Raw genomic sequence first — 117,169 nt, 5'->3', positions numbered from 1 at the left:
TTCCTTCTAACCATCACACTGCATTTCATAGCTGGGCTGTGCATAATCTATTTAAGCATTTTTCTCTGGATGGACAGTTACATAGTTTCCATTTTTCCCCTTCCCCAGACAAAGCTGCAGTAAACATCCTTGTACATCCCTGTGGGCTTGTAAGAGTCTCCCTGTGGGTCACAAGCCTACAGGTGCTCTGTTGAAGGAATGTTCCCTTAAAATGTTATGGATATTGCCAAACTGCCTTCCAACACATCTTCATTAAGACCACGCCCTAGTACTGCATGAGGTGGCCTTGTCTTCACACTCTCACTAGATTATCAGTTTAAAAAATATTTCCTGCTGGGCTTTCAGAAGCCCCCAGAACCCCAGCCAAATGGCCCACTTTTTCCACTGACACAGTGGCCACCAGCTAGGTCTTGTTCTTGCTATCTCTCTCTCTAGGAATGTCCTCCCTGACCCCACCACACCCAGTCCCTTTCCAAATCCTTCTAGTGGGCTGCAGCTCCCCCGCCTCAGCAGTTTTCCTGGACGCCTGGGCCTCACCTTCTGCCTGGAGGCCTCCATGGAGTCCAGGCCTATCTAACTGCACCTTCCACTGCTTCTTCAACAGCACCTGTTTCTTAATCTAGAGCTTTTCAGGCTTACCCATCAAAATCTCTCTACCGGCAGGAGAGAGTGAAAGCAGAACCTGGAATGTCTGGGGAGCACAATTTCAAGGTTTCTCGGTGGCTCAGTGGTAAAGAATCTGCCTGCCAATGCAGGAGATGCAAGTGATGTGCGTTCCACCCCTGGGTCAGGAAATCTCCTGGAGGAGGAAATGACAACCCACTCCAATATTCTTGTTTGGAGAATCCCATGAACAGAGGGATCTGGCGGACTGCAGTCCATGGGGTCTCAAAGAGCAGAGCACGACTGAGCATAGCATAGGGAGAGGAAAATTTCTTTCAAATCCCTCAGTTTAAGATTCTAGTTTTATAGTTAAAATGTTTTAATACATGTCTCACCCCATAAAGTTGGTGCTTCAGGAGATGCCCCACATCGATCCCACATTTCTGTGAAGTCCCTGGCACATCTGTATACCCAGGTAGAAAAATGCAATCTTAGTTTGATCTTCCTCACTATTCCCAGAGTTCTCCAAAAGAGACTCAGATGTAGACTTACCTGTCTGGTACAGGGAGGAAGTTCAGTAAAGTCACTCAGTGTTTGGTGCACTTTCCCTCTCTTTGACTTGTCAGTTGGGGAGGTCAGGGAATTGCAAAGCAATTTCATACCTTCACACTCCACTCGCTTAGGCGCGCTGGACGACAGGTGGCGCCCGGGTCCGCCTCACTGCAGAGCTTGTCCCGCTCCCAGCACCTGCTCCGGAGAAGGAGCCCTGGAGCGGTGTCGGTCACTGCAGTGTCTAAAGTACTGTTTCCCAGTCTCTGCACGTACACAGGAAGGAAGCCCGACTCTGGGAGGCTAGGAGTGGTCCCGGGAGGCTTCGTCCCTGCTGTGCGCAGCTGGAGACGCGGCGGCGCCAGCCCCGCAGGAGCCCAGCGCACCTCTGCGCGCACTGAGCCCCCCGCTACTGAACAGCGGTCGCAACTCCTGGCAGCGGCAGAAAACAGAAATCTTACGCCACTTATTTATGAGCCTGCTAGAGAAGGAAATTGAAACCTCTTGGTGTGACTTAAAAGACATGGTAACAACTGCTGTGTGATTTCTGGGAACTGGCTCCCCAAGCTTGTTACAACACCATCCTTTCCCCCGCCCCGCTCCTTTACACGCCGCTGGCTTCTTACTCGCTGGAGGCAGGGGTGGGAGGTCAACAACCTGGGACAGAAGGATCAGAGGAGAAACTTTGTTTCTCTGAAGCCACCTAGGCTTAAGGCAGATGGCCAACTCGGTGTTTCCCCAAGCAGGTCCTGGAAAACAGTAGACTCTGGTGTATGTGGAAGGGGAGTAAAACCTAATCCTTTTCCTGACACGGTACATGTGCTTCTCCAAATGTGGTCTACCCACCAGGGGAATCATTTGCAAAAAATGCAGATTACAGGGCTTTACTTCCATATACTAAATCAGCCGGAAGAGGCCAGAGGTGGTAGCCGTGGGTCTGTGTTACATTTGCGGGAGTAGTTCTCTTAGGAGAAGGCAATGGCACCCCACTCCAGTATTTGCCTGGAAAATCCCATGGACGGAGCCTAGTAGGCTGCAGTCCATGGGGGCGCGAAGAGTCGGACACGACTGAGCGGCTTCACTTTCACTTTTCACTTTCATGCATTGGAGAAGGAAATGGCAACGCACTCCAGTGTTCTTGCCTGGAGAATCCCAGAGACTGGGGAGCCTGGTGGGCTGCCGTCTATGGGGTCACACAGAGTCAGACACGACTGAATCGACTTAGCAGCAGCAGCAGTTCTCTTACTCCCTGAGTCTGACCAGCTAAAAACATTGAGTTTATATAAACAGAGTAGAATGGTAGTTGCCAGGGGCTGAGAGGTATGGGAAATGGGGGGATGTTGGTCAAAGGGTACAAAGTTTCAGTTATGAGGGATGAGTAAGTTCTGAAAATCTAATGTACATGATGGTTAACTCTAGTTAATAATACTGAATTGTATAGATGAAATCTGCTAATAGTAAATATTCTTGCCACACACACACAAAGGTAACGTGAGGTGATAAGATATGTTGATTAACTTGATTGTGGTGATCATGTCACAGTGTATACTTATATCAAACATCATGTATACACCTTATTCAATTTTTACTCTTCAATTACATCTTAGTAAAGCTGGGGGGAAAAAAAATCAAACCACAAAGTACAAACGCTTCCTGCCCAGATTCTTTATTCTTTCTTATCATGCCCTCTGTCTCCTTTGTAAGTTAAATCTTGCCCAGCATTCCCTTAGCTGTGTCAGAATGAACATATCACGGGCATTTGCTGGTGCTAGGGGTAATGGTTATGAGTGTGGGTTCCAGGATCAGACTGTCCATGTAGAAATCTTAGGTCCTCCCTTCCTTACTAGTTATCTGTTCCTATAAAATAAACTTGGTTATACAAGACAGCGAGTCATTAATTGTTATCTATCATGATTCTGGGAGTTGATTGAGCTCAGCTGGGTGATTCTTACTCAAGGGTAACTTAACACGCCTGGTGGTTAAGGCTGGCTGTTGGCTGAGACCTCAGCTGGCAAGAACATCTACTGTGGCCCCTTGAAGTGGCCTAGGGTTCCTCATAAAATGACAGGTGGGTTCCAAGAGCAAGCATCCCAAGAGAGCAAGACATGGGGAAACTGAATTATGTTACAGGACTTCGGAAGTCCTACAGGGTCACTAGGACCCTGCATTCTATTTGCCTCTTAATAAGAGGAAGCTGTAGAAGTTTTTTTTAAAACCACCACATCTTCTAAAATCTGTATCCTTAGGCAAGTTAGCCTCTTCATGCTTCAGTTTCCTTATCTACAAAGTAATGGTAACCTTGTTCATAGAATGTTGAGAACTAAATGAGCATGTGTGTAAACCCCCAACTGTAGTGCCTAGCACGTAGCAATTGCTCAGAGGTACCCACGTCAGTATTCTTGCCTGGAGAATCCCAGGGACAGGGGAGCCTGGTGGGCTGCTGTCTATGGGGTCGCACAGAGTCGGACACGACTGAAGTGACTTAGCAGCAGTAGCAGCAGCAGTAATTATTCTAGGGATTATCTCATTACTATCCACCTAAGCCTTTGAGGTAGGCATTTGACGCCCAATGTACAGAGGGTAGGACAGGGGTCCTAAGATAATATAAAACTTTCCCAACCCAAACATCTTCCCAATTCTTAGCAAAAGTTCTTCTCCAGGAAGGACAGGGGACATTGGAAAACAGTTACAACTGAGTTTCTGGTCTGAGATAAGTAGAAACCCTCCCCTGGGACAGCATTCCTTAAACCACATTTCTTGCACTGTGAAATTGAGTTAGTGGGCCACAGTTAGCATTATTTTAAGTGACCATCTAATTAATAATACAAAATGAGAAATAGAGTACAAAGCAAGTATAAACTTTATGAAACTTATGTTCCTTATATCTGTATGCTTCAGTGGTTTTCAGCTGTGGACAATTTTGTCTCCCAAGGAGACGTCAACTAAAGCGGGATAGGAAATGCTTCCGACATTGAGCAGGTAGAGGCTAGGGATGCTGCTAAGTATCCTACAATTCACAAGAGAGCCCTCTCCCCACTCCCTTAGGAATAAATTATCCAACTCAAACCCTCAAGAAATTCTGGTGCATGTATACCTATATATCGATATCTACGTGTACAGGGTTGCAGTGTGCAATGTTCCGTTCTGTGGGTTGTAGTCAAAAAGCTTGAGATTCCCTAGCCTAGAAGACTGCTTGGAAGTCCAGCTCCTGAACCTAGTTCTGCCACTGAGCTTTGCTCACCAGGCCCTAATGGCATCTGTCCCTGCTCAGAGGATCTTGAATGCACTATTTGTTTTCTCCTGGTTTGCCTTTATTGTCAGATCTCCCCAAATAGGATTTCTCCCAGGAGAGTTGGAGTGTGGACATAAGTAGCTTCAGAAGAGAACCTTCTGGGACTTCCCTGGTGGTTCAGGGGTTAAGACTGTGCACTTCTAATGCAGGGGTCTTGGGTTTGATCCCTGGTCAGGAGACTCTGATTCCACATGCTGGTGTGGAGCAGCAAAAAGAGAACCCTCTAACACCCATTAACCCTGGTTCAGACAGAAGGTTTTCACTTTCCTGTTGGCCAGTTCTGAGACCCTTGGTTTTCCTTGTGTCCCCACACTGAGCTAATCACTAACACTAGTTGAACACTTTCTGTAAGCCCAACACTTCTCAGTTCCATGCATTGGCTCATTTCTTCCTCATAGCAACTGTGTGAAGAAGATTCTATCATGGAGGTTTTACTAGTGTGGGAACTAAAGCTCAGAAAGGTTAAATCACTTCACTGGGACCACACAGCTGGTCAAGTGCACAGCTAGGGTTTGAACTCAGCCTAATGACCAGGCTATACTGCCACTTTCCAAGCTATGCTCTGATTGGAACCTAGGCTTGAAACACGTCTATCACACAGACAGACCTGGTAGGAGAGGACGAATTCTAGGCTGGGGCCAGGCAGTGTTTAGTCTTGTTCTGACTCTCCCCTTTATCAGCCATGTGACCCTGGAAAGGAACTTTTAGAGGTTCAGCTTCCCAGTCTGTCAGGTGGGGATTCCTGTACCTGCTAAGCCTGTCTTAGGAAAACTGCTCTGGGAACACTATGGACATGGAACTGCTTGGGCCAGTCCTTTAAAGACACCCACCCTATCACCTCTCACCTCTTTGACATGCCTCTTCATCCAGGTTCTCATTTGTTGCCTCTTAGAGCCTCCTGTATCCATCAGCTTGGGCTGCCAAACAAACTCTACAGACGGGGTGGCTTAAACAACAGACATTTCTTTCTCACAGTTCTGGAGACTGGAAGTCTGAGATAAGGCACGAGCAGACCTGGTTCTCAGTGAGGACCCTGTTTCTGACTTGCAAGTGACTTCCCTCTCACCGCGTCCTCTCATGACTGAGACAGGATGCTCTGGTGTTGCTTCCTCTTATAAGAGCACCCATCCCATCACGGAGGCCCTACCCTCCTGACCTCATCTAAACCTAATTACCTCCCGAAGGCTCCACCTCCTAACACCAACACATCGAAGGTTAGGGCTTCAACTCGAATCCTTTCTCCCTGGAACTCCCAAACCCCTTTATCTACTGGCCTCCAATGGCAACGACACTGTGTCCTTCCAAAATTCCTGTGTCTTCAGGGAATGTCCAATCTCCTCTTCCAGACTGAAATTTTCACAAGACAAACCCTGTGTTTTATTTGCTTTTGTTTCGTTGGCTCCTGGCTTTGTGTAGGCGCTCAACAATAGCTTGTAGGATAAGTGAAAGAACAGTGGGGGAGTGAAGTACAGGTGTGAGTGGTTGCTGGGTTTCAGGTGGTGTCTGGCAGAGACATGAACGTGCTTCCAGCAGTAGCAGCTGGCACTACATGTGAGAACAGTCACCAGGTTTTTACACTTTCATCTGCTCCTGAGCTGTTCTGGAAGCTTTGTATATAGATGCTGCTTTTCTGAATGAGGCCATCAGCAAGGGCCAATGCTCTTTATCTTACTAATCCCAATGAAGTTGTCTCCACAAATAGCTTGTCTCGGAGGATTGTGCATTGAGGAGAGAACAAAAGGGGAATCATAGATTGGCAGAGCTTAGCGGTTGTCTTTGACTCAGTGCTTCTGATTGTCAGACAATAGACAGAAGCCTAGAGAAGGGTGGGGATTTGAGAGCTGGGCTATGACCAGATGCCTGGCCTTCAGACTCCTGCCTCCACTGAGGGGTATATGAAAGCACTAACTACAAAAACACAGGGGTGCTGGGTAGGCAGGACCCAGCTGACATTCTTCAGATGCCACTTCCTACAGGAAGCCTTCCCTGACCAGGACTGCCCCTGGCCCAGCTCCCAGGTTAGAGGTAGGAGCCCCTGCCATGAGGTCCCCTAGCACTCTGTTCTGCTGTGAAAGCATTCTGACACTCATGGGAGGTAACATACACTCATTCATTCAAAAATATTCAAGCACCTACTGTATGAGAAGCACTATTTTAGATGCTGAGGATGTAACAGTGAACAAAACAGACAATAATATCCACCTTCACGAAGCTTGCATTTCTAGTGAGCATAGGAAGACAAAAAACAAAACATAAAAACAGATAAAAATATATAACATGCTCAGTTCAGTCGCTCAGTTGTATCCAACTCTTTGCTACCCCATAGACTGCAGCATGCCAGGCCTCCCTGTCCTTCACCATCTCCCGGAGATTGCTGAAACTCATATTCATTAAATTGGTGACACCATCCAACCGTCTCTTGCTCTGTCATCCCTTTCTCCTCCTGCCTTCAATCTCTCCCAGCATCAGGGTCTTTTCCAGTGGGTCATATAACATGCTAGGCATCAATAAGCGCTGAATGATGTGGGCGGTGAGGAGTTCAGTTTTAAATAGGACAGCCAGAGGAATCAGATGACCCCTGAGAGGTGACATTTGAGGAAAGATGGAAAGGAGTTGAGGGAGGAAGCCACATGGACAGAAGGGGAACTAGGCAGAGGTGTCAGCAAGTGCAAAGGCCCTGAGTAGGGAGCTGCTGCTGATGCTGCTAAGTCGCTTCAGTCGTATCCGATTCTGTGCGACCCCATAGACGGCAGCCGACCAGGCTCCACCGTCCCTGGGATTCTCCAGGCAAGAACACTGGAGTGGGTTGCTATTTCCTTCTCCAAAGCATGAAAGTGAAAAGTGAAAGTGAAGTCGCTCACTCGTGTCCGACTCTTAGCGACCCCGTGGACTGCAGCCCGCCAGGCTCCTCCATCCATGGGATTTTCCAGGCAAGAGTACTGGAGTGTTCCCCAATTTGAGGAACAGCAGAGGCCAGTGTGGCCAAAATGGAGCGAGGGAAGGGGAGGGGCCTGGGAGAGAACGTCAGAGCAGACTGAACATTTGTTCACTCCCCACTTCCCAACGCACACTCTTCAGTGAACTAAATAGGAAGACAAACATGGCCAATTCTTGGCTGCTAAGCTTCAGAAGGCAGGTCCAGGTACAAGGTGGGAGGACTGTGAGAGGATGCACGTTCTTCTGAAGTGACATGACATTTCTTCATAGCTTCACTCTCACCCTCAGCCAGCCTAAATAAAGTTTCTGTGGACTGATAGGGAGGGTGAAGATGGTCCTGAAGGAATCTACTGAGAGCAGGTCAGGTAGCTGGAAGCTACCATGTCTGTTTCCAGGGCCAGGTGGAAGTCCACCCAGAATCTGAGCTGAGGATTGGTTGCTCTTCTCTTTTTTGGCATCTGCTGAGGACGCTTGGGGATAACAGGCAGAGTGAGGCCAACCTTCATCTGGAGAAGTGATGCTCAGTACTTTGCCTAGGTCCCATGCACTACCCTCCCAAGGTCCCAGGGCACTTACCTATCACCTCCATGCCCCAGATGGTAGACGAAGCCTGACACTTGGGGTCTCACCAGGAGACGATGGTGGTAGACACCACCCCACCCCAAATCCTGTCACACACGTAAATGGGATTCCCTGGTGACTCAGCCACCTCTCATCCAGGCTGGGCTCCGTGAGGGCTCCATCTCTCTTGTGTATGTTTCTCTCTGGATTTGGCCACTTCTATATATCAAGAGAGTAAAATCTGTTGAAATCCATGTATCTGTTAGATTTGGGTTGTTATGCTCAGTTTTCTCTGGTTTTTATCAGACTCTTAAAGGAGCTGTTGGTTTAAGAAGGTTCAGTACACATAAGGTGGCCCACAGATATTAAAAATAATGCCCAGTCTGGCCAAGCTCTTCTGTATTTCATCTCATCCCATTGTGAGGTCAGTGCTAATTGTATCCACTATTTTCACGCAGGGCGATCAATCTCAGGCCTGAGTAGCTGGTTCAGACAGTGGAGATGGGCCTTGAACCCAGGTACATGTTCAGAGCAGCCCAGTGTCCCCTTCTCCCACTCCTTTATCACGGGATGCACTATCCCTAAGACACCCAGGCTTCCCTCACACACATATTCTGGCTTTGTCACTCTAGAATGTTCTATAACATTATTTTTTTATTAAATTTCACTTTTCCTTTTAGTTTGGGCTGACTGCTTTGAGTGATACGTTTCTTTGTGCTATAAGACACAAAATTCTTTTACTCTGTCATAAACTTGTGTCTCTTTTCCTCAAGTTGGACCTGAGTCCTAAAACCCTGACATGTGATGAATAGCACTGAATTTTTTTTCTTTGTCCTTTTACTCAGATTTTCTGAACTTCATATATCAAAGTAATGAACTGAATAACTAATACTCTGCGAATAGCTACCCTTTATCTCAGGGTGCCAAGTGACTGGCACGGTGTGGTTTTACCCTCATAATCTCATTTGATCTTTCTAATATCCCTATGAAGTAAGTATTATTATTATTATTACTATTTTATAGTTGAGGAAACTGAGGTTGTGGCAGGAGTGGGATTTGAGCCCAGAACTGCAGGATTAACTACTGCCCTTGCCAAGCCACTGCCCTCTTTACTTTAGTTGCTGTAAAAATGTATCCCTGTGCATGCCTCAGGGGTGACAAATGACCCAGCAGTGGTTGGGTAGCTGGAGATGATAAAGTAGGGCTGCTTTACGGCCAGTTGCGAGGTCAGAGCAGAGAGGACCTGCTCTCCCCAAGGGCTCTTGATGAACTCATGCTTTGGCTGGGGTACACTGCAGTGAGACTTCCTGGAGAGGTCAGTGTAATGCAGGCCCTGGCTGGGGGCAGATCTGGAACCTAGCATTCTCTGGGGATGTGAGTCAGCTTGGTCAACCTTCCTTCTGGAAAGAGGTATGAGGCTGTCACTGCTATTTGTGCTGCCTGGGTGGCCTCCAAACACCAATCATGTCTGAGGTCATTGGAACTGAGCAACTCAAGGAATACCTTTGGTGACTGTGGCTTCAGATACCCGAGGTCCAAATTATAACTTGCGTCTGCCCAGTGATTCACAGTTCAGTGTTTACACCACAGTGAGCTCATTGAATGCTTTGTGCGTCCTGCTGGGCTCTGATGATCGTGTCCATTTGATAGATGCGGAAATAGATGAGAAGAGGCAAGGTCAATTGCCCAAGATCTTGAACCCAGGTCCTGTTGACTCCAACTCCCGTTCACTGGTGATCTTCAGACTTCATGCTGTGGAGCCCTTGAGTATTTGGGGCAGGCCAGGGAAGGGGCTGAGGAGGTGCAGGAGGAGGCCAAGGGGCTGAGGCTCTGTCTTCCTTTTCCTACTTCACTCCAGGCCACACTTGCATCAGGATTCTGTGACAGACTTGTTTGAAATTTTTGTGTTGCTAAGAAAATATTTTCAGAGGACTCTCTCAAATGGTACTTTCTTCTCTGGGAATTGGATGCAGGCTCTTCCTTCCCAAGGACTCCCTTTTTTCTCTAGAGGCAGGGAGATACCTGCTCTTTGTTGGAGAATATACTCAATCCCAAGGTGGCAGCACAAGGGAAGGGAAACATGCTGGACAGGGTTGCAGCAGGTCTTAGTCCTAGGTTAGTGTGACTTGGCAAGTTATTTACCTCACCCTCTGTATCTGTTAAGATGAGGGCATTGGCCAACATAATTCTGAACATCCAGTTTCATTCAAGTCACCAGTGAATCTGGGATATCATGCTTAGTTCATAGGATCTTAAACAGAGCTGAGTCACTTGAAATTTGATGAACATGTAGTAATTTTTTTTGTATGCATTTTTTTTCCCCTGGAAGGTGTGCCTATAGCTTTCATCAGAATCTCAAAGGGGTCTGTGATACAGAACATCTAGCATTTCAGGATTTTTTTTCCCCTCTTTTTGGCAGATATGCTAGGGAATCATATTTCTCCTTAGGGAGGGGGCTAAAGTTATAAGAATGGTGTGAGAAAACTATTTGGAGAAAGGAAACAAGGGAAACTTCTAAAGACAAGCAGAGCTAAAAGATGGAAGCTAGATCAATGAGTAAGAGCCTGTGAGCAAGTGGGCAGTACTATTTAAGCTCCTGGATCCAGCCATGCCTGATACCCTAACATTTTTCAGCTAAATAAATGACTGCTCCTCCCTTCTTAAGGCATTTTCTATTTCAATCATCTATAGGATAAATGACTGATGTGCTAATATTATTGGAAGAAGCTACTGCCATTTAAAAAATTAATGAATCACAACATAGAAAAAGCAAAACAGGAAGAGAAAGGGATTGAGGGGGTTTCCTCTTGGGTTTTTTTTTTTTTTCAATTTCAGGGAAGAAGAATGCTCCTTATTTTGTTCCCCATCCTTTATTCTTTTAGCAAACCAGTGCCTTTTAGAGGCAGAAAAGACCTTAGAATCAATCTTGACATTACACAGATGGGAAACCAAGATCCAGAGGCGATGTGACTTTCTCAAGGTCATATACTAAATTGGAAGCAGCAGTGAGAATAGAACAGAAGTTACCTTCTTCAAGGTATGCTCCTCCTCTCTGCAAATCTTTCCTCAGTGATTCTTTTCCAGGCAGGCTCTTCAGTTAGCAGAGCTTAGGAAAGTTCTTACACCCATATATGTTGTATCCACACATGGATCCTTACCTTGTCCAGAAAATTCTGCAGTCTGGATTTCTTTTTCCAGTTCCATGGGCACAGGCTAACAATGCAGTGTTTTGTCCAAAGATGTTGGAGGAGGTAAGGGACCCAAGCCCTCACAGGTGACAGGCCCACCTAGGTAGCCCCAGCTAGGATTGGGGTCCTGGGGATCTGGACCAGGGCAGGCATTGCCCACGGCAGGAGGATTTACAACTGCTAAGGCTCAAAAGCAGACAAGCAGGATTTATGGGACAAGTCCAGGGGGTCACTTTCAGCCACAGGGTTAGATTAGTGCAGCCCTTAAAGGCAGGAATAGCAAAGGCAGATACCGGGGCCAAGCCGGGGCCAGCACAACCATTACCCACAGGGTCGGCAGGAGAGAGGGGCATACCTGAACGCGAAGGTAAAGGAAAGTCAAGAGCCTACCTGCCACCGCATTCACAAACCACTCAAAGCCGCACAGGAGAAATGACCTTTAATGTCCGACTTTTGTTTCCAACCCCGCCAAAGTGACACCCTTCAGGGAAGTACAGGAGGGGCCTGAGAGGTAAGAAATCAGGAGACACACAGCGCCCCGGCGCCTCCTGGGCGCACGCACACTCGCTCTGCCCCCCTCGCGGGCGGCCCCACACACGCACACACGCAATACACGCACATCGCACAGACACACGCACGTGACCCCACAGTTAAATACATGTACAGAAGGACTCGTTTAGATATATACAGAGAGAGAGAGAGACGGATATCCCGGCCGGCGTCGGGTCCCCCAGGCTCTCAGCATGCTCGGCCCAGCTCTCAGCGCTGTACCTGGCACCCATGCCCCTGCCAGAAAAGCAGCTGCCCCTCTTCCCGCCCCCCTCCCCCCGTTTCCCGGTGGGGCCCGGAATCTACCGGGCGCCGACACTCCCGTCCCCCCTTCGCCCGCCCTCCCCCCACGATGATGGGCTCCCCAGGGAAAGGAAGCGGTGCGCGGGGACCCTAAAACTGCCCGGGCGCCAGGGGCATGTTGCTTTTGAAGCCGGGCTGCCCGTTGGCCACGTCGGCTGCGGCCTCGTGGCCGGCGTCCCCGTCAGTCCCGGGGCTCTCGGGCTCGGCAAGGAGCTTGAAGGTGAAGAGCGGACCCGAGTCGCGGCGGCCGCGGCGGCCCGGGGGCTCGGGCGCGGGCAGGCTCAGGAGGGCGCCGGGCGCCTTCCACTCCGGGAAGGCGCACAGCTCGACGGGCGGCGGCGCGCCGCGGCCCAGATAGCCGGGGCTCGGCGAGGCCGAGGGCAGGGTCCGCTGGCTGCCGCTCAGGCAGCTGCCGCTGTCGTCCAGCGAGTCCTTGCGCGACTGAGAGCGCTCCAGCGAGCCGCCGCGCGTCCACGGCCGGTAGGTGTAGCCGCAGCCGCCCAGGCGCCTCCGACGGCGGCGGCGGCGGCGGCCGCGGCACTGGCACCCGAGGATGCGCACGAAGGCGCGCTTGAACTCCTTGCTGGAGCACGGGTAGATGATGGGGTTGAGGCAGCTGTTGAAGTAGCCCAGCCAGAAGACAACCTTGAACACGGCGTCGGGGGCCTTCAGGGTGGAGAACAGGGAGCCTGCAGGGGGAAGGGGTGGGGTGGGCACGGGCAGAAAGACAAACAATCGGTGAGCAGACAGACCCTCTCTTCCATGTGATTTGCCCACAAACTGTCAACCGGTGGATTCCTGTCTCCTGCATCCTTTGCCCAGGCCAGTTCCTCTGCCTGGAATACTGCCGTTCCATCTCAAAATACATGACTCCTACATGCTTTTTTAAAGTCCAACCTCCATCTCTTCACCTTCGCCCATAAAATCGTTCCTGATTTAGCTAAACAGGATTCAAAGAACTGTATCTATAACGTTCTTAGGATAGCGCTTACCAGTTTCTTCGTGAATGATAATAATAACAATTATACATAGCTCTTGTACAGCTGTTGGAACGGCACTGTGTTGGTTCTTCACCTACTATTTTATCCTTCACAGAATGCTATGAAGTACTTCCATGGGAAATATGAGATGTATTAAAGACCTAAAGGTGAAAGGTAAACCTTTATAAGGTAAAAGAAGACAAGGTAAACGACAGTCTTACCGATGGAGAGGTGAAGAAAAACGACTTAACACTTCAAAAAGATAAACTATGGGGCAAGAGTCAGAGAAGATATTTACAATGTCTTAAGACTGTCAAGGGATTGGTATTTAGAGTACATTAGGACTCCTGCAAGTCAACAAGAAAAAGCATTCATTCCTAGCAGAAACGTGGGCAAAGAAAAGGAACAGGCAATTTCAACAAAATAGAAAACTGGAGGGCTAATGAGCATGTGCCAAGGTGCTCAAAATATTAGGCAGTCAAATTAAGTGAGAGCCACAAAGTGAGAGAACATATCTGTTACACTGGCAAAAATTAGAAAGCTCAATAGTGCCAAGTGCAGGCAGGGGTGTGGAAACATGGGGAGTCTCCTGCTGGTGGCGGACACAGGCTGTGAAGACCTGATCCCATTAAGTATACAGATAGCTCCTGACCCAGCAATTTTCACACAGGTCAGCAGGGGCCATGTGTGACTATGCTCAGGGTGATGGTGTTTATGGTGACAGAGTTGGAAAACACTTGGGTGCCCCTCATTGCGAATTATGGAAAAGTAGAGTTTGGACATGCATAGCAGAGCAATTACGCAGTACCTAAAAGTCCAAATAGCAATATGGAAAGATCTCAAATACCTTGTTCTTTGTAAAAAAAAAAAAAAAAATAGGAAACAGAATGAGCTTTATAACATAACATCTTTTAAGTAACACACCAAACAATCAAACTCATTTGCAAAAACACTTTGAAGTTAAAAAATACATATCAAATGCAAAATGGGTGTCTATGGGTGAGGCAGAGGGAAAGGGGAATAGGAGATAGGAATAAAAGGAAACAAATCAATAAAATAAGAGATGCCAGACTTAGACCTATGATGATGGGATGCCGATAACTGAGAAACATGACTAACTCATGCGTCTGAATCGAGGTCCAAAAGCATGTAATGCAAAATTAATTTCAAAACTATTTCCATTTTAAATACAAGGCAACTGAGACTTGGAGAGGTTAAATGACTTGCCCCAGGCCACATAGCACGTTTGTAATATAGCTGGGATTTAAACTCAATTCTGTTTGAATATGAAACATTTTTGTTTGTTTGTTTTGAATGCTATTAATTTCCCTTTGTGGAAAAATGAGAAGCTATTAAAAAGCAAAAAGAAAAGAAAAAATATTTTAAAAGCACAAATAAACCCTCAATGTAGAGATACCACATTCTGGTACATAAACTTCCAGATTTTTTTCCTGTTGTATATACTACACATGTAAATACATATGTAAATGTTTGCATATATACATGTAAATATTGTGGATACACATACATATGTAAATGAACATATATTTGTTGTATATACATATGTAAATGTTTTAAAAATGCAATTATACTTCACAGAACATTCTGTAACTTCAAACCATGTCCCTAAACCAGCCACTCCACCTGTAGCACAGTGACTTTCGTATTCCTGTCTAACCTCCTCTGTTACACTGTGAGCTTCCTAAGAGCCTGGTCTTTGAGATCACCTTTGAATCCATTTGAAGGAAGAGCGTATGAGTGGGAGAAATCGTAGCAAATCTCGAAATCCAACTTCCTCACTTGATCCATGGAGACACTGAGACCCAGAAAGTAGCTGAAGATCCCATAGTTGTTGCATAGATGCCGTAAGAATCCCTATTTTGGATTGCACTTGAGTTTTCCCCCTGCAGTACTTGACCTTCTTGATTATTGAGCTCTGGCTTGTTGTTACAGGGAGCCTCCTGATTCTCTGCTTGGCGATAGAGGGATGGTGGCTGGCCAGGGTTCCTGCTGCAGGGTTAAGTCAGAGAGGGATTAAACTTGGAAAGAGGGTTATCCATACTTGTTGCATCTACGCCCAGCTGCTTCAGTCGTGACTGACTGTGAGCCTATGGACTGTAGCTCACCAGGCTCCTCTGTCCATACGATTCTCCAGCAAGAACACTAGAGTGGGTTGCCATGCCATCCTCCAGGGGATCTTCCCCGACTCAGGGATCAAACCCGCGTCTGCTACGTCTCCTACATTGGCAGGCGGGTTCTTTGCCACTAGTGCCATCTAGTGTTAACTATAAGTATGTTGACGTCTCAACTCTGGGTTAGGGCTAGGTGAGGCCAATGAGGGCGCCACCTCGTGGTCTGATTCATGAAAAGGTCTGCACCGTTGGGTTTTGGTCCCACTGTTGGCATCACCGACTCGATGGATGTGAGATTGAGCAAGCTCTGAGAGTTGGTGATGGGCAGGGAAGCCTGGCATGGTGCAGTCCATGGGGTCGCAAAGAGTTGAACACGACTGAGTGACTGAACTGACTGTCCAAGATTATCCTTTGGATAGAAGGCTCCAGTGGAAATGCAAATATGACATGTGGACACCCAGTATCCATGATGGGGCGAGTTCTTTCTGCCCATGTGGATGGTCTTGTTTCTGTCACAGAGTCTAAAGGGAATAGTTAAAATGGTCTTGAAAAAAATGGGAACCTGGAGAATAAATCTGGGAAGTGGAGAGAGGGAGCTAACAGTTGGAAACCTTGTGCATTACTCTGGAGGGTAAATGTTGGTGAGCATATGCACAGGTAGGCACACCATCCATGAGGACATGTTAAGGCCTGGGATTGAGCTGGTGGGGAACAAACAATTGTGGCAAAGGTGGGGAGGGTCCAGAGCAGGAGAGCATCCTTGCTGAAGACAGACTTGTAACTCTGCTTGCCAACCCTGTTGAAGATGGTAGTAAAATGGCCTAACGGGGCTGTATCTTGAAGGACCAGCTTTTAAAGGATACACGAATTACAATAATACTAATAGCTAATATTCATCAGAACCATCAGTCACATTGTGTGTGCTTTATGCAGATCCTACACTAAACCCTTTACACCATTCACCAGTTTAATGATCACAATAATCTCTAGATGAAGGGACTATAGTTGGTCCCATATTATGAATCAGGACACCAGCATATGAGTGGTAGCTTTTTACATTTTTATACATTCATTCTTTCATTTGTTCATTCATTAATTCCACAAATATGGAGCTCTGCTAAGTGTCAGGCATGAGGCCAAACTGTGGGGATACATTAGGGGTGTTTCTGTCCTGTGGCAGTCCACAGGCTTGTGAGGGGGCAGTTCACTGCACCGGAACACACATAGCATTATGATAGGGGCATAAATGCCATTCTCTCCTTCTGTGCCATATGGCATTTCTCCCTAGGTTCTTCTTCACCTGCATCACACTGAAAGCACCTTGTTAGGGATAAAGATGGGCTGGAAGTTTGTCTTTATTTTTTTACCAAGCACTCTCCAAGGACCAGTGGGCTGAGATGTGCTCAGCCAAAGGGAAGGGGGATGATGTTGATTTTCTCATGGCATTCATTTACAGCCATAATTTGAGCTTGGGCTCCCTGAGATGCCTGTTCCTCTGAGAAGGTCATGCTTTGCCTTTAGCCAATTTAGGCAATGTGGCCTGGTGACTTGAGCTCAGAGTTTGCAATCACAGAGGCCTGGTTTTGCATCCTTTTTTTGGAGTATTGGCTGTTTGACTTTTGAAAAGTTAACTGGCTCTCTCAGGCTAAATTTTCTTATCCACAAATTGGGGATAACATCTGCTTCATAGGATTATTCTGAATACATGAAAATATCCATGTTAAAACACTTGATATGGGGTCTGGCACCTTGAAAATTGATAAATGGTAGCCATTTTCCAAATATACTTTATATCCTGGCCCATTCATTGCCATCCTCCAGGAACTCTGCTGATTAACCCTACCTGACTCAGAGTGACTCCTTTATTCTGTACTCCTCGGAACATATACAATCAGATCTTATTCTGTTATTTTATTGTTTGTCTGTTAATGTTGCTGAGCCATCCCAGGGCTGGCTAAGTCCTTGTTTACCACTCATACTGTAAACTCCTTCTGGGCAGAAACCATGTCTTTATTTCTTTTCCATTCCAGGGAAAGAATATTTTTATTACATTTTATTAATATTTTATATTTTTATTATAAAAGTGACACAGTGGAGAATGAATAGGGGGAGCACAGAGAATTTTTAGGGCACTGAAATTTTTGGTATGATACTATATTGGTAGATATATGTCGTTATACATTTGTCCAAACCCATAAACTGTACAACACTAAGATTGATCCCTAATGTAAACTGAGGACTTCAGGCGATTATGTGTCAATATAGGTTCACCACAGTACCTTCCTGTCGATTTGGAGGTGAACCTAGAACTGCTCTAAAAAATTAAGACTATTCAAAAAACCTCACATCCTTAAAAAGAGGGTTTCCCTGGTGGCTCAGATGGTAAAGAATCTGCTTGCAATGCAGGAGACTCAGGTTCGATTCCTGGGTCAGGAAGATCCCCTGGAGAAGGGAATGGTAACCCACTCCAGTATTCTTGCCTGGGAAATCCCATGGACAGAGGAGACTGGTGGGCTATAGTCCAGGGGCCACAAAGAGTTGGACACGACTGAGCGACTAACACACAATACACATATTTTCACAAAGCTAAAAATAGAATTTCCATATGATTCAGTAATCCTATTTCTAGGCATATATCTGGAAAAGATGAAAACTCTAATTCAAAAAGATGCCTGCACCCCAATGTTCACAGCAGCACTGTTTACAATAGTCAAGACATGGAAGCAACTCAAGTGTCCATCACCAGATGAATGGATGAGAAAATGTGGTGGGCACGCATGCATGTGCGCACACACACACACACAGGAATATTACTCAGTCATTAAAAAAAAAATGAAATGATGCCATTTGCAGCAACATGGATGGACCTGGAGATGGTCATATTAAGTGAAATAAGTCAAAAAGAGAAAGACAAACACTGTATGGTATCACTTATATGTGGAATCTAAAATATGACGCAAATGGGACTTCATTGGTGATTCAGTGGCTAAGACTGCACTGTCAGTGCAGGGGGCTTGGGTCTGATCCCAGGTCAGGGATCTGGGTCCCACGCGCTGCAACTAAAGCACCTGTGTGCCGCAACTCAGACCCAGAGCAGCCAAGTAAGACAACAACCCAATGAGCTTATTCACAAACCAGAAACAGACTCACAGACACAGAAAACAAACGTGGTTACTAAATGGGAAGCAGGGGAGGGCTACATTGGGAGAAGGGGACTTACAGATCCACACAACCATATATAAAATAAACGAACAACAAGGCTTTACTGTATAGCACAGGGAACTATATTCAATCAGTTCAGTCAGTTCAGTCGCTCAGTCATGTCTGACTCTTAGCGACCCCATGAATCGCAGCACACCAGGCCTCCCTGTCCATCACCAACTCCCGGAGTTCACTCAGACTCACGTCCATCGAGTCAGTGATGCCATCCAGCCATCTCATCCTCTGTCGTCCCCTTCTCCTCCTGCCCCCAATCCCTCCCAGCATCAGAGTCTTTTCCAATGAGTCAACTCTTCGCATGAGGTGGCCAAAGTACTGGAGTTTCAGCTTTAGCATCATTCCTTCCAAAGAAATCCCAGGGCTGATCTCCTGCAGAATGGACTGGTTGGATCTCCTTGCAGTCCAAGGGACTCTTAAGAGTCTTCTCCAACACCACAGTTCAAAATAGATTATAATAAACTATAATGTAACAGAATTGAAAAAGAATATATATATATAAACAAATCACCTTGTTGTATACCTGAAAGTAACAAATATTATAAATTACCTAAACTTCTACTAAAAAAACCTGTCACATTAAAAAAGTGACACCTGCTAAATTACACAGTACAAAAAGAATCTATATAATATAGAGTGAAAATTCTTTCTCAAGTAGATAGGACCAGAGTCAACAGTTCTGTTTTTATCCTTTCAGATGGATTTTTAAAATGGGGTCATACACATACCTTTCCCCAAATTTATTTCTTCACTTAGAATATATAAAAGACATTTCTTCATGTCACAGCATTACATCCTGCTGTCTGGATATATAGTATTTCACTTAACTCTTTCCTGATAGTAGTCAGATAGGTGATTTTCAATTTCGGGCTACTACAAACTGCAGTAATGAAAAGCCTCGTGCATCTTGTGTTTTTGCACACTTGAGTGTTTCTGCAGGGTAACATTCTTCATGAGGAATCACTGGGTAGGTTCCACATTCAAGTCCTGACAGCTAGCCAAACCGCCTTCTGACTGGCTGTATCAATTTACTATCCCAATTGACTGTGTAATGAGTGTGATATTTTCCCCACATCTCCACAACTTTGTGGTGTGGTCAGTTTTGAATCCTCGTGTATCTGGGAGCTGCATAATGACCTTGCCCGCCCTCTTGTTCCATTTGCATTCTCCTTTATTTCGTCCTCCAGCAGACCAGAATGGCTCTCCCACCTTGAGCAAGCCCTCGGTGACTTCTGCTAGGGACTGCCCTTTTCTTATTAGACTCTGACTCTTGGGATGGAATCCTGGCTCTCTCACCAGACCCGTGACCTTGAGCAAGCTTCATACTATCCCTAAGCTTCTTCAGTTTCCTCATCAGTAAAATGGGTCTAATAAGAGTATCACCTTCCCTGGGTTGTTTTGAGGATTAAACAAGATAAAACATGTAAAGCTCTTATTAGCATGCTGGGTACCAGGTTCCTGCCACCTAAATCAACTCTGCATTAATGCTAATTAACCAAATGATACTTATTCCTATAAACCACTCATTAGGCTAGAAATCTAATTACAGGAAATCGATGTTTGTTAACTTGATGTATCATTTTGGGTCAGTTGCTTTCCCTTTCTGGGCCTCAGTTTCCCTCCTTTAAAAATGTATTTATTTATTTTACTGAAATAGAGTTGATGGACAATATTATGTTAGTTTCAGGTTCATTACCTAATAATTTGACATAGTTTCCCTCCTTTAGTTGAGTGGTTTGATCCAAGTCCTGTCCAGCCGTATCATTCACAGTCTTTATAAGCCCAGCGCTAGAAGCCCTGCCCATCCCTGCTTCTCCAGACCCACCACAGAGGGGCAGTGCGGGTCAGGGGCTGGACTGCCACGCGCCTCAGATTCCACACATATTTCGGCCCCTTCCTTCCTCTCTCTCCTGCCAGCAGCACAGTAGCCATCGGGATTAGGGGCTCTGTTTGCAACACCAGCATGCCCTGGTGGGAGCCAAGAGCCCTCATTAATTAGGGAAGGTGCCAAGCCTCCTCGGGCACGAAAGCATGTTGGTGACAGGAATCCTTTTTTCTCTGGGCACAAAAACGGACCTTTGGGTGCCAGTGAAGATGGCAAGGGGCTTCCCTGATGGCTCAGTGGATAAAGAGTCTGCCTGCAATGCAGGAGACACAGGAGATGTAGGTTCCAGCCCTGGGTCATTTGGAAAATCCCCTGGAGAAGCAAAGGGCAACCCACACCAGTATTCTTTTTTGGAAAAGCCCTTGGGCAGAGGAACTGGTAGAGTATAGTCCATGGGGTCGCAAAGAGTCAGCCACAACTGAGCAACGAGCACGAAGATGCTAAAAGAGGGAGCAAATATCAATGGGAAATGTAGGTTTCTGGAAGCCTGCTCTCTCTGCTGGAAGTAAGGCCGGTGTCTGCTCTTTGCCAGGGTTACCAACTCTCAGTGCATGTCCTTGAGCCTGGCTCCACATCTCCTGCCCATGAAATGTTCCCACGCGCCTTAGCCCTGCGTCTTAGCATCATGGCTTGGCAGAACTGGGAAATCTTCTTCCTTAAGGGAAGGTCAGTCAGGGTGAGTGACTTTTACAAGGTCACTTGGCTGGTGAATGGCAGTACGAGAGCCAGAACCTGTTTAAGTGTCCTTCACTTGATCCAAAAAAACATTTATCGAGACAGTGGAGCTCAGTGATTAAGGACCTGTTCAGCAGACACGACTGAGCGATTTCACTTTCACTTTTCACGTTCATGCATTGAAGAAGGCAATGGCAACCCACTCCAGCGTTCTTGCCTGGAGAATCCCAAGGACGGATGAGCCTGGTAGGCTGCTGTCTACGGGGTTGCACAGCATTGGACACGACTGAAGCGACTTAGCAGCAGGAGCAGCGAACACAGGCAGGTACACCTGGGTTCAAGTGCTGACCTTGACTTCTTAGCTGAGTGAACTTGGAGAAGCTGCTTGAGCTCTGTTTCTCGGAAAACAGGAATGGTGATAATTCTTTTCTGAATGGATGAGTTGAGCTTAGGCTTGGTAAGTGCTTGGCATGTTAAAAGTACTCAGTAAGTACAGCTATTCGACTGCTGCAAACACAACTACGTTACTACTGCCAATGCTGCTGTTGCTGCCAGTGCTAGTGCTACCAAGATGAAGGAAATGCAGAAGAAGACGAGCTCTCCTGTGCAGAGCAGGTGTCAGGACTCTCACCCTGCTGCTCTTCCCAGTACAGGCCCAGGGATAGGGCTCCAGCTGGTTCTGGAACTTGATGAAACTGTATGTGATATTCATGCAATTTTCTGGGGGAGAATCCATAGCTATCATGGGCTTGATGGGGTCAGCAACCCTCAAAGGTTTAAGCCTCACCCATCTCAAGTCTAGAGCTTCCTAAGCATCAGTCACTCCACTCCTTGGACCACCCATTACTTAATGCTTTTCTCTAAATAAATTCACTTTTGGTATCTAAATTTTTTTTTAAAGAAAGCTTTTTATTACTGTTTAAAAACCTGCATTATTTGCTATAAACAGAATGCAATGGCAGAGAAAAAGAAGATGAAGACAAAACATTAGTAGCTCTGGATGACTCCATAGTGTAGTGTGTCTGAGCCTCCTCTCTTTTTCAAAGAGGGAGATTAGCTCAGGTTGAGGGGTGTTGAAAACTTGCTGGCTTTAAACTGAGGGGCATTCATTCCTCTTTGAGGACCTGAAGGATTGAAAGAGAAGTGAACAGGGACTATTTCCTCACTAGAGAACCCAGCCCCTGGCACATAATAGTGCTAAATAAATATTTGTTCACTGATTGACTGACTGAATATGTGATTCAGTTGGTGCCATCTCTGGCTGGCGTTTCAAGCCATCTTGCACTGCACTCAGATCCATAGTCATTTTGAGCAGCACTGTGGGCACAGCTCTGGGAAACCACTTGTAGGAGGCCCCATGGCTCCATTAGGATGCCTCTTGTTAGTCTCTTACTGAGGTTTTTTAAACAGATCAAATGAGACAACACCTCTGAAAGGGCTTGGAGGGGTTGAAAGCTTCACATCTGGGTGGGGCAAGTAAGAGGGAGAACTTGAGAGGAAAGGGATAAAGCAGCAAGCAGATGGTGCAGTGAGCCCACTCATATCACATGGGCTTTGCCTGCTGAAGGGTGACTCAGAGGGACCGTGAAGTACAAGGATCCAAAAGCTAAAATGAAGCAGGATCAGCACAAGGAGAAGTACTTCTTGGCTGGACCATGGTCCGGGTGGGTCATCCTTAAGGTGCTATTCAACGAATCTGAACAGTGAATCCCCACTCTTCAAAACCACAAGGTTTGTGGAATAGTAGCTACCATGAAGATCCCCTGGGGAATGAAATGGCAACCCACTCCAGTGTTCTTGCCTGGAGAATCCCAGGGATGGGGGAGCCTGGTGGACTGCAGTCTATGGGGTCGCACAGAGTTGGACACTACTGAAGCGAGTTAGCAGTAGCAGCAGCTACTATGAAGATCCCCTGGGGAAGGAAATGGCAACCCCCTCCAGCATTCTGCCTGGGAAATCCCAGGGACAGAGGAGCCTGATGGGCTACAGTCCATGGGGTCACAAAGGAGTTGGACGTGACAGAGTGACTAAACAACAACAACAAATTCTGTGTCAGTCACTGGCCAAATGCCTAACCATCTCTACACCCTTTTTTACTTCTTCAACCAGCTCTGTTGCTAAGACAGCTCAGCATGACTGCACCCTGCATGGCTCTAGGGGGCACCATTCTGCCCGCTTGGACTCCTTGGTGTCTGGGAGTCCAACCTAAGGGCACTCCCTGGAGGCCACGACTATTACACTTGAGGGAATGGAACTAGCTCCAAGTCACAGAGCTAATGGGGGCAGAGTTTGAATATGAATCCAAGAAGCCCTTACAGAGGCTGTTAATCACTTCCAATACAATTCATGGGGAAACAAAATACACATGCTGATGTGTCTAAAGGACTGGAAAAACAGACATGAAAGGAGACATCAACTGTGTTTATCCTTCGGTGTTGAAATTATGGGTGAAATTTTATTTTCTGGGCTTTTTGGTGTTTTCCAACATTTTCTCCATAAACATGAATTACTTTTGTAATTGGGAAAAATCCAATGAATATTATTTAAAAGACAAAAAAATGAACCAAAAGACACTTTTTTAATGTTCTATTTAAATATAATCCACATGACAGTTCTATGAGCAAAGTGGGATTATCCATACTTTTCAGATGAAGAAACAGAGCTGTAAGTAGAAGGCAGCGCTTGTTCAAGGCTCTCTGCAGGTAAGGGGGGAAGGGGGTTGAAATGAGACCTTTCGTTGTTAAGCCCAGCAGCCTCCTCTGTTAGTTCCTGATGTGTCTGTGGTCCCCTGATGTACCTTATTCTCTTACTATGGACCCTGTAATATTCCTTCATTAAATATTGGTTGAAGGAATGACCAGTGGGTGGGGATTGCACCAAGGCATAGAGAGATGCAGAGCATCATTTGTCTGGTCCCCCCAGGGCTGGGTGGTTTGTAACATCCTTCTGAGTTCTGACAATCTGGGTCTCTAGGATTATAAATTTGCTTTGACTTATTTCATGTTCAGCATCACACAAGCAGATGACCTCAAGGGAGCCAGTGGGTGGTAAAACCATTTTGATCAGCTTGTAAATAGAGTGGAACTCCCTTTCAATGGGGCTGTTATTAGGAGCATTTGGCTACATCTTCAGCCAAGCCAAGTCTTCCCAGTGCAAACCGTTTGCCCAATAAAAACAAAACAAAAAATGTCAAATACTAGTTACTAATTCTTTCAGCATTGAGAAGGAGGTTTCCTTGGATTTGGAAATTCCCTTCGAGGTTTTTCCATTTTCATTTGCCACTTAACCTTGGAAAGAGATCACAAAATTGTGCAACAAATACAATATCCTCAGGGCCAAACAGACCCATGTTAAGTTTTAAAGTAAATGTTGAAAACAATAATAATCACCAGAGCCACCATTTATAATGAACTAAGAACCAGTTATTAGGTACTATGTTTACAAACATTCTCTCATCCAATCCTTCCAGAAGCATTGCTATTATTATATTTCATTCTATGGATGAGGAAACGGAGGTTTAAGAGATTAATTAAGTCACATGTCTAGTAAGAGGTAGAGTTAAGATTAAAATCTAACTCTAAAGTCTGGGTTCTTACTCATTGCTTAATAATAAGAAAAAGAAGCTTCTATTCATTTCTTTAAGCACTAGGCAATTTCCCCCTCAACTGGAACAATCTTTCTTTTCACTAAACTGTCACAGTATTTTATCTGAAGCTAAAATATGGCATTTATCACTCTCTATCTTGAATTACAGTTGCTTAGGGCTATGCCTCATCTAAGATTAGACTGTGAGCTTCTAGAAAAGAGAGTTCATGTCTGATTCTTCCCTTTCTACTCAGGGCCTCGCATAGTGCCTGACACAGAATAGCTACTCAGTCAACATGTGCTGCAAGAATAATAATTAGTAATAAAGACAGCAAGCCAAAATATGTTAGGCCTTGGCTACTCAAGGTGAGGTTCATGGATAAACAACGTCAACATCACCTGAGTGCTTGTTAGAAATGCAGAATCTCCATGATCCCGTGAATCAGAATCTGCTATTTAACAAGATCCTAAGGTGAGAAGCATTGCCTTAGTCCACATTACAATTTTATTTTAAAAATTGTTTTCCTGGGTATCTTGGAATTCATGGATGAGCAAAGGCTGGGCCGCAAGCCACCTCAACAAGGGACTGACTTCCTTGTCCCAAACCCTCCAGTGGCTCCTGTAGTTTATAGGATAAATTTCAAACTGTTTAGGTTGGAATTTAAGACCTGTTCAACCCGGCTGCAATGGACTGATTCTTCGCAACATAAGAGTTGACTTTTCTTGCTCTTTTCCTTTCATCTACTCTGTCCACTGATCTGAAATGTCGGTTCCTTTCCCCTCCTCCTCTCCATCCCTTGTAGGCCTGGCTCAAATTCCTCCTTTTCATAACCTCAGCCCACAATGCCCAGCTTCCTCTGAAGTGTGAAAATAGAAGGAAGGGGCAGGCTGTGAAGACCTGCTCAGATCCAGGTAACTGACACAGCTTAGCTAATCTCGCTCTCACAGTGAGGCAGGAGGGAGCGGTGGGTTCTGTAATTCTCAATTTAGAGATGAGGAAATCAAGTCTTCATGTGTATAGAACTCACTCAATGTTACACAGCTATTAAACTGTAGAGCTGGGATTCAAACCCAAGTCGCATGAGCTTCTCTGGTGGTTCAGACAGTAAAGAATCCGCCTGCAATGCAGGAGTCTCAGGTTTGATCCCTGGGTTGGGAAGATCCCCTGGAGAAGGGAATGGCAACCCACTCCAGTATTTTTGCCTGGAGAATCCCATGGACAGAGGAGCCTGGAGGGCTACAGTCCATGGGCTCACAAAGAGTCAGACACGACTGAATGACTAACACTTCACTTCATTGCCTGTCCCAAAGCTGGGCATTTTTCATAACAGACAATACAGCCTCTGAACTCTTAAAATACTTCTAAGTTGGGGGAAGACCAGAATTATTTACTTTCTATTTGTAATGGTGTCTTTACATATATCTTATCTGGCCATTAAAACACAGAAACCAAGAATTTTGTGGCACTGTACCTCAGTGGTTCTTAACCTAAGTATTCTGGTTATGCAAGTAATTTAGCACTGCATAATTTCAGGAGTTCACAGACTCACTGAATCCCATCCATGGGTGCCCAGGAGATGTAGTCACCAGATTAAGAGTCTCTGCTATTCTCTCCACAGAGTTCTATCACAACAGCTGCTGAACTTGTTTATTTAACAGTCTGTCTCCCTTGTCCACAAGCTCCTCAAGACCAGGGTCAGTCTTACTCGTCTTGTTTTTCTAGCACCAAACACAGAGCTTGGGTTATAGTGAATGTGTAAAACTATTTGTTGAGCACATAACCTCCTCTTTACGTGCCTAACCCAGTATCTATGTGATTCCTGGTAGGTGTGGGGTGATTTTCTTGCTTATAATGTGCTTCCTTCCTCTTCTTTATATGTTTAAATGGTAACCACAGGAACTCCCCTGGTAGTCCAGTGGTTAAGAATTCACCTTCTAATGCTGAGGACGTGGGTTTGATCCCTGGTCAGGGACCTAAGATCCCACGTGTCATTAGGCAACTGAGCCCATGCACTGTAGAGTCTGTGCACCATGACTATTGAGCCTGCACAGTCTGGAGCCTACAAGTGTGGCTCACACTATGAGCCACAACGAGAGAAGCCAGTATGCTGCAACAAAGACCTGACACACCCAAACAGATAAATATTTTTCAAAAGGTAACCACAGGCCAATGCCCAGTTCAGTTTTTGTCCTCTTCCTGAAATCTTTCCTGACTGCTCCAGGCCTCTTCTCCTGTATTTTCATCAAAACACAGGCCATATCACATACATCAATATGGAATGTCATTCTTAAGTGCCATTCGTCTCTTTATACAGCATCAAAGCTGTTTGAAGATGGAGTCTGTCCTATATTTCTAGCACAGGACTGGGGATCAGGTCAGGGACATCAATTGCCCACTGGTTAATTGATGGACCGATTCCCACTTCAAAGAGGGAAGCGACCTCTTGGCTTAGGCCCAGAGTTGGGAGCAGATGGGATAGAGTGGTTTCTGTAGCACTTAAGGGTCTATCTTTGATGCCAAACTGAGTGTGTTCCAAACTTTGGCCTTAATGGAAATTTCCCAATAGAACCCTTTTAAAATTGAGCATTGATGGGATCTATGTGAAGGAAGCCATATGACTTTATGAATGGACATAAAAGGAAGACATGTAAAGGGAGAGACATAACTTGCTTTAGTATGTTGCTGTTATTCCATTGTTAAGTCATGCCCAACTGAGACCCCATGGACTGCAACACGCCAGGCTTCCCTGTCCTTCACTATCTCCTGGAGTTTGCTCAGACCTGTGTCCACTGAACTGATGCTGCCATCCAACCATCTTGTCCTCTGTTGCACCTTCTCCTCCTACCCTCAATCTTTCCCGGAATCATGGTCTTTTCTAATGAGTATAGAAAGTCTCTATCCAAGACAACTTCAGTTCTCCTTGAATTCATCTGTAAATTCAAGACAATCTCATTAAAATATCATTATGGTATTTTTTAGGGACTGGGGTGGGTAGAGAGAAGAACCTAAATGATCACAAACTAAATATATGGAAGAATATAGATGATAAAAGAATAACCAAGAAAAAAATATCCAGGTTAATTAAAACAAGAGGAATGACCGGAGTGGTGTGGGGAAAATGTGGAAACTTACCGGTATAGATAGTAAAACTTACCAAAAAGTCATCTCACATTATAAAAGTATTTAAAAGACTCTAGGGCACCTGACCCGCCTCTTGAGAAACCTATATGCAGGTCAGGAAGCAACAGTTAGAACCGGACATGGAACAACAGACTGGTTCCAAATAGGAAAAGGAGTTCGTCAAGGCTGTATATTGTCACCCTGCTTATTTAACTTCTATGCAGAGTACATCATGAGAAATGCTGGGCTGGAAAAAGCACAGCTGGAATCAAGATTGCCGGGAGAAATATCAATAACCTCAGATATGCAGATGACACCACCCTTATGGCAGACAGTGAAGAGGAACTCAAAAGCCTCTTGATGAAAGTGAAAGAGGAGAGTGATAAAGTTGGCTTAAAGCTCAGCATTCAGAAAACAAATATCATGGCATCTGGTCCCATCACTTCATGGGAAATAGATGGGGAAACAGTGGAAACAGTGACAGACTTTATTTTGGGGGGCTCCAAAATCACTGCAGATGGTGACTGCAGCCATAAAATTAAAAGACGCTTACTCCTTGGAAGGAAAGTTATGACCAACCTAGACAGCATATTCAAAAGCAGAGACACTACTTTGCCAACAAAGGTCCATCTAGTCAAGGCTATGGTTTTTCCAGTGGTCATGTATGGGTGTGACAGTTGGACTGTGAAGAAAGCTGAGCGCCGAAGAATTGATGCTTTTGAACTGCGGTGTTGGAGAAGACTCTTGAGAGTCCCATGGACTGCAAGGAGATCCAACCAGTCCATTCTAAAGGAGATCAGCCCTGGGATTTCTTTGGAAGGAATGATGCTAAAGCTGAAACTCCAATACTTTGGCCACCTCACGTGAAGAGTTGATTCATTGGAAAAGACTCTGATGCTGGGAGGGATTGGGGGCAGGAAGAAGAGGGGATGACAGAGAATGAGATGGCTGGATGGCATCACTGACTCGATGGACATGAGTTTGAGTGAACTCCGGGAGATGGTGATGGACAGAGAGGCCTGGCATGCTGTGGTTCATGGTGTCGCAAAGAGTCGGACACGACTGACCGACTGAACTGAACTGAACTGAGGGCAGGAAGTGCAAGAAAAGGCAGATAGATCAATGCAATTATATAGTTTATAAAGAGAATAAAGTATCCAAGAGAATTTGATATGTCATTTCAATGCTTGTGGGAAAAAAGATTATTCTATAAGTGGTGTTGGGACAACAGTCTCGCTATTTAGAAACAAATAAAGCTGGATCCTTACTTTATTTCTTACATTAAAATAAACCCCAGATGGATCTAATATATTAAATATTAAAAATTATTTAAAATATTAGAAGATATAGTTAACATTTTTATGTGGTTTTGAAATAGGAAAGACCTTTTTACATATGACAGGAGTTCAGGATCTGTAAAGTATTGCTGTATTTGCCTGGACATTTCTATAAAGTCACAAACTTTGAAAACAAAGTTATAAGAACTGAGAGAAACATTTGTAACTCAAACAACAGTAAAAGCAGTGCTCGCTTCGGCAGCACATATACTAAAATTGGAACGATACAGAGAAGATTAGCATGGCCCCTGCACAAAGATGACATGCAAATTCATGAAGCATTCCATATTTTTAATATACAAGCAACTCCTGCAGCTCAATTCCAGAAAAATAAACGACCCAATCAAAAAGTGGGCCAAAGAACTAAACAGACATTTCTCCAAAGAAGACATACAAATGGCTAACAAACACATGAAAAGATGCTCAACATCACTCATTATCAGAGAAATGCAAATCAAAACCACAATAAGGTACCGTTTCACACCAGTCAGAATGGCTGTAATCCAAAAGTCTACAAGCAATAAATGCTGGAGAGGATGTAGAGAAAAGGGAACCCTCTTACACTGTTGGTGGGAATGCAAACTAGTACAGCCACTATGGAGAACAGTGTGGAGATTCCTTAAAAAACTGGAAATAGAACTGCCATACGACCCAGCAATCCCACTGCTGGGCATACACACCGAGGAGACCAGAATTGAAAGAGACATGTGTACCCCAATATTCATCGCAGCACTGTTTATAATAGCCAGGACATGGAAGCAACCTAGATGTCCATCAGCAGATGAATGGAAAAGAAAGCTGTGGTACATATACACAATGGAGTATTACTCAGCCATTAAAAAGAATACATTTGAATCAGTTCTAATGAGGTGGATGAAACTGGAGCCTATTATACAGAGTGAAGTAAGCCAGAAAGAAAAACACCAATACAGTATACTAACGCATATATATGGAATTTAGAAAGATGATAACGATAACCCTGTATGCGAGACAGCAAAAAAGACACTGATGTATAGAAGAGTCTTTTGGACTCTGTGGGAGAGGGAGGGGGGGATGATTTGGGAGAATGGCATTGAAACATGTATAATATCGTATAAGAAACGAATCACCAGTCCAGGTTTGATGCAGGATACAGGAAGCTTGGGGCTGGTGCACTGGGATGACCCAGAGGGATGGTATGAGGAGGGACGTGGTGGGGTGGGGTTCAGGATTGGGAACACGTGTACACCCATGGCGGATGCATGTTGATGTATGGAAAAACCAATACAATATTGTAAAGTAAAGAAAAAGAAAGCAATGGCAAAAAAAAAAAACAACAACAACAGTAAAAGCAGTAATATTTCCAATACACAAAACTCTCTTTCAAATCAAGAAGAGAAAACAATTCAATAAAAACAAAGGAAACCATATGGACAAGCAAATAACAAGAGTAAGTACGAGTAGCCAGTGAACTCATGAAAACATCATAAAATTCCTTTACCAAGCAAATAATTACCAAGCAAATTAAGAAGCAGAAAACGATTTCAGATCTATTAGTTTGGCAAATATATGAAAAATTTTCATACATTCTATGTGGGAGTGCAAATTTTGGGTAAAAAAACCTGGTGTTATTTAATACAATTAAAATGATCTTAGCTTTTGCTTTTGATGTAAATACTCCACATCTAGGAATATATCCTACAGAAGTACTTGTAAACAGAACAAAGGTAAAAGTACAGAGGACTTCCCTGGTGTTCCACTGGCTAAGACTCTGCACTCCCAATGTAGGGGGCCCAGGTTTGATCCCTGGTCAGGGAACTAGATCCACCTGCCATGACAGAGTTAGCATGCTGCAATGAAGATCAAAGATCCTGTGTGTTGCAACTAAAATCCAACACAGCCAAATAAATAAATAAATCCTTAAAAAGTACAGGATACTCCAGTAATGTCCCCCCAAGATGGGAAATTACCTACATTCCAGCAATAGGGGATTGTGAAATAAACCATGAAGCATTCATGCATTGAAAAACCATACATCTATTAAAATGGTAAGCTAGGTCTACCTGAAATGAGGCTCATGACCCAGTTAAGTAGAAAAAAGCAAATTTCAGGAAAGAAAGTCTAGTATGATCTGATTCTTGTAGAAAAACATGTGTGTGTGCACACATGTGTGCATGTATGTGTGTATGTGTCTGTGTGTATGTTCATAGGGCTTCCCAGGTGGCTCAGTGGTAAAGAATTCACCTGCCAATGTAGGAGGCACAGCTTTGATTCCTGGGTTGGGAAGAGCCCCTGGAGGAGGGCATGGAAATCCACTCCAGGATTCTTGCCTGGAGAATTCCATGGACAGAGGAGCCTGGCAGGCTACAGCCCAATACAGTTTCGGAGTTGGATGGACATGACTGAGCACATATACACACATGTTCATAGAAAAAATCTGGGTGGAAAAAACTTCGTAATGGTTATCTTTGGAGGAAGGCTTTAGGGGAAGATTTTCACTTTTTATTTAAAATTATTTTTGCAATGAATAATTATTACTTTTGTAATTAGAAATAGGGAGAGAGGGGAGATGGGAAAAGGAGAGAGAGAAATAGAAGTTGAAAATATTAGCAAAAAAAGCTAGCCTAGGGCTAAATAACTGACTGACATTTATGCATGGTCATCACATTTCTGGGCCCCACTTCCTCATGTGTGAAACAGGGGGTTGCATTAGCACCCGTGCTCCCTGTTTCTTGGATTCTCAGCTGTGTTCACCCCACTGTCAAGGTGAAAGGGAGACTAGAGGAGAAGGCAGGAATATACCTGTGGCCAGAGCGCCTTCGAGCCTGTAACAAACAGGCGGTGAAGTACCGGAGCCTCCCCTCTGAGGAGCAGATAGCTTGCTGCCTGGCCGAGATGCTCAGAGCAGTGGGATGAAAGGCTCCAGAGAGAACAGGGACCATTACTGGCCTTGGGGAATCAGGTGGTAAAACGCTGAGATGGGACCACTTAGGCCATTAGGCACTGTGCGATGCCTTTCATCCCTTCTCTGAGCAGCTGTCTGCTGACCCCCACTGCCTTCCTCTTTCTGACTCATCCCTCTGTTCTGTCCTTTGGCTGGTGGGAGTCTAATCTTATCTGCTGGTTTGCCGGGTCCCGGCTGGGACCCCTGGACAGCTCTACATCTCCTCTCCACTGGTCTGGCCTGGTTTAGGACGCACTCCTCCAGAGGGGACCACACCCGCGCGTCATGCCTCCCTTGTCACCTGCGGCCCTCAGGGTGCATGGCTCCAGCCCGCTCTATCTAGGACGTCTTGCCTTCTCACCAGAGCCCTCGCCTATCTTTCTGTATCCCGAGGGCCAGGGCGGGTGTCATGAATATTGTATGATGAAATGATTAGTCTTTGCTGCTGAATACGTGCTGCTGTCCAGATTTCAGCAAATCCTCATCCTGCTCCTCAGTCCAGGTTCACAGACCTGCCATAAAATGACCCCCAAACTGCTGCCCTTTCTCACAGCTCAAAGGCTTTTCGCTGCTAGGAAACTTTGCAGATGCAAGTGCCTAGGAGACCATTTAGAGCTCAACTCAGAGATGGCCTGTAGGCCAGAGAGCTGGCTGGGCTTGCTGAGACCCTGGAAGAATGTTTTCTGAGAATTTCTGTGAAGGGACAGGATGTAGTTGTTCAGTATTTACTGCCTATGTTGTTTATATATATATGTAGCCCTGACATAAATCGGAGCCTTTCCTCCCCTTGAAAGCTAGGCAAGGTGATCTTGAATGTCCCTTTTCCATAACCCCGGGATATCTGAAACTCTCCCTCAATGTTCCTGGCTCCTGGGTGGGGCAGGGGGGATAACTTCATCCCCGTCTCTCCTGTTTCTTGGCTCTATTTCCCTAGGTGCCTGCTGTGCTTATAGCGCCCGGAAGCAGTGCTTATAGCACCCGGAAGCAGTGCTTGTAGCGCCCGGAAGCAGTGCTTATAGCGCCCGGAACCAGTGCTCATAGCACCCGGAAGCAGTGAAGAGGAAAGTCACCTGCACCAGGTATTTAAAGCAGTGCTTAGGGCTGGGCTCCCTGCCCCTCTTCTTGCTCTCTCTCACCTCAACTTCTTTCTTCCCACATTGCTTCAGGGGTTCAAAATTCTTATTGTTTTTAAGGCAATAATTTCTGTTCTCTTCTGGTAGCTTTGGCATCAGCATTATTGAGGGCAATGAGGAAGACAGGATGTGGGTAGTGATGTGAGGAGATGGGTTTCATTTTCCACCTTCAGCTCTAATTAAGATATTTTCTTAAAGACAGTTCCTTTCCTCAAAGAACCATATTTTCAGAAAATACAATTTCTTTATCTCTTTCATGTAAATAAATGCTTCTTTCTCAATTTGATCTATGTTTTTAGGTTACTGCTTGCAGTGAGAGGGCCCCAAACTTTGCTCCACTTCACAGAGTCTTTATTGAACAACATCTCCTAGGTGTCTGGAACTGGTTGAGATTTTAATCCAGGAGATTAACACTGACTGGGAAAGCAAGGAGATTTAAGCCGGTGAGTTTAATACAACCATCATGCCCATTTTATGGATGAAGAAAACTATGGTTTAGAGCAATTAAAGATTACATAGTGGTGGAGATAGGATTCAATCCCAGGCATAATCCCAGAGCATCTGATCTTTCTGCATCTTAGTGCTGATTCCCACAGACCAGAGACTTGCTATTTCCCTGGAACATTCTTTGTGAAGGGGCCTAGAAGAAAACCAGGAGATGATGGTTACTTGCTAAAATGGAGAGGTGTTGGTGGGTGATAGTTTGGGAAAGGGTCATTAGATTTTGTGCTTCCCTGGTGGCTCAGCTGGTAAAGAATCTGTCTGCAATGCAGGAGACCTGGGTTCGATCCCTGGGTTGGGAAGATCCCTTGGAGAAGGAAATGGCTACCCACTCCAGTATTCACACTGGAGAATTCCATGGACTGTATAGTTCATGGGGTCTCAAAGAGTTGGACATGACTGAGTGACTTTCACTTCACTTCATTAGATTTTGCTACTTTCAGAGAAATTTCCTGCAAAACCAATTCCATCTTTGCACATTTTGAGGAGACAAGAGCTGAAAAGACAGGGAATTGCTTCCCCTTTGTGAGTGAGGGTGTAACAGGAGTGGGGCAGGTGTGTTTCAGCGGGCAGGTGTGTTTCAGAGGGCTGGTGACCTTAGACTATTTAGTGCTTGAGTAGGGAGGTCTGATGTCCTATGCAGTGTCCTGATCACAAGGAAGGTGGAGAAGTTGGGGTGACTCTCATGATAGCTAGAAATGGACTCAATCCTTATGATGTTGCCCAAGAAGATACAGAAGATGGTGGTGATCTGAATTTAACAACAACAACAATAATAATAGCCGTTACCATCTACTGGGAGCATATGAGAGACAAGGGCTGTACTGAATCCCTACTACTACTACTACTAAGTCACTTCAGTCATGTCCGACTCTGTGCGACCCCATAGACGGCAGCCCACCAGGCTCCCCTGTCCCTGGGATTCTCCAGGCAAGAACACTGGAGTGGGTTGCCATTTCCTTCTCCAATGCATGGAAGTAAAAAGTGAAAGTGAAGTTGCTCAGTCATGTCGAACCCTCAGCGATCCCGTGGACTGCAGCCTACCAGGCTCCTCCGTCCATGGGATTTTCCAGGCAAGAGTACTGGAGTGGGGTGCCATTGTCTTCTCCAACTGAACCCCTAACATGCATTATCTCAGTACCCAAAACAACTCAGCGTGGGAGGTACATTTACTGTCCCCATTTTACAAATACTGAAATTGAGGCTTAGAAGAGAAGTTACTTCTTTAGAGTCACAGAGATATTAAGTAGTAGAGCCTCTGCTGTCCTATATTTTGCCATTTGGACCTGGTGAGAAAGGCCACCAAAACACCAAGGACTAAAAGGACATTTTAAAAAGCAGAGCAGATTCCACAAGAGGATACAAGAGGGTGCAGGGGAAACAGAAGAGCTATGTTGGGGTGTGAATATATTAGTTTTCAGATGACTCATATTCCCCCGGCCAAATCCAGGAGGAACTGTAATTATTTAGAATTGAAAAGTCATTGCCTGTCAGCTCCTGGCCTTGTGAAAGTAAGACCCAGGGACCCAAAAAGATGCGAGGTAAAGGGACATTTAACCCACAAACCCTTCCATCACCTGCAGTGCTGAGAACAAATGTGAGAGGATCGGGCCCAGGATGAACAAAAATTAATAAACAGAGATAAAAAGAAAGAGCTAAGCCAGACAATAAAAGGACAGAGAAGCTCCCTTTTCATTACCACTCCTTCTCATGTTTATGACAAGAATATGGTTGTCCTGTGCAGAATAAGACCTCCAACGTGGCCATGGACAGGCAGCAAGGACAGGGAGCCCAGGGTTCAGCTGAGGAGCTGCCTGCAGCCTCCGTGTGTGCCTCCTGGCGGTCTGGTGGCCCCAGCCTGTCTATCCAGATGGAGCTAAACCTTCCACTGGGTCACCCCAAAGGGCAGTGCACTCAAGAGTGCTGATTCCTCTGTCCCCCTCCTTCCTTGAAGGCTGGGACCAGATGTTCCACCCATAATTCTGAAAGTGCCACTGAGCCTCAGTGGATCATTATTAAAAACGGCCCCCAAAGCATGTGCTCTGGCCAAAGGAAGTTCCCAGAAAAAACCTTTCTGGCAGAGTGGCATCACAGCAGATGGATGGGCGAGATCCCGGCCCTCATGCTCCCCTCCCCTCTTGTCTTCCTCCACTGCTGGTGATAGGAGAGGCTTGATGGATCTGGGATGAGGTTTTCCCAACCATAAAGGAGCAGGATGCGAGGGGAGATCGTGAAAGACACTGGTGTGTGAAGAAGTACATTTGGTAGAAGGAGCCCAGCCTTGTTCTTCGGAGGCTGCTGAAGCGCAGGAATGGGGGCAGGCCAGGGATGGCCTGTCCATCTGCTCTGAGGTCTTGCTGCTTTGGTGGAGGACAGCGTGACCTCAGAAGAGAGTTTTGACCTGGGTACCACTCCTCCACAGGGCAAATGGACCATTATTGTGCCTGGGCATTTTATTCCAGCTTCTTCTGATCTGGTTCCTTATACTGCAGGACTGTTAAAAAGAATCATCTGGTCAAACCAGCATTTGACAAGGTTCATTAGCCCTGTTTTTAGTTTTAGTTTCACTGAAAGCACAGGAGTCCTTAATGGTGTCCGTGAATTCCCAAAAAACACAAGGTCATCTGATGTGCATGTGTGCATTTTCTGTGTAGCTGCTTTAGAGCTTCCATTGGATTCTCAAAGGGGCCCACGTACCAAGAAAAGAATAAGAATAATTGGTTTAAAGGAAATCAATGTTTTGATTGGGAACCAGGTTGCACGCATGCTCTAAAGAGCATGAATAAGCTATCAGAAGTCTGGACTTCATTTCTCTAAGGACAACACAAATTAATAATGCCCAGTGTTGGTGATGATGCAGGTGAGTGGGCATTCATATCCTGATGGTGGAAATATGAATTGGGACATGCTTTCTAGAGGGCAATTGGGCAATATGACTCAGAGACCTTACAATCTGATGTATTTAGTTATCCTGAAATTACAATCCTAAGTGTTTATCTTAGTGATTAAGGGCGCTGCCTCTGGAGTCATTATCTATGTCATTGTTGGCAAATTACTCCATCTCTCTAGGCCTCAGTTTCCTCACCTATGAAATGAAGGTAATATTATTTATTCATAGGACTCTTGGGAGGGTTAAATTTGATAATACAAATGAGGTACCACATCACACTGGTCAGAATGGCAATCATTAAAGAGTCTACAAGTTACAAATGCTGGAGAGAGCACAGAGAAAAGGGAAGCCTCCTACACTGTTGGTGGGCATGTAAGTTCGTGAAACCACTGTGGAAAACAGTATGAAGGTTCCTCAGCAAACCAAAAATAGAATTACCATGGACATATACCCAGACAAAACTATAATGTAATTCAAAAAGACACATGCACCTCCATGTTCATAGCAGCACAATTTACAATAGCCAAAACATGTAAACAACCTTATTGTCCTATTTACAATAGCCAAAACATGTAAACAACCTGACTGTCCATCAACAGATCAATGGATAAAGAAAATGTGGTTCTATACAATGGAATATACTTCCCTGGTGGCTCAGATGGTAAAGTGTCTGCCTACAATGCGGGAGACCCGTGTTCCCAACCCGAGATTCCTGGGTTGGGAAGATCTGGAGAAGGAAATAGCAACCCACTCCAGTAGTCTTGCCTGGAAAATCCCATGGACGGAGGAGCCTGTAGGCTACAGTCCACGGGGTCTCAAAGAGTTAGACACAACTGAGCGACTTCACTTTCACTTTCATACAATGGAATACTACTCAGAGGTTTGACAGAAAACAACAAAATTCTGTAAAGCAATTCTACTTCAATTAAGAAAATAAATTTAAAGAATGAAATAATGCCATTTCCAGCAACATGGATGCAACCATAAATTATCATACTAAGTGAAGTAAATCAGAATGAGAAAGACAAATACTATATGATATTGCTGGTATGTGGAATCTAAAACATGGCACAGATGATCCCGTCTACAGGACAGAAACAGACTCACAGACACAGAGATCAGACTTATGGTTGCCAAGCGGGAGGAGGGGGGAAGAGGGATGGCCTGGGAGTTTGGCATTAGCAGATGCAAACTAGCATATATAGAATGGATAAACAACAAGGTCCTACTGTATTGCACAGGGAACTATATCTAGTCTCCTGGGATAAAGCATCATGGAAAAGAATTTTAAAAAATGTATACATATATATGTGTATAACGGAGTCACTTTGCTGTATAGCGGACAGTGGCACAATAGCACAACATTGTAAATCAAGTATATTTCAATAAAAATCAATCAATAAATAAAGATAATACATGTAAAATGCTTCGTACAGAATCTGAGCAATAAATGCTCAATAAATGTTAGTTATTATTAATTAGATATAAGAATTTTATTGCCACATTATTTATCATAACTAAAATTTTGAACCAATCTCAAATATTCAATATAAGTGTTTGGTTTAATGATCCATATATCTCAACCATTAAAGATTAAATTACTGAATATGGTTGGAAAAATATGGTAATAGTAGGTTACAGAATAGCATGTATGGTATCATCGCATAGAAAAATGGCTGAGTAAATAAATAGACATCAAACATTTCAGTGGTTATGTGTGAACAATGGCATTTTATTACCTTTTTGTTTTTCTGTATCTTCTAAAAATGAACAATAAGATAAAACTACTTTGCCAACAAAGGTCCGTCTAGTCAAGGCTATGGTTTTTTCAGTGGTCGTGTATGGATGTGAGTGTTGGGCTGTGAAGAAAACTGAGCACCGAAGAATTGATGCTTTTGAACTGTGGTGTTGGAGAGGACTCTTGAGAGTCCCTTGGACTGCAAGGAGATCCAACCAGTCCATTCTGAAGGAGATCAGCCCTGGGATTTCTTTGGAAGGAATGATGCTAAAGCTGAAACTCCAGTACTTTGGCCACCTCATGCGAAGAGTTGACTCATTGGAAAAGACTCTGATGCTGGGAGGGATTGGGGGCAGGAGGAGAAGGGGACGCAGAGAATGAGATGGCTGGATGGCATCACTGCCTCGATGGATGTGAGTCTGAGTGAACTCCGGGAGTTGGTGATGGACAGGGAGGCCTGGTGTGCTGCGATTCATGGGGTTGCAAAGAGTCGGACATGACTGAGTGACTGAATTGAACTGAATTAAACTGAACTCAGTAAAAGTTACTTATATAAAAAATAAAAACAGATGACTAATCTTAGTTGAGAAATGGCCTTGAGTAATTATTTCTGTGAAGGTTCCTTTCTTTGTGTCTAAAATGAGAGCTGTACCTCTTTCTTCCTGAGAAACCGGGAAACCCAAATGAATGGGTGGGGTGAATGTGCTTTGTGAAGGGTGATACCTGACATGCACAGAAAGGCAGGGGTTCTTAACCAGAATAGCTTTCCCAAAATAATCTTCGTTGTCATGCAGGAGGCCCCCAGAGACCCAGTTGTCTGGACTCTGACAACCTGCCTCCAGCTCTAAAGTCCTGTTATGATTAACTCTGGGGAACTTGGTACGGATTGAGGATGAAAGGCACAGCGACTTTTAGCTACGAAAATTGGTCTGCAGTCAGGATCCCAAGTTTAATCTCTGTGAAACGGATGGGCAAGTGTGGCCATGCTTACTAATTAGGCGGCAGCAATGTAATTGATCAAATCAATTCCCTTCATGACGCAAAGCCAAAGAACCTAGGGACAGCTTGAGCTTGGAGTTTCCAGAAAGCCAGAGAACATGAATTGCTCTGCCAGAGATGTTAACGCGGTTAATTTAGATTGTTTGTAAATTGCTGGCTCCCTTCTCAATAACAGACACACTATGGCCCCTATGTTCCTCTAGTGGCCAGGCTCTGAGTTGGGGGATTTAAATTGTGCTCATTCATTCTTTTCCTGGATTTACAGCAAGCATTAAACTTCATCAGGCTTAAAGAGCCCTTGTTTTCTGGAAGAAAGCAAAGTTATAGCCAGGTTTTCCATTTCATTTACAAGTTGTTGTTGTTGCCTCACCGTTAATTTCAAACTCAATGCATTAAAAAATGTAAATGGGAAACCATTAGAAGAAATGTGGTTTATTTCAGGAACAACATTTTCAATTTATTAAGTACAGACCAGAGGGAAAAAAAAATGAGAGAGGCTGCTTTGGTTGAGTGAAATGAGCATGGGATGTGGAGGCAGACAGAGGTGGTTCCAAGTCTGGTCAGTATGAGTCCTGAGAACTTGGCTCAATTATTTCGCCTTTAGCCTCAGTTTTAGGCTTCCCTGGTGGTTCAGAGGATAAAGAATCCACTGCAATGTGGGCGACCTGGGTTCAGTCCCCGGGTTGGGAAGATCCCTTGGAGAAAGGCATGGCAACCCACTCCAGTATTCTTTCCTGGAGAATTTGATGGACAGAGGAGCCTGGTGGGCTACAGTCCATGGGGTCGCTAAGAGTTGACACGACTGAGCGCCTAAGCATAGCACAGCAGACTCAGTTTTCTTAGTTATTCAATGGAGAGAATGACTCCATCCTCAAAGGGTGGTGAAGGTTAAATAAGAAAACATACTCCAACACCTAGTTCAGTGCCAGAGACATAATAAGTGTTCAGTAAATATTGGTTCTCTGCCAGTGTCTTGTCCCCTGAACAAACCCTGGAAATCATGGCTTTGTTCTATTACAGACTCATGTATCCCAGTCCTATCGTCTGTGCTGTTAGATTTCCAGACTGTTCTAGACAATGGTAACTTGCAATCTTAACAGAATTTGGACATGTGATTCTCAAGAGGGGGGCCTAACAGAATCTGGGAATGGGAGTTTATGTCAGGTTTGAAAAAAGCACATTCAACATTATATTAGAATTTTTATTTATATGAAAATACTGTTGTTTTCATACTACCCATCACAGAATGCAAGGCTCAAATCTCTTGGTTGGCTGTGTAAGAGAATCTCTGATGGCAGAGGGCATGCAACTTTCGGTTTGGAGAAAGGGGTCATAGGTTAGGCAAGACTGAGAAAATTGATTTACAGAATGTCATTCTGGAAAAACATACTTGGAATGCCAGAGACTGACAGGACGGGGAGTTTTGGGGTGTGGAAAATTTTTTCTTTCTTGGTCTGGGTGCTGCTTACAGTGATGTGTTCACTTTATGAAAACCAACAGGGCCCTGTCCTTATGATTGGTGTGCTCTTCTGTACGTATGTCACACTTCAGTAAAAAGTGTAAAGAAAAACAAGTGGTATATACTTCGCACACATTTAGTATGAGATGGGACAAGGCCTAAAGATGTCTCAAGTCAATTTAGTATGGAAGGAAGGGTCCTCTGTAAATCCTACATCACGTTTATTTTTCCTGGATGGTTTCGCTTTTTATATATAAAAACAGAGCACAGTCCCAAGCCACCATCACCTCTCTCCTGGACCACTTTTTAAACTGCCTCCCAAAAGTGTCCTTCCTGCTTCCACTCTTGAGTCTCTAAAATCAATTCTCCATTTATGCACAGAGGTATTTAAAAAACATAAATCAGACGATATTATTTTCTGTGAAACCTTCCAATGATTTTTTACTATACTCAGAGAAAACTAAACTCTTTATCATGACCAGGAAGATCATACAATATGTCCATGCTGTCTTTCAACCTGACATCCTTTGTCACCTCTCTCCTCTTTCTCTTCACTCTAGCACTCTGGCTGCCACTTTCTTGTACCCTTCTAGTCCACCACTTCATTTTATTTCCTCTCTAGGAGTTACAGTGACTGGACATATTGTTCACTTACATATGGAGCATTTGTCCAGACCCACTCCCCAAGAATGATGGCTTCAGGAAAGTGGAGGCTTTGCCTGTCTCATTAGAGCTGCACTGCCTGGAAGAGACTTTGACACGAAGTAGGTACTTAACATGTGAGCTGACTGTGTGATTTTTATAAGCTTCTCAGTCTCTGAACCTCAATATGTCCTTCCTTCCTGCCTTTACAGACATCTGTAAAATTAGGTTATAATAAGCCTCTCTTCTCCTCTCTAGGGTTGTTGTGGAGACTGGAGGAAATAATGTATGTAAGGCACTCAGCACAGGGCCCGGCACATCGTACAAATGGTGGCTGTGCTGCCTGGTGCTAACAGCAGGGTCTTGTTAAGCTGACACCTACTAGAGGGCTCTGATTCATTTATCATGAGCAAGCAGTCATCTTTTATTAGGGACACTTTGACAAAATTGTAACACGGTATGTCAAGGGACCAGGTTTCCCAACATCAGCCTGATGTTTCTTTGGCTGTTTGCCATTCTCTACATGTTAATCAATTATTGACTGATTAACAGAGACCTTGTGCTGCGATCATCCTTCAAAAGGCAGGGCAGATGAAATTTGTATCTAGAAGAATGAGCAGCCTGCGGGACACTGTGCCAGGGTCAGATGTAAGAAATGAAAACACAGGAGCAGGAGACTCCAGCCAGGAGATGTTGGCCGGTGAGAAAGCAGATTGCCAAGGCTCTCCGCTAACAAATGGGATCATTTATTCTTGGGACATTCTGAATAAACTGGTATCTTTAGAAATGTTTTGTCAAAAAAAGGAAAGGCTGCTTGAAAGGTTCAGAGGAAACAGAACTTGTCTATTTTAAGAAGTTCCCAAAGGTAAACGTGCTTTCTGTAAGATGATGATGTAAATAAATGGGCACATCTTGAGTAAAGATCCTCATTGAATGATAAAGAGCTACTGATCTGAAAGGAAGAGAACACACAGAAAAATAAAACTGGAGAATGAGAGTCAGAGAAAGTGAGAGAGAATGAAGGAAAATGGGAGCCAACTCTGGTCGTAAGTCAGTCACTCAGTAATAACATACTGATTGGAAGAGAATCACCATGGCATTTTAGCTACATAATGAGAAAGTATTCCTTTGTATTCTTTCTCATTTTACCTTTTTCCCTTGTGATTTGGGGAAGAAAAGATTGGGAAAAAAATTCAGAAAAATCGAATGAAAAGGATCTCTCTTCCCAAACTGTGGGGGGAAAAAAAAATCCCCTAAATAGGGTCACATGCAGTGTTCTCAACCATCTCAGAAGAGGCACAGGCTACAGGAAGCATGAAAGAATCTCAGGGTTTCACCGAGATAGACCTCTTAGTGAGAGGTGGTGACAGTGACACAGAGAGAGAAACTCACCCAGCTAACAAATCTAATCAGGTTGGAGTGCGGGTCCTTCAGGTCTGGGGCTTCCTCAGCAAGGAAACCAGAGGAAGGAGCCCCACAGGAGAATTTCCAGCCCTAGAGAGTTCAGGGATAGGCAAAGTTGAAGTGTTGTACACAGTAGCTTCCCACGAGTTATTTCACACGTGGTAGTGTATATATGGTCAGTGCTAATCTCCCAATTCACTCCACCGTCCCCTTCCCCCAGTGGGCCCTCATGTCTGCTCTCTACTTCTGTGTCTCTCGTCCTGCCCTGCAAATTGTTTATCAGGGGGCTCAGCTCAGTGCTCTGTGATGACCTAGATAGGTGGGATGGGGGGAGCGTGGAAGGGAGACCCAGGAGGGAGGGGATATATGTATACAGATAACTGATTCACTTCATTGTATAGCAGAAACAACATTGTAAAGCAATTATACTCCAATTTAAAGAAAAAAAAAGTAGTTTGCTTTACCTGGGAGAATATAAGAGGTTAATTAACAAACTATCTGATTACACTTAGGTAGTTTATTTCTTTGAAGCAAGCTCTTTGTTATATTTCTCTTTATTCCTATAGGGATGATCTAATTTATGCTTTTATTTTAATAAAGAGAGCTTTAAAAATCATTAATTACACACACAAATGAGCACTTTTTCTTTGTAAAAATTAAGAACCTATCTTTGACAACTGCCCTCGATTTCAGAGTCCTTCCTTTATGTAGCTATTGATATTTTTTTGGTGGATAACCTTACAGTATTATTCCCCTTTGTACAGGTATTTGGAGATATTGCAGATTTAGGCTCAGTCCATTGTGACAAAGTGAATATGCAGTAAAGCGAATCACCTGATTTTTTTCCCATTGCGTATAAAAGTTATGCTTATGTTATATACTACACTTTATTTTAAAGTGTGCAATAGCATTATGTAAAAAATACCCTACATATAGTACCTTAAGTGAAAATACTTTACTGCTAAAAAATGCTAACCATCATCACCATGAACCTGCAGTGAGTCATAATCCTTTTGCTGGTAGAGGTCTTGCCTTGATGTCATTGACTGAGGTTGCTGAAGGTTGGGGTCACTGAGGCAATTTCTTAAAATAAGACACCAACGAAGTGTGCCACATCTACGGCTTCTTCTTTTCAGGACGATTTCTCTGTAGCATGCAATGCTGTTTGATAGCATTTTACCCACAGCAGAACTTCTTTTAAAGCTGAAGTCAGTCCTCTCAAACCCTGCTGCTGCTTTATGAACTAAGTTTACATGATATTCTAAATCTTTTGGTGTCATTTCTCTTCCTTTCATGAATGAGTTCTCTGTAGCTTGCAATGTGGTTTGATAGCATTTTACCCACAGCAGAACTTCGTTTAAAACTGAAGTCAGTCCTCTCAAACCCTGATGCTGCTTTATGACTTAAGTTTACATAATCTAAATCCTTTGGTGTCATTTCAACCATATTCACAGCATCTCCACCAGAAGCAGATCCCATCTCAAAAAACCACTTTCTTTGCTCATTCATAAGAAGCAATCCCTCATCCATTAAAGTTTCACCATGAGACTGCAGCAATTCAGCCCATCAGTCACATCTTATTCTAGTTCTCTTGCTGTTTACACCCCATTTGCAGTGACTCCCTGCACTGAAGTCTTGAACCCCTCAAGTTCATCCATGAGGGCTGGAATCAACTTCTTGCAAACTTCTGGGTTTTAAAAAACTTTTAAAATTGAAGTATAGTTGATTTACAATGTTGTGTTAGCTTCTGATGTACAGCCAAGTGATTCATTTATACACATATATGTATATTCTTTCTCATATTCTTTTCATTATGGCTTATTAGAGGATATTGAATATAGTCCTCTGTACTACAGCAGGACCTTGTTGTTTATTTTATATATAGAAGTTTGTATCTGTTAATTCCAAACTCCTAATTTATCCCTCCCTTACCCTCTTTCCCCTTTGGTAACTGTAAGTTTGTTTCCTATGTCAGTGAGTCCATTTCTGTTTCATAGATAAGTTCATTTGGATCATATTTCAGATTCCACATGTAAGTGATACCATAGAGTATTTTCTTTCTCTTTCTGATTTATTTCACTTAGTATGATCATCTCTAGGTTCATTCATGTTGCTGCAAAAGGCATTATTTTACTATTTTTTATGGCTGAATAGTATTCCATTATGTATATGTACCACATCTTCTTTATCCGGAGAGGGCAATGGCACCCCACTCCAGTACTCTTGCCTGGAGAATCCCATGGATGGAGGAGCCTGGTGGGCTGCAGTCCATGGGGTCGCTGAGAGTCGGGCACCACTGAGCGACTTCACTTTCACTTTTCACTTTCATGCATTGGAGAAGGAAATGGCAACCCACTCCAGTGTTCTTGCCTGGAGAATCCCAGGAACGGGGGAGCCTGGTGGGCTGCCGTCTATGGGGTCACACAGAGTCGGACACGACTGAAGCGACTTAGCAGCAGCAGCAGTATTCCATTATGTATATGTACCACGTCTTCTTTATCCATTCATCTGTTGATGGACATTTGGGTTGCTTCCATGTCTTAGCTATTACAAACAGTGGTGCTGTGAACACTGGGGTGGCATGTATCTTTTCAAATTACAGTTTGACCTGGATATATCCAGGAATAGGACTGCTGGATCATATAGCAACTCAATTTTTATTTTTTAAAAGGAATCTTCATATTGTTTTCCATAGTGGCTGCAACAATTTATAATCCTACCAACAACATTGGTAGCATTTCTTCAAACCCTTTCCAGCATTTGTTATTCATAGATTTTCTGATGATGGCCATTCTGACTGGTGTGAGGTGATACCTCATCGTAGTTCTGACTTGCATTTTTCTAATAATTAGCAACGTTGAATATCTTTTCACGTGCCTAGTGACCATTTGTATGTCTTCTCTGGAGAAATGTGTTTGGATTTTCTGTCCATTTTTCATTGGGTTGTTTTGTTGTTTTTGTTGTTATTGAGTTATACGAGCTGTTTGTATATTTTAGAAGTTAAACCCTATTGGTCACATTATTTGCAAATATTTTCTCCCAGTCTATAGGTTGGTCTTTCACTTGTTTATGGTTTCCTTTGTTGTAAAAAAAAGCTTATAAATTTGATTAGATCCCATTTGTTTATTTTTGCTTTTATTTTTATTGCCTTATGAGATTGACCTAAGAAAACACTGGTATGACTTATGTCAGAGAATGTTTTGCCTATGTTCTCTTCTAGGAGTTTTATGGTGCCATGCCTTATATTTGAGTCTTTAAGCTATTTTGAATTTATTTTTATGTAGCCAACTAAAAATGTGAGGTGTGAGGGTGTGTTCTAACTTCATTGGTTTACATTTGGCTGTCCGGCTTTACCAGCACTGCTTGTTTTAGAGACCATCTTTTCTTCACTGTATGTTCTTGCCTTCTTTGTAAAAGACTGACTGTAGGAGTTTGGGCATATTGAGTATATGGGTTTATTTCTGTCCTCTCTATTCTGTGCCATTGATCCATATGTCTGTTTTAGTGTCAATACCATGCTGTTCCAAACTTCTGTTAATATTGATATTTTGACCTCTTCCCATGAATCATAAATGTTCTCAATGGCATCTAGAACAGTGAATTTTTCCCCAAAGTTTTCAATTGACTTTGTCCAGATCCATCAGAGGAATTACTGTCCATGCTGGCTACAGCCTTATGAAATGCATTTCCTAAATTATAAGACTTCAAACTGAAAATCCTCCTTGATCCATGGGCTGCAGAAAGGATGTTGTATTAGCAGGCATGAAAACAGACCTTAGTCTCATTATAGCTCTCCATCAGAACTCTTGAGTGACCATGTGCATTGTCAATGAGCGGTAATATTTTGAAAGGAATCTTTTTCTGAGCAGTAGGTCTCAACAGTGGGCTTAAAAAATTCAGTAAACCATGTTGTAAACAGATGTGCTATTATCCAGGCTTTGTTGCTACCTTGATAAAGCAGCAGGCAGAGTAGATTTTAGCATATTTCTTAAGGGCCCTAGGATTTGCAGAATGAGAAATGAACACGGATTTTAACTTAAAGTCATCAGCTGCTTTCACCCCTAACAAGAGAGCCAGTTGGTCCTTTGAAACTTTCAAGCCAGGCATTGACTTCTCCTCTCTAGCTATGAAAGTTCTAGATGGAATCTTCTTCCAATATAAGATTGTTCTTTCTACATTGAAAATTTGTTCTTTAGTGTAGCCACCTTCACTACAATCTTAGCTAGATCTGGATAACTTGCTGCAGCTTCTACATCAGCACTCGCTGCTTCACCTTGTACTTTTATGTTGTAGAGTTGGCTTCTTTCCTTAAACCTCATCAATCAACCTCTGTTAGCTTCAGGCTTTTCTTCTGCAGCTTCCTCACCTCTCTCAGGTTTTGTGGAACTGGTGAGAAGGCCTTTCTCTGGATTAGGCCTTTGCTTAAGGCAATGTTGTGACTGGTTTGATCATCTCTCCTAGACTGTTTCACTTATCATTCTTGTGTTCACTGGAGTAGCACTTTTAATTTTGTTCAAAAACTTTTCCTTTACATTACAACTTGGCTAACAAAAGGCCAAGCTTTTGGCCTATCTTGGCTTTCTGCATGCCTTTTTCAATTAAGCTTAATCATTTCTAACTTTTAAGTGAGACAGGTGTGACTCCTCTTTTCACTTGAACATTTAAGAGGCTACTGTAGGGTTTTAATTGGCCTAAATCAAGATTATTGTGTCTCAGGGAACAGGGAGGCCTGAGAAGAGGGAGAGAAATAAGGAAACAGCCAGTGGTTGGGGCAGTCAGAGCACATATAATATTTATCAGTTAAGCAAGTCATGTACGGATGTGAGAGTTAGACTATGAAGAAGGTTGAGTGTCAAAGAATTTATGCTTTTGAATTGTGGTGCTGGAGAAGACTCTTGACAGTTCCTTGGACTGCAAGGAGATCAAACCAGTCAATCCTAAAGGGAATCAACCATGAATATTCATTAGATGAACTGATGTTGAAACTGAAGCTCCAATACTTAGGCCACCTGATGTGAAGAGCCAATTCATTGGAAAAGACCCAGGTGCTGGGAAAGATTGAGGGCAGAAGGAGAAGGGGGTGACAGAGGATGAGATGGCTAGATGCCACCACTGACTCCATGGAAATGAGTTTGAGCAAACTCCGGGAGCTAGTGAAGGACAGGGAAGCCTGGTATGCTGAAGTCCATGAGGTCGCAAAGAGTCAGACCTGACTTAGTGACTAAACAACAGCAATGAAGTCTTACACAGGCATGGTTTGTGCTTTGCCCCGCTCCTCACTACAGTAAACCTCAAAGGTCACTGATCACAGATCACCACCACAGATATGACAATAATGAAAAGGTTTGAAATATTGTGGGAATTACCAAAGTGTGACACAGAGACATGAAGTAAGCAAGTGTTGTTGGAAAAATGGTGCCCATAGACTCAATGCAGTTTTGCCACAAACCTTCAATTTGTAAAAAGCACAGTATCTGCTAAGTGCAATAAAGAGAAATGCACCAAAATGTCTGCATTTTTAGATATACACTCATAGAAAATAAAATATTTGGGATTTAAAAAAAATGTTACATTTTACACTGTACTCAACTCTCTGAAATGTGTTTCTGCCCCACAGCAATTTGTCTTGCAGATCTTTCTTCACTAGATCGAATCCAGTCTTTCTAAGTGCTGCACTGAAGTTCACCGTATGGATGTGTCAGGGGTTTTTCCTCACTTGTCTACAGGTGGACATTTAGGTTGCTTCCCAATTAGAAGAGTATTTTTTTTTTTAATTACAGCTTCACTGAGACATCACACCATAAAATTCATCCTTTTAAAGTGTACAATTAGTGGTTTTGTGTGTATACACAGAGTTGTACAACTATCACCACTATTTAATTGCAGAACATTTTCATCACCCTCAAAAACACCTAGTACCCACAGGCAGTCACTTCCATCCCCCTCTCCTCAGCCTCTGGCAACCACTAATTTACTTTCTCTCTCTGTGGATTTGCCCATTCTGGAGATCTTGTATAATGGAATCACAGAATATGTGACCTATTTGGTTTCTTTCCCTTAGTCTTTTCAAGGTTCATCCACGTTATGGCATGTATCAGTACTTCATTCTTTTCTTTGGCTAAATAATACTCTATTGTATGTATTTATCAAATTTGTTTATCCATTTTTCAACTGATGGATATTTGAGTTATTTCCAATTTTCACCTATTATGAATAATGCCGCCTTGAGAGTTGACGTACAGATTTTTTCTGTGAGCATATGGTTTCAATTCTTTTGCATATATGTCAGAAGTGGGATTACTGGGCCATAAGGCATCTCTATGGTTAACTTTTTGAGGAACTGCCAAACTGTTTCCCAAAGTCACTGCATCATTTTACATTGCAATAAATATAAAAAATATGTATGTATATATTACTTTTTAAGGGCTTCCCTGGTGCTCAGATGGTAAAGAATCTGCCTGCATTGTGGGAAACATGGGTTTGATCCCTGGATCAGGAAGATCCCCTGGAGGAGGACGTGGCAACCCACTCTAGTATTTTGCCTGGAGAATTCCACGGACAGAGGAGCCAAGCGGGTTACAGTCCTTGGGGTTCCAGAGAGTTGGATACGACTGAGCAACTAACATTCATGCATATTTTTTAAAGTAAAACGTAACATATTCATGGGGTAAATGGATGTGTTTATTCTCTGGAGATATCACCAACCACATTGACAGCAAGCTGAGAAACACACTAACTCAGTGTTGCCTGGTAGAGCCTTCTGCAAAGATGTGCTGTCCAATATGTCAGCCACCAGCCACGTACGGCTGCTGAACACTTGAAATGTGACACCTGTGACTTAGGAACTTTTAATTTTGTGAACTTTTAATTGTATTTACTTTCAGTGAATAAATAAAGTATGATTCATGTTTTATCACCAATGGCTACCGTATTGGACAGCAGAGTACTTATTCTCTCCTTCCTGTAAAAACTCTAAGTTCCCCCCAAAATCACCTTGAAGATACTGAGAAAGTGGCCTTCTGCCTGATCTGTACCTCTGAGCTCCAAACTAGATCCTGTCACAGACATGATAGAAAAGAAATTCAGAGACTTCAAGATCTTAAATCAGAATTGCACCACATTGAAATTCAGCAATCTCCCAACTCTTTCAGAGATAAATTTGGAAAACCGGCCCTTTGCGTATCTCCTTTATGCTTTCAGCTCACTCAATTTGAAGAACTGTCTTTATTATTTAGTTCTTATTACAAAAGTAACACATATTTGGCATAGAGAAGCATGAGAAGAAAACACAGACTACAGGTAATTGCTGCTAATATCTTGTGTGTTTAAGTGTGTGTGTCTGTGTGTGTGTGTGTCTGTGTGTGTGATCATGAATGGAATTTATTTATATTTCAGTTTTGGGGACAGGAACAAAAGTGATAGTGGAACTAACCAATCTTGTTTTCTTGTTCACAGCTCCTTTTTATAGTTCCTGTGATAAGGTGCTATTCACTTACTGTGTCCTCATGTGTGCTGGGCTTGTGCTGGGCAAGACCCAGTCTCCTGGGGGAGAGGGACATCAAGACTCCATTCAGCCCAGGGTGACAAGGTTCTGATGGGGTGAAGCAAGGGTAGGGGAGCACAGGACAGGAGTGTCCACTACACTGTGGGGAGCTGTAGAAGATGGCAAATGCACATTTGAGTACATTTGAGTTGGAAGAATTCACAACACAGAGAAGAGGGGGAGGGGTACTATAGGCAGAGAGAAGAGTGTGCAAAGGCTTTGGACACGAGGGAGCAGGCGTGTTCAGGGAAGGGAGAGTGCTCTCGTGTGGTGAAAGAGGTAATACCAGGGTCCCCTGTGGCTCATCTGCTTTACTGTCATTTAATTCTCCTATTTCCCTGATGAGATAAGTCAAATGTCATCCCCATGTTATAGGCAGAAGGTGGGAGCTGAGAGAGGAAGTACTTTTCTCAAGGCTACCTACTAGTGAGGGCAAAACTGGGACTCCTGTTTGTTGAGCATAAAGCTTAGCCTTTTTTTTTTTTTCTATTTAACTTTTATATTTAATATTTTTTAGTGAGGCATCTTTGTGACAGCAATCCTGGTGCATTTACTGGCAGTTCAGAAAATTCAGTCTGGAGTTCAGTTCAGTCGCACAGTTGTGTCCGACTCTTTGCGACCCCATGAATTGCAGCCCGCCAGGCCTCTCTGTCCATCACCAACTCCTGGAGTTCACTCAAACTCACGTCCATCAAGTCTGTGATGCCGTCCAGCCATCTCATCCTCTTTCGTCTCCTTCTCCTCCTGCCCCCAATCCCTCCGAGCATCAGAGACTTTTCCAATGAGTCAACTCTTCACATGAGGTGGCCAAAGTATTGGAGTTTCAGCTTTAGCACCAGTCCTTCCAAAGAACACCCAGGATTGATCTCCTTTAGAATGGACTGGTTGGATCTCCTTGCAGTCCAAGGGACTCTCAAGAGTCTTCTCCAATACCACAGTTCAAAAGCATCAATTCTTCGGCACTCAGCCTTCTTCATGACTAGACGGACCTTTGTTGGCAAAGTGATGTCTCTGCTTTTGAATGTGCTATCTAGGTTGGTCATAACTTTTCTACCAAGGAGTAAGCGTCTTTTAATTTCATGGCTGCAATCACCATCTGCAGTGATTTTGGAGCCCCCCAAAATAAAGTCTGACACTGTTTCCACTGTTTCCCCATCTATTTCCCATGAAGTGATGGGACCAGATGCCATGATCTTCGTTTTCTGAATGTTGAGCTTTAAGCCAACTTTTTCACTCTCCTCTTTCACTTTGATCAAGAGGCTTTTTAGTTCCTCTTCACTTTCTGCCATAAAGGTCGTGTCATCTGCATATCTGAGGTTATTGATATTTCTCCCGGCAATCTTGATTCCAGCTTGTGCTTCTTCCATCCAGGCATTTTTCATGATGTACTCTGCATAGAAGTTAAATAAGCAGGGTGACAACATACAGCCTTGACGTACTCCTTTTCCAGTCTTGAGTGGTGGAGCCCAATTGCGGAAAAATATTTCTGCTCAGAAGCTCAGAAGTTACCCCCTGGTAGTTCAGCAGGATGCTAGTGTGACTGGATCTGTGTTTTAGGAAGATCGTTGTGGCAGCAATGCACTGGTGGTTTTGGAGAGAGCTCAACCCACACTGTAAGTAGGTCTTCAATTACCTGAGTAGTTCAATTACTGAACTACTTTCAACACATCAAACACACACACATACAGCTTCAAAGACAGGAGCCTCTGAGAAGCCAGTGCCTTTTGTTTCTCTCTCCCTTCCCAAATGAAAATCCATACTAGCAGCTTGAGTTCTCTGTCTTTTCCAGGCCACAGCAGGAGGAGGTTGTGGAGAGGGGACATTGCTCCTGGCTGGAAGACCTCGGATAAATAATTTCTCAGGGTCTCTTTTGTAATATGAAGTTCTTAGAATTTCCATCTTTAAATGCCCTTTCCATCTTTTAAACTGTCTGGCTCCTAAGAGCAGTGGGACCTATTAAGGGATTTCACTCTGGCCACACATCATGGTTTTTGGAGAGCTAAGATAGGCTGAGACCAGCTGCCCTCAGATTCAGAGTCTCTCAGCATTTTCTGCATGAGACTAGAGATCTGGCTTTCTAGGGATCATGGAGGATATAATAGAATCTTCTTTTGTTCCCAGGCTAGGCCAATGGCAGCAAATAACCTAATTAAGACCTCACAAGCAGCTTGCCCAGTGAAAGGTAATTTAATTAGAGACTTATTAGTTGTTATAACTACTTTTTAATAAAGCTTTATTACATTCAACCACGCAGATACCAAGCAATTGTATTAAATGTTGGCAAACGGCTCATTAGTCTTTGATTTCACTTTTTTTTTTTGCATCATTCCCACCTATCCTGATATTCAGATGCCAGTAGCTCATTGTTTCTCTTCAAAGCCAGATGCAACCTTCAAGGCATACTTCCCTCTCTTGTCCCATTTCTCATTTCTCCAGGATTCCCTGTCTATTAGAGTTGCATTGGAGCAATATGAAGGATAGGGAAAGGCTCCCCTCTGGCCTTCCATATTCCCTAAAATTTCTGTCCTTAATCACTCCCAAGCTGCACAATTTCAAGGACTAAGGGCCTCTGGTTGAAGTGTAAATGGTATGGTGGAGGCAAACACAGAAAACCATTATTATGAATTAATACCTCAGTGAAGATTAGCTCCTCATAGTAGCTAATTGGCCAATAAATGAGACTGCAATAGAATCAACCCTGGACTGAGTAGTTTTGATAGCTGTTGGTGTATAAAGCATGGGGGAAAAAAAACAAGAGTTAATTAGTTTTTACTATGCAACAGGCACTGGGCTAGATGTTTTCATATTTATTATCTCATTTAATCCTCTTAATAACCTTGATATGAAGGTATTACAATAACTGATCTACATATGAGAAACAGGAGCACAGAGAGGTTAAGTCAGCTTCAAAGACACACAGCTAGTAAGAGGAAGAGGGAGGATTTGAAGTCCCAGGATATGAGGCAAGGGCTAGAAGAACATGATAGTGTGGGCAGCCTTGGCTTCTAGGGGGAAGAATCAGGTCACTGGGGGTTAAGCTTCCCAGGGGATTACCTATGGCCAGGTGAACCCCAGGACAGGTAACAGAGGGGCACTAAAGACTAACTGGGCAAGGCTTACAGTTTGGCCCCAGCAGGGCTGAGGAGTTCCTGTTCTGTCTCTCTTCATCATCAGTGGGCAGTGTGATGTCATTGTTAAGAGGATAGGATTTGGTGGCAGGCTGACCTAGATTCAGATCCTGATTCCAATCCTTTTCTGTAGCTATGACCCTGGGCAAGCTGTTCAGCTTTCTCAGCTGAAATTTTCTCATCTGGAAAAAGGGATAACAGTATCTCCCTCATATTCTTATGTAAGTTAAATATATGCGAAGCTTCCAGCCCAAGAGAAACGCCAATAAAGAGTAGCTCCTCCACTTCTGAACAGGTATTGGTGAGCTCTGTGAGCTTTGTTACAGCAGTGAGGGCCATGGGCGACAGGAAATGGACCCACAGAGAATGTGAGATGTGGCCTTAGTAGGTTGTGTGTGTGCTCAGCTGTGTCTGACTCTTTGTGACCCCTTGGACTGTAGCCTGCCAGGCTCCTCTATCCATGGGATTCTCCAGCCATGAATACTGGAGTGGGTTGCTGTTTCCTCCTCCAAGGGATTTTCCCAATCCAGGGAATTCAACTTCCGTCTCCTGCATCTCCTGTATTGGCAGGCAGATTCTTTACTGTGAGCCATCTTATTAGATTAGTGGTTCTTAAACTTGAGAGTGCATCTGAATCACTTGGAGTACTTGAGAACCGAGACTGCCTGTCTGAACCCCCAGTTTCTGACTCAGTAGACTGGGGCATCATCTCTACTAGCTCCTGGGTGATGTGGATGCTGCTGGGCTGGGGACCACACTTAGAGACTCGGAGCAAAAGCATTTCCTAGTGGGTGCTCTCTGCGTATAGCCCAGACTTGAGCCTGCGGTGAATCAGAGAAGCAGCCTTATGGCCTCTCTCCTTTTCCCCATATTCTACCCCGCTTCTGTAGTTTCTTGGAGTTTTGGGAGCCAGTCCTTGTGAACAGGAGCCAAAAAGACTAGCTTAATTACGATGCTTTAATTTTTTGCTATGCTAGTCCCTGGGCTTGCTTAGGTTGAAGGAATATTTGTGGTTTAAATGAACCCATTTTGTGGCTGAAAGTGCTGATACAATTTGTTCTTTACAGACAGCAAGGAAGGGTTAGAATCTGAGTAACAGCTTCCAGTTAATCTATTAGCCTGAAATTTTATATTTTAAGTAAATCTACCACTTTAACAAGTAGAATAAGATATCCTCAGATATGCAGAAGCAACAGTGTTTGCCTTCTATCATTCTTTTTACTAAGAAGAAGCAATTCACTGACTACTAGTGAGATAATGCATGTGGAAATGTCTAACACAATATCGTAACAAATAAAATTATAATTTATTATGTTTATTGAATAAATATTTTAAAGCCCTTACAAAATGATAGAATGCTTTCTACTAGGATTTCTCTACTTTGGCATAACTGAGATCTTGGGGTAGGTTCTCCTCTGTTGTGGGGGGCTGTTCTGTGCTCTGTAGGACTCTTAGTTGTATCCTTGGTCTCTCCCACTAGATGCCAATAGCACACCCCAGTCGTGACCATCAAATATGTCTCCTGACACTGCCAAATGTCCCCTGTGGGGCAAACTGATTCTTGATTGTGAACCACTGCTTTACATGAATGGTCTTATCTCATCCTCACAAAACCCAGTGAAGTGTTATTTGTCCCATTTTTAGAGAAGACTGGGGGAGAGAAGGAACAGAGAGGTTGAGCAATTTGCTATAGACTACCCAGCTAGTAAAGGAGCAGGAGCAGAATTTGAACTCAGAACTGATCTACTCCAAGGCCTCATTTTGGACCACTCTCCTCCTTCCTTCTGAGAGGACCCATTTAGGAAAATGTAGAGAAGAGAATCTACTCAATCAGAGGCAGCCTGGTGATGGCCTCTGAGAAGGAGAGAGATGAACGGGACAAGGAGTGGGGCCTTTCAGATGTACTTGCAACATTTCATTTCTTAAGAGAAGAAAGAAGATAGGTAGCAAATTCAGCAACATGTTAACATTGGTTAAATCTGGGTGTAGGAGTTATGTGTGTGTGTGTGTGTTAGTTGCTCAGTCGCATCAGACTCTGTGATCCCATGGCCCGTCCATGGAATTCTCCAGGCAAGAATACTGGAGTGGGTTGCCATTCCCTTCTCCAGGGGATCTTTCCAACCTAGGAATTGAATCAGGGTCTCCTTCATTGCAGGCGGATTCTTTACCATCTGAGCTGCCAGGGAAGCCCCAAGGAGGGCTGTCATAGGTATCAGTTTAGTTCAGTTCAGTCGCTCAGTCGTATCAGACTCCTTGTGACCCCATGAACTGCAGCACCCCAGGCCTCCCTGTCCATCACCAACTCCCGTAGTCCACCCAAACCCATGTCCATGGAGTTGGTGATGCCATCCAACCATCTCATCCTCTGTCACCCCCTTCTCCTCTGGCCCTCAATCTTTCCCAGCATCAGGGTCTTTTCAAATGAGTCAACACTTCGCATCAGGTGGCCAAAGTACTGGAGTTTCAGCTTCAGCATCAGTCCTTCCAATGAACACCCAGGACTGATCTCCTTTAGGATGGACTGGTTGGATCTCCTTGCAGTCCAAGGGACCCTCAAGAGTCTTCTTCAACACCACAGTTCAAAAGCATCAATTCTTTGGTGCTCAGTTTTCTTTATAGGTATCATGGTGTCTCAAATTATTTTTGATCTCCTAATCTTTAAATGCGGAGAAGGCAATGGCACCCCACTCCAGTACTCTTGCCTGGAAAATCCCATGGACGGAGGAGCCTGGTAGGCTGCAGTCCATGGGGTTGCTGAGGGTTGGACACGACTGAGCGACTTCACTTTTACTTTTCACGTTCATGCATTGGAGAAGGAAATGGCAACCCACTCCAGTGTTCTTGCCTGGAGAATCCCAGGGACGGGGGAGCCTGGTGGGCTGCCGTCTATGGGGTCTCACAGAGCTGGACACGACTGAAGTGACTTAGCAGCAGCAGCAATCTTTAAATGAGAAGAAACTGATCCCATTTTTATTTCCCCCAAAGACATAGCCCATCTTGTCAACAGATACTTATTAAATGTATTCTGCAAAGTTGATATTATATTAGAGGTTTCAAAACGTTAATAGCTGAAATATTAATAGTTAATATTTTTGAAATATTTACAAGTGTCTGGGACTCAGCTGAGTCCTTTTCATCTATTTTCCTATTTATTCCTCATTCCACTCCTATGAGATGGTCTCAGTCTCGTTTTACAGATATATTAACTGAGGCTTAGAGAGATGAGCTGCAGAGTCAGTATTTCAGACCTGGATTCATCTGATTTCAATGTCCCTGTTCTTTCGAGTACTCTAAGCTGCCAGTCAAACAGAACTTGTGAAGGGCTAACAAGGATGTTGCAGAGAAGGAAAGGTGCCCGCCCTCTTTACTGGATGAGAGGGGTGCGATGGCCATGACAGAGACAGGTGACTGGAAAGGCTTTCCTGAGGTTCTGAGAATCCCTGGTTTAGGATCTTCTTGATCTCCCAACTTGGTGGCAGTGGGTCAAAGTTCACCTCCCCCCTTCCCTGTCTAGGATGCTGGTTCCAACACCTCTAGATTTAGTACAGTCTGAAAATAACCCTGCCTCTCCATCCCAGACCAGCAGTTCAAGGTCAAGAGTACATCACCACCCTGATGACCAGGGCCCCTGGACTGCCTCTCAAAAAGCCTTCTTCCCCAGCAGGATCTGCTTGACAGGCCTTCTCCTTGCTTCTTAAGTAATGCTCAATTCAATTTTCATTTCATGAGGCTGGCATCTTCCAGAGTCAATTTGAATTTTGCAACTAAAATGTGGTGCACTTGCAATACCCTCCTCTAAATATAGACTGGCCCTCATGGTCGGATGTGGCAAGCTTAGATGCCCGAAGGAATCCTTCCTTATTAACTCATCCTTGAGTGCCTCAAAGCTGACTGTTTTCCTGGGGTGTGTGGGCAGGGAGGTGGGGGAGTATCTTGTTTAGTTATTGTTTTTAATGGGTACATAAGCCCCAGGGCCTCGAACCATTGATGTGGATCACGGTGGGTCTGCCAGCCCTGTGAAAGATCAAATCTGTTTAAACACTGTGGGTGACTGCTTTTTGTTCTCGGATCCTGTATGAAATATACACATTCCAAGGTTGCCGCTTGCTCGGCCCCCCTGATGGATGGGATGTTGCATTCCAAGAGGGCAGCTTGCTAGCCCGAACTCTGGAAGGCTGATACCAAATTATTTGGAAGGATTTGAAACTTTCAAGCCATCTTATCACCTCTGAGGGGAAGCTGACTTGTCACACAGATGTCTGAAGCTTCTCCAGGCAGTGAGGAGCTATCAGCATAAAAAGTGGTTTCTTTAGCTATGCTGAAACACCCTTAGTGGGAGTGCAAATTACTACATCTTTCCCAGAGGGTAATCTGATAATGTGTCTGAGGCGTTTCACAGGAGTCTACCTTTGGATGCTAACCGTTCAAAGTGGATTTCATCCTAAGGCAATCCTGAAGAGCAAGTGTACAAAAGATATTAAAGGAAAAATACATATATAAGAAAATTTGTCACAGCTAAAAACTCAAAGCAATCGTACATCAAGAGGGGATGGATTATCAAACATACAAAAAGACGTGTAACTTCATTCACAGAAATTTCACCTATCAAGTTGACAAGATCAAAAAGTTTGATAGCAAACTATTAGGAAATGAGTGGTCACTCTCAAATGTCAGTCAAAGAAATACAAATTGGTACAATCACTATGAAGAACAATTTGAAAATATTTATAAAAAATTAAAAATTTCCTCAGAATAGTCCACTTTCAGGATTTTAATCATAGAATGTGGGAAATAGTGAAGTATGTATAGGAATATTCACTACAGTGTGGTTTGTAATAATAAAAGAGTTGAAACAACCTAAATATTCTTCTATTGAAGTCTATTTGGGAAAAAAGGAATACTATGAAGTTAACAAAAAGAATAAAGTTGCTCTGTTTATCTTGAAGTGGAAAGTGCAGAACAGCATGTTATTTCTATTAAAGAGAGCATATAAATATATTTTTATATGCATAGAATATTTCTGAAAGGATGTGCAAGAAACTGGTAATAATAGTTGCCTCCAGGGAGGAAAATTAGATAGGTGGGAGGGAAATTAGATAGGTAGGAACCAAGGAAGGGAGAGGGACATGTTTGCATTCTGCACTCAGGCCTTGTGAATGTGATCCCTTGTGTGTGTCTTACCTATTAAGATAAATCTGACCACTACTGTCATAAGTGGATTGGTTAATCACATTATGGTACTTCCTAGATGGTGCTAGTGGGAAAGTATCTGCCTACCAATGCAGGAGATACAAGAGACATGAGTTCCATCCTTGCGTTGGGAAGATCCCCTGGAGAAAATGGCAACCTACGCCAGTATTCTTGCCTGGAAAATCCCATGGACAGAGAAGCCTGGCAGATTACAGTCCATGGAGCCAAGAAGAATTAGACATGACTGAGCAACTAAACACACACACTTTTCATTATGGATTGCAGTACATCATTAAAAAGATGTGAAATATAAATTAAAAACTGAAATGATTCAGATTTATTGAAATGGTAAAAAGTCCACATTTTATATTTAGTGATAAAAGCACTATGTGGTCCTATTTGTCTATATACACACAGGCACACAAGTGAAATAATGTGAAATATGAAGTAACACAGAGGCGTATAAAAAGTTAAAATCTACTCCTCCTCACTTCATGATACTCCTGAAGGTGACTAAGTTAATCGTTTTTAAAAATAAGATTATATATAATCCTGTGAATTGTCGTTTTCACTTCAGTATCATGAACAACCCTCTTGCATGATAAATCTAACCTATTCATATTAACAACTTTACATTTTAATATATTTTAAATTCCTTAGATAGTAAATTTTTGAACATAATCATGTTAAACCTAAAATACCAAATATTTCTTGCTCCAGTGATTCCATTTCTAGGAATTTATCCTGAGTACGTGGGCACAGACACAGAGACAAGAGTGCTCACTGCAGCACTGTTCATAGCATGAAAAAACCTAATGTCAATGAACGGAGAAAATGTTCAATAAAGTAGGATACTCCATAAATGGATTACACACCCATGAAAAGGAAAACAGTAAGTATAGAATTCTGACAGAGAACTATGTCCAAGATATGCTATTGAGTGTAAAATGTAACCTCCACTATTGTGTTTATAAAATGATACCGTTTGTAAAAATACACAGATGCACACACACATTCCACACACATACAACTCAAATATTTACACACACACACACGTATGTATGTGGATGCTTACAAATAAATAGACTATTTCTGGAATTATATGCAATCTGGTTAACAATGTTTGCTCCTGGAGAGAAAGACTGAGGGTGCTGGATACAGGGGGACCTGGGGTCTGGTGTGCTTAGAATAATTTTTCTATTTTTTTTCTTCTTTCTGTTTTAAATAAAAGTCTATGTGCTATTATAGACTTTTTTATTATGGTGCTTAAATAAAGAAACGAGATTTAAGAATTGCTATGAGTAAACATGCCAGATAGTTATAAAGCACGAAGGTGTACAAGTTCCCTGTGGTCCCAAGACTATATAATCTGAAAGAACACAGCAATAGAAAACCTCATGTCCTGAAGTACATCTTTATCATGTCATAAGACAGGGTTCTTGTACTGGGGTTAGGGAGTCTCTGAATTAGGATAGGAAAAATTACCTCTCTCTCTCTCTTTTTAAAAATTAACCTTTGGTTGAAAGTTAGCATTTTCTTTAGCAGAAAGGCAGGCAACCAGCCACAGAAGAATTAGCAGGGTTTGTCACCCACAGAAATCAGATTTATGATGTTATATTACATTTGTTGCAGATATCTTGAAATATTCCCACTTGTCACTGCCTCAAATTATAGTAGTTATTTATTTGACTTGCTGCTAGGACTTGTTTATTTAATATGTTAATAAAGAAGAACATTGTTTTACTCCACAATAAATTTGTTTTATCAACATTATAATAGCTATTTTAACATAATTGATTTTCTTTGAAATCCTGTGTATCTTATTTTATGTATCTATTGTGAGAAGGGGCTTCACCAGATTACCAAAGGGGTCCCTGGAACAAAAATCCCAAGAGCCTCTGTTTAAGATAAATTCTGAAGAGTTGGGGACAAGGAGCCGCAGATGACTCTCTGAGGGTGTACCTGGAAGCAGGTACCACTTTCTCATGATGCCAGGGGGTGATTGATGGCCTGAATATAGAAATCAGAGATGCAATTTTTTTTTGTTTGTTCCAGTTGGTGGCACCCCGTCCTCCCCCGCCAGCTGCCTCTCTGGATCTCTGCCCAGCCCTGTGCTGGTGGTGTGAGCCCTGGGGCCCACGCTTGCAAATGACAGTGAGCCCGGCTTGCCCTTGGTCCTATTTTAACCTCCTTCTGGGGCATGGCCAGGGTGCTGAGTTCAGCCCCTAAGCGATGCATGTTAGCTTGGCAGGAAACTGTCTTAAAGAGGAATTCTAAAAAGTGTGCTAAGCCAAGCCCCAAATGTATCCCAGCTTCAGGGGAACAAGACACTGTGGGCAGATGCCCCTGGAAAAAATTAAATGGGGCTCTGAAAGGAATGGTCCGCTTGCATGTGTTAGGACATTCTGTTTCTGAACATTTCAGTGTGAACTGTTCATTGGCGTGACTTTTATAGTGCACTTCATGTGCTCACACCACAGAGGGGCACTTGAGTGCTCCGAGGGGGCTCACGTGTCCTGCCCCTGGGTGTGGTCACGAGTGTGTTGTTGACAGAATTCTAAGACCACAAGCCTGCCAGTGAGGACGGTACTCTGAGCCGACCTATGCTCCGTTGTCCCAGGATGGGCGTGAAGGATGGTTGGAGATGCCCCACCCCTACTGTTATTCCAGCCTGCTAAGTCCCTAAGACATAGCTCGCTTTTCTTCTCCTCCCTCAAATATTATTTTGGCCCACCTTATTTCTGTCTCCTCTATTCTGGAGACACTCATCATTCAGATAACACCATTTGCCTTGTGCTGAAATGGATGCACTCGTGAAGTGTTTAAGGGTCAGACAGCCATGGATTCAGATTCCAGCTCAGTGACTCACTTGTGCACACATGGTAAACTCACTGATGAAGACAAACATTAACAACCAACTTTTACATTAATCCATTTCCCACAAAAACACACACATGAAGTTGTGTCTTTCCTCCTTAAATTCATGCCCAGTTCATTCTCTCATTATTAATCTTTCTTGTACTGCTGAGGCCTGGGTGCCATACTCCTCCCACCCCCATCTCAGGTTTCTCAGGGAAATCAAGGCACCCTTGGCTGTTCTACTGTAAACACTGTTACTCCCGGAGTTAAAATATCAAGGCACTTTTATCATTCAAACTGAGACACTTTTGAGAATAAAAGAGGGTTGGTGATGGACAGGAAGGCCTGGCATGCTGCAATTCATGGGGTCGCAAAGAGTCGTACACGACGGAGCGACTGAACTGACTGAACTGATAGTAATCATCAGAGCCCTTGGTAACAGACATAAGTGGAGACTGGCCCAGGCAAAGTGGGATGTCTGGTCACCTCATTATGGAGCAATGCTATGTCACCCACAAACAGACTCAGTGTATCTTTAGAGTGTTAGCAGAGCTGCTGGGCACCTTCACTTTTTTAGGAGATGCTTTGGTTTGATCTCTGGGTTGGGAGGATCCTCTGGAGAAGGGAAAGGCTACCCACTCCAGTATTCTGGCCTGGAGAATTCCAAGGACTGTATAGTCCATGGGGTCACAAAGAGTCGGACATGACTAAGAGACTTTCACTTTGATGTTAAAGAAATCAAAGTAGACTTCCTGGGATAAATTAGAATCTTGGCCTTCTTCCCATTTATTTTAGGGCCGTGTGTAGTGTGTGTGTGTGTGAGACAGAATTTAGACTTTACATTTGGAAGTAGGGGCAGCGTTCACTACTCAGTATCTCAGACCTTTCTAAAGGTCTTAATTGGGCCCTGATGTAGAGTCACCAGAATCGTGCCCTCCTCTCCCACTTCTGTGGTGATCAGCTCTGACCACAGCCCTCCCAGAGGTCAGAGGGAGGTGACAAGGGCTGGGAAGGTCAGGGAAAATGGGGACTGACTGGCAACAGACAGGTCTCCCAGAGGCAGTGGAATGGCAACCTTTCATAAAGAATTAAGGTGTTGTCTAATTTTCAAGCTCGTACCTTGTGTCCACTCTGGTCTTCACCTATCTTATCTTTCTTCATTGGCCCCATAAGCAGACCCATACTGACATTTTGGTTTCACAAAAGCAGTCAAGGCAGTTTCCTTTCAACGTGCTTGTGGTGGTCTCAAGGAATGGGACAAGTCACCTAACCTCTAAATCTGTTTCCTCAGTTGTAAAGTGAGCAGAACATTAATACCAATCTGATAGGTCATTGGCAGGTTCAAATAGTAGGTGAAGTCTGGCAGATACTGTACGAATCATAGCTGCAATTGCTGTTCTGACTGGGAGTCTAGCAAATACACGTCTCTGGGCCTGAAGGACAGGAAGATGAGTGAAACCTGAACCCTTTCCTCCAGAGGTTTGCAGTCTGGTAACACTGCTGAAGATGTACCTGTCAGTCCCGATTCCCATGAACAAACGTGACAAGCACCATATACAGGGTATAAAGGCAACCATCACTGCCTGGGAAAGAGGTGGGGGCCAGGAAAGATTCCTAAGAGAGGTGCCCACAAAATCAGGGGTCTACAGATGGGCAGGATACGGGCAAGGGTACAGGAAGAGCATTCCTGCCAGAGGGGACAGTATGGAGAAGCACACAGCGGGAGAAATACAAGGTGTACTTGGGGAAACGACAAACGATTTGAGTCACAGCACGCACCTAGCACTCGTATTAGGCAAGATGGAAAGATGTGGTCCCTGCCTACAAGAAGTTCTCGTGCAAGTCACGAGGTTGCTAGAGAGAGCATTGCTGCAGTGTTTGGGGTGGACCGCGGGCACTTCCTTAACCTCAGGGCTCCTCTCTTCATGGGGCCCTCCAGAGCCCCAGGAAGGATCCCAGTGTGTCTCCTCCGGGTTGAACTATTTTGTAAAGTTCTCATGAGTAAGATCTATTACCTGCAATGTGTTTGGACCACTGTCTATTTCCACTCCAACTTCCCTCTGCTGTATTTCCCTTCATGTGCATGTTAGTATAGGGGTCATGGACATTTTGGGGAACCAGCTAAGAGTTAAAGATATGTTTCCCGTGGGTTCTTTTGAAAATACATATGTGGTGTGCAGTATTTTCTTTTTGTATGGCTAGGTTATCACTAGTCAGGATTACTGCAAAGTGGAAAACCAACTTTTAGAAATACTCTCTTGTCCATGATGCCAGCCTTTGTGACATCAAGAGGTAGGACCAGAGGCTGATTCAAGGTAGGAGAGAGTCCTATGGTGCATGTGGTCTCAACCACACCTATGTGGTGCAGAGGTGAATCCAGCTCTGAAATGTATACAGCCAGAAATTAGGCTGTGAAAAGTGTTCTAAATTTTATGTGTTTAACCCCAGAGCCCAAATTTGATAAAAGCCTTAAAAGGTATATGGCATCAGTCATGTGTTGAGAAGCTGAAAAAAGTCTAAAGCACCCATAATAAAAGAGAAATTGTGACTTAGCCTGCTAGGGGAAAGACCCAGTTATTTTTATATTCTTTATGTTCTCACCAGGATATGATGCCTCTTGGTGGCTGAATAATAGGCAGCCACTCGCCCTTCCTTTCCACCTTCTCAGAATAGACTCTGCTTTCCCTAGGGCCTCTTTAAGCTTCCAAAAATCAGGACTTAGAGTCCCACACCTAGGATCCCCTTGGTAATGAACCCTTTTAGTCTTATCTTATTGCCTAGCTGTGAATTCAGGTTCTGGCACTAATCAGCTGGGTGAAAAACAGTGAAAAAGTAAAAATGTTATCTGTTCAGTCGTGTCCGACTCTTGTGACCCCATGGGCTACAGCCCACCAGGCTCCTCTGTCCATGGGATTCTCCTGGCAAGAATACTGGAGTGGGTTGCCATTTCCTTCTCCAGGGGATCTTCGCAACCCAGGGTTCGAACCCAAGTCTCCTGCATTGCAGACAGATTCTTTACAGTCTGAGCCACCAGGGAAACCTCAATCAGCTGGGTAGCTTGAGGCAAATCACTCAATCTTTGAACTCCAGTTTCCTCATCTGTAAAATTAGGACAACAATAGTATCCACTTGGTAAGTCTCTGGAGAGGAGTGAATGAGAGAATGCATGGAAAGCACCCTTATTGCTGTGTAAGCCAGGCACACGGCAAGACCTAATAAATGGAGCTATTAGTATTATTATTAGCAGACATGGTTAGGGAGCACAGTGACTGCGGAAACATCCTGCAGATGTGGGAGAAAGCAATTTCCCAGTGTGGCCTGACAGCCATCCGTTATTTTTATGAGCCACACACACTCAGGTAAAGGCATCGCCTGCATTACAGATCTTACGAGGGCCATCTGTGATGGCACTGCAGCTACACACACACACCCACTGGCATTTCTGTGCTCTGTTTCATCCCAGTAGTACTGGGTGCTTCCACAGACGGCCCCCAGACTATCATATCTGACAGTCATGACCCTACACACATCATCCTTCCCCGTCCCCAACCCCTGCCGCAGGCCTCTGACTCTTACAGCAAAGCTGAGGCTAATTTGTTTATCCATCACTGAGAGGATAAATCATCCTCCTCCTTTCTTCCACAAATACTTGTCATGTCTAATCATCATGGTGTCTTCCACGATTCTAAGACTTTAGGAAACTCACAGAGAAATTTCAAAAAGATTTTGGTGGGGACAAACATAGGGTTACCAACTTTTTATCTTGTCAAGTAGAACATTGCGCACACGCATACACACACACACACACACACAGTGACTATCATCACCACTTATTACCATCATTCCATTAAAGAAATGTTATTTCAGTTTCCCAAAATAGGACACAGTCTTTAGAATAAAAGAACAATCATTTATATTGAGTACATTTGGAAAAACACAGAATTTTCCTAACTTTTTTCTCATTTTTGTCATGAGCCAGTAAAAATTTTATCACTCATGGGCACTAGACCTCAGACAAAGGTCTGGAAGTACTGTAGTAATAGCAAGAATAATATAACAAACGTTTACTGAGTGCCAAATATGGAGTCAGATAGACTCCATTGACTAGCTGTGCAACCTTGGGAAATGTAATGAACCTCTCTGAACTCTAGATGCAGGGTGATGATACTGGCTTTGCAGAGGGGCTGAGAGAGTTATAAGCTGTACAGAATATTCAGTGTTGAGCAGCGTACCCGCTACACTGGAGACCTGCTTCCACAGTGCTCATTCAACTCGCCTTCTCCAGGGAGACTCTAGTTTGAAGAGCCTCCAATCTTCTGCCATATGGACTGGCCTGAAGGACTGGGCAGGATTGAAGATACTTCTGGCTACACTGGGCGAAGTTTAACCAAACTTTTTTGGCTCCCCATGGAGTGTTCATTCCAGGTACCAGGCATGGGGAGGACTGGTGCTATGCTGGTGACATAATTGCCTGTGGGAACTGGTTAAAAGTTGAGATTCATGGTCCCATATGAGAAAGTCTGATACAAAGGGTCTGTAAGGGGAATTCCAACAATCTATGCGTTTGAAAGCAGTTCCCTGCCAGATGTTTCTACTGAGCATCTGGGTTTGCTGATGGGTTCTGACTTTTGTGTTGGGACATTTTGTCTACTCAACTCATAAGTGTTAGTTGCTCAGTTGTGTCTGACTCTTTGGAACCTGATGGACTGTGGCTTGCCAGGCTCCTCTGTGCGTGGAATTCTCCAGGCAAGAATACTGGAGTGGGTAGCCATTTCCTTCTCTAGGGTATCTTCCCAACCCAGGGACTGAACCCTAGTCTCCTGCATTACAGACAGATTCTTTACTGTCTGAGCCACCAGGGAAGCCCCTACTCAACTCAGCAGAGTGTCTGGCATATCACTCCTAGCATGGTGTCTTGTGAGCCCTGATAAATGGGGTCTGAGGAGAGCCTGGGAGGAATCTTCTTGGTTGTGTTTCACCTAGTAACCTCAAGGATATTCCAGATATATCTCTTGCTCTCCTGTATCATAACCGATCCATCCCCAAGTCTCTGAACCATCTTCCTTCCACCTTCACTGCCACCAGCCTAGTCTAAATTGCCATTAGCTCTCACTGGGATTATGTTCTAACTGCCCCATCTCTGCTCTGTGCCCCATATGGCTGCTTGACTCCTCTTTTAAACACATAATTCATACTGTACACCTTGTTGGCTTCAAATCCTTCAGTAGTAGCTGGTGCAATTCATCATAAAACCTAAAATCCTTAATGTGGCTTAAAAGCCCTGCGTGGCCTGGCCTCTGCCCACACCTCCAGCCTTGACTCATACCTGCGGGCCCTCTATTCTCCAGGCTCTGTTAGTTCCCTGCCAGCTCCTGCCTCAGGACGTTCAGGTGTGCCCTTCCGTCTGACTGGAGCTCTCTTCTTCTACCTGCTATGTCACTGAATTAACTCTTCCAAACTGTTCAGGGTTCTGCTTAAATGCCACTCAGGAACCCCTGTGATATACTGATCCCTGGTGTATACTTCTAATAGCAGCACACTCCTTTTCTTCAAACCATTTATGTTTATTTGCATGTGTGTATTTTTCAGATTACCTGTGTTCCCCACTAGAACTAAATTGTATGAGAACATGGAATAGCTGCTTTGCTCACCACTGGATCTGCAGCACAGTGCCTGGACCTCGTAGGCCTCCAATAAATATATCATTATTCAGTGAATGAAGGAATGTATGATAAAGATGTGGAACCAGGTTTCCAGATGAAGGTCAAGATCCCACTTTTTCTTCCTGGTTGGGATGACTAGATGCCCAGCGTAGAGAGACCCATATCCTACACAGTACAGGAGGTAAGAGAAGGCCTAGCCTTGAACTAAAATGTGGATGATCTTCTCTAATATTTTATGAGTCAATCTTTTTAAAGGGTGAAAAGGGAATAGAAGGTTTTGTAACAGGGTTTTGTAACAGAACTAGAATAATCAGCTTTTGACAAGGTGGCTCTGGGGTTCCTGGAGAACATTTGCTATGAGAGTAGGTTGGGATCAGAAAGCAAAAAGATCAGACATCTCCTTTGTGCCCTGGGCCAGGTAAGTACCTGTTCTGACAGACATGGATTCAAGTTTTGTCTCTATCATTTACTTACTGTGTGAATTTGGGTGAGAAGTCTAACCACTCCGAGCTTCAGTATCTTCTGTCAAGAAGGAGCTCCCCTGTCAGGGCAGCTGAGAGGATTAGTGGGATAATGTCTGTAAAGGGTCTAGCAGAATGCCTGGTACATAGTATGTGCTCTATGATAATATGACCTCACTGGGCTATGAGCCTCCTGCAGGCAGGGATCATGTTTGCTTTGGCACAAGAACCCAGGGATTAGTACAGTGTCTAGTACATAGTAGGTGCTTTAGGAAGTCTTCATTAATGACTTCAGAGGTGGCTGAATATATTTTCCTTCAGTAAGATTTCCCTTTTCTAGGAAGGATTGAATGCATATAAGTTGCTTCTCTGGTGTCTGACTCTCTGCAACCCCATGGACTGTAGCCTACCAGGCTCCTCCATCCATGGGATTCTCCAGGCAAGAAGTGGAATGGGTTGCCATGCCCTTCTCCAGGGGATCTTCCTGACCCAGGGATCAAACCCATGTCTTTTATGTTTCTTGCACTGGCAGTTGGTTTCTTTACCACTAGTTTCTTTGCCACCTGGGAAGCCGCTAGGAAGGATTCCCTGTGTATAAAATTTCCCCTCACTCAAACCCAGTTACTTTCCTTGTGAGCAACTCAAATCCCTGTGTTTTGAAACCTCAGAACCAGAAATTTCTTGTGTTTGTGGGGGTGGCTCCGTTCTGAGTCATCCCTGAGACCCCCACCCTCCCTTATGCTCCTGCGGGAGGTGGAAATTCATCAGGCCTGATCTGAATGAGAGGACTAGAGAAACAAATCAATGGACAGAAGGATTCCGATTTGGTTCCAGTACTACAGAGAGCACAACTGTTTCTTTGAAATTGACCTTCATTTATTTGGAGGGGAAAGCAGTTAGTTCAATAATGGCTTCCTGGTGCCTTTCAGCATTTTAAAAGACGGAAGATTTGGAGCGAGGCAAGGTTCCAGTGTTTTCTAAACAACACACCAAGCTCAGCTACCAGTTGGCTGCCCAGCGCTTCCTGCTACCCACCCCCACTCCCATCTTAAACCCCTCCCCCACCCTCCCCAGTGCAATGCACATCCCTCAATAGCCCAGGCACTTCTTGACCCTGACCACCCCAGGCGGTGGGAGTTGGCCTTCATTATAATGCCAGGAAGCTGAAGACTGCTTGGACATCTTGCACATGGCCCATCAAGTAGAAATGCTGCTATATTATATTCCAATTATTTCCTGTCCCTCCGTGGCCTGATTCCAGGGGCTGAATAAAGGCGTTCTTGTTTGGTGGATCCATCCCTGCTCCTGAGTAAGTGAGAGCTGGTCCCTGGCCCAACTCTGTTGAAGCCACAGGGAAAGGGTGGGGAGGAGATAGGGAGGGTGTTACAGGTGGGGAGGGCCGCACAGGAGATAGGAGGCCTGTCTCTGCAGGCAGCCCAACCATGCTCTCCAAAATAAAAACAAGGGAGGAAAGAAAACAAATGGAACCCCTAACCAGGACCCTGTAGGGGGCAAAGCTATTTCCTTCCCAAGAGGAATCCCAACCCTCCTCTCCCATGGAGAAGAAAAACACAGAGACAGAAATCTGGTGCCACCCAGGCACCTGGCTGTCTATCACCACTGGAAGTTTACTCCTACCTGAACTTTGCCAGCTGCTGTCTCCCCCCAGATCTGCTTTCTCCTCTTCAGAGTGAAAAGCCTTTCATGGAAAATTTAGAATTTGGAATCTGCTTCAGATTCCAAAGGAATTATTGTTCTACATCATGTTACTTTTATTTGGGTGTTATCTGAACTCAGAGGAAGTAGAAGTCCACATCTCCATTGTGCTCAGATGCTCTTTCTAAATTAGTAAGAGCATGTTAATCAAGTACCTTCTCTGTTTGAAACTCTTGAGTAACTTTTGAAGTCCATCCCAAACTTAATGCCTGGAGTCCGCATTCCTTACCCTCCAGGGGCTGGAGGTCCTTGGGAGAAGTGTGTGGATGGAGTCTGCTCAGGGACAGCACATTGGGAGATAATGGCTGGCCAGAAAGTGTTCAAGTCAAGCAGAAGAGAAACAAGCTGTGATAAATCTCTGGGTGGCAAGAATGCCTCACTTTCTGTGGCATGGAAGCCAAGGGCCTGAGCTGTTAGGAAGATAAGATCTCAGAAAGGGATGGACAGAAAGAGGGCAGAAGTTGAAAGAGTATAAAGGGAGAGAAAACTGATGGTGGGCGTGAAAAGCAGAACGCAGACAGCAGCCACATTGTCCTGCACCACCATGTGGGTGGGGAAGTGCTAACCTGTGCAGTGTTTAAAAACCCTGGTGTCCAGGAGGCTGGAGGCTAAAGGGAACTGAGAGATCCCCTGGCTGGTGCTTCCCAAAGCCTGGTGGTGGGCTGGTTAAACATGTGATTCCTGGGATTTACTGAATTAGTTTCTCTATGTGTTAGGCCTTAGAAGCTGAATTTTTATTAAGATCCACAAATGATTCTGATCTTTATTAAAGTTTGAGAGCCCTTGATTCAGTTCAGCCCTCGGTGTTCCCTGGAAGTGAGACCTGAAGCCCAGAAGGTAAAGCAACACACCTAGGGCCACAGAGCTAATTGATGGCAAAGCTCACATCAAGCATTCCTTTGGAACATGTTGGCAGCCTTTTCACTTGTTTCCCTTGCCCCTAAAGTGAAAGTCTGCAACTGTGATCCATTCCCGCATCTTGCTGGGACCTTGTCTTTCCTGAGGATGCACAGCCTCTGTCAGTTGAGAATCAGGGGAAGAAGGAAGAAAGGATAAGATCTAGTCAATAGTTCCCTTCTGAGCCTTTAATAACAGGTATAGGATTATACCTATAATCAAGCATTTGCTGTGTACCAAACACTGTATTAAGTCCTTTCCATGTACTAGTGCAAACCCCATGGAGCAACAGTAATTAGCCCTACTTTACAGATGAAGAAACTGAGGCTCACAGAGCAGTAATCATTTGCCCAAGGTCACATGGCTAATTAGTAGCCAAATCACCCCATGTGTGACTGTGATCTTTGTATGGTCCAGTGCAGTGTGAACTGTCATCCACTTGAACTGGACAGGCCTGCAAAAGGGCCCTGAGACCTCAGGAAAGAAAAGAAAGCTGGGCAGTGGGATGTGACCACTACTGTGTATAGAGCTACAAAGCCTCTCTGCTCAGCACAATGAAAATATTTCTGAAAGGCACTAGCTCAAAAGCTAGCCTTAGAAATTACAATATGAGAGTAGGTTAAACAGCTTTTTTTCTTTGTCATTCTTAAACGGAAACTCCTCACATCTGCTTGCCCTCTTTCTATTTGGTTCTTTCTTTTGGAAGCAGTGTGTCTTTAGGATTTTCGTGACTTGAGGGATTGGTTATGTTCGGTTCCAACTGAGCCGCTGGTGTGACTGCAGCATTAGTGGTCCATGGCACGTAGCAGCCGTGGCCTCTTCTGATATCACAGCACATGACTGCCATGATCACCTCCCTCCATTCATTTTCTGGAGCGTCCCCCAGGGACAGGAAAAGAAACTAAAGCAGATCATTGCCTCAGAGAGGGAACAAGTGTTTCTTGAGCTATGTGGACAGGATGGCACAGTATCCTTTTCTAGGTTTACCTCCTAACCATACCTCGGTTTCATCCTTAGAGGAAGTCAGGTAGCGTTTTGAACAACTCACTTAGTAGGACTCCCCAGTCAGATGAAGATGGGCACATGTTTATAGGATAGGAAGGGCTCAGTTTCATACTAGCAGGATTTGGTGTCTAGCAGCTGAAGGTGAGGGGCAACTATAATTTAATTCTGGGCATTCCATCAATCACCAGAGTTTGGGACATTTTGGGATATTTTTGGATGACCCTCTGACCATCATTCTTCTCTTTCAAATCTCAAAGCTTTAGATTAAGGTTGGTTGGGGGTGTGAGGCATAAAATGCTCTTACTAACTCATAATGAAGAGAGTACCTGGAGGTGAGAGGAAGTGGTAAGGGATGGGGGCAGAATGCAGCCTCTGCAAAGCTTTAGAGGACTGTGGGTCTCTGCAAAAGCACTGGAAATGCTGAATGAAAACTGCCTTCCCGTGTCCGAGCTGCCTCCCTGCTTCCCAAATGCCGTGTCTGCGGTAACTACAAACTATTTTGTATGCTGCATTAGTGACAGACACTGCCTTAGCCGACACATCATTACAACTGAAATAATGCTGGAATGATGTTCAAGTCCAGTGTCCTTTTTAATTATTAAACCAAGGCTGTTGAATGAGTCATTCCACATACCAGATTTTCCTCCCATGGTTCTATTTCGAGTAACTTGTACCTCCCCTTAGCGTGTTCTGCTAACACCTGAGTTGGTTCTTAGCCAGCTACCCAATCTGCAAAGCCTTTGCAGAACAAACAACATTCCGCAGCCTCCAAACACACACAAACTGCATAAAAAAACCAAAACCCATGAACTTACTTTATAGTAAGCTCATCAGTAATGCCCAAAGCTGAGGATGCCCAGTTCCCCTTGGCCAGTCCCCAACTTACCAAGTGGTAGAGCGATGAAGAAGGGTAACCAACACAAGATGAACATGCCGACCACAATGCCCAAGGTCTTGGCTGCTTTCTTTTCCCGGGAGAACTTAAAAAGTTTGACAGCTATGGAACTCCTGGGGTTATGGCCCTTGGCCTTGGTACTGCTGAGGGTATCCTCGTGAAAGTTCTTGGAGTGGATCCTCAAGGTCAGCTCCTTGGAGTTGGACATCTCCTTCATGACTCCAGCCTCCAGGTTCTTGGTGGTCCTCTTGGCAACGATGTATACGCGGCAGTACATGACCAGAATGACCGCCAGAGGGATGTAGAAGGAGCCCAGGGAGGAGAAGAGGGCATAGAAGGGTTCTTCAGTGACCCCACATTCCCTGTCATCATTGGGTGCCGGCTCCTTCCACCCAAGAAGAGGCCCAATGGAGATGACTGTGGACAAGACCCAGACACCAAGGAGCGCCAAGATGGCCTTCCTTCTGGTGACCAGTGATGGGTACTGCAGAGAGTAGCGCACCCCAATGTAGCGGTCGATGGAGATGGCGCACAGGCTTAGAATGGAGGCTGTGCAGCACAGGACATCCACGGCGGCCCAGATGTCACAGAAGATCCGGCCCAGCACCCAGTAGCCAAGCACCTCCAGGGCAGCAGAGAAGGGCAGAACGGTGAAGCTTAGCAGCAGGTCGGCAATGGCCAGGTTGACGATGAAGTAGTTGGTGGGCGTCCGCAGGTGACGGTTGCAGGCCACAGACAAGATGACTAGAATGTTGCCCACGATGGCAAAGAGGATGAAGGCGCCCAGCACCAGGCCCACGGAGATGGCCCTGGTGATGTCCAGCTGAGGCAGTGTAGAGTTGGTCGAGGTCTGGTTGGGGCCAGTGAAGTTGGCATTTTTCAACTCTCCCCAGTGGGCAGGTGCTGATGTGTTGTGGCCGGTGTCCAGATCGGGATTCATTTTAGAGTCCGCCCTCCATAGCCAGGGGGGTGACAGGGCTCAGAAGGCTGCGGGGAAGGCTCTTCAGCTGCCCTGAAACTTTGCTGCCCCCGTGGTCTTCTTCCCAGAGGTGCCCTCCTGGCGAGAAGTCATCTCCCCCGGGCAGCCCAGCCCGGCAGCACGTCTCCTGCCTGCACCGAGCCGCTCGCTCGCCTGTCAGAGGGAGGAGGAGGAGAGAAGGGACGAGGCGGCAGCTCCAAGTTTAATGGTCCACGTCAGGCGCGCCAGGCCGGGCTCGCGGGGAGCGGCGGGGAGGAGAGGGTGGCGGGGCAGGGGGCGCCCGGCTTTGCCCGGTCCGCGGCGGGTCTGCGGACAGCGGCGCCTCCGCCCAGCCAGCGCCGAGGAGGGTCTGCTTTCAATGAGCCGCCTCTGGGCTGACTGCACGGCGGTGACATCAGGCGGGGGAGCCCGGCGCCCTGACTCCGCGCGGCACTAGGGGGCAATGCGGGTCCAGCGAAGGCGCCCGCAGCCCCGACGCCGCCACCCAGTAGAGCCCCGAGGCCGGCTGCGCCCCCGCCGCCCCCGGGGGGCAAGCCGGTAGGGTGTGCAGTGAGGGGGGCGGGGTAGGGCGACCTCAGCTTGGGGATTCCCCCTGCCCTCCACCTACCCGCCTCCCACCCCCACGAGTGGCCCTCTGGGGTTCTTTTCCCTCCTGTTCACCGTGCAGTTTCAAAATGGGGGTGGGGGTGCTTGTTTTTAATGAGGGGGGTCTGAAGTGAGCACCCAGATTTAAGGGGCTATACAACTTGCGTGGAACCTAAAAGGGGCAGAATTCGATGGTTAAGCAGGTTAGAGGGCCTTGAGTCAGGTCTGAGACCAACCCCCATCCTTACCTCCCTGTGCAGCCTTTCTGGTGGGAAGCTTTTTGTCATTCATTCATTCGCTCATTCACTCATTCATTAAACAGATTGTTAATCGGGCATCCACTGTCTGCCCTGGGTTCTCTTCTAGGTGCTGTGGGTATAGCAACTGAACCAAGTAGATAAAGACTGCCTCTGTCCTTGGGGAGCTTATATTCTAGTGGGAGGAGACAGACAAATAAGTCGGCAAATTCTGACATGTGCCCTAGGTGGACAGGTGTAACAGAAAATAAAGCAAGGTTGGGGAAAAGGAATGGTTTGGAGGCACATTTGAAATTTTATCTGGGTGCTCAGGATTTTACTGAAGTGATGTTTGAGTCATGACCTGAAAGAAATGGCAACAAACTGTAGGCTATCTGGGGGTGGCAGTGGGGGTGGGGGTAGGGAGGGGACTTGGAGAATCCATATTATTTGTTGATTTTTTCCCCCTTTCTGCCTGATATCCATGTTGGACATTCAGCTATAGGGACACACTCCCCAAGGTGGATAAATGGTACCTAGGAGAGAAGGTGTGGCTAAGGATGCTGAGGGAGAGCCTCACGTTAGCTAACATTTATCCATATGTCCCAGCCCCAGACAGCGTGCTAAGTACTTTTCCTATTTTTTCACAACACTAGGAAAGATAGACTGTTCTCATGACCATTTCATTCTGCAGATGGGACACTGAGGTGCAGCAAGATTGAACTCTTTGCCTATGTTCACATGGCCATCAAGCAGAGAATTTGGGAGCTGAACTCAAACGCATGTCTACCCAAAGTTGAGCCCTTAGCTGCTATGTCATGCTTTTCCTCCAGAAGCAAGAAGGGGGTGAATCCCACCCCCAGCTTTATTGAGATATAACTGACATATAACATTATGTAAGTTGATTTGAGACACTTATAAATTGAAAAATGATTACTATCATAGTGTTAGCTAATACCTCCAACATGTCACATAATTACCATTTCTTTTTTTGTGGTGAGACATTTAAAATCTGCTCTGTTAGCAACTTTCAAGTATATAATATAGAATTACTAACTACAATCACCGTACTGTACATTAGATCCTCAGAACTTATTCATCTTATAACTGGAAGTTTGTATCCTTTGACCAACATCTCCCCACCTGGTCCTTCTCTGCCAACCCATGGTAACCACCACTTAACTCTGTTTCTATGAGTTTTTTTTTTTTTTTTTTTAAGATTCATATATAAGTGATATCATGTAGTATCTGCCTTTCTCTGTGTGACTTATTTCACTTAGCACAATGCCTTCAAGTTTTATCCATGTTGTTGCAAATGGTGGGATTTCTTATTTATCTTGGCTGAATAATACTCTATTGTGTATATATATCAATCTTCTTCATCCATCAGTTGATAGACACTTATTTCCAAGTCTTGGCTCTTGTGAATAATGCTGCATTGAACATGGGGGTACAGATATCTCTTTGAGATCCTGTCTTCATTTGCTTTGGATATATACCCAGAAGCAGGATTGCTGGGTGATATAGTAACTCTATTTTTAATTTTTTGAGGAACCTCCTTATTGTTGTCCATAGTAACTATACCAATTTACATTTGAGATAAAGGTTAATTGATTGTTTTAAATGGAGCTATCTTCAAAATAGTCAGTTTTGGGATCCGAGCCACTAGTTGTGGGAAGAAACTTACATTTATTGAGTTTCCATGGATAGTCAAGCATTTACTCAATTTCTTTTATTCTTCACAACAACCTTTAAGAGAAACATACCACGCTCCACTGAAGGTTGAGAAAACCATGATTCAGAGAGAGTTAGTGCATTTCTGAGGTTGTATGGCTAGCAGACATGCAGCAGAGCAATGGGTAGTGGTAGCTGGAGATTGAAAAGTAAAGCCCGATGCTTTCCTTTATTCTCATCCAGAATCCTGCATCTTCCTACTTCCTGCCCTTGATAATCACTATAGCCTGGTGTTCAGGGATGGGGAACCGGGAAACCACTCAAGATGATTTACACTTCAGTTCTTCATCCTAGAGGTGGGTCCCTAATCTCTTTTGGGGTGTACACCTATCTAAGGATTTACTCTTCTCCCACCAAAATTTACAGACTCTCAAATGCATAAAATATAGAATTTCAAGGAGTTCCCTAAGATTAAGGAATCTGTGGTTGAGAGAACCCTGAAAACACTTTTTCTATTTCAATTAAACTGGCTTAAGTTGTATTTGAAGATTTTAAAATAAGAGATTCACAGGTTTATAGTGATTCAGGTCTTCCAGAGCTGGCAGAACCCTCACTTGCCCATTTTCTCATTTTGGAGGTAGTCCAGGAGGTAGAGGAAGTTGGTGAACTCCCATAACTACTCAGGTGTAGAGCTGGTTCTCAAACTCCATTTCCCTGGCCCACAGAGCAGAAGGAAGCCACACATGGCAGCTACTCATGACTTATACAGTGAGATGTGAGATGGGGACAACTTAGGCAGGCCTCTGCCAGGGGTCCTTGTGAAAAGAAGAGACTGTCCTTTGTCTTGGGTGGCTCATGTACTAATGACTAATGGCTCATGTCTGGAGATAGGGCCTGAGCTAGATGGTCTTTTGAGGTTTTCTAGTTTCCAGTGGTCAGCTTCCTTTGCTGGATAAAGTGGCCTCTGACAGCAACCTTGCTGCCCCCTTCTCCCATGCATCATCCATGGTGGGGGTGGGAGCGGGGTCTCATACGCTAAGCTCTTATCATCTTCATGTATCTTCAAGTCTAGGATGATGGCGCTTCTCTTGAACTGGTTTACTCCCAAGGCAGCGTGGGAGGAGGAAGAGAACGCCAGTAAGTTGGCGGAAAGCTGGCGATTAGCACAGTCAGGGATGTGGGAGGGAAAGAGTGGGGCAAATGACGAGCAAGTTTGAAGTCCACATTTTGATTGTGGCGGCCCATTTCCCACTTCCCTGGGCATTAATTTTACCAGCTATTGAACAGCCAGCAACACACACTGAATTTATAGAGACTGTGTCTACATAATCACAGTAACCAGCTGCAGTGTGAAAACTTAGCCTATCTGACATTTTTCTACAGTGGCAAAAGGCCAGGGGGGGGAAAAAGAGCAAGTATGAGATAAAGAGTTGGTTTATACTTGTTACAAAAGCAGATAGTTTGTTACCTAATTGAGAACTTATGTCTTGATTTAGGTGTCCGGATGTGGATTTCAGATATGTTGTCATTTATCAGCATCTTTCACGAAAGCAAAACACACATCCCATCATAAGGCAAACAGGTATCAGCCTTAACAGGAACCGTGTACCAGGACTCCACTAAGCACCGTGTTCATGATCTGCTGCTCCTTTCCTCCCTTCACTGGAGACGCCTCTTAACCGCTCTGGCTGATATTTGACCCACGGAATTGACCATTTGTTTAGGTGTCATGAGGATATTTCATTTTCTTGGTACTCCCCGGGGCAATGCCAGGCACAGAGCTCTGACTCACTCAAGGCTCAGGGAAGAAGAACCTTTTCATTATCCATCTGATTACATTAGAAACCTCTGATGTTGCAAACTCCCATTTCTGTGAGCCCTCTAGGAGAAGATGCCACTGCGTTTGACCTGTGGGGAGACCAAGGCTGTGGGAAATTCAGAGATCTGCTTAGAGGACCTGTGGGAAGAGACCTCTCAACTGTGGTCGTGCACTTTTGCATGGTACTCCCTCTCTACCTCTCTCCAGTTTTTGGTTCAGCCAGCCATACATAGGAGCATCTACTCTGTGTAAGGCACCATGCTAGGCACTGTGGGTAAATCAAGCAAGTAATAAACTAGACTGAGCTAAGTGCCTTAGGAGATGATGATGATGGTAAAGCACCCTTCAGAGAGGACCTACTCTGTGGCAGGCACTGTTTTAGGTACTCTGTGTGCACTTACTCAAATCTTTACAACAATGCAAGGTAGGAAATATCCCCATTTTACATATGAGGAAACTGAGGTTCAGAGAGGTCCTGTGACATGGCCAAACCCATTCAATGAATAAGCAGCATGAGTATTCAAAGCATTATTATCTGGCTCCAAAGCTTGCATCCTTCTCTCTGCATCAGATTGAGATTTAAAAAAAAAAAAAAAAAAAAAAGGGAGCAGAAGGTTCAGTGTTAGCCCTGAAGGAAATTACAGTAGAAGATACAATGTGATCAGGTTCCTGAGTGAGGCAGAGGTCAGGCAAGGGACGGCATGGCAGAGCTGTCTGGGTGAAAAGGTTCTGTAGAGGAACTCCATAGGTCAGGCTTTCTTGCCTCCCAGGCCAGCACTCAGTCTGCTGAAGATCTAAGAGCCAACTTGGTGACTAATCCTGCTTCCTTTATTTAGTAGCTGCTAATGCAACCTTGGGCAGGCTAGTAAAGTAACTAAGAATCTGAACACTGGCACCAAACAGACCAGGGTTTATGTCCCAGGCCCGTTAATTTATTAGTTGTGTGTCCTTGGGCAAGTCACTTAACCAGTCTGAGCTGTGGTTTCCTCATTTGTGACATGAAGATCATAATAGTGCCTATCTCACAGGACTGAGGTGGGGATTAAATGTGATACTGTGTGTAGTGCCTAGCACAGTGTAATAGTCTATCAGTCAGAAGTTTAGTGCTTACCACGTGCTAGAGTAGACATTGTGCCCCAAATGCCTTATGTACATTTTCTGGTTTAATTCTGATAATAATATTATAGATGCTGTTATTATTGACATTGTAGAGATGAGCAAACCCAGTCTCAGAGTGGTTGCCCAAGGCGACAGCTGGCAGGTGGTACAGCTGGTATACAGAGTACCCAGTAAATGAAACTTAAAATGAAAAAAGAATTGGGAGGTGTGAGGCCTCTGCTTCATGAGGTACGCTAGGGTCTCTGGGGACCTGAAGGAGGATTTCTGTCCCTGCTGTGGTCCAGGAGGGAGAGGAGAAGCACCCTTTCTTCTGAGCAGGAGACACTGGCTGCAGTCGAGGCATCCTCTGCCTCCAAAGACAGCAGGTCAGAGGCTCCCAGGAGTGAGGGATTTCAGCTCCCTCGGGGCAAACTTGCTTTTCTCTCTGGTGATTATAGTTTGTCAGTCTTTGGTGAGCAACGATTTCCCCAGCCCAAATATTGTAGTTGCACCGAGTCTCCTGGTAAGCGAGTGAGTGAGAGAGAGAGAGAGCTCAGAGCAGCCCTTTGCAGTAAGCTGGTGAAGATTAATTGCCAAGTCACCAGGGGCTAAAATCACATCACATGGTCCTGGAGAGCCCAGGAGCCCTGAACTGGGAGGGGTGGTGGGGTTTAAGGGGGTCAAAGCACAGGGTGTGAAAAGCCTATTGAGTCTGGAACCAAGAATGTGTCCTTTCTTCCTTATGCCCTATGCTCTAGCAGCTTCTCCTGTTGGGACAAGGTAAAAGGATCACCAACACTAGCTCACAGGGCTGCAGAGGCGAAGGGGAGTGCCTGCCGTTTTCTTGAGAGATTCTGGTTGTGCCATTATCATCCATGGGCTTTGCCCATCACTTTGTTCAGAAATCGGTGGTGGCCCCCACATTTCTCAAGAAATGGTCTTTGGGTTGCAGTCTGGTTTAAAAGCGGGCACACAGCTGTGTTTGCACCGTGCTCTTCACAAGACAGATGTATTAATAGTTGTCCACATCAGGTGTCAATGGAGATTTTGCTGGAGCTAAAGCTCGTCTGAGCTGCTTTGTGTTGCCACTGCCAGGATTTACTTCTTTTTTTTTTCCCCTGAGCAATGGGTTTGCTTTCTTTCTTTTTTAATGTGGGTGTGTGTCTATATAATTTCATTTATTTATTTTTGGCTGTGCTGGGTCTTCATTGCTGCGGGGGCTTTTCTCTAGTTGCGGCAAGCGAGAGCTACTCTCTAGTTCCAGTGTGAAGGTTTCTCATTGTGGTGGCTTCTCTTGTTGCAGAGCACAGGCTCTAGGAGGCGTGGGTTCAGTAGTTGCGGTTCCTGGGCTCTAGAGAACAGGCTCAATAGCTGGAGCACACAGGCTTAGCTGTTCCATGGCATGTGGGATCTTCCCAGACCAGGGATCGAACTCGTGTTTCCTGCATTGGCAGGCGGATTCTTCAGCACTGAACCACCAGGAATCCCCAGGATTTACTTTCTAACCACACTTGTTGACATTGTCAAACATGACAAAACAAAAGTTATGGCAACAAGCTCTGTACAGCTGACTTTTCAAGGCATTGGTCTCTTTGGGCTCCACTGCTACAATCAGGACCCAGACTTCTGAAATGTCAGACTCAGAAGGACCCTACGGATCATCTGGCCCAGGGGCAGCAAAGTATAATCCCATGGACCAAATCTAGCCTTGTACCTATTTTTGTACATAAAGTTTTATGGAACACAGCCATGCCTGTTCACTTGGGTATGTCTCTGGGTGCTTTCACGGTACCATGACAGAGTTATGGAGCTGTAACAGAGACCGGCTGTCTTGCAAAACCTAAAATATCTGCTCTCTGACCCATTACAGAAAATATCTGTCGCATACTTTGTAAACACTGTTGCATACTTTGTAAACACTGTTGCATCAAATGTTTGTTTATTTAATCTCACTCTCTTATTTTACATGCAGGGATGCAAAAGTCCAGAAAGGGAGAGGGATTTACCTAGGGCAGAACCAGGCTCCATAGCCTGATGGTTTGACTCCTCCCCCAGGGCTTTTTATGCCACTGAGGTCATCAATTCCTGCAGCTTGGCATGGACTCAGAGTTTGAATCCTAGCTTTGGTTGACAAGATGTGTGACCTTGGGGAAGCTACATAAACTCTTTCAGCCTTAGTTTTTTCATTTGAGACTTGGGAATAATGCTTTCTATTTCTTGAGATAATGCACAGCAACATAGGTGGTTGCAAGAAGTAAAGCAACTCTAGTCTGTAATGATTTAGCCTGGGACTTGGCTCATAAAAAACACTCATCCAAAAACAGAACTACTATTATATTGATGTCCTCTGTAATATCGAGCTTCCCAGTGGTGCTAGTAATAAAGAATTCTCCTGCCAGTGCAGGAGACGTAAGAAACACAGGTTCGATCCTTGGGTCAGGAAGATCTGCTGGAAGAGGGCACAGCAACTCACTCCAGTATTCTTGCCTGGAGAATCACATGGGCAGAAGAGCCTGGCAGGCTGCAGTCCATAGGGTCCTACAGAGTTGGACATGACTGAGGCCACTTAGCACACCCACAATTTTATATGTATTAATCTTATTCCTTGCCCTCTGTCCAAATTTCAAAAGAAAAAGTGATATCCCTTCCCAGTTGTTCTTTATCTTTTTGGGTTCTAGACCTTATTGAGAATCTACTGAAAGCAGTGGACACGTTGCTTTACTCCACACTTTTTCTGAATCCCTAGTAGGGGCTCCTTCAGTGACAAATTCTTGGCAGGGCCCCTCGATCAATTGATCGCCACCCTGTTGCTTCTTATTTTTGTTTGCTCCTTCTAACTTTATCTTGGTGTAACCTCTACTACTCTTGAGCAACAGAACGAATTCAGTGTTTTACCATTGATTGTGGAGGAGAAATTGCATAGAATAAAGTAAATGGACACTAGCCTTCTTTGTCCTCCTGGAGTTCACAGTGTAAGATGGATAATGGGAATGTGCATCTGAGGATGTAGAGAGAATTGTGCCTGACATTGAACAGTAATGTGAGTTAAATAAGGAAACACATAAATATTTGACATAGGTCTCGTGTTTCTCTGACTTCCTCTTCTTCCTCTTTTGGGTTCTTTGAACCAAACCATCAAACCTCTTTTGGGGGATTTTCACTTGTGGTGACCACCAAGTTCAGAAAGGTCTAAAAGAAGTGGTGGGAACCTTTTTCCTTGGGGGCATCTAAAAATTGTATCTGGACAAAGTGTTAGAGCCAAGCTTTGGAGTAGACAGACCGGGCCCCTAGGGAGCAAGGCAAGGAAGTGATGTCATAGAGTGATCTCTGGCTTCTTTGGCAGAGGTGACTGGGCAGGACCCAGGGATCGGGGTGGACATGTTTGGGAAATGTGTGTGAGATCACGTCAGGCCCCGTGGACATGGTGGAGGAGGGAGGCCTGTGAGAAAGAGGCAGTTGGCTTTGCCCATCTCGATCGTGTCCTGAGGAACGCTGGGACAGGAAATGCCCAGCGTTTCTTTACTGTTTACTGGACGCCAGACCCACAGATTTGGAAAGTTGCCTTGGGAGTCATGAAAAGATGAAGGGAGAAGGAGGAGGAGCACTGGTTTTCTGCCTTTTGTGGGACTGCCCTGGTAAGTGCTCGGGGATAGGGTATGTGGAAGATTTTGTAGAAACTTCTAGATAGGGGGTTCCCTGGTGGCTCAGACAGTAGTAAAGAATCCACCTGCAATGCGGAAGACCTGGGTTTGACCCCTGGGTTGGGAAGATCCCCTGGAGGATGGCATGGCAACCCACTCCAGTATTATTGCCTGGAGAATCCCCATGGACAGAGGAGCCTGTCAGGCTACAGTCCATAGGGTCGCGAAGAGCTGGACATGACTAAGCGACTGAGCACATAGCACAGAGCAGTTAGGGCATGGTGTGAATTACAAGTTCTTGGAAAAGCTTCCAAATATTTCCCTAATTCTTTAGAGTACTATCCGTTTAGACATAAGCATTGCCCTCTTCCAATAGCCCTATGTTAATTAACTATGAGTATAGTTATGCATCAAGCCTGTGTCAGGCTAATTCACAGGCATCATCTTATTTAACCCTGCATACAACACTTTTGTAGAAGACACTATTGGCTCTAATTCACAGGTGAGGAAACTGAGGATAAGAGTGATTTATTAATTTGCTCAAGATTATTCAGAGATGGGATTAGAACAGATATGGTTTGACTTAAAGGTGGCACTTTTCACCTCTCAGATAACCTGAGTTTGACTGTAGGCTGACCTCACAGATAAAGTGACAGGAATTTCTGGGTATCTCAGCAGGTCAGAGACCTTGGTCAGAGAGACAGAATTTGTTCTGATCTGTGTGCTACCACACAATGTGGGTCCTTCTCTGGGTGAGATCTGAGGACTGCATCTTTCCTGCTAACCCCTCCCTGGGAACCTCAAGTGAGGGCAAGAGCTTGTATCAGGCTTGAGCCTTACTTCTTCCAAGAAGAAGCGTAGGGGACCTGATTTAAAAATTGCCTTTAAGGACTGCAAAAGTTATTAATCTTATGATGGAAATCAACTGTTGTCTGTCTATCTCAGAGAGAGAGACAGAGAGAGCAGATATAGCCTCCTAAGACAGCATGAAAGATATCATTTAGACCTAAGGAAGTAGCTTATTAAACATCAGATTAAATTCAAGTTGCTGCCATTTCCTAGCTTTGTCACTTTGGGACTTTGTTTAGTTAAGCTTCTGTTTATTTGTAAAATGTGGATTTTAATAATTCCTATGAGGATTAAATGAAACTTTGCCTGGTCATAGAAAGCTCTCAGCTAGTTATTGTTGATGTTCTGTATATCTTAAAAACATACAACAGGATTCTCAGTATCTGGAATATGTAGGTACAGATCTTCCTAGTTGATCTCTCGCTGATACTTTCAACCTCTTACTTGCCAGTTGATATAGCTGATTTCTTTTTTCTTCCCTTATAAATACCCCTAAACAAACAGTGGCTGGAAAAATAACATAAATATAAAAGACACTAACATTTGTTGAGAGTTTTCTGTGTGCTAGGCTGGAGTTATGTGCTTTATATGCACTATTTCATTTTAATACAAGTATTTTGGCCAGTAGGTGGAAATAATATACCTGGCCTTTGAAAGGCAACTTGTGAGACTGGCTCTACTACACCTAGAGAGCTCAGGACCTGCTGGAAATATTTCTTCACACAGAGACTCAAAATGAGGTTGGAGACCACCAGTATGGGTGTTGGTGCCTTAGGGGTGGGGTGGGGTATGTGGGTGGTGGGTTCTATGAGCTTGCTGTGCAGAGGGAAAGGGAAACAGCTTGGCCCAGCCGGCAGGGCAGCTCACATCAGAGGTGACCAATCATGCCCTAGAAAGGCAGGAAAGGAAGGGGAGACCTATGTGAAATTCCACTGGCTCCCAAAACTTCAGAGAACCAGAGTCATGAGAAGGGAAAGAAGAAGGGAGGGAAAAGGGCAGGGAACAGACTTCAGTAAATATATATTTTCAAGTGAATCCCAGGAGTGGAGTGGAAGGTAAAAAAGAAAAAAAAAAAAAAAAAAAATTCAGGGACTTCCCTGGTGGTCCTGTGGCTAAAATTTTGCATTCCCATTGCAGGGGGTCCTGGTTCTATCCATGGTCAGGGAACTAGATCCCACATGCCTCATCTAAAGATACCACACACTGCAACAAAGATCAAAGGTCTCATGTGCTGCAAATAAGATCCAGCAGAGCCAAATAAATAAATAAACAAAAATAAATATTAACAAAACACTCATAAACCTTAAAAAAAAAAAATCAGTCTAGAGCTGTTTTCTCTCAAGTCAGTCTGGGGAACTTGTCCCTAAAACAACTGGACCAACTCCAGGTATAAAAGCTCAGATCTTTTGTTGTCACCTGAAAACTTTAGTAGGTTCCTTCTCTCAGTCTGGAGGATTGCCCACTTTACCTCTTCTTGGTGCTGCTCCATTGGGAACCTGGGAATTTAGACAGAAATAAAGAGCCACTTAGCAGGTAAAAGTTTGCCTACCCAGATGCTCAAACTTTATTGAGCATAAGAGCCACCTAGAGTAGCCTTAAAATGCAGATCTTGGGACCTAGCAATATATATATATATATATATATATATATATATATATGTAATTTTTTTTTTTTTTGAGTTGTGAGTTACATTTTATTTAGGAAGACAGCATTTCAGACAGCTCTGAGAAATAGCTCCAAAGAGGTAGAAGGGAAGGTCAGTACATATATGATTTTGGTGAAGGGGGAGTACATACAATCAAGCACATATTTTTTTGCAAAAGGTTTCTGTTAGTCACAAGGAGCAGACATCAGCATGAAGAATTTTAGTTCTTTTCTAGATATGAGGAGGTACAAGAATTGTAGCCCAAGATACTTTGATCCAGTAGGTATGAAGTGAGGTCCAGGAATTTATATTTTTCACAAGTAACCCGTTTTTCATGTGTCTTCTGCTGCAGAAGATCAGCAGACCATATTTTGAGAAATGTCATTTTAGTCCATCATTCCCATTTTACAGATCATCAAATGGAGGCCCAGAAAGTACAAATGACTTTGCTGAATGTCTCATAGGTGGGTTCTTGGAAGGTGTAGGTCTTAACCTTAGATTGTCTGCATACCAGTACTACTAGTTTTGCTTTGGCTAGACCCATTAAAAATGACTCCACTTGCTGTGGTTTGTTCCTTGCCAGGGGCCCATGGTTCTTCACATCTCAAGTCAGGGGTCAATTCCTCCGGGAAGATTGTCTTTCCCCTCCCCACCCCAGTTTAGGTGAGGTTCCTTTTTTCTCTGCTCTCAGAAAACCACATCTCTCTCCTTCATGGCATTCCACCTGGTTTGTGTTTTATACTCACACTTTCATGTGATTATTGGATCAATATCTGCCTCTCTCTCTAGATTTCAGACTCAATGAGAGCAGGCACATTGTTTCTTTTTGCTCATCTGAGGAGCCAGTACACTGTCTGATGGATTCTATGTGCTCCATAAATATTTATTAGGTGAGTAATGGAATGAATGAGTGGATGAAAAGTGCAGGTTGATTTCAGACTTAACTGAAACACAAAATAAGGGAAAATTTGTGAAACTTTTGTCCTTCAATGGACTTTCTCTAGACATTTTTTTTTTGTTCTTGTTTTTGACCCACTTTTTTGATCCCAACATCTAATCCCATCCCTAAAACCAGAGCTTCTTATAGGCAAAATTGTGTAGAAGGAAGTTTGATTTGTTTGGTTGTCTGTCTTTCTTTACTCTTTCTATTTTTCCAGTGAATTTTGTGTTGGAAATCCACTCTCCTCCTGCAATCTTCCCTTCCTTTCAACTCTAACCCTTGTCCAAGATCCCAATGCTCTCTGACAGGTGTGAGGTGATATCTCACTGTGGTTTTGATTTGCATATTTCTCTGATGATTAGTGATCCTGAACATCTTTTCATGTGTCTGTTGGCCATTTGTATGTCTTCTTTGGAAGAATATCTATTTAGGTCCTCTGCCCATTTTTAAATTGGGTTGTTTATTTTCTTGATATTGAGTTGTGTTAGTTCTTTGTATATTTTGGATATTAATCTCTTACTGGATAGACTGTTTGCCAATATATTTTCCTATTCAGTAGGCTGCCTTTTTATTTTACTGATAGTCTTCTTTGCTGTGCAAAAAGCTTTTAGTTTGATATAGTCCCATGTGTTTATTTTTGCTTTTGTTTTCCATAAAAAAGACAACAAATAAGTGTTGGCAAGGATGTAGAGAAAAGGGAACCCTCTTGCGCTATTGGTAGAAATGTGAATTGGTGCAGCCACCATGGAAAACAGTATGGATCTTCATAAAAAATTAAAAATAGAATTGCCATATAATCCAGCAATTGCACTTCTGGGTATTTACCCAAAGAAAACAAAAGTGCTAATTAGAAAAGATATATGCACTCCAATGTTCACTGCAGCATTATTTACAATAGCCAAGATACAGAAGCAACTTAAGTGCCCATAGATAGAATGGATAAAGATGTGATATATGTATACACACAAACACACACCCAGTGGAAAATTATTCATCTGATAAGAAAAGGAAATCTTGTCATTTGTAACAACATGGATGGATCTAGAGTATATTATGCTCAGTGAAATAAATCAGATAGAAAAAGACACTGCATGATCTCATTTATATGTGGAATCTAAAAAACAAACAAAACAAAAGGAAAACAGACTAATAGGTATAGAGAAGAAACAGAATGAAGAGAGATGACAGGGTAGACAAAATAGGAGAAAGGGATGAAGAGGTACAGATCTCCAGTGATAAAATAAACAAGTCACAGGGATGTAATATCCAACATAAGGAATATGGTCAGTACTGTAGTAATGGCTCTGTTTGGGGACAGATGGTTGCTAGCCTTATTGTGGTGATCATTTCATAATGTATGTAAATGACAAATCATTATGGAGCATACCTGAAACTAACATAATATTGTACAGCCACTGTATTTCAATAAAAATAAAATTCCCAGTGCTCTCAGATTGCTTCCAGACACCCCTAATCCTGACCTTTCTAACCTGCTTCTGATCAAAGTCTACCTATCCAATGTCCTATTTCCTGAATGCCCTGTGCATAGCAGGACAACTCTTTAAAGTGACAGCTTCCTGTCAACAGTGGATAATCACCTAATCTGTTGTTCCTTATCCTCCCCTTTAATCTGATCATCATTCTCTTAACCTAAGAGCTGGTCAAACCTTTGATATTAGGAATAATCCTCTATGGAGCCCAAAAAGCAGTGATAGGAGGTTTCTAATGATTAGCAAGTGTTTATCAAGCCCTGTGTTAGGGTCTGAGGGACATATGAAGATGAACAAAGAGCATTTCTTCCTCCCAAGGATCTTCATGGGAAGGCAAGCATTCAATAATGGTGCAGGAGACTTTAGTTGCTTGTCGAATATATGATGGTAACAACATTATGAGTTTAAATTAGATGATGTCTATAACATACTTTGTATTAGGCTGGACACATAGTAGGCCCAGCCAGTAATGCTAATTCTTCTCTCTTAGGGAGGGAGAGATTTCTCAGGGCTGGAGTCAGCTAACTGGTCTCCACTGAGGAGGGCACTCTTTTAGGAGCTCTGGGAGCATGTTCAACTTCTGAAGAAACTCTCTCAACTACATAAATGTGCCCATTTTTTATTCAGAACTGATTTCTATTAAGCAATAATTACAGAAAAAGAATATATATATACATATACAGTTGAATAACTGAATGACTTTGCTGTATACATGAAACTAACACAATGCAGTAAGTCTACTTCAGTTAAAAAAAAAATTACAAACAAACAAACAAAAAACTGAATTTCCCTGGTGATCCAGTGGTTAAGAATCTGCCAATGCAGGGGACACTGGGTAGATGTCCACAGGCCTGGGAGCAACGAAGCCCGTGTGCCACAACTGCTGACGCCCACTTACCCTAGAGCTCATTCTCTGCAACAAGAGAAGCCACTGCAGTGAGAAGCCCATGAACCACAAGGAAGAGTAGCCCCTGCTTGCGGCAACTAGAGAAAGTAGCAGTTGACTCTAGAACAACGCGGGTGGGGAGAGGGGCTGAGAAGGAGCTTAGGGGTCAAGACAGAAGGGTTTGCAGTCAGCCTTGGTCTTCTGTATCCACAGATCAATTGGGGATTGTGTAGTTATGTTACATAGTACATATTCACTGAAAACAAATCTGTGTAAGAGTATCCATAGAGTTCAAAGCTGTGTTGTTCAAGAGTCTCTTCACATTCAGGCAGATCTCCTAGGACCCAGCTGATCTGCACCTTTTCACTTGCTGTATGTACACAGAAGGGGAGAGAATCATAACTGGAAGAGACTGCAGAGGTTGTGTGACCCTTCTCTCATTTACGATAGTGGAATTGAGGCCAGACAAGTGACATGACCATGGTCATTCAGAGCCAGAACTGGGACTGAGGCTTCAAATATCCAGCCCCAAACTCTTAAAATTCAACATATCTAATATAACTGTATATTATTTGCATTATTTAACCACTAAATGAAAACAGCTTTTAAAAAATTATCAAACTATGTGCTTATGGTAAACTTCTGGAAAAGATAGAAAACAAAAGAGAAATCAACTTCTTATTCCACTATCCAGAGAAAGCATCTCTGTAAACATTTTGGCAAATGTTTTAAGACCACACATAAACACACACATCCTGCTTGGGCCCTTAGCCTCCATTCCACATCCCTTTGTGCCCACTACTGTCTGCTGGGCTTAGGCTGACCTTCCCTTCCAGCTCTAGAAGTGGACACTCTGACCCAATCGGAGCCAATGAGAGCCCAGGGACTCCTTGTTCATGGGATTTGAGAATTAGACTACAAAGCATTTAGAGTAAGTTCTGGAAGTATTCCAGCCATCATGCAACGACAGTGAGGGCACCTGTCTGGCTCTGGAGCTGAATGGAGCTGAATGATAGTGTCTCTCCTTCCCCTAGGACTTAGTAGAATAATCCCTGTGCATTATAGTAACTAGCTGGCTATTAACCAGTGACTTTGATTCTCAGTAGAAGCACTTTGAGCAAGTCACTTTATCTCTCTGGGCTCAGTTTCCTCATCTTTAAAGTGGGATAAATACTTTGGAGATTATAGTGAGAACAAGTTATTATTGCTGCTCTCAGTACAAATAATAATAATGACATTTACAACTGCCTCTGTTAATTGTTTGCTGTGATCAGGACTTAAGCCAAGCAGTTTAATATAATGTTTCATTTACTCTTCACACCCGCAGAGAGTAGAAGGGGGATCTGCCTATGCTTGCCTGTGTAATGGTGAAGGAATGAAGTACAGAACCAGATTCCAGCTGCCCTGGTTCCTGTCACAGTCATTTTGCTAACTGATCCCTTCTGTCTCTCTGAATGTCTGGTAGGAGGATCTTGGTGCATTTCAGAACCTCTTGGCTGGAGGCCACCTTTGCCCTCTACAGGGGACAGGACCTTGGTTCCAAACTAGAGAGAGGGAAGTGCTGGCTGGGCTGTCGCTGGGAGGCTGGGACACTGGCCAGAGCCTTCTCTGTCTGCAGTGCCCCTCTTTCTGGCTGGGCCCCAGGGTTCCCTAAGTAACCACAGGGACACAGCATAGATTTATGGCCCCGCTGCTCCTGAGCAAGTACCTGACATGTTCTGTCTGAGAGCGATGGTGTCTGGCTCCAGATGACTCATCAGGAGGAGAACAGACACATGCAGGCAGCACAGAAGGAAGGAAAATCCACTTCTCACCTCCCCAAAGCTAGGAGACCAAGAGGAATCACTCTATCACACAGGCTGTTCAAAGGGCAGATGTTCAAGACTCCCACTTTATAGATGAGGACATCTGCTCCTTCATGGAGTACATGAGCATTGGTTGAGCTTTGTGCCAGGCTGGGTTAGATCATGTGGGGAACACAAACATGGAAAAAACATAGACTCTGCCATCAACAATGCTGAACTAAGCAAAGGGAGAAGACATGAAACAGGGAACCATCACCAGGGAGGGATGTCAAAGTGTGGCAGGGCTCCAGAGAGTCAGCATGTCAATCATTTGTATTTAAGTAGGTTCAACTTCACTTCACCTCACTTCACTTCATTCTTTTAGCATCCAGTAGGTGCTGAGGACAGCCAAGATGAACAAGAAACCCCTCAAGAAACTTTTAGAAAAGTGTTGGGATGAAACAGAGAAGTCAGGACATTTCTCTCTCATCCTCTTTCTCAGGAGTTCTTCCATAGCTCCTGCTGCACCAGACAGGTTCAACAATGTCTATCTCAGTCTCTACCTGTTACCTCCACCTCCATCTATACATACGTATTTCTCAATGGCTTGCTATATACCAGCATGAACTTTCTATAAAGTATTACGCCAAAGAGATTTAACTCACAATAGCAAATAAATATGTAACACCCAGGAATAACTTTAACAAGAAATGTACAGGACCTAAATGGAAAAAATGACACAATTTTAGTACGGAGAATGAAAGAGGTCTTGAACAAACAGAAAGATTTATTATCCTTCTGGAAGTCTTGTAAAGATGTCAATGTCCCACAGTTTAATCTATTAATTTAAGGCAATTCCATCCAAAATATCAATGGGATTTGGAAGGAACTTAACAAAATGATTCCAAAGTACTTCTGGAAGAATAAATGCTTAAGAATAGCCTTTTTTTTTTTTTTCAAAAAAGGAAGGCTACATGGAGGGAATTGCCCTGCTGCTGCTGCTGCTGCTGCTGCTGCTAAGTCGCCTCAGTCGTGTCCGACTCGGTGTGACCCCATAGACGGCAGCCCACCAGGCTCCCCCGTCCCTGGGATTCTCCAGGCAAGAACACTGGAGTGGGTTGCCATTTCCTTCTCCAATGCATGAAAGTGAAAAGTGAAAGTGAAGTCGCTCAGTCATGTCCAACTCCCAGTGACCCCATGGACTGCAGCCTACCAGGCTCCTCCGTCCATGGGATTTTCCAGGCAAGAGTACTGGGGGGGGGTGGGGTGGGGTTTGCCATTGCCTTATCCAGGGAATTGCCCTACTAGATTCAAATGCTGGATAATGAGACTGGCAGAGGGTAGGCTCGCAGATCACTGGAAGAGCATAGATCATCTGAAACAAGATCAACTATGCATGAAAATTAATATATGATAAAGGTGACATTAATATGTGATAAAATTGACAAAAATGGTGTCAGTTTTGGATATTTGGAAAAAAATAAAGTTAGAGCCTTACTTCTCACCTTACAATATAATATATATATATTTATAAATATAAATTCCACACAAATAGAGATTGAATGCAAGCATCTAAATCATGAAAATACTAAAAGAAAGCATAGGTGCATAGTTTCAGCTTCTTAGGGTTAGGGAAATTCTTTTTAGCAATGGCATTAATATCAGAAACCATAAAAGAAAGAATATGACTATAAATAAAAATGTAAAACTTATGTGGCAAAACCTCTCACATTATCAAGTTAAATCACAAAAGATATATTTAGAACATACATTCAACTTGTTTAAATAATAGGTAATTAACATTAGATATTTAAAAAATTCTTTTGATCAATCACAAAAAGGTGAGTAACATTCATTATAAAAATGTGAAAATGATATGAATGTATAAATCATAAATAAAATACATGAGTGATCAATAATCATATAAAATTTGTATATTAATAAAGGGCATGTAAATTGTATACAGTGGAAGTGAGAAATAGATTTAAGGGACTAGATCTTATAGACAGAGTGCCTGATGAACTATGGATGGAGGTTCATGACACTGTACAGGAGACAGGGAGCAAGACCATCCCCAAGAAAAACAAATGCAAAAAGGCAAAATGGCTGTCTGAGGAGGCCTTACAAATAGCTGTGAAAAGAAGAGAAGGGAAAAGCAAAGGAGAAAAGGAAAGATATAAGCATCTGAATGCAGAGTCCCAAAGAATAGCAGGGAGAGATAAGAAAGCCTTCTGCAGCGATCAATGCAAAGAAATAGAGGAAAACAATAGAATGGGAAAGACTAGAGATCTCTTAAAGAAAATTAGAGATACCAAAGGAACATTTCATGCAAAGATGGGCTCGATAAAGGACAGAAATGGTATGGACCTAACAGAAGCAGAAGATATTAAGAAGAGGTGGCAAGAATACACAGAAGAACTATACAAAAAAGATCTTCACAACCCAGATAATCACAAAGGTGTGATCACTCACCTAGAGCCAGATATCCTGGAATGTGAAGTCAAGTGGGCCTTAGGAAGCATCACTACGAACTAAGCTAGGGGAGGTGATGGAATTTCAGTTGAGCTAATTTCAAGTCCTAAAAGATGATGCTGTGAAAGTGCTGCACTCAGTATGTCAGCAAACCTGGAAAACTCAGCAGTGGCCACAGGACTGGAAAAGGTCAGTTTTCATTCCAATCCCAAAGAAAGGCAATGCCAAAGAATGCTCAAACTACCGTACAACTGTACTCATCTCACACTTTAGTAAAGTAATGCTCAAAATTCTCCAAGCCAGGCTTCAGCAGTATGTGAAGTATGAACTTCCAGATGTTCAAGCTGGTTTTAGAAAAGGCAGAAGAACCAGAGATCACATTGCCAACATCCACTGGATCATTGAAAAAGCAAGATATTTCCAGAAAAACATCTGTTTCTGCTTTATTGACTATGCCAAAGCCTTTGACTGTGTGGATCACAACAGACTGTGGAAAATTCTGAAAGAGATGGGAATACCAGACCACTTGACCTGCCTCTTGAGAAACCTATATGCAGGTTAGGAAGCAAAAATTAGAACTGGACATGGAACAATAGGCTGGTTCCAAATAGGAAAAGGAGCACGTCAAGGCAGTGTATTGTCACCCTGCTTATTTAACTTATATGCAGAGGACATCATGAGAAATGCTGGGCTGGAAGAAGCATAGGCTGGAATCAAGATTGCCAGGAGAAATATCAATAACCTCAGATATGCAGATGACACTACCCTTATGGCAGAAAGTGAAGAAGAACTAAAAAGCCTCTTGATGAAATTGAAAGAGAAGAGTGAAAAAGTTGGCTTAAAGCTCAACATTCAGAAAAACTAAGATCATGGCATCCCATCACTTCATGGGAAATAGATGGGGAAACAGTGGAAACAGTGGCTGACTTTATTTTTCTGGGCTCCAAAATCACTGCAGATGGTGATTGCAGCCATGAAATTAAAAGACGCTTACTCTTTGGAAGGAAAGTTATGACCAACCTAGACAGTATATTAAAAAGCAGAGATGTTACTTTGTCAACAAAGGTCCGTCTAGTCAAGGCTGTGGTTTTTTCAGTAGTCATATACAGATGTGAGAATTGGACTATAAAGAAAGCTGAGCATTGAAGAATTGATGCTTTTGAACTGTGGTGTTGGAGAAGACTCTTGAGAGTCCCTTGGACTGCAAGGAAATCCAACCAGTCCATCCTAAAGGAGATCAGTCCTGGGTGTTAATTGGAAGGACTGTTGTTGAAGCTGAACTCCAATACTTTGGCCACCTGATGTGAAGAACTGACTCATTTGAAAAGATCCTGATGCTGGGAAAGGTTGAGGACAGGAGGAGAAGGGGTCAACAGAGGATGAGATGGTTGGATGGCATCACCGACTCAATGGACATGAGTTTGGGTAAACTCTGGGAGTTGGTGATAGACAGGGAGGCCTGGCGTGCTGCAGTTCATAGGGTCTCAAAGAGTCGGACACAACTGAGCAACTGAACTGAACTGAACTGAAATTGTATAACCATGATATCTGGATTTTACCTACTGGACAGACAGTAAAGAATAAAACTGAGTCTAGAAAGTCTGTAAAGGGTGAGGAAAATTGTTTCATACAGTGATGGTGGGCATGTAACCTGGCACATTGCTAAGGGGCATTTGACAATATATATCAAAGGACTTGAAAATATGAAAGTCCTTTAACACAGCAATCCCACTTGTTGAAATTTATCTTACTAAAACAAGCAAACAAATGTGTAAAGATCTGTCATCATGGTTTTTTATATAAAAGCAAAGACACACACATGCATACTCGCAACCTGATTGGAAGCAGCTTAAATGTCTGCCAAGGGGGAACTGGTTAAGACATTACTATAAGCTTACACAGAGAATGCCATGAGGCCTTTTAATGACAATGATGTAGAATCATGTTGTGTATATTTAATGACATTTTGCTCATAAAATATTGAAAGTGAAAAAAACTGGGATGCCACACTGTATAAATGGCTCAAATCTACTTTTATATAAATGTTTAGATGCTTTAAAAAGAGGTAATAAGCAGATAGACAAATATTAGTTGAGATTGTATCTGAATAGGTAGAAAGATTATAGGTGATTTCATAATTTTCCATATTTTCTGAAGGTATTCTTTTTTTTTTTTTCCAAACAGCAGGCCTGTAATCAACTGTCTCCCTCCCCCTGCAAAAATTTTTTGAAAGGATGAAGTCAATTGGAGTCAAATCTACTGAATAATATAGGAATCAGGATGGAAGGCTTTTTTACTTAGATCCACTAAAGCTGGACTTACCCATTTCCTCACAAACAGTTTGGCTTATTTTGTTCCTTCTGCTTGAAGTATTCATTTCAAGTTTCCTTCCACTTAATCCCAGTCCTCTCCACTGATTAGAGTCCCACCAGCCTTGGAGGGTTAGCTAAATCCCTGTGGACCTCCCTGGCCCTTGTAGCTGGATCCGCTTGCTCCTTCCTCAAATTCTCCCACAGCAGCTCTGGCGCCATCCGACACAGCTTCGGCACTGTCCACAGCTGCCCCTGGGTGTCACAGTTTCTTTGGAACCTGTCCAAAGAACAATTGCCCCTGTCTTCACAGGAGATTCAAGATGGAGTTCTGCAGAATGGGATGAGGGTGGGGAAGCCCCAACTGAGAGAACAAAGACATCAAGTTGAAAGGTAGGTCAATGCTCACATCCAGGAAGGTCTAAATGCAGGAATCAGGCAGTGACCAAATCTGGCTGGGTGGACTTAAACTGGAACCAGAGACGTGAGACCTACCAGGACCATGTACTTATAAGGACCCTTGGTTCTAGAAAACTAGTTCCAAGTGGATTAAGTGAAAACAGCAATTTACTGTGTTAGTTGAGTATCATAAGCAATTTAAAACCTGGCATGTATCTGCGCTTCAGGAGCAATTGGACTCAGGGTTCAAGACCCTTTGAATAACTCCTCACATACCTTATTTCATCTTTGTTTCTTTCCACAGGATGAAACCCTCTTCCTGTGATTAACAAGATGAGAAACAAGGCCACAAAAAGTCCCAGTTTTTATACCTTAGCATGTGGGCAGCCACAAAAAGCCTGGGTCCTTTACATCAGTCTTGTCCCAAAACTTCCATGGAAGGGTTCAGGTAAATCTGAGGGTCGGGGTTTATATCTGAACCAATCAGCTGTCACTAGGCAATGGCTTCTGTCATTGGATAGGCTTTGGTAGGCGACCAGCCCTGAATCATCAACACTGGCCAGGGAAAGGGCATCACATTTTTATGGGATGGCACCCATGGAGACCATATGGATAAGAGAGGAACAGTTTTTAGTAAGGAGCCTTGTAGGTATTTACTTCAGAGCACATAAGGATCCAGAATGGAATGAAGGAAAGAAGAGCCTGACAGTTTGCCTAGAAAACCATTTAACATTTGAATATTATTTTTATGATCCATCCAGCATATAATGTTTGATTTGATTGGACATCTGCCTTATTTTTTCCTTCTAAATTATAAATGCTTTGAGGTTCTGGACTTTTTTGTTGTCATTGTTGTTGCCCATCTCTCAGTGAGAGATTCTCTCCCAAGTCTCTAGCTTAGCTTCTATTCACTGATACTAACATCAGATAGTGAGAAAACTCCCAAGCAAAAGGAGCAGTCAATACTGCCAGGATAATGTCATAGAATGTTTTAAAGATTAAATGAGGTAACATATAAAATCCTTAGATAGTGACTGGCATCTTGCAAATGGTCAATAATTAGTAATAAAAATTATAATAAAATATTTAAAAATCACCTTGTTGGAATATATAAACATATGTTTAACGTGCTAACAGCCTCTAATGTCTATATTCTTGATTTAACCCCTAGGTTACGAATGTAAGTCAGAGGCATAATTTGCTGAGTATAATTGATAATTAGATGCTTATCAGATGGTGGGAATGTAAACTGATACAGCCATTATGGAGAACAGTATGGATATTCCTTTAAAAGCTAGGAATAAATCTACCATCAGATCAGATCAGATCAGTCGCTCAGTTGTGTCCGACTCTTTGCGACCCCATGAATCGCAGCACACCAGGCCTCCCTGTCCATCACTAACTCCCAGAGTTCACTCAGACTCATGTCCATCGAGTCAGTGATGCCATCCAGCCATCTCATCCTCTGTCGTCCCCTTCTCCTCCTGCCCCCAATCCCTCCCAGCATCAGAGTCTTTTCCAATGAAATCTACCATATGACCCAGTAATTCTACTATTGGGCACATACCCTGAGAAAGCCACAATTCTAATAGACACACATACCCCAAAGTTCATTGCAGCATTATTTACAATAGCCAGGACATGGAAGCAACCTAGATGTCCATCTATAGGTAAATGGATAAAGAAGATGTAGTACATATATACAATGGAATGTTAGTCAGGCATAGAAAGACTGAATTTGAGTCAGTTCTAGTGAGGTGGATGAACTTAGAGCCTGTTATACAGAGTGAAGTAAATCAGAAAGAGAAAAACAAATATTGTATATTAACTCATATATATCGAATCTAGAAAAATGGTATTGATGAACCTATTTGCAGGGAAGGGATGAAGATGCAGAAGTAGAGACTGGACTTGTAGACACAGTTGGGAAAGGAGAGAGTGGAATGAATGGAGAAAGTAGCATCAATATATATATACACCATCAGGTGAAAACTAGATAGCTGGTGAGAAGCTGCTATATAACACAGGGAAGCCAGCCTGGTGCTCTGTGATGACTTAGAAGGTGCAATGTGGGAGGGTAGGGGGCCCAAGAGGGAGAGTATATATGTATAATTATGGCTGATTTGCACTGTTGTATGGCAGAAACCAACACAACATTGTAAAGCAATTTTCCTCCAATTAAAAAAAAATTTTTTTTAAATACATAAAAAATCTGTTAAGCATATGGCTCCCCCACCAAAAAAGATACTTATCGTAGTTTCAATTGTCACACACACACACACACACACACTCTTTCTGGGGATCAGGTTCTGTGATCTAGTGACTTTTAAAATCTAAGGGCATAATTCTCTGTTATTATGCTTTATGACTATATCAGGAGTCTCTCTCTCTCTTTCTCTCTCTCTCTCTTTTCCCTTGTTTTCTGTGTTGGCAGGAAACCACTGAACGTGTTGGGTTGTGGTGGTGACAGGGTCAACAGGGACAATTCTTCAGTAGTTCTTACGGGTGATGCAGAAGCAGCCCAATACATTCGACAGAATCACAGACCAGCATAATTTGTTTCTTTCTTTAGAAATGTTTAAAAACATTATAGTTGATTTACAATACTATATTAGTTTCAGTATTTTAATAAATTATAATCCTTTTAAAATTATTATGAAATCATGACTACATTCTCTGTGCTGTATAATATACCCTTGTTGCGTATTTATTTTATACATAGCAGTTTATGTCTCTTAATCCCATACCACTATCTGGCTCCTTCCCCTCCTTCTCCCCACTGGAACTACTGACTTGTTCTCTGTATCTGTGAGTCTGTTTCTATTTTGTTATATTTGTTCATTTATTTTATATTTTAGATTTTACATATAAGTTATAACATATATCAAATATAGTATTTGTCTTATCTTACTAAGCATAATATACTTTAGGTCTGTCCACATTTTTGCAAATGCAGAATTTCACTATTTTTTATGTCTAGTAATATTTCATTGCATATATACGTATATATATATATATGCAGTATATATATATGGTATATAAGATGTTGTATATATCCATTCATATGTTGATGGACACTTAGGTTGCTTTCATATCTTGGTTATTGTAAATAATCCTGCATATATCAATAAACATTGAGATGCATATATCTTTTCAAATTACTGTTTTCATTTTCTTTGGATATATACTCAGAAGTGAAATTGCTGAATCATACAGTAGCTCTATTTTTAGTTCTTTGAGGAAATGCTGTACTACATACATTAGTGGCTGCACTAATTTACAATTTACATTCCCACCAATAGTGTATGAGAATTCCTCTTCTTCCACATTCTTGCCAATATTTGTTATTTGTAGACTTTTTGATAATACACATTTTGACTGGTATGAGGTGCTATCTCATTCTGGTTTTCATTTGCATTTTTCTGATGATTAATGATGTTGAGCATTTTTTCATGTGTCTGTTGGCCATTTGTATATCTTCTTTGAAAAAAATGTCTATTCAAGTCTTCTGCCCATTTAAAAAATTAGCTGGTTTGATTTTTTGATATTGAGTTATTTATAGGTTTTGAATATCAGCCCTTTATTGGTCATATAATTTGCAAATATTTTCTCCCATTCAATAGGTTGTCTTTTCATTTTGTTGATGGTTTCCTTTGTTGTACAAAAGCTTTTAAGTTTAATTAGATCTTATTTGTTTATTATTGCTTTTGTTTCTTTTGCCTTAGGCTTCTGCTGCTGCTGCTAAGTCGTTTCAGTCCTGTCCGACTCTGTGTGACCCCATAGACAGCAGCCCACCAGGCTCCCCGGTCCCTGGGATTCTCCAGGCAAGAACACTGGAGTGGGTTGCTATTTTCTTCTCCAAAGCATGAAAGTGAAAAGTGAAAGTAAAGTCACTCAGTCGTGTCCGAGTCTTAGCGACCCCATGGACTGCAGCCTACCAGGCTCCTCCGTCCATGGGGTTTTCCAGGCAAGAGTACTGGAGTGGGGTGCCATTGCCTTTTGCGTTTGCCTTCAGTTCAGTTCAGTTTAGTCGCTCAGTCGTGTCGGACTCTTTGCGACCCCATGAATCGCAGCACGCCAGGCCTCCCTGTCCATCACCAACTCCCGGAGTTCACTCAAACTCACGTCCATCGAGTCGGTGATGCCATCCAGCTATCTCATCCTCTGTCGTCCCCTTCTCCTCCTGCCCCCAATCCCTCCCAGCATCACAGTCTTTTCCAATGACTCAACTCTTCGCATGAGGTGGCCAAAGTACTGGAGTTTCAGCTTTAGCATCAGTCCTTCCGAAGAACACCCAGGACTGATCTCCTTTAGAATGGACTGGTTGGATCTCCTTGCAGTCCAAGGGGCTCTCAAGAGTCTTCTCCAACACCACAGTTCAAAAGCATCAATTCTTCAGAGCTCAGCTTTCTTCACAGTCCAACTCTCACATCCATACATGACTACTGGAAAAACCATAGCCTTGACTAGACGAACCTTTGTTGGCAAAGTAATGTCTCTGCTTTTGAATATGCTATCTAGGTTGGTCATAACTTTCCTTCCAAGGAGTAAGCATCTTTTAATTTCATGGCTGCAGTCACCATCTGCAGTGATTTTGGAGCCCCCCAAAATAAAGTCTGACACTGTTTCCACTGTTTTCCCATCTATTTCCCATGAAGTGATGGGACCAGATGCCATGATCTTCGTTTTCTGAATGTTGAGCTTTAAGCCCACTTTTTCACTCTCCTCTTTCACTTTCATCAAGAGGCTTTTTAGTTCCTCTTCACTTTCTGCCATAAGGGTGGTGTCATCTGCATATCTGAGGTTATTGATATTTCTCCTGGCAATCTTGATTCCAGCTTGTGCTTCTTCCATCCCAGCGTTTCTCATGATGTCCTCTGCATATAAGTTAAATAAGCAGGGTGACAATATACAGCCTTGATGTTTGCCTTAGGAGACTAATTAAAAAAATATTGCTATGATTTATGTCAAAAAGTGTTCTGCCTGTGTTCTCTTCTAGGAGTTTTATGGTTTCAGGACTTACATTTAGGACTTACATTTACATACTGAGAGTTTGTTTTATTTTTTTTGGTATATGGTGTGAGAAAATGTTCTGATTTTCTTCTTTTACATGTAGCTCTCCCATTTTCCCAGAACCACTTATTGAAGAGACTGTCTTTTCTCCACTGTATATTATTGCCTCCCTTGTTATTGGTTATTTCTGAGTTCTCTATTTTGTTCTATTGATCTATATGTCTGTTTTTGTGTCAGTATCATAATATTTTGATTGCTGTAACTTTGTAGTATAGTTTGAAGTCAGGTAGCATAATATCTCCAACTTTGTTCTTTTTTTCTCAAGATTTCTTTGGCAATTCAAAGTCTTTCATGGCTCTATATAAATATTAGTATTATTTGTTCTAGTTCTGTGAAAAGTGTCATGGATATTTTGATAGGCATTGTATTAAATCTGTAGATTGCTTTGGGTTATATGGACATTTTGACAATACTAATTCTTCCAACCCAAGAGCATGGGATATCTGTTCATTTCTTTGTATCATTTTCAATTTCCTTCATCAATGTTTTATATTTTTAAGAGTATTTTATTCTTTTTGATGCAAGTGTAAAGGAGTTATTTTCTTAATTTCTCTTTCAGACAGTTTGTTATTAGTGTATAGAAAGGCAACAGATTGTTATATATTAATTTTGTATGCTAAAATTTACTGAATTTATTTATTAGTTCTAACAGTTTTTTGATGGAGACTTTAAGGTTTTCTACACATAGTACAATGTCATCTGCAAATAGTGACAGTTTTACTTCTCCCCTTCTAATTCAAACCAGCACAGCTGGTGGAATCATTGGCAGAACCAGTGGAGATACCACAGACCAGCCTTGCCCAGGGCTTCTCTGACTGTGGTTTGCCATCCTGGCCAGGCAGGAAGAGGAGAGAGGGAGGGAGAGGGGAAGGGAGAGAGAGAGGGAACAGGGAGGGGTGGTGAGTGTTATTAGCTTGATGGCATTGGAATTGGAGCTGTGCCAGCCCCTGGGCTCTCAGGCATACTTGTTTTTTCAGGTGCCAGTGTCCTCTGTTCTTATCCCGCTACTGAGCATTTTATAACTGGATAAGGAAGAGGTGGCCAAACTACTTACATATCCATGTAGATCAGAGTGACAGAGAAGGTCCCAGCAGGAGGGGACTTTGAAGATCATGGACCCAAACTATTCGTTTTAAAGATGAAAGCACTGGGAGTCTGGAAGGAAAATCTTGACTCAAATGTTTACCAACATGGACAGGTCTGGGTCCTTTTGAGGACCCAGATGGGACAACTCTGTGAAGAGTTACCTGCTGGCATTCAACCTTGAAGAGAGGTGGACAAAGATTTCAGGAAACTTGGAAGATCATTGGAGGAGACATTTCTGGAGATAGAGAAAGTTTTAAAAATCTGTTTAAATGACTACCTGTTTCATCCACATGTGGGGCTGGTCAAGATAGCCATAGGAGCCAGTGGGAGAGGCCAAGGAGTGCAGGGAAATAGCCCCTGGAGTCCAAAACTTCAGTTCCAGCTCTGCCACCTCCTTGCCGTGTGACTTTTGGTCAGTTGCTTGATTTTCTGAGCCTTGATTGCCTGCTCAGCTACATGGAGATAATAAAGCTGTTGTCAAAAGGTTTCAAAGGGTTTCTGGGGGAAAAAGTGAAAGGAAAGAAATGCAGGCAATTTCTAAATTGCCCATATTATATAAATAATTATTTGGGACTTGGACAGAGTTTGGTTAATGGAGCTTTTTTTTTTTTTTTAATCTATTTTTATTTATTTGGTTGTACTGGGTTTTAGTTGAGGCATGTGGGATCTAGCTGAGGCATGTGGGATCTAGCTCTCTGATGAGGGATCAAACGCTCCCTGCACTGGGAGCACAGTCGTAGCCACTGGACCACCAGGGAAGTCCCACATGAATTTTTTTTAATCACTTCAGAAGGGACTTCTTGGATTCTTATATGCTGGGCACTGAGTTAGACACTTCCCCCAATCACTGAATATGTTTAATGATCCTGCATCTGTCTTAGCAACCTGGAGGAATAAGATGCTTGATCTGCCCTGTCCTAGGCAGTACCCTCTGCCCTTGAGAATTTTGTCCAGGAGGATGTTACATCTGAGATTCCAGTGGAGCATGGCTGATGAATATGTTTCCTGAGATGATCACATCGGAAAACAAGAATAGATTTGACAGATAACTTAATGTGCTCTTCAACATGTGGTTGGTTTTGCATTATATTAAATTTTCAAGCCCTGTGAAATAAGGGATTCATGGGTCCCTCTCCTTCCTCCCCACCCTTCCACACCCACATTCACTGAACAATAGAGATCATCAGATATTCCCTCCCTTCCCTGAGCACACACCTTCCATCTGAGTCAGGAGTACACTGGAGAATTCCAGGAACACATTTAATCACTTAAAATTGGTCGGTGCCTTCAATCTCTGGGGAACTGATACAAAAGCTAGGAATTATAGCAAATGTTCTTCCGGTAGCACACTGCTGAAAAGACACCTCTTTTCAGGCTCAGGTTTGGTTTCAAATCCAAGGCTTTTAACATTTTAAGTTTATCTGAACTGATCTTGAATAATTGAATTGAAAGTGTTTCCTCTTCTTTCTTTGCCTATTGATAGCTTGTTTATTGAAACAGAAGAATGTTCCATTTAAAATTCATTTTCTTTTGAATTCTAGATAATAGAATCAGAAATTCTTCATTCTGCTTAATCTGTAAGTAACAGGAGTGTTCTCTTATGATTCCACAAATCTTTACTGAGATCTTCCTATATGCCAAGCACTATGCTGGGAACTGGGATACAAGATTCATGGGTAGATGCTCAGCCATTCTTTCATTAATCTAGTCATTAATTCAACAGGTATTTACTGAGTACTTCCTGCAGGTGTCAGGCACTGCGCTATGTGAAGGGGACACAGAGCTGAACAAGACAGCGATGATCCTTGCTTTCTTAGATCTTACAGTCTTTAGGAAGCACTTCTAGGAGCTCTCAGCTTGGTGGATGAAAAAAACAGCCACAACACCTGCAAACTACTCTGTAAGAACTTTAGTGGAGCTGTGTAGCAGAGCACTCTGGAATGCCAAAGGGAGGATGGGAATGATACTGGGGAAGGCTGCAGTTACAAATATTGGATGCAAGCTTTGGATGTCTGAGAGGTGAGTATGAATTCCAGTTCTACCTCTGGTTGCTCTGTGACCTTGGCTGCCCCTTGTCTTAGTGTCCTTTTCTTTCTTTGTGAAATGAAGGTAGTTGTGTCATCTACCCCAGGGTTGTCAAGCTTGAGCAAGGCCCTATTTATAAAGCGCTTAACACAGTGCCTAGAGGCTACTTCTCTTCTTCAACCCTCAGAGTTTATTCCAGACACATTCCTAGGAAGATGAAGACTCCTTTGGGTCTAAGATGTGGGGTGAGCTGGGAAAATAGGTCCATTTGGTCTTTGCTGCCATCCTTGTCTAGAAAGGTAATGCCTGGCAAGAGGAAGAATACTGGGCTCAGGCTGAGTTCCACTTGTTGGCCTAGGTCAGCATTTCTCCAAGTATGGTCTACATAGATAATTATAGGTGGTGTGGAGGCCAACATTTTTTTTTTTTTTTGAATTTTATATTTTATTTTATTCTTTTTTTAAAATTTAAACTTATTTATTTTAATTGGAGGTTAATTACTTTACAATATTGTATTGGTTTTGCCATACATCAAAATGAATCCACCATGGGTATACACATGTTCCCCATCCTGAACCCCCCTCCCACTTCCCTCCCCATACCATCCCTCTGGGTCATCCCAGTGCACCAGCCCCAAGCATCCTGTATCCTGCATTGAACCTGGACTGGTGATTCATTTCTTATATGATATTATACATGTTTCAATGCCATTCTCCTAAATCATCCCCCCCTCCCTCTCCCACAAAGTCCAAAAGACTGTTCTATACATCTGTGTCTCTTTTGCTGTCTCGCATACAGGGTTATTGTTACCATCTTTCTAAATTCCATATATATGTGTTAGTATGCTGTATTAGTGTTTTGCTTTCTGGCTTACTTCACTCTGTATAATAGGCTCCAATTTCACCCACCTCATTAGAACTGATTCAAATGTATTCTTTTTATTGGCTGAGTAATACTGCATTGTGTATATGTACCACAGCTTTCTTATCCATTCATCTGCTGATGGACATCTAGGTTGCTTCCATGTCCTGGCTATTATAAACAGTGCTGCGATGAACATTGGGGTACACGTGTCTCTTTCAATTCTGGTTTCCTCAGTGTGTATGCCCAGCAATGGGATTGCTGGGTCATATGGCAGTTCTATTTCCAGTTTTTTAAGGAGTCTCCACACTGTTCTCCATAGTGGAGGCCAACATTTTTATGTGTACTGCAAAGACACCATCTTTCCATTTACGGTGGTTCTATAATGCTTCCTTTAAAAATAAATTTATGTAAGTTAAAAAAACTGATTTGATTTAAGGGAGAACCCTAAGGACAAACCCTAAGGTATGTGAACATGGTAAAACCACAAATGGTACTTTTCTGTGGGGATCTGGGAAATACCAGCCTAGAGCGAGGTTCTGAGTACCAGTTCTCCAGTCCCAGTCAAGTGGAAGTTACAGCATTACATCCCAGGGAGTAGAGGCTTGACCCAAGACAGTGTGTATGAGGGCCCTGCATGGTGCTTCAGGTAAGAACCCATCTTTGTGAGGCTGCTCTGTTGCTGCTTCACTCAGGATTATATGATCCTCTTTTGATTATCTGCATTGTCTGTATCACTATCTAAAATTATCTTGTTTACTGTCCTCCTCTGTGATTCTGAAATTCCAAACGCCCTGAAAATGGAACATTAAAAAAAATGGGTTTGGCACTCATCAGTTTGTTCTTGATATAAATTTTCAGTTTTTGTAGCAAAATCTGACCTGAACTGATGTGAAACTATCTGTCTCCTTAATTTATCCGTCTTAGTGTAAATGTGGATATGTGCAGCTACAGAGCTGCTAAAGTGTTTAGTTATGAACAGCTGGCCCAGACTCTATGGGGTATAAAGTATCTTATGAAATTTGAACAGCATGACCTCTCTAAAATGTGAAAAATTTTCTATCCCCCCAGAAAACATCTGGTGGTGACTGTTTCAGATAAGGGATTGTGGCTCTCTAGTTGTTTGTTTCCCCAACCTGACCATATACCCCAAGGGACAGAGACCTCATTTGTTTTATTTAATACTGTATCTCCGGGCCTAAACCAGAGACTGGCAAATAGTAAGCTCTTGGTATATGTGCATGGACCAAGACACTGAATAGATGTCTCCCTATGAGCCTGGCTCTGGTGAAGGAGTATCTGGCGGTTCAACAAGGATGGCTTTGGGCTGGCTGGCCCCTTGTGGAAGTAGGTAGCTGCCTCTTTTGGCCATGTGAGGTGCGGGCCTGAGACCACTGAAACCAGGTCTGCCTCAGATCTTGGCTCTAAGAGATACTTGGTTTACTTGGGATGGTCCAAATGGGACAAGCCTTTCCAATCTAGACTCCCATAGCATTTTCAATTCCCAGAACCTGGTGGCAGATTCAATGCCTGTGAGGCTATCTGAACTACAGCAGAAGGCTGCAAGTCCCCACTCTGTTTCCTGACCCACCAGCATAGCCCCACATCACTGGACTGGTATTTCCAAAAGACTTTTGATGATATATTGCTCTTGACTGCCTCTCTGCTCAGCTTTCTCAGACAGTACCAGTTCCTTGGCAGTACAGAGCACCTTACATGTAGCAAGGGCTGGGGAAATATGACTACTGAATGGATGAATGAATGAAAGAAATAGTGAATTGTATCTTTCTTGACATTTGACCTTTTCCCTTCTTCCTAGCTTGGTGCAACCCCCAAATCTTTACCTTTGAGGTGCTGACATGCATATCTTGTTCCCCATTTTGTTTTACAATATGTTCAACTCTCATTCTTGGTTTCCAGGCTGTGACTGTCACTTGGAGACCCTTCTTCTATGCTGCATCTTCATCCTCATCTTCATCTTTGTTAAGCATTGCATGAGCACTTCTTGTGGACCAGGGACTATATTTAAGCTCATTGTCTTATTTAATTATTTTATCTCATCTCACAGGGAGTCAAACCTAGCCTAAAGCAAAGGACTGAGGGAGCAAGGTTGTGGGAGAGTGTTGTGAAAATTCTCAGCAATGAATCACTGATGCTTTGCCTAAGAGCTAAAAGCAGTCAATTTATTTGGTGTCTTTTCACTTCCAAATCATCTACCTCCTGCAGGATCCTTTTCTTGGGGACATTAATTCAAGTTTAGGGCCTCATTTTTCTGTTGTGGAAGCCACCATCCTACCTGGTTTCCTTTCCCACCTCAACAAGTTTGCTGATGTGGAATGTATTTTATGCTGAGGTGTCAGCCCTCGAAGTGCTAGGTCTTCATGAATATAATTCAAGGTGGCAGAAGTTGAGTGGAGAAAGTGTAGGGTGAGCAATTTTCAAGCCACGTTCGTCCTTAATACTGTGTGGTTTTATTTATTTATTATAAAAATCATCTTGGAGTTTATTGATTAAATAAGCTGTGCAAGTGAAAGTGCAGTGAGCCATAAAGCAGGGCACAGCTCCAAGGCGTTACTGAAATCAGTATCTTCAGGTTCGTGTGTGTAGCCGAGAGCTCTATTGAGATGACATTTGCATTTATTGCTTCTTCTCAGAAGGATCCACAAGAACACCTGGGACTCACTGAGTGTAGTCCCCTTCCTAGAAGGTGGATGGACTCACTGAGGATGGGATACTTAGAAGGTCAGGTGCAGAGTGAGCTGCTACATGACCAAAGGAGAATGAATCCAAAGGGGCCCTTTTAACCTGAGAACTACTTAAGGTGACTGGGCAGAAAGTATTTTCAAGGAAACCATGTAAATGTATTTCCCATTCCACAGGCTTGTCTTACAATGTGACATTTCTCCATTGAGAAGTGGAGGTCTTTGTTTTCTTCCCTTGAAATAAGGTAGATCTTTGTAACTGCCTTGACTGATAGAATGTGGTAGAAGTGATGCCACATGACTTCTGAGGTTAGAATGTAATACTGCTTCCATCCGGCTCTTGGAATGCAGTGCTATATTGTAAGGAAGCCCAAGTTGTGGAGAGGGCATGCATGGGTAGGAGGTGTTTCAGCTGGTCACCCCAGCTAGGTCCTCAGCCAGCAGACAGCATCACCTCTAGATATATGAGTGCATGAACCCTTAGATGTATGGACCCTCCAACATTTGAGTTTTCTAGCTGAGACCCTCAAACATTGTGGAGCAGAGATGAGCCATACCTATTGTGCCCTGACTGAATTCCTGACCCTCAAAATCCACGAAAGGTAATAAACCACTCTTGTTTTAAGCCACTAAGTTTTGAAGTGACTTATCGTGCAACATTAGATGACTAATTTAATAGATGACAATTTAGAATAAGAGGAGTGGGGTGAGTGTCCTACTCCTTAGAGATCCTTTGCTAACATTACAAGGAGGCTAGAGGTTCTGACATTGCAACGGGGTAGAGTTTAGTAATATATGATAGTGCTTGGTCTGGGAGAGGGGGAGATGTGATAAAGCCAAGAGCTTCCTGGATGGGGTGAATCTTGTGGGTTTCGAACTTAACCTTCAAGGACAGTGACTTTTCTTCAAAGTCATGGCTGGAGATGGCTTGCTTCTACACCTCTGGATGTTGGAAGCTGGTAGCACACTTCAGCCTCTGAGGACTTCTAGAGGATTCTAGGCCAGTATGCTTATTTGCCATTACCTATTTCTCTTGGATATTATAGGAGATGAAACTCCCTAAAACTCATGGGCAATCTTACATGCTAGACTGAAGACATAAGATCTCTGGTTACAAAACAAGGAAGGAGTTTATGCTAGTAGAGGTTCGTGGTTGCAAGCAACAGATAATTATTCTAGAGGATTTAAGCAGAAAATGAAATTATTAGAAAGATTTAAATAGTTTTCAAAATCCCTGGGCCTCTAGATCATGTCTAACCAGTTTGGTTAGGACATAGTTGCCACAGCACTGGAAAATCTGGATATAGCTACTTGTCCATCAGGATGGAAGCTCCCTGTCTCTAATTCTTTGTGTCACTAGCTCCTGGTTCCAAGTCTAAGAATAGATGTATTTGATTGGTGGAGCCTTGGTCATATGTTGCCTCCTAGTTACAAGGGAAGCTGGGAAATTCAAGATCTAAAGTTTCATCTTGTATAGTGGGGGATTCCCCCTCCTAAAAAAGGAAGATACTTCAGGTACTGGACAGATTAAAACAAACTGCAGTGTTTACTACTGGGTTGCTATTGTGGGTATATTACTTTGTCATTATGTGTTTATAGGGAGAGCACAGACCCTGGCAAAATTCCTGGGAAAAAGGTAACATTCAGAAAATGTGGTGTGCTGATTATTTCCTGCTTATTCTCAGCACTATTCTTACCTTTCCAGACCTTAATCTTCATTACAGGGCCTGGACTTCTGCAAACCACAATTTCCATATCTCCTGTGTAGCTTCAGCCAAGGGGAAGCAGTGGTTGGATGTTGGAAGGTGGGAGGAAGTGAGAAGATATGTTCTTTGTGCAATTTTTGGGAGTGACTGCATTTCTGAAGATTCTAACCTCAGCCACAACAGTTCAGTACCAGCTTGGAAGAACCCTCCCTGGTGGTCCTACGACAGACCCAGAGGTCCCTCCTTCATGATTCTATTGCCCTTTCTGGCACCCCTAGAAATGCAGTCATAAGTACATTCCTGCACTTGGATAATAACATGCTGTTGTCTCTGTCTGAACCTTTGGAGTAGTAGCTGCTTTCTGCTTTTTCCTAGTCTCCAGCTTACCTCAACTTTTCCTATTTATTCTTCTAGCATTTCCAACACTTTTTAAGTACTTCATTGGATTAAATCCTCTGATTTGAAATATTAATATGCTTGGTGTTTCCTAACTGGTCTTGGATTGATACACTTGGTAATTTGGTCAGAACAATAGGCCTTATATTTATAACATAGTTCTCTATTTCAAAGAGGTTTAATGCTTGTAATTACTCCCATTTCTTCCCCTTTCCAACTGGTTAACTCGTACGTACTGTTCAAAACTTTGTTCAGACATTAGTTCTCCAGAAGCCTTCCTGATATTACCCCTGCATTCTGCCCCTCTAAGCCCTACAGTACCACACACTTATAGGGAGGTACATGACAATGGTATTTGTTGATATTCTTAGTGATAGTTATGTAGATTAGAAGTGTATATTTGTAAGAGAATGCTTCAGTAGCCTTACTTAGGCAAGTGTGCTGATCTCTGAGTCTGGAATTCTAGTCCCGATTCCATTAGTAGCTACTGTGCAAACTTGGAAGTCAGATGACTTCTCTAGGCTGTATTTTCCTCTCCTGAAAAATGAGTAGGTTCAATCAGGAGAGTGATTTCCAAACTGTAAAAAAATTTTTTTGAGTAATATTACATGAAAGCCTGACATGGAAACCAGAAATAGATGATCTAGTGGAAGTCAGGGGTGGGCATTCTGGAGTTCTATGAACTCTGTTCTTCCTCTGGCCCCAAACCCTTGATAGCACTTTCACCATTCCTCTAGGGCTCCATGGAGCAAAGTTATAACTCTGCACTAGATCATCTCTTCTATGTATTTCAGCTTTACACATATAGGCACAGTAGGTGATCCAATTAAATATGATGCCCACACATTGCTCAAATTAGTCTGCACATGTCCTTGCTTCATCTTTATTGCCATCATCATTGTAGCCAGTTTCATTATCTTCAAAGGCATTGAGCATTTACTATGTGCCAGGCATAACTCTCATCATGTCTAATCCCCACATTCATCCTACCCTTATTTTCCCGGAAGAGGAGACTGAGTTTCAGGGAAGTTCCATTACTCACTTTTTTGCATTCACTAGTTAACAAGTAACTGTACTGGCAGTCAAATCCATATGGACTTAATTATGAAACTATGCTCAAAATCATGATATCCTACTGCTTATTTACTTCTAGAACCCCATGGTGTAAGGAGGGGCTCCTTGTTTCTGTTTGTCCTATTAGCATGGTGATATCAGTCTGTCAAGCCATTGTCAGTCTGTCTTCTTACTCATGGACAATAGGGGAACCCTGGTGACCCATTCTCAGCTTGAAGCAGTTTCCAGTTGTCTGCCTTTTTTCCATGTCTGTGACTTCTGGCCACTACAGAGCTGTCACCTGACTTGGGAGACCCACTGAATCAAAACTGAAATCAATTAGCAGGGGAAACCTGCCAACTCACCCTCCAAGTCCCCAGCTGACAGCCTAATTTCCCTGGTGGTGAGAACTCCCCACTGGCAATGATGTTACCCCTGCCATGGGGAGTGTTCCAGGATTATCATGTCTCTCTTCCGTGGCTGCAAAATAGTCACTTAATGAGCTGAAAAGGCAGAAATGAAAAAGGAAGTGGAAGGGCATTGAGAACCAGGTAATGTGGCCAACGATTAAAGAGAAGGGCCAGACATTTAAGCCAGAGTATGGGTCCCATGGAAAAGGATATCTTGGTTAAAGGAGAGACCACACTGTCTCCTGATCTCTGAAATCCTCACCATCCACAGGGGCACTGAAAGAGCACTGGACCTCTGTTTCAACCCTGGGATGATATTGACTTCTGGTGCGATTGGAGCAAATCTTTTCCTTCTCTGTTATAGAGTATAAAGGCTAAAAGTGTAGGCCCTGGAATCAAGTGCTTAAATTCTGAATCTACCACTTACCAGCTGATTCTGACCAATTATTTAATCTCCCCAAGATTTAGTTTCCTCAACTGTAGAATCACATAACAATGATATTCATCTCACAGGATTGCTACAAGGTAAATAAGAGAAAATTATTTCCCTTTGGCTTATAGGGCACCACAAGGTAAACAAGGGAAAATTATTTCCCTTTTGCTTATAGGGTACCAGGCCCGGTGACTGGAACATAGTAAACATTCTCTAACTTTGGATGTGTTTGGATGCAAGTAATTGAAACTCCATCCAAGAGCTGTTTAAAGAAGGAAGTGTAATAGCTCATGTAACTGAAAGTTTAGGGAGAGGATATCTGCAGGGCTAGTTAAACTAGTTCCTCAGGGACATCATCAAGAACCTGGCTCTTTCCATATTTCTATTTGTGATCCTGAGTGTTGGTTCAACTCTTAGGCTGGTTATCAGGATGGCTGCCTTACTTTCAGGCACCATATCTAAATACATCAAACGTCCTGAGGAAGAAGGATGTCTGTCCTATGACTCTATCTGAAGCAAAGAAATTTTATTTTTTTAAAATCTCACCAACAAGCTTTTGTATATATCTTATTGTTAAGAATTGAGTCACATGCCCATTTTGACCAATTACTTGTAAGAAGCATTTAACCAGTGGAACTCACCTGGTGGGGTCTGAGGGGTACAGTCAGCTTTGCCTGAAGCTACATGGAGGGAGGTTGGGTGTCCAAAGAAAACTGAAGTTCTGTTGGGAAAGAAGAAGGGACATATGGATGCTGGCTAGGCATTTGACTAAAATCTCTACCATCCATAATTTTCACTATTACCGTTTCTATTATTACTTTTTTTAATCATCAGCTTTTGCTTTGGACTGCTTGTTCTCTGTCTCTTTTCTGTTCTGAGAGTCATGATTCTGGTCTTACTCAGCATTCTCAGTGTATGCTGGGCTGTTTGATCCCTGCCTCTTCTAACGAGAGGGCAACTGAAATGTACCATTTCTATTTCCAACTTTTATTTCCTTCTCAGAAATACATCAAGCCAAACACTCCAGGTGTGCAGAGTTACTCAGAACCAGCCAACGGAAATTGATTTCAAGATGCCAGCAACTGTCAGTTACAACAGCGAGTTGTGTAACTGAGCTGATGATACAGTTGACTAAGTGCCAAAGTGTCTGCCTTTTTCTACTTCAGAAACATACCTGGGAATCCTTCCTCTACCCAAGATGGCAAGCCCACCTCAAATAGTGTTTTGGGTTGAAAGGTGGTACATTTGAACATTTCTAGTGCTTCTGTGTGTTGTGGTCACATATTGTATGGCTAACACTTTTTTTAAAAAGAAGAATCAGTGTGGATGGTTGATGAAAAAACCATTCCCATTTTGGAGAAACAACTCAAAATATACTGGCATGCCATTTGGGGATTGGGAAAATATTCTTGAGTTATGTGGGACAACAAATTTCTTTTTAGTTCTCTCATCATGAAACACAGCTTAGTCACATGCATAATTAAATTGATTTTTCTTCTTTTTAATTTACGCTTGGCTTTTGGCCACAATGAAGGCTGCTTGCTGAGCAGATGGCATAGACCATTTTTCCTGTCTGTTCAATCAGCTATCAGCAACTGCTCAGCCACTGGTCAATTGGCCTGACTCAACCAGAAAGTGATGTTTTTGGTTCCAAGGGCAGACAGGATCTATCACCTCATGGTTTAGATAACATTTTTCCTCCAAGGGTCAGGTCAGACTCTGCTGTCTGATGTCATAAACTCCCAAGCAAATGGCAGAAATTCAGCATTATGGTAGTGTTCTCAATGATCAGCCAGGAAGTCTCCAGCATCTGGCAGAGTGAATTATGGCTCATTGAGTAAGACATTCATCACCCTCTTCTTAGAAATAAATTCCCTTTGTTTCCTCAGAGAATCACAAACACTTAGAGCTAGAAGTGACTTTGAAGGTTATGTGTTTAAATGTTTCTGCAGCAAAATCCATGGGGTGAACCTAATTGTGTCTGCTGCAGGGACTCTGATGTAGGGATTCAGTCTATATGAAGTTCCCATAGATCTTCTTGGAGAACTAGTGAGGAAATATATTGGAGCTGACTGTTTGCTCTAGGCTAAAATTCATGGGCGGAGATGGGGAGCAAGAGTTGACCCTTAACTCTTGAATTGAACCAACTCTAAATTTGAGTCCAGTTCTTAGATGGTCTGTCAAAGAAGGGGGATAATTCTGAATGCTATGCTTTTTTGCATCTTGCCCTGTATTCTGGCCCCAAAGTAACCATCCCCAGATTCCCAGAAGAAAGGGCACAGTAAGAAATTGTATGTGTGAGTCGAAGGAATCGTAACACAAGGTTCCAAGATACTGAGACAGCAAGAAAACTCTACTTGGGGGGGAGTCTGACAATAGTTTGGTGTTATGATTCTTAGTGATGAAAGCCTGACAAAAGGCAGGTCAAGGTGGGAGAGGTGAGAAGGAGCAAGGGGCATTTGTGAAACAGGTAGCCTGTAACCTCTTGAGCTATGCGACCCAAGACTTGGCTCAAGGGAAGCAGTAAATATGGTGACCTGGAGAGCCTGGAACAAGCAGTTGTACAAAAGAATGCCAGTGGATACTAAGGAGGTGGTCATGTGACCTATGTTCATCCATCTGTCTCCTCCCATGACCTTGCAATCTTGGGAAAATTGATTGACCTTCATTCATTCCATCCATGGTGACTTGACATTGTCAGTTTGGAAGGCTCTTCAATATTCTCTCTCAATCTCTCTTTCGTGCTAGTTAGAGTTAGGCTCTGTTGATTGCAATTAAATTACCCTAACTGCTATAAGGTCCCTTTATGAATTAGGTAATTGCAAAATAGACACCTAAGGAGTAATTTTGGCCCTTTAGGGGTCTTGAGCCCTGAAGCTACCAGTTCATCACTGTCCTACCGCTTGAACATTGCCAAGCACAGCTGTATGTCTGGGCTACTGGGTGATGGAAAAGTGTCAGGAGTGAACGCCTGACACTTTGCTATAGGAAGAAAACACAGATGGTTAGCTGTCATGATATTTATCCCTGTCAAAAATCATTGTTCCCTTTCTTGTCTCAGTATGACCTGTTCCAACAGAGAGAGAGGGCTCTGGGAGTCAGCATAGCTGGAACCAGCTCTGCTTGGACTCTGGCTATCTGTGTGACCGTGAGCAAGTCATTCCCCTCTCGGCAGTCAGTTTACTCACCTATAAAAGAGTGAAATAGCACACAGAAATGCAACATATAATATATTTTTTTATTTTATTTTTTAACTTTACAATATTGTATTGGTTTTGCCATACATCAAAATGAATCCACCACAGGTATACATGTGTTCCCCATCCTGAACCCTCCTCCCTCCTCCCTCCCCATACCATCCCTCTGGGTTGTCCCAGTGCACCAGCCCCAAGCATCCAGTATCGTGCATCGAACCTGGACTGGCGACTCGTTTCATATATGACATTATATATGTTTCAATGCCATTCTCCCAAATCATCCCACCCTCGCCCTCTCCCACAGAGTCCAAAAGACTGTTCTGTACATCAGTGTCTCTTTTGCTGTCTCATATACAGGGTTATTGTTACCATCTTTCTAAATTCCATATATATGCATTATTATACTGTATTGGTGTTTTTCTTTCTGCCTTACTTCACTCTGTATAATAGGCTTCAGGTTCATCCACCTCATTAGAACTGATTCAAATGTATTCTTTTTAATGGCTGAGTAATACTCCATTGTGTATATGTACCACAGCTTTCTTATCCATTCATCTGCTGATGGACATCTAGGTTGCTTCCATGTCCTGGCTATTATAAACAGTGCTGCGATGAACATTGGGGTACACGTGTCTCTTTCAATTCTGGTTTCCTCAGTGTGTATGCCCAGCAGTGGGATTGCTGGGTCATAAGGCAGTTCTATTTCCAGTTTTTTAAGGAATCTCCACACTGTTCTCCATAGTGGCTATACTAGTTTGCATTCCCACCAACAGTGTAAGAGAGTTCCCTTTTCTCCACACCCTCTCCAGCATTTATTGCTTGTAGACTTTTGGATTGCAGCCATTCTGACTGGTGTGAAATGGTACCTCATAGTGGTTTTGATTTGCATTTCTCTGATAATGAGTGATGTTGAGCATCTTTTCATATGTTTGTTAGCCATCTGTATGTCTTCTTTGGAGAATTGTCTATTAAGTTCTTTGGCCCATTTTTTGATTGGGTCATTTATTTTTCTGGAATTGAGCTGTAGGAGTTGCTTGTATATTTTTGAGATTAGTTGTTTGTCAGTTGCTTCATTTGCTATTATTTTCTCCCATTCTGAAGGCTGTCTTTTCACCTTGCTTATAGTTTCCTTTGTTGTGCAGAAGCTTTTAAGTTTAATTAGGTCCCATTTGTTTATTTTTGCTTTTATTTCCAATATTCTGGGAGGTGGGTCATAGAGGATCCTGCCATGATGTATGTCGGAGAGTGTTTTGCCTATGTTCTCCTCTAGGAGTTTTATAGTTTCTGGTCTTACGTTTAGATCTTTAATCCATTTTGAGTTTATTCTTGTGTATGGTGTTAGAAAGTGTTCTAGTTTCATTCTTTTACAAGTGGTTGACCAGTTTTCCCAGCACCACTTGTTAAAGAGATTGTCTTTAATCCATTGTATATTCTTGCCTCCTTTGTCAAAGATAAGGTGTCCATATGTGCGTGGATTTATCTCTGGGCTTTCTATTTTGTTCCATTGATCTATATTTCTGTCTTTGTGCCAGTACCATATTGTCTTGATGACTGTGGCTTTGTAGTAGAGCCTGAAGTCAGGCAGCTTGATTCCTCCAGTTCCATTTTTCTTTCTCAAGATTGCTTTGGCTATTCGAGGTTTTTTGTATTTCCATACAAATTGTGAAATTATTTGTTCTAGCTCTGTGAAGAATACTGTTGGTAGCTTGATAGGGATTTCATTGAATCTATAAATTGCTTTGGGTAGTATACTCATTTTCACTATATTGATTCTTCCAATCCATGAGCATGGTATATTTCTCCATCTATTAGTGTCCTCTTTGATTTCTTTCACCAGTGTTTTATAGTTTTCTATATATAGGTCTTTAGTTTCTTTAGGTAGATATATTCCTAAGTATTTTATTCTTTTCGTTGCAATGGTGAATGGAATTGTTTCCTTAATTTCTCTTTCTGTTTTCTCATTATTAGTGTATAGGAATGCAAGGGATTTCTGTGTGTTGATTTTATATCCTGAAACTTTACTGTATTCATTGATTAGTTCTAGTAATTTTCTGGTGGAGTCTTTAGGGTTTTCTATGTAGAGGATTATGTCATCTGCAAACAGTGAGAGTTTTACTTCTTCTTTTCCAATTTGGATTCCTTTTATTTCTTTTTCTGCTCTGATTGCTGTGGCCAAAACTTCCAAAACTATGTTGAATAGTAATGGTGAGAGTGGGCACCCTTGTCTTGTTCCTGACTTTAGAGGAAATGCTTTCAATTTTTCACCATTGAGGATAATGTTTGCTGTGGGTTTGTCATATATAGCTTTTATTATGTTAAGTATGTTCCTTCTATTCCTGCTTTCTGGAGAGGTTTTTTTTTTTTTTATCATAAATGGATGTTGAATTTTGTCAAAGGCTTTCTATGCATCTATTGAGATAATCATATGGTTTTTATTTTTCAATTTGTTAATGTGGTGTATTACATTGATTGATATGCGAATATTGAAGAATCCTTGCATCCCTGGGATAAAGCCCACTTGGTCATGGTGTATGATCTTTTTAATGTGTTGTTGGATTCTGATTGCTAGAATTTTGTTAAGGATTTTTGCATCTATGTTCATCAGTGATATTGGCCTGTAGTTTTCTTTTTTTGTGGGATCTTTGTCAGGTTTTGGTATTAGGGTGATGGTGGCCTCATAGAATGAGTTTGGAAGTTTACCTTCCTCTGCAATTTTCTGGAAGAGTTTGAGTAGGATAGGTGTTAGCTCTTCTCTAAATTTTTGGTAGAATTCAGCTGTGAAGCCGTCTGGACCTGGGCTTTTGTTTGCTGGAAGATTTCTGATTACAGTTTCGATTTCTGTCCTTGTGATGGGTCTGTTAAGATTTTCTATTTCTTCCTGGTCCAGTTTTGGAAAGTTGTACTTTTCTAAGAATTTGTCCATTTCTTCCACGTTGTCCATTTTATTGGCATATAATTGCTGATAGTAGTCTCTTATGATCCTTTGTATTTCTGTGTTGTCTGCTGTGATCTCTCCATTTTCATTTCTAATTTTATTGATTTAATTTTTCTCCCTTTGTTTCTTGATGAGTCTGGCTAATGGTTTGTCAATTTTATTTATCCTTTCAAAAAACCAGCTTTTGGCTTTGTTGATTTTTGCTATGGTCTCTTTTGTTTCTTTTGCATTTATTTCTGCCTTAATTTTAAAGATTTCTTTCCTTCTACTAACCCTGGGGTTCTTCATTTCTTCCTTTTCTAGTTGCTTTAGGTGTAGAGTTAGATTATTTATTTGACTTTTTTCTTGTTTCTTGAGGTATGCCTGTATTGCTATGAACTTTCCCCTTAGGACTGCTTTTACAGTGTCCCACAGGTTTGGGGTTGTTGTGTTTTCATTTTCTTTCGTTTCTATGCAAATTTTGATTTCTTTCTTGATTTCTTCTGTGATTTGTTGGTTATTCAGCTGCATGTTGTTCAGCCTCCATA

General features: G+C 43.2%; 1 protein-coding gene, 2 long non-coding RNA genes and 1 other non-coding gene across 4 annotated transcripts; 2 read left to right on the top strand and 2 right to left on the bottom strand.

Annotated features, from left to right (window-relative positions):
• Nucleotides 1-12,015: 12,015 nt before the first annotated feature.
• On the bottom strand, nucleotides 12,016-73,027 carry ADRA1B (adrenoceptor alpha 1B). Its single transcript, NM_001191139.1, has 2 exons — nucleotides 71,951-73,027; nucleotides 12,016-12,671 (listed from the first exon to the last, which is right to left on the bottom strand). The coding sequence occupies exons 1-2, from the start codon at nucleotides 72,897-72,899 to the stop codon at nucleotides 12,073-12,075; spliced, it is 1,548 nt and encodes a 515-aa protein (NP_001178068.1). The 5' UTR covers nucleotides 72,900-73,027; the 3' UTR covers nucleotides 12,016-12,072.
• On the top strand, nucleotides 29,100-29,206 carry LOC112447654 (U6 spliceosomal RNA). The gene has a single exon (XR_003035833.1). It is a non-coding gene; the product is annotated as a U6 spliceosomal RNA (small nuclear RNA).
• Nucleotides 67,834-71,944, bottom strand: LOC132345783 (uncharacterized). The gene is made up of 2 exons (XR_009495334.1): nucleotides 69,085-71,944; nucleotides 67,834-68,784 (listed from the first exon to the last, which is right to left on the bottom strand). It is a non-coding gene; the product is annotated as an uncharacterized lncRNA (long non-coding RNA).
• An 8,638-nt stretch (nucleotides 73,028-81,665) lies between the features above and the next one.
• Nucleotides 81,666-100,316, top strand: LOC101902059 (uncharacterized). The gene is made up of 4 exons (XR_003035689.2): nucleotides 81,666-81,985; nucleotides 94,680-94,759; nucleotides 95,070-95,213; nucleotides 98,491-100,316. It is a non-coding gene; the product is annotated as an uncharacterized lncRNA (long non-coding RNA).
• Nucleotides 100,317-117,169: the final 16,853 nt, after the last annotated feature.

The sequence above is a fragment of the Bos taurus genome, chromosome 7, assembly GCF_002263795.3.
Source record: "Bos taurus isolate L1 Dominette 01449 registration number 42190680 breed Hereford chromosome 7, ARS-UCD2.0, whole genome shotgun sequence".
Classification (NCBI taxonomy): Eukaryota; Metazoa; Chordata; class Mammalia; order Artiodactyla; family Bovidae; genus Bos; species Bos taurus.
The sequence above is the reverse complement of the archived record's forward strand: the minus strand, read 5'-3'. Positions and strand labels throughout refer to the sequence as shown.

Excerpts from the sequence above, each read along its gene's own strand:
- ADRA1B (NM_001191139.1), bottom strand. The coding sequence starts at position 72,899 with ATGAATCCCGATCTGGACACCGGCCACAACACATCAGCACCTGCCCAC. Across the intron at positions 12,672-71,950 it reads CTTCATCGCTCTACCACTTG|GCTCCCTGTTCTCCACCCTG; the intron begins GTAAGTTGGGGA and ends TTCCCCCTGCAG.